At 35.7% G+C, this 113,832-nt stretch overlaps 13 protein-coding genes and 1 non-coding gene across 34 annotated transcripts in view; 7 read left to right on the top strand and 7 right to left on the bottom strand.

Moving 5' to 3' along the window:
• The window catches only part of LOC111487042 (protein ASPARTIC PROTEASE IN GUARD CELL 2-like), a 2,914-nt gene extending 2,373 nt beyond the window's left edge, over positions 1–541 (bottom strand). The window contains exon 1 of the mRNA XM_023134257.1: positions 15–541. Within this exon, the coding sequence (XP_022990025.1) occupies positions 15–374 (360 nt within the window). The 5' untranslated portion in view covers positions 375–541. The remainder of the gene's footprint in view (positions 1–14) is intronic.
• Positions 542–3,429: 2,888 nt separating this feature from the next.
• Positions 3,430–3,530, top strand: LOC111487871. The gene has a single exon (XR_002719128.1). It is a non-coding gene; the product is annotated as a U6 spliceosomal RNA (small nuclear RNA).
• A 746-nt stretch (positions 3,531–4,276) lies between these two features.
• Positions 4,277–19,913, bottom strand: LOC111487043 (probable protein arginine N-methyltransferase 6). The gene is made up of 13 exons (XM_023134258.1): positions 19,594–19,913; positions 18,061–18,126; positions 17,039–17,107; positions 14,380–14,415; positions 13,407–13,472; positions 12,884–12,952; positions 12,671–12,748; positions 11,944–12,022; positions 7,675–7,769; positions 6,236–6,320; positions 5,297–5,490; positions 4,847–4,965; positions 4,277–4,763 (listed from the first exon to the last, which is right to left on the bottom strand). The coding sequence occupies exons 1-13, from the start codon at positions 19,837–19,839 to the stop codon at positions 4,721–4,723; spliced, it is 1,245 nt and encodes a 414-aa protein (XP_022990026.1). The 5' UTR covers positions 19,840–19,913; the 3' UTR covers positions 4,277–4,720.
• Positions 19,914–21,085: 1,172 nt separating this feature from the next.
• On the top strand, positions 21,086–27,319 carry LOC111487642 (calumenin-like). The gene is made up of 6 exons (XM_023135120.1): positions 21,086–21,879; positions 22,186–22,288; positions 22,395–22,460; positions 25,789–25,959; positions 26,054–26,150; positions 26,766–27,319. The coding sequence occupies exons 1-6, from the start codon at positions 21,303–21,305 to the stop codon at positions 26,889–26,891; spliced, it is 1,140 nt and encodes a 379-aa protein (XP_022990888.1). The 5' UTR covers positions 21,086–21,302; the 3' UTR covers positions 26,892–27,319.
• Positions 27,320–35,713: 8,394 nt separating this feature from the next.
• LOC111487105 (transcription factor SRM1) lies at positions 35,714–39,670 on the top strand. Of its 4 annotated transcripts, none has more exons than XM_023134346.1 (4): positions 35,714–35,769; positions 36,954–37,028; positions 37,131–37,738; positions 38,812–39,670. In XM_023134346.1, exons 3-4 carry the CDS (start codon positions 37,353–37,355, stop codon positions 39,311–39,313), a joined length of 888 nt encoding a protein of 295 aa, XP_022990114.1. In that variant the 5' UTR covers positions 35,714–35,769; positions 36,954–37,028; positions 37,131–37,352; the 3' UTR covers positions 39,314–39,670. The 4 variants fall into 4 exon arrangements, with proteins under 4 accessions (XP_022990114.1, XP_022990113.1, XP_022990115.1 ...); XM_023134345.1 differs by lacking the exon at positions 35,714–35,769 and adding an exon at positions 35,800–36,037; XM_023134347.1 differs by lacking the exon at positions 35,714–35,769 and adding an exon at positions 36,059–36,154.
• Positions 39,671–41,721: 2,051 nt separating this feature from the next.
• On the top strand, positions 41,722–45,639 carry LOC111487106 (GEM-like protein 4). Of its 3 annotated transcripts, none has more exons than XM_023134350.1 (5): positions 41,722–42,228; positions 44,047–44,142; positions 44,230–44,310; positions 44,848–45,122; positions 45,231–45,639. In XM_023134350.1, exons 1-5 carry the CDS (start codon positions 42,207–42,209, stop codon positions 45,414–45,416), a joined length of 660 nt encoding a protein of 219 aa, XP_022990118.1. In that variant the 5' UTR covers positions 41,722–42,206; the 3' UTR covers positions 45,417–45,639. The 3 variants fall into 3 exon arrangements, with proteins under 3 accessions (XP_022990118.1, XP_022990117.1, XP_022990116.1); XM_023134349.1 differs by having other exon boundaries at positions 41,724–41,863; positions 43,842–44,142; XM_023134348.1 differs by lacking the exon at positions 41,722–42,228 and having other exon boundaries at positions 43,412–44,142.
• A 3,307-nt stretch (positions 45,640–48,946) lies between these two features.
• LOC111487046 (GEM-like protein 4) lies at positions 48,947–51,026 on the top strand. Its single transcript, XM_023134266.1, has 4 exons — positions 48,947–49,358; positions 49,447–49,515; positions 50,222–50,499; positions 50,654–51,026. The coding sequence occupies exons 1-4, from the start codon at positions 49,217–49,219 to the stop codon at positions 50,828–50,830; spliced, it is 666 nt and encodes a 221-aa protein (XP_022990034.1). The 5' UTR covers positions 48,947–49,216; the 3' UTR covers positions 50,831–51,026.
• A 133-nt stretch (positions 51,027–51,159) lies between these two features.
• Positions 51,160–55,312, bottom strand: LOC111487044 (transmembrane protein 53-like). Of its 4 annotated transcripts, none has more exons than XM_023134262.1 (6): positions 55,175–55,312; positions 53,929–54,097; positions 52,949–53,853; positions 52,731–52,836; positions 52,011–52,216; positions 51,160–51,574 (listed from the first exon to the last, which is right to left on the bottom strand). In XM_023134262.1, the coding sequence occupies exons 3-6, from the start codon at positions 53,695–53,697 to the stop codon at positions 51,304–51,306; spliced, it is 1,332 nt and encodes a 443-aa protein (XP_022990030.1). In that variant the 5' UTR covers positions 53,698–53,853; positions 53,929–54,097; positions 55,175–55,312; the 3' UTR covers positions 51,160–51,303. The 4 variants fall into 4 exon arrangements, with proteins under 4 accessions (XP_022990030.1, XP_022990028.1, XP_022990031.1 ...); XM_023134260.1 differs by having other exon boundaries at positions 52,949–53,833; XM_023134263.1 differs by having other exon boundaries at positions 52,949–53,830.
• Positions 55,313–58,912: 3,600 nt separating this feature from the next.
• Positions 58,913–66,158, bottom strand: LOC111487045 (superoxide dismutase [Fe] 3, chloroplastic). 2 transcript variants are annotated; one of them, XM_023134265.1, is made up of 9 exons: positions 65,924–66,158; positions 65,373–65,512; positions 64,469–64,564; positions 63,128–63,319; positions 61,731–61,902; positions 60,732–60,805; positions 60,630–60,656; positions 60,508–60,531; positions 58,913–59,335 (listed from the first exon to the last, which is right to left on the bottom strand). In XM_023134265.1, the coding sequence occupies exons 2-9, from the start codon at positions 65,463–65,465 to the stop codon at positions 59,210–59,212; spliced, it is 804 nt and encodes a 267-aa protein (XP_022990033.1). In that variant the 5' UTR covers positions 65,466–65,512; positions 65,924–66,158; the 3' UTR covers positions 58,913–59,209. The 2 variants fall into 2 exon arrangements, with proteins under 2 accessions (XP_022990033.1, XP_022990032.1); XM_023134264.1 differs by having other exon boundaries at positions 65,928–66,158.
• A 605-nt stretch (positions 66,159–66,763) lies between these two features.
• LOC111487047 (probable prefoldin subunit 5) lies at positions 66,764–71,529 on the bottom strand. Its single transcript, XM_023134267.1, has 4 exons — positions 71,267–71,529; positions 70,960–71,063; positions 70,371–70,448; positions 66,764–67,193 (listed from the first exon to the last, which is right to left on the bottom strand). The coding sequence occupies exons 1-4, from the start codon at positions 71,472–71,474 to the stop codon at positions 67,110–67,112; spliced, it is 474 nt and encodes a 157-aa protein (XP_022990035.1). The 5' UTR covers positions 71,475–71,529; the 3' UTR covers positions 66,764–67,109.
• A 5,080-nt stretch (positions 71,530–76,609) lies between these two features.
• Positions 76,610–83,236, top strand: LOC111487681. Its single transcript, XM_023135175.1, has 16 exons — positions 76,610–76,734; positions 76,808–76,902; positions 76,996–77,175; positions 77,313–77,379; positions 78,208–78,374; positions 78,477–78,543; positions 78,622–78,695; positions 78,781–78,844; positions 78,930–79,258; positions 79,365–79,728; positions 79,822–79,922; positions 80,049–80,089; positions 80,624–80,816; positions 82,344–82,488; positions 82,642–82,775; positions 83,035–83,236. The coding sequence occupies exons 1-16, from the start codon at positions 76,692–76,694 to the stop codon at positions 83,182–83,184; spliced, it is 2,214 nt and encodes a 737-aa protein (XP_022990943.1). The 5' UTR covers positions 76,610–76,691; the 3' UTR covers positions 83,185–83,236.
• A 3,731-nt stretch (positions 83,237–86,967) lies between these two features.
• On the bottom strand, positions 86,968–88,630 carry LOC111487646 (transcription factor TCP21-like). The gene has a single exon (XM_023135125.1). It carries the CDS (start codon positions 88,588–88,590, stop codon positions 87,679–87,681), a length of 912 nt encoding a protein of 303 aa, XP_022990893.1. The 5' UTR covers positions 88,591–88,630; the 3' UTR covers positions 86,968–87,678.
• Positions 88,631–93,350: 4,720 nt separating this feature from the next.
• Positions 93,351–99,098, bottom strand: LOC111487122 (E3 ubiquitin-protein ligase RING1-like). 10 transcript variants are annotated; one of them, XR_002718990.1, is made up of 4 exons: positions 97,848–99,098; positions 96,179–96,224; positions 94,016–94,531; positions 93,352–93,428 (listed from the first exon to the last, which is right to left on the bottom strand). XR_002718990.1 is itself a non-coding variant. In XM_023134371.1 (2 exons), exon 1 carries the CDS (start codon positions 98,821–98,823, stop codon positions 97,870–97,872), a length of 954 nt encoding a protein of 317 aa, XP_022990139.1. In that variant the 5' UTR covers positions 98,824–99,098; the 3' UTR covers positions 93,764–94,087; positions 97,848–97,869. The 10 variants fall into 10 exon arrangements, 2 of the variants coding, with proteins under 2 accessions (XP_022990139.1, XP_022990140.1); XR_002718994.1 differs by having other exon boundaries at positions 94,016–94,087; XR_002718988.1 differs by having other exon boundaries at positions 93,351–93,428; positions 94,016–96,267.
• A 4,301-nt stretch (positions 99,099–103,399) lies between these two features.
• Positions 103,400–106,532, top strand: LOC111487519 (putative pentatricopeptide repeat-containing protein At5g08310, mitochondrial). 3 transcript variants are annotated; one of them, XM_023134942.1, is made up of 2 exons: positions 103,400–104,876; positions 105,186–106,532. In XM_023134942.1, the coding sequence occupies exons 1-2, from the start codon at positions 103,682–103,684 to the stop codon at positions 106,223–106,225; spliced, it is 2,235 nt and encodes a 744-aa protein (XP_022990710.1). In that variant the 5' UTR covers positions 103,400–103,681; the 3' UTR covers positions 106,226–106,532. The 3 variants fall into 3 exon arrangements, with proteins under 3 accessions (XP_022990710.1, XP_022990709.1, XP_022990708.1); XM_023134941.1 differs by having other exon boundaries at positions 103,400–105,080; XM_023134940.1 differs by having other exon boundaries at positions 103,412–103,474; positions 103,564–106,532.
• Positions 106,533–113,832: the final 7,300 nt, after the last annotated feature.

Below are 113,832 nucleotides of genomic sequence, written 5' to 3'. Positions count from 1 at the left end.
CCCCCCCAAATCACCTGCTCGTCACTGCCATTGGAAAGCCGGCGGAGCAGAGAAGAGACTCTTTCGACGTCTCTTCCGATACGCTCCTTGAAACGGCGACAATGGTCAGGGTCGAAGTTGAGGGGCAGCTTATCTCTATGGAAGAGCTCAAGCTTCCATTGATTCTGAGTGCTGTTGTCAATTGGAGGGTAGTTTTCATAGAGTTCAAGGTCCTGTGGTAATCTAGATGGCTTGATTTCTGTTTCTTTGATTGTATCTTTGACATGTAGGAGTTGGGTGGCCGGGTAATTAGCCGCAAGGCCGGTGGCCACCGTGTCGATGGCGGCTCTGGTTAAAAGAGGAGGAAGAAGAAGAAGGAGGAGGAAGGGTAGCATGGTTTTTTAGTAGTTGAGAGCTTGAGAATGAGAAATGATGGCTTGAAAGTGTGGGAAATATGGAAGGGAAAAAGAGAGAGTTTGTGGGGTTTGGAGTATGATTAGAGTTCTAATGGTTTGTGAGTGTCTCTGTGCAGAGAAATGGAGAAGCTGAAGCTGAAGGTGGTGTGTGTGTGTGTGTGTATATATATAGAATGTATAGATATAAAAATGTGTTCCTTTTTGCTGGTTGTGGCTGATGAATGATGGGCTTTGTTTGTTTTTACGTAGACCTTTTGGGTGTGTGTTTGAAAGTTTTGTATAATGTCTAGGTTGACCATAAGGTGCATGCATGCTGGATTACACCCATTGCAATGGCCAGAAATACTAGGCCTACTAAAGCCATAAAGAAATCCGTGTAGAAAATTTGGATTGATATGTAGGTTGATATTTTTTTGCTTGAACACGTGACTAACTCGAAAGTAGTGTTACAATCGAACTCTATCTTACTTCTAAATGATTATGAAAATGAAAGATATTTGACTTTTGTAATTCTTATTAACATTAATGTAACATTTTCGGTAGATATTTAATTTCTTTTTAAATAATTAGTCTATTGTGTTGAGTAGGAAGTTTCTTGTGAAGATATACACAAAGGAGGCATGGGTGGATGAATGAATCTCATGCATTTTCCTTTATTGGCTTTAAATGATGAGACTCTAGTCTTGTGCACAATCATTAATACTCTTTCATCATTCTTATTTCTCTTGCTTCTAAATCAACAACTATTTAAATTTCATTTTTAATACTTTTTAATCACTATTTGGAGGTTTGAAAGTTCATATTTGCAAAGTTGAAGTGAAGCACGAAGTTATCATTGATAATTTTTTCACATCTCAGGGTCAGGTGTTGATGAGTAAATTGAACTATCTATGTGGCTAAGAGCCCTCACAACCTAGGCACAACGAAACGACGCAATTATCAGGGACGCGCTCTACTATTGAACTAATAACCCATCGTACGAGCCTCTCATTGGGGCTTACTTTGCCAAAAGTGAGAGGAACCCCATCCCTCTCTTTCCTTTTTTCGACCCCATGTCGCCACACAGGAGGGACATAGGGACGTAAAAAAGGGGATCTATCAACTTGTTCCGACCTGACAAAACTTTATTTATTATTTTAAGACTATAAATACCCACAAAATGATATATAAAATTAAGATGGCTAGTTTATAAATTAATGAAATTGAACTCAAGTTGAGATTTTTTCTCTTTGAAGTTTGAATATCATCTTTGCTATTTCAGATTCAAACAATTCTTGTGATACATTGCTTCCGAGCCATTCAATCAAAGTCTTAATCACCAAATCTGCTCCTAGATCTTTGATTTGTTAGGGGTAATCTAATTCTAACATTGATCCAAATATTGTATAAGGAGATATTAATTTCTTTAATTACAGAATTCTTCTTTCGATAAAATCTTAGATCGTTGGGCTGAAGATTAGAATTGTATTATCATATAGAGCCTATAAGAATTTCATCCCTTTGCCTACAGTTAAATACAAGATAAAACTATTTTAGAACGGATAACGTTTCCACCACCGATCCGAGAAAGTGAAGCCAAATCTTTGTTTGTCCATACACATAAATACACTTCAAGTGTAGGTTTGAAAGTAGAAAAAGAAAATGTGGTATACAAGCATGAATGCATTAAAAAATAGCATTAGGCTTTTTCAATAAAGACCCCATGAGAAAAGTTTGCCTCATAAACCTATTTAATTACAATCTAAAGTAGTAGTTACAGCAAATACCTTCAATCAAAGAAACACTTAACCAAAGCAAATGTAATCTTCTTTTCTTCGACCAATTATTTTAAACGCAACCCATAAGAAAAAGACATCTTCTAAAGCTATAAGGTCACGGTAGAGTGATTCAAAACTTCCGTGCTTATAGCAAAAAGATTGTGAAATCTCACATTGATTGAAGAGAAGAACAATGCATTCTTCTTTATGTAGAAATCTTCTCCTAACAGACGCGTTTTAAAACATTGAGAAGAATCCCAAAAGGGAAAGTCCAAAGACGACAATATTTGTTAGCGGTGAGTTTGAGTTATTACAAATAGTATCAGAGCCAAACATCATACAGTGTGCCAGTGAGAACATTGAGCTCTGAAACAGAATGGACACCAGACAGTGTGCCAACGAGAACGCCAAGCCCTGAAGAAGGGGGATGGTGGATTGTGAGATCCCCAATTGATTGAAGAGAGGAACGAGTGCCAACGAGAACGCTAGGCCTCGAAGGGAGGTGGATTGTGAGATCCCACATCGGTTAGAGAAAAAACGAAACATTTTTTTATAAGGGGGTGAAAACCCCTCTCTAGCAGACACGTTTTAAAGACTAAGCCTAAAAATGACAATATCAACTAGTTATAGGCTTGAACTGTTACAAAAATAGACCTACGTTAGCATGTTTTACGTTAATCACTCGGACAATATTTTGGCCTCTCATACTTCTCATACTTCATGCACAAATTTTCAATTCTAGAGATTTAGGAAGAACTGCAAGAACATTAAACATATAGGGATTAAATCTTTAACCAAAATGCAACAAAAGACAATTAAGTGTGTTCATCAGCAAATAGGATTCCTTTATCAGTGAACAAATGCATCAGTGATTAGCTAAATAATAATCAAAAGTGTTGGATGTTATCCACTTCCAAACGTAAAGGCATTGCACAGGCAAGCAGGCAGGCCCTCAACTGTCCCTGAAAAGAGAGAGTTCTGGAAAAAAGTTCTAAACTAGGGAGTTTAGTGGAAGAGCAAAGTTTTTGGTATGGCTACGTTCATCCCACCAATCCACTTGCTATTGTGTCCATTTGAGACAAAAAAATATGGCATAACCATAACAGATTATAAAATTAAGTATAGGAACCGAAGACATGCACGAGCGAGCTCAATAATTGAACCATTATAACCACATTTGACCTAATGCTAGCAGATATTGCTTTCTTTAGGCTTTCCTCAAAGGTTTTAAAACGTCCAATAGAGAAAAGTTTCCACACTATTATAAAGAATGCTTCGTTCCGCTCTCCAAGGACATCCGATTAAATTGAAACGATACAGAGAAGATTAGCATGGCCCCTATGCAAGGATGACATGCATAGAAATGGTCCAAATTTTTAAGTTCGTAACTGCCCAAGCCCCCACCGCTAGCAGATATTGTCCTCTTTGGACTTTCTCTTATGAGCTTCCCCTCAAGGTTTTAAAACACGTCCACTAGAGAAAGGTTTCCACACCCTTATAATGAATGTTTCGTTCCCCTCTCCAACTGATGTGGGATCTTGCAATCCACCCCCTTGGGGGCCAGCATCATTGCTGGCACACCACTCAGTGTCTGGCTCTGATACCATTTGTAATAGCTCAAGTCCACCGCTAGTAGATATTGTCCTCTTTAGGCTTCCCCTTAAGGTTTTAAAACGCATCAATTAGGGAAAGGTTTCCACACCCTTATAAAGAATGTTTCGTTCCCCTCTCCAACTGATGTGGAATCTCACAAGAATTCTAAAGCTCATTCACTACTTTGTTGATCGAGAGATATTTCGAACATAAACACGACAACTACATTGGCACAATCAGCAGGGGAACAAGCCAGAAGAGAAGAGAAGATAAAAATAGAGTCATACTTAGCTTTTCCTCTCTTCTCCAGCTGAAATAGAACACGTTGAACTCCTAGAACAAGAGGATGTGTATGCAATATTGGATATGGAAGATATCAAAAACAGAAAAAGGTTAACCAACTTAATATCTCATCAATTTTCAGCTATCACAGAACAGATCATTGAGATATAGTCAAAAGTGGAGAACTACAATATCAGGACACAAGAGGATGTATGTTTCAGAATCAATAAGAGATGTGAGAGAAAGATAGAGAGAGAGAATGATCATACTTCTAGATTGAACTTGGGCATTTAAAAAATAAATGATGGGAGTTCTATAATCTTACATGATGGAAAAATACTCGTCCTTGAGAATTTGAAGGGGATAAGTCCTACAATTGTAATATCAATGTAGTATTACATTTCAATAAAAGAATTCTTCATGGAGTCTTGTATCAATCTTAGCCTACATCTTTCCCGAAGAGAAGACAATGTGACGAAGAAATCGAATCAAGCAATCGCAAAGCAAAAACACGGTCAAGAGTCAACTGTCTCTTAGGTCAACCAAACCAGCAGCTTCCAGACACTTCAAATTCTAAAAATGTTAGTCTTGAGTAGTAATTCCTAGAGTTGATTGGAAAATTGTTTCAGGAAGGTTAAGCCTTAAGAAGGCTCACAGACACTACACATCAAGAAACAAAGCAAAGAATAGATATCACCTCATCACCGACTCTTTTACAAAGGAACGCCCACCTGAACTGCATGATCAAATATCAAAGCCAAAATGAGATGCGCATATCAAAGCAGTGGCTGGAGAAATCTTTGCTACAATAGAACTCACACGTATTCGAGGCGAATATTCATGAACCGACGGTTTTCTCTGCTTTGCGACAAAGTAACAGAGCCTTCGATTATTTGGTCTTGTTCGACCTCTAATGGGTCATAGAAATAGATTAATGTCTGCAAAAATAAACAAGATTAATTCTGACCAAAGCAACTTAACTAGAAGATTAAGGCTAAATAATAACAACAATCTACGTAAGTTTTGGACGAACAAATATCTCCATGACGTTACCACACATTTCACCCCATTCCCGAAACATGCAAACATGTGGCTAAAAGATTTTTCGATCATTTTTTTCTTGTAAATAGTCTTTAGTTTCATATATCTTCTTTTCCATCCAAAAAATAAATCATAAATGGAGAAACCAAAACCTTAAGTCATGCACCAATGTAGAAAAGGAATACAGAAACATTTAAAATATTGAGTTACAATAATACGATGACATACCTGCTGCCAATGGGTTGGAGGGTCCTCAGGTGCCGTGGACAGTACAAGTGCTTCATTTGGATTTGCACGTTTCTTCCTCTGGCTTCCATCATTCACTTGATTATCATCAGAATTTGAGGGCACTAGACCATGCATGGCGGTAGCAGGCCCACAAAACTCCACATCAAACCAGAATGCAAAACCATGCAACGGAGCTGGAAATTAAAGAGCTTTTAATCACACAAGTACAAATTTGAAAATCAAAGAACACTATAGCAACGGGAAAATTACGTATAAACAGCACGAGAATGGATCCGTGACATGGAAGAAAAAAAGTTTGCACTCTAAAAATACACAAACAATATATAATGAACCATGATTAGAATATATCCATATGGTCCTACTTAATGCGACACCCATGTAGTCCAAACTCCACATTGATATGTAAACAACACAGGTAAGGAAGATAAAAGCTAGAAGAATTCGCTACAGTGACTCCATATATAACAGCCCAACCCCACCACTAATAGATATTGTTCTTTTTGAGCTTTCCCTTTCGAGTTTCCCCTTAAGGATTTTAAAATGCGTCTACTAGGGAGAGGTTTCCACACCCTTATAAGGAATGATTCGTTCTTCTCTCCAACTAATGTGGGATCTCACAATCCACCCCTTTTGGGGGCCAGCATCCTCGCTAGCACACCATATGGTGCCTGGCTCTGATACCATTTGTAACAGCACAAGCCCAATGCTAGCAGATATTGTCCTCTATGGGCTTCCCCTCAAGGTTTTTAAAACGTGTCTGCTAAGGAGAGGTTTCCACACCTTTACAATGAATGATTTGTTCCTCTCTCCAACCGATGTGGGATCTCACACCATATCATATGACAACCCAATATTATATAAGTTCATGCATGAATGCCACCGCATGTCAAGAGGGAAGAATAGTGAGAGAGACATTACCTCGCATCATTGACTTGAACTTGTAACTTTTTGTGACAGACTCGAGCTCGCCAATTGAAACCGTGAGGCAGTCTACATGCTTTACCTGTAAAGGTGAACAGATTGACTTTAAACATTTGTAAATTACTCTATTTCTCCTTGCCTCCCTCCAAGTAAGGAATTAAATTTCTGTCCCACCAAAAATTAATCTATCGCTTTTCAACTAAAGTTGTCAAAGAAAGGTTCTAGTCAGGTTGTTCCATTCTCTCTTTCATCATTGGACTTTCGAAAATACTTCTAAAGAAATGACATCACATGCTCTTTGGGTGGCTAATCCATCACAAACTCCCTTGAAATTCTTGTCATTTTTTTTTCCAAATTCAATTATAGATCTGATCAACCAGCCATTTTTGTATATATAAAAAGAAAATTTAGAAACAGAGCATTATAATGATACATAGAAATTACCAAAAATAATGGAATACCAAAAAACGTGAAGCATAAGGAAGGAAACTACTGAAGCCCTGATCAAATTCAGCCACAATGTCCCTCTTGGTACCCGTCGAGGAACGATGAGTGCAAGCTGTGGTACTTTAGGGAAGGAAACTTGCCAGCCAAAGAAAAAAAAAAAAAAGACTAACAGCTTTAAAAGAATCCTGCCTGCCAACTTAGCATGGCAGATATTTTGCACGAAGCCAACACTTGTGAACTCACTACAACAAACGAAAAATTTATAATAAACAAATAGCATCCACATCCTCAGGTATTTCACAGCTTATGCATTAAGATCGCTTCATGAAAGACTGATAAGTTCTTGCCTTCCTTAAGCACAAAAAAGAATCCATTCCGACCAAAAATTGTGATGTCATTAATGCATCATTTATCTTCACCTAAAGCATCAAGAGGTTACAAGAAACAATCCCCAATCGAGGTTAATAAAAAGCACTACTTTTGAAAACTCACATTTATCCTCACCTTTTAAAAGCAACATCTTTCATGTGTCTTGAGAGATAGGAGGAAGAGATATGATCTTATGTCAGGTTTTACGCCTCACTATGCATGTCAGTTTCTAAGGAGTTTTTTAATCATCTTTTAGGTCTTTATTTTTTTCTGCTTGGAGCCCTTTTTGGATAGGTAGTTTAGTCTCTGGTTGACTCCCCTTTCTGGTCCACCTTTCTATAGGTCCTTTTATAGTCTTTCACATTTTTTGTCAACAAAACCCTGTTTATCAATTAAAAAGGAAAGGCACTATTATCTAAGAAATCACTACCTTTCCTAAGACCAATCATGAAGTATAAAAGGGTAAATGTTGCTGAAAACACTTCTTTTGGCACCAATATCCCTGCTTATATAATCAAACCTGAGTTGTTTTATGTACCTATTTGCCTTTTCAAGGTTGGAATTCTAGTTCACGATTTATATAATCAAACCAAAAAAGAAAGGGAACTTAGAATCCTCACCACTTCCGGCCATGTCAAAACATTCTCTCCTGATATTGTCTCAATCGATGGCTCTTCAAAAGCGCACTGTTTAGCTAATGGCAACATCGCTGACACTGCATACCCCCGCTCCCCCCAGCACCCGGGCAAGAAAAAGGAGAAAAAGAGTTAAATTTATATCAACAAGAACACAGCACAGGGAACAAATGAACAGAAAATGTATAATTTATTTTCTTAAAAAAAAGGTATAATTTATGAATGTACAAGTTACACACGGATTTTCATTTAAATACTAATAAATACACAGGTCTCCCACGCTCTTAGTAGGAAAACATGAACAAGATTTACTAAAGAACAAAACAAAAGATTCGGAAGTCATGCAAGAGAATATATAAAAATGTTATTTGTTTTTTAAATAAGTAATTTTATAGAGTATAAAATTACAAAAGAGAGAAAAAAAATTCCCAGTCAATGGAGTAACAAAAAACCTCTCCAATTGGTAACAAGAGAAACAATGGAATACGATTTAAAGAGGGTATCAATTACACCAAGATATAGCTAAAAAAGAGATACTCTCCCAAAGATCCTTGGCCTATCAATGATCCTTTTGCTGCTTATTGTTGGCATGACATCTTTAAACTCTTTAATCACCTGGTGCTTCCTAAAGCTCAGCAACTCTCTTTTGCTCATTTCAGGCACCTATTTTTCGCCCAGAGCAATGGTGGCTCTTCAGGAAGATTCTCACCGTGGATTTTTTTAGATTTGAATTGCTTTCCCCTATTTACTGCTCTCTTTCAAGAGATTCCTGTAATTATGTCTTGTATACACTTCTTTGTCATGGTGGTCTCTTTCAAAATTCTTTTTGTACTTATTTTCCCATCGAATTAACTTTATTAAGAAGGAAACAAAGATTTTCTTGATGAATGAAATGTACAAAATAAAGGAAAAATCTCAGCCACTAAAGGTGGTTGCAAAAATGACCTTCAATTAGCGACTACGGAAGAAAGATTATAACTCGTAAAGGGTGGTAAGCATTTACAACCAAGAAAGGGCAGTACAAAGAAAATTATCCATAAAAATATCGTACTAACTACAATGTTCTTTTCTAAATTACTAAAGAGGGTGGAACATGTTTTAATAAGTTCAGTGTGTGTCTTAACTATATCAATTCCTTCAACAAAAATAGTAGCACCAACCCTCAAACTTCCAAAGATTCTGGAACGTATTTAGGATGAATATCTGTTTTGGTTAGGTTAGGCGGTGTTGGTTATATAAGCTCTAAAAGAAGGAAAATTCTACAGTATATATATATTTACAAGAAAGAAAGAGAGAATTTTTTAAAACATGCCCCGGTGTGGTTGTGACCCTCACGTTACGACAAGCAAAGCGGCGTCCATCCGAGTGTCATGATGCGACCGAGGAGGTCGGTACATCATCTAACACACCACACAATGTGTGCATTGAAGAGTAGACGAGGCATAAGCAAGATAAGGGCCATGAGTAGACACAAATGTCAAAGATAGGCTTGTTGAAGGGCCAGGTAGGGCCTTGAGCCTTAACCTCGAAAATCGGGGTTCCGGAGGAAATTTGGACATGCGTTTTGGACTCAAGTCTATCCATATGAAATATGAATGCTTGCCAAATTTGGTGTCAATTGAACACCGGACGGACGCTCCACGACATCATATGACTGCTTGCCAAAATGACGTCTACCCGAGGAGGATTGGAAATGCCTAAATATGTACCTTCGAGGGAGACATGCACCACCCATGAGCCATGTGGCCTAAGTGAGCTACACTGGCACATGCGTGTGTCCCAGTGAGGGCGAGTGTTCTGAGAAGAGTGTCTCGGGTGACTTCCTTTGAAATAGGTCTTTCAAGGGCAGTACCGACAAGACATTTGTGTTGTCAAGCATCAGAAATAGAAACGAATCGAAGACAAGACTCCCCCAAGCTCAAGAATGTCGGTTGTGAGTAGTGTCAATGGTTGCAAGTAGAGAAACCGATGGTCAGACAAGACAAGCGTCGGCCAAGTGCCAAGTTGAGCACAACACAAGTTCTTATGAGGGGTAACCTTGCTGTAGAGAGGCAAGCCAAGTTTGAAGAGGACCTGAGTGAATGGGTTGTTCACGGCATGAATGTGCTCCAAAGTGCAAGCACATACGTATTCCTTGAGCCACTGCCTCGTGTCTAAGGTGGGTGGTTTCACAAGAGGATCAAGACTAGCATCAACTCGAGAAGTGAGCATCAACGGGACGTGGGAAAAGTAAAATGGCTATAGGAAGACTAGAGAAGTATCAAGGCAGCAATTTCCACAGGAAGGTGGCCAGTTGAAGACCTGGCTGAAGCGTAATGCCAACATGTGGTTGTGGTACAAGCTTTCAGACATTCACTACTGTAAAGGTTGGTGCCACAATGAGTAAATGTCGTGGTTGACTTGCGAGCCTTACCCCGAGGGGGGCACCGTTGTGTGCGCCTCAAAGAATATGATGAGTGAGGCCAAAGTGGTCAAGTTTGGGGCATGCTCCCCCTAGCCTAGGCGAGGATATGCAAAGCTAGTTAGTTTGCAGTGGATTGTCTGGTGAGTCTCAAGCCGAGTCTACGAGAAGGACGAGGGATGCCCTAGAGGGGATAGCCTACAACCATTGGGCAGTTGTTTTACCGTGCTTATGTTGTGAGTCTTGGAAATCGAGGGATGGTTCGTCAATGGGATAGCTCATAAGTAGTGTACAGTTTCTATATTCATTCTAAAGCACATATTTCCAGTGGGTCTGTCAGCAACCAGTTCGAAGTCAAATCGTCATCGAGGACAATGCTGAGATTAAGTGGGGGAGAGTGTCACAATCAGTGGAGTGGTTGTGCCCCCAAGTAAGTCATCGAGGACGATGACTAGTTTAAGTGGGGGAGAATGTCACAACCATACTATGAAGAGAGTAGGTTACGATCCTCACATTGCGACAAGCAAAGCGACGACCCTCAAGTGGCGCCCATCCAACCACACAAGGGCCTAAATGAGTGCCATGATGCGACCGAACAAAACGGTGCATCAACACACCACAGAGTGGGCATTGAAGAGTATACGAGGCATAAACAAGATAAGGGCCATGAGTAAACACAAGCGTCAAAGATAAATTTGTTGAAGAGTCTGGTAGAGTCTCGGGCCTTAATCTCAAATTCAAGTTCTAGAGGGAATTTGAGCAAGTGGTTCTAGAGTCAAGTTCATCCATATAAAATATGAATGTTCGCCAAATTTAGTGTCAATCGAACATCGGACGAGTGCTCCACGATACCAAATTGATGTCTACTCGAGGAGGATTGGAAATGCCTCAATATGTACCTTAAGGGGGAGGCATGGTGTCAGCTCTCCACCACCCCTGTGGCCTAAGAAAACTACCCTGTGGCACATGTGTGTCCCAGTGAGGGCGCGCGTTCCGAGACGAATGTCTTGGGCGACTTTTTTTGAAATGGGTCTTTCAATGACAGTACCAGGAAGCACGAGTGTGCAAGTATTGCGCCCTAGCCCAAGTGTTGAATGTTGGATAATGCACCCGTTATTCGGTATGGAGTCCGTAAATGACATGGCAAGGGCATGAGAGGGCCTATGCCTCGATAAAACCCGAATTGATGGATGTTTGGGATGTCCTGATGTTATGAACGATACGTGGGCCCGTTCTCAATAGCATGACCGAGTGAGCAACAATGGCCAACGACACCACATGACTAGGATGGCGTCAAGAAATATGAACCATGTTAATTGGGAACCAAGATGATGTTGGATGCAACGTTGCACAAAAGAGACCTTGACCTCGAGTAAAGGCAAGGTCAAGCCAAATGACTTGGTCTAGTGTAGAGGCAAGTCGGTTGTGTTGCAGATAATTGAACATGCACGTGCGGGCGGAGTGTGTGGCTGAACAAGCTTGGATTCTGCACAAGTGATGTTCTGTTGGCGAAGACAAACCTCACCTAAGGTCCGACGAACCCACAAGGTCCAGCGAAAAATGAATATGGGGTTTGGGTTCCCCTCAAGGCTAGTCATGAGCATGTCAACTCAAATTATTTAACCATAAACAAATCCAGTACCACCGTGACACATGACACATCTAATTATTTAAACAGTATCAAAAAGTTGTCGGTTTTAGAGAAAAAAATCTTCTCATTAATTTAATAGACCAAATTACTTATATATTCAACAAAGTACAAATAATTCTAGATAAACTGAGATATAAAAACAAAAGGCTAACTTATAAAAGCTGAAAAAATGGAACTCTGAAGCTTTGTAACATGGACTTACTATCAATTCCATATACACTGCGCCAGAAATCAATGCTCGCACTGTATCGGTCACTGTGAGTGACAGGTGCCATGTACAACTGTGAGTAAGATAGACAGAATCAGCACTGTATCTGTCAAGCTACTCAAGTTTATAAAACAAAGCATATGCGCACACACACACACACACACACAACATAAAACAAGCTCTGATCCCAAGTATCCAACTACCCAAGGTTTTAGCACTACTCCTTTTCTGTCTTATATATTGCTTAAGATTTTGAGGTATACATCGTACAGGTTTTCATTATGTACAGGGTATGTTGATCATTTAAAGCCTTCCAACTTTGATACCTCTTGCTGTTATTTCAACAGCTTTCATCTTTCTTGATGAAAGCTCCATTTCTCATTAAAAAAGAAGTACCAAACCAAACTAATCGGAGATAGAGGTTATGAATGCAAGGGGAATATTTTTGTATAGCTTTTCATTTTGCACAGATCATTTGAAGTTTTCCAACATCAATAGCTCTCGCTGATCTTTTCAATGCTTTTGCATCTTTCTTGATGAAAGTTCCATTTCTCATTAAAAATGACTCAAAGATCCTACAGAAAAATAGGTAACATGCATGCTAATGGTGTAGACACATCTCATAGTCCAAGTGAAAGTAATGAGAACAAAGGGGCAAAAAATTTCCACCAGTGTTACACAATAGATCAAAACTGAAGATAATATAAGAAAAGCACGATACTGTTGCATTTGATGGCAGTATAAGGCCTCCAGGTTTTAACCAACGATCTCTGGCATAAATTATACTTCCAAGCATGCTCTGCAATAATAATAACCCCACTATTCAATAGAGAGAATAAGTAAAATAGGATCTTTCATGAGAAACATTAAGGTAAACTTGCAGATAAGGTAATTATTTCAGGTTCAAGCTTTACAAGTTGATGAACATAATCACCTCGTATAAAAGCATATATCCCATCCACTCAGAAATAATAACATCCACATCCTCATCAATTTGAACATCCTGCAAGGTTTCAGGAGGAAAAGGTCAACAATGTAATTGTTATTAATAAATTAATCAAATTTACTAAATAATAAATGGTAAACAACTAAGTAACCTATTAATAAATTTTGTATGAACTAATATTGAACCCATCTCTTTATCATGTGCATCTCTGATTATAAATTTAGGGAATAGTTTCACCATTTAGTTGAAGATGGGCCACCTGAAATTTAAATGCGTTCCAAAAAAGATATAATAGAAACATTTCTTTAACCAATTTAAAGAATAAAAGCGCGAAGCAAGGAGTCAAACGTTACAAATGGGACTCCAATCATTAGCGGGTTTTCTTTTTCTTTTCTTTTTTTTTAATTTTATCAAATGATGGAAACATTTTAAACATATCAATTCTAGATTAATGAAGACTAGGAGCAACCAAATAGGAGTAAAGACAAATCTGCAACTTAAGAGAGCTCACCTCAACTCTACTATGCAATACAATAACAGTATCCGATAAATTATTGGCCTTAACAACCTCTGTGGCCTGCAAAGAAAAGCAAAATCAACTCAGACATAAAGTTCAAATTTTGCTTCTTCCATGATTCATAGATGTCTAACTAGGATCTTCAATAAAATTATATATTATAACAGTAATAATATGACAATTACATGTACTAAAATATGCATGGATACTAAGAGTGAAACTGAGTGCATCGATATGTAAGAATGTAACGTATTACAAATTTACAATTGATACTAGTCCATTAAAAGAAGAATTAGTAAGAACGAAAAGTAGATAGGCTACAAAATCTGAAACGTTGAGAGTTAAAAGTGATGCATGTAACCCCGATAGATTAAAAAAAAAAAAAAAAAAAAAAGCAGAAGCGATTGCATACGTTGGGTACTTACAGCTCAATAAGTTCAGTTTTTCCTGACATATCAAAATGACAAGACTCTGAAACACATGGTTAACTATGTTTCCACTACATTGATGTCAAAAGCCTCCAACCTTGGACAGTAAACATCAAAAAGCACCCACAGAAGGGATAAGGAAAAGTCGATGCAACTTAAAGTTTTGGAACATTGATCGAGTGGTAAAATTTATTCTTAGGCAACCAAAGGGGGAAACCATTACAGAATTAAAAATCTAACAGACAGATTTTCTTTACAATTGAATATTCTTTAGTTAAACAATTTAGCTAAATTGTTAATTTTAGTTAATCAATTAACTAAATAGCTAATAAATTCATATTGTCTTCTGACATCAGTTTCCAAAATTATACATGGGTGATTATGAATAAAATCATACAAAGGTGAGGGATATTACATAAAGATTTTTCAGGTAGCAATAATCAAGAAAGTGGTAGCTGGAAACACGTTAGTGTTTAAAGCCCAAAGCATACTATTTACAACCATAATAATAAGATTTCAATATCATACAAGAATAATACCTGCACTGCTATGTCACTTGCATCAACTGCATAAACCTGACAAAAGAGAGAAACAATGAGCATTCAAGAATGTTGTGGAACGATAAATATTTGTTACCCCAGATCTCAGATTAACAAATAAAATAAAATAAAAAGATTCATTGTACGAATAAAAATTACATCAAGCGAAATCCCTACAGAAGTCTCAATATCTCTCCCAAAGGAAATATTCATCAATTTCAAGTGTCATTACACAATTTGTATTAATTACACTTGAGGGATAAGTACGAAAGGAAGAAAATAACAAACTCTACAAAGAACAATTAAACTTAGCCAATCATACTGCCTCTTCCAATCTTAAACTTGGCCACCAATACCACCTCTTCCAATCTTTACTCTGACCGTGAAACACCCTTTCGTCTCTCTTTCCATAAACCCAAAGGTTGTTTTGACTGCATTCAACTATAAAGTCATAGTCTCTAAAAATGATCCATAGTATTGTGGCTCAATCAAGAAGAAAGAATGTCCTAACGTGGTCCATAATGTTCATTCTCCCATGTAAAACCTACAACGAAAAAAGCTTAATCTTCTTTAGAATTTTAAACTTCTACGACAAGGAACATAAAGGGGTTTTTGCAATATGATGATTAACGAAAATGAGAAGGAAAGGGTGGTAAGTGAATCCTAAGGGATTGGGGGACAAAACCAAAGGCTCTCCTTTGCTTTCCATTATGAAAGATAAGGAACTTATATCAACAACACGACCCTTCATCTCACATATCTATCTTTACCAACCAAACTCAAGTTCTTTTCATTACCATTTGTAGAAACTTCCCGTCAGCCATATCAAATGCTTTTTCAAATGCAGCCCTTCATCCACTAACCTGTCTTCTATCCCCCTTAACTCTATATTTTTTACCAAATTATTACCAATTAGAACCAAGCCCACTATTTGTCTTCCTTCAACGAAAGTATGGAGACATTTAGAAATTGAAGAAAAGAACACCATTTTTAGAAGTTTAGTGAAATGTTCCATGAAGTCTAGTTTCAACAAATCTTAATAGAAAAGTTCTCCCTTAGAAACACCTTTTAGAAGGAAGGAGATTTAAGATGCTGCAAAATCATTGAATGGATCAAAGATAGCTTACTCATATGCCAAAAGCTCTTTTGTTCTTAAATACAAAACACAAAAAGATCAGAATCTGTACCCGAGATTTTCATGTAAAGACTTTCCACCACAATATGTCGCTGATATACTATCATCCTTTCCTAGTTGTTCTTGAATACCAACAATGTGTAGGCAGTCATTTCTCCACTTCAATGACTCCATAAATTGACAAAATAATTTGAATTCATCGAACAATTGCCTTATCAACTGTTGCCCTCTATTGTCTCTCGGTATGGATCTGATGCTCATCTTGCACAATAGCCTTTTTCCATTTCTTTCCAAACACATCTAGTTGAATATAGGAGTACCTCTCAGCTCAATGATCCTTTACATGAGACTTGGAAGAAGCCTCATTTTCTTCTGGACCGCGAGTGTCGGACTTCCATAATGGATTATGTACTCAATGTCAATCACACCAACATTCTTCATTTGATCACTCTGTAAAGTGCGAACGATATCCCAATTGCATATCCAAGCCCCAAGCAAGGATCAAATCATTATAGACCACGAACCAAGCACAACCACACAGCTTGGGAAACATTGGGGTCATCAATGCTTTCCATTCAATGCATTGAGAAGCTGTGTTGTTGACATCACAAGCTTTCCCACAATTACTAGGTCTAAAAGTTCTTTCTTGTTTATAGCACCATTCTTGAAATTCCTTCTCAATTCTCCCCTTCTCCCGTTTCCCAACTAGTAAAGTCTTCGATCTGCTGGATCAATCAATTCTACTCCTTTTCTATAATGTCCTAATTTAAAGTGCATTCCTTCATTTTAATACTAAGTCTTTTATAAACACCTTTAAACCTTTTATTTTCTCCATCAGCCTATACCCTACCCAATGCATCAATTAACAGCCGCACTATAATCCTGCCCACAAACCTTAAACTAACTTCAAAGGCTGTGATTCTTGCATCAGTATTCACACACCTTAAAGGAGGAGGGCCCCAACAAAAAACTACTAGATTCTAACAAAAATGAAGTACGACTTAATATGCAACATGGTATTTGTTATAAGTGGAAAAGTAGCCTTGTTAACAAAATACACAAAGATCTAGGTCTTTCCGCTCCAATCCGTTCATTAAAAGAAACAAAAAAAAAAAAGTGAAGCATTATCTAACACCATCTCAATTTTTTTTTTTTTTTAAAAAAAAAACTTCTTTTCTGTTCGAAGTTTGGATAATAAAACATATCAAGCTTTGATAGAAATGGACACTCCCTTGTGTTTCACTTCAAAAATGTTTCAATTGTTAATGACTAGACAATCTTTAATAGAAAAGGTACGATGAAAATGGGCTGTTAGTGATTGAATTCCAAGGAACTGGAGTTAAAAGAGACGTCTAGGGATATCCTAGAGAGAGATGCCAGGCCAGCTCAACCAATAATTAAAAAGTGCAAATATCTCACCATTAGAAAAGCTAATAGTCCAAGTAAAATTTAAAAACAGATTCTCGCATTGTGCCAATAATGTTTTTAGGAAAAGAAAACACATTTAGACACAAGATAGCTCACCCGCCTAGCACCAGCCTGAGCACAAAATATGGAGAGGATACCAGTGCCACAGCCAACATCCATTACAACCTGTATTCAATTTAGTAAATAAACAGGAAAATGAGCACAGATCCAAATAGAATCCGGAAATGGATATATTATGCTATACACATGAAAGACTAAAGTTTTGACCCTGTTTTGATAGAGTGAAAGATAATGATAATGAATGTGAGAGTCAAAGACAGCAGATGCATGAAACTCTGTGTAGCAGAGAATAACCATGGATTAGATCAAAGAACTACGCAAAAAAACTGACTAGTAGCAGACCGTTTTTCTTTGTTGGGTGGCTTAAATATAAATGAAATTTCCTCATAGGATGTTAAATCCTTTAATCTGTCAACTCCATTTTAAAATAGAGGAGGGCCAAGTATCTACTTTTACTGCGTTCATACTAATTTTTTATTTAAAAACCAACTTTCATTGAAGAAAATGAAAGAAAAAAAGACATGAGGGCGGCTCAAAAAGGAAAGCAGAAAACAGAAGAAGCCAAAAAAAACAAAAACAAAAACCTTCATTGTTCGTATAGTGGCAAGTGTTGGAATAGACTTCCAGAAATTTTAGTGTTTCTTGAGTATTCGATCAAAGGACAAAGAATAATATTTTCCAGCCACCTTGTGAAATAAACTTTAGAAGTAAAGTGAAGCTTTTATTTATGGTGTTTTGTTTCAAGTTTGTCATTGTACTTCTTCTTATAACGTAATTTTTCCTAGTTAGAGGGCATTTTCATAACGTTTTGGTTCTCCAAAAAGTCGAGTTCTGGTTTTCATAATATGAAATTATAATTTCCCGTATTTAGGAGGAATATGTTTTCTCCTAAAGGAGAATGTCTTTTCATTATCCATCTGTAACTTTTAAGTCATTAATGAAAAATTATATTTCTTTTATTTAAAAAGAAAAATAAAAAGACAAAAGATGGATTGAAACTATTTCATTAAACACATGGCAAAGAAACAAATTTTATAAATTCAGCACAAACATATTACTTTGCCAGCAATATAACTCTGATGTTGCATAATTGCCGCCCTATAAGTTTCAGTCCGCACGCTATCCTGAAAATAGGGATTTCACGATATCTATCAATATAAAGAAAGAACAACACATGAATGGAGTAAAATTTCCGAATTTACACGCTTGCATGTTTTAGCTAATATAATCCATTCATTCTAAATAATTAATATACATTCATAAATAAGAAGAAAAAAAAAAACTTAAACATTTGGAAAGACTACTCTCAGATGCAGTCAAAAGAATAATGGAGATATGGCAATAATTTTTGTGCGCATTTCAGAGTGTTGTTCCATCTTCTACAATGAAGATCCCATGCCATAACGTCTCCAAGCTCTCAAATATTTCCGAAGTTTTTTTCTTTAAATTCGGCAATTGGGATTCAGTGGAATTTCAAGAATACGGCTGATATGGATGCCTCACTTTATGTGATGTCTTTAAACAATTTTGCATGATCTTTTAAAAGGGTTGCAACGGAAGTATATCTGAAACTGTAACTCAGGTTCTTGAGAACTTCTTTTTATAAAGGAGACAATTAAAGATAGATAAACAGTGTCTCTACCTTTTGACATATCTTGACAACGTTTTCTATCTCAAAACCAAAATACTAGACTTCAGAAGCTTGGTCAACCCAGTCCCATCACCATCAGCTCCTTATTTGGTGTTCTTATAGCCGAAGACTAAGGAGAATATCAATTCTCAAGATCTTAGTACACATACATCAAAGAGGTCTCCGCAAAGTGTAGGGTCTTTCATCAGCATGTCTTTCTTCAAGGTCTTAATGCCACTTATGGTAGTCTAGCAAAGTTATCCTACATGTTGTCCCGTGTCACAACCTAACTATGAAGAGAGTAGGTTGTGACTCTCACGTTACGACAAGAGAAGTGGAGCCCATCTGGCCACACGAGGGACTAGACGAGTGTCATGATGCAACCGAGGAGGACGGTGCATCATCGATGTTCAGTTGGCAAAGACAAACTTCACCTAAGATCCGACAAAGCCACAAAGCCGGACAAAAAATGTATATGGGGCTGGTCATGAGCGTGTCAAGATCACGACGCCGCACGTTTGAAAAAATAGGACGGTGACACTCCGCCCCCAATTGGTGTGTCCTTGACAAGACAGAAGGAAATGGTCTATCTATATAAGAGCCAAAACTCAAAATGGAACATTGGCCAAGTGGGCAAGGGAAAAAGTGAAGGGACTACATAAGCTAACCAAACTAGTGTATATAATAAACGGTCTAAAGTTTGCAATAGCGATTATAGACTAAAACTTCTTGGGAATCCAGCATATATAAAACCCATTTCCACTATAATCAAGAACATCATTCTGAAAATAAGCCTCAAAACACCCCCACAACATCCTCCCAACCGATGTCCTAACTTCCTTCCAAGTATCCCAAAGTTCCACCGCTCCAAATAAAGGACAAAATTAATATCTCAAATTGACATCGTCTAGTAAAACGCATCAGCAATTATCACAAATAGAGAACAACAACCGAAACTGACCTTGATCATTTCTTCATGAATACCAACGTGCGAGTACGATTGAAAGTAGGCCATGTCAAAATCGGTACAAGGAAGTCCCTCCACTTGCTTCATCTGCTCATCTTCAGAAACCCTCACTCCGCCGCCATTGGAGGACCTGCTAGCTCTTCCCCGGCGGGGGCGACCTTTCTGGACGGTTCCAGGCCGCTTTTCGGAGGAAGAGTCGCCGTGGTGGAAGCCGTTAGAGTGGCCGGAGTTGGAATACATTTTCCGAGGCTTCTTGGAGCTGTCTTTGTGTAGTCGGAGCTGGGAATACAGTAGTGTAATTAAGGTGTGACGTTCTTCTTGCAATATAAAAGCGAACGAGAAAGGGCGGGCGCAGATCAAAATGTTGTCTCCCAAACGACATGTCGAATTATTTTTTGTCTTTAAGGAATTTTAATTTTAAAAAACAAATTTATTTATTTATTTGAAGTTGTTATTGAAATTTAAATTTTTTTAAAATTAGATTGATTAAGGTTATAATTATTTCTTTCTTATAAAATTTTATTATTTTTACTACAATATTTTATACCATTTTATTCTATTTCTATAATTCTTTAAAAATAAAACATTAAAATTAAAAATAAATTGTTCATTTAAATATATTTCATTATTAAAGAGTTTTTTAATTTAATTATTTAGGATACGAGATAGAATTAAAATAGAATAAATCTTCCAATTTAAAATAAAAAAGGATTTTTTTTTTTTTTTTTTGTTGGAAGAAATAAAACTCGAACCATAGCATATGTTAGGTTTTTTTTTAATTATATTAAATTTTTATGAGATGCTCTATCGGGATTAGTTTAAAATGTCCAAAAAAATTTAAATCATTTTTAATATAATAATTTTTCACGGTTTTAAGTTATTTTTTGTAAGTCAAAATTTGTCACACTGAATGTAATAGAAACCCGAGAGACATGCATGTTTATCTAGACCAAATTTTGTAACCTTTAAATTTGAGTTTGAAATCTATTATACTCTTAAATTTCAAAACGAGCTTTATTTCTTGATGTTTGAGAAATAAATCGTCGTAAAATATAATTTTCCATTTATCGACTAAGAATCATAAAACGTGGAGATTATAATATTAAATTCAAGATTTCAGAGACCGAATAAACATTAAACTTAGACATAAGGAACCAAAAGTTTATTTTCCACAAACGCCCTTTTTGACGAATTAATTCAAACATTTAATTTAAATAATTATTTTAAAAAATTACCTTTCAAATTAATTAAAATTTATTTTAAAGAATTATTAGAATATATATAATAAAAAATAATTATAAAATTAAATAAATATATGTATATATAATCCTTGTATCTAATTTATAAAGATTTTTAATTATAACAAAACAAGTTTATAATTCAACCCAAATTTAATTTAATTTTAAATATTAGAATTAACTAATAAAAAAATTAATAGAATTAAAAAAAAGATGAAATAAAAAACAAGTGAATTCATGAGATCTACGAAAGTCATCAATGATCAACAAAAACAAACTCCGTTTAGTCCCAATTCTTCCACTCGTTTTCCTCACGATTCCCCATCGTTCTAAGTATCTCTCTGATCAATTTGTTCTCCAGAGATATCTCTCAAATTCTTAATCCCTCGGATTCCATCTTCTTCAACAATCGTCTCTTCAATCTCCGCATTCGCCATTGGCAGCCATTGTTGAACACTTCACAGAATGAACAGAGTTTCCATTATCATATACATTACAGTTGCCATTCTTCTTTTTCTTCTCATTTCCCACTCGCCCAAGAAAACCCCAGATCACCGCCATCGCCGCCTCCATCTTCGCTCCAACTTCACTTTTGACCCTTCGCACAATCGCAGACACAACCATCACGAGGCGGTGCCGTTCGACCCTCTCGTTGCCGACATTGAGCGCCGTCGTGAAGACCGGCAATGGGAGAAGCAATATGTGGAAGAACACCATCCAGAGATGGCTGCGCATTTGAGGGAATCGGCCCCCGGTGAAGAATCGCAGCCCGAGTGGGAGGATTTTGCGAATGCCGAGGATTATATCAATGATGATAATAGGTTCAATGTGACCGATCGGCTGACGTTGCTGTTTCCGAAGATTGATATTGATCCACATGATGATTTTGTCACTGTCGATGAGTTGACTGAGTGGAATTTGCAGCAGGCCGAGAGGGAAACTTTGCATAGGACTCGAAGGGAGTTGGAGACGCATGATAAGAATCATGATGGGCTTATTTCGTTTTCAGAGTACGAGCCCCCCAGTTGGATTCGCAATTCAGGTCTGTTTTTCTTGAAATGCTGTTGGATTTTAGTTTTATGTATGCTCGACAATGAATTGGCGACTCTTTCTTCTTGTATTGTTCAATTCTTCCTCATTGCGAATTGCTATGCTGTGTAGAAAGATATGTTTGTACTGTTCAATCTCTAGGACTAAGAGTTCGAAAAACCCTTTGATCGATTTCTTAAGCGATAAGTATTTTGACAAATACAAATGTAATTGCCCCACATATGATGCAGATTCATATGAGTTTTTCCATTTGTTTCATGTTCCTTTGTGTATTACTCATTATTAAACTGTTCATCAGATAACAATTCCTTTGGGTATGATATGGGTTGGTGGAAAATTGAACACTTTAATGCATCGGATGCGGATGGAGATGGTCTTTTGAATTTGGCCGAGTTCAACGAGTAAGTTTTTAGTATTTGTGGAGGCTATTTTTGAGGTGAACACGGAAAGCTTATTGGATGTTTTAATTGAGATACATATGATTTTTCTTCATCTCTGGATTTTTAGCTTTCTGCACCCAGCTGACAGCAAAAACCCAAAGCTACTTCATTGGCTGTGTGAGGAAGAAATAAGGTAATGAAATTTTATGAAGTCATGTTCTTAACAGTTATCACAAATTTTCTCAATGTTTTATTTCCGTTAGTTTCAAAGCCTTTTATCTACTGCCTTTGCATTAGCATGTTCAGTTTCTCTTCATGTCTGCTAAATCTACCATTAGCGTTAAAAATGACTTTAGTCTATGGAGGTTCTTACTGAGAGCATTGAAATAAAGACGTTTGATTTTCTATAATTTCATAATATATAGCTCATTTTGGTTATTCTTGAACCTTCCATCGAACTTTGGAATTAATTAGTTTCATGTCGAGAACCATTTAATGCTTGATTCAAGTGACTTGAACTATGATAGATATATGATGAGAGGTCCTTGCTTTTCTGTTTTGTGGAGTTTTGTTGGCTGAATTATTTTTTCCATATCTATATATTAAATACTTTTTTTAACAAGCTTGCACGTACTTTGACTAATCTTAATGGGACAACCACTTGACTCTGCTACATTTGGTTGCCAGACACATAAGATACTCATAAGGGGATAAAAGTGCGAAAGAGGGTGATAAGGAATCCATCCATCCATAAGTGGGATAAAAGCAGCAATATAGGCTTTTGTTCTTTAACCAAAGACAACAACGACTAAGAGATAAGGCCCAATAATGATTTTTAGTCTTTGAATAACCCAAGGTGGATTTATCCCTCCCCTTAGTGAAGATTGCAAGAAAAATGTTTACTCTTGGGAGTTTGAAGAGACTTTCTTCAAGTAAGGACTCTATATTCCTTAAACTCCTAGAATATGATGGCAGTATAATGCCTCCAGGTTTTAACTGCCATCAAATGCTCTCTAAAGTCCGCACCTGTTTTTCACGGTGATTGTTTGTGATGTGCATGCGGGAAATCAGCTCATTTATCTCCTTATTACAGAAACGCCTTCTGAAATCAGGATTCTAAGTATTAGAGACAATGCTCCGATGCTCTTTGGCTGCAGTAATTTACTTCAGCCGCATTATCTAATCTTGGAAGGAGAAGTTTCAAAGAAATCTTTGCTGCCAAGGCATGGTTCTCTAATTTGTAGTTGCCGGTGGTTTTTCGTTAAGTTGCATATTGCATTAAAGTTCCGTGTCTAGTGCACTTCTCTTCCTTTATGAACCAACTCAACTCATCGTTTGCTATTGGGCATCTTGTCTAATAGGCTTGAGGGTGATCTTTCCGTCAGACAAATTGTCTTACCCAAGTCTGAGAGGAAATCAGAATTTAAAAGTCAAAATCTATCTGGGAACTGAAAGGCTCTGTACTAACTCTGACACTGCAGCTTTTTTACTGGTTTTCTTCGTTCAGTACCTGGGTTACTGGGGGAAGATGAAGGCCATTGGGAATCAAGTACTTTTGTCTGCCAGACACAAGTCTTTTTGCCATTCTCATGAATTTAACTTCCACAAATTCCTGGCGATATATACATAGTATAATTCTTCTTAGTAGGTTTTTTTTTTTTGAACTGTGAGGAGTTTTCTATTGATCCTTCTCCATTCTGAGTTCAGCTGGTAAAGATCTAAAATATTCTTTTCTCTGACGTAAGCTTCTAGTTCACTTAGTGGAGTAACAAAACTGCAACATTTTGTTCCCATCTCTTCAAAGATTTGGAGAAAGATTTCTAATTTTTTCCCGTCCACCACATGAGGGAATATCTACCATCCTGTCTAGGATTGCATCTCTCCATTTGTTGAATTGGATGAAAACTATCGCTCTATTCCCTGTACAGACTCAGCATTCTAGCTTCATCAGCACTCTCACATCTAAGCAGTGTTTTGTTGGTTGGAAAGGATTTAACACACATCTTATAATGTATCTGTGGATCTCTTAAGACCCTTTAGCCGTTTTTCATTGACGCATCTACTCAAAACAACTGCCATTGTTTCCAAATCTATTTGCAGTATCTCCTTTAAATTGATCTTAGTCACACCTGTTTCTTGTGTAGCTTGTCTTCCTTTTGCTCCTTGTTTCTAATCAGTTCTTTCATTGCAAGGGATGTATTCTTCCCGCTTGATATTATCCTCTCTTATCATCTCTACATTGAAATCCTTCCAAAGGCTCAGGAATGACTATTTCGCTTATCATCTCTCCATTGAAATCCTTCCGAAGGCTTGGGAATGATTACCTATTTTATCATCTTTTGATGATTATTTCTGATTGGAAGGCTCTGTTCATGCAGTTTTTTTTTTTTTTTTTCCTTGTAATTACTTCCTTCTATGGCTTTTAGGCTGTCCCTGGCCGGTTGGTTGCCGTTTCTTCTATCCGCATGTACCTTTCTTCATTTCTTGTAAGAAGATTTGTTCTGTCAACTCCAGTTCAGAGGGGATAGGCAGGATATGATTCTTTTCATCGTTTTATAGTTACTGTTGGCAAGTCTCCTCAGCCTCTGCTGATTAAGGAGAAAATGGGCTTGGCTGGAAGAGGACGACAACTTGAGAGAAGGAGATGAAGAATCAAATTGTATCAATTGTTTTTTCAGTAGGCAGGTAGGTTATGCTTCCTTCCATTGTTTCATAGTGATGAACTGTTGGCACCAGCATCCCAGCATCCTCAGCCTTTGCTGATTAAGGGCCCAGCTAGAAGAGGATGGTAACATGAGAGAAAAGGAGATGAAAAAGCAGATTGTATCGATTATTTTCAGTTTCCCCCAAATTTATTAGAAAAAAATAAAGAAAAAGGAAAAAGTGGAATGTGAAGAAACAGGTGTTGTAGAATTCCATTATGGTTAAAGCTCAAAATCACAACAGTTGGGAGGCATAATCAAGGAGCTTAGCTTGCTCTATGTTAACGTCTACAAGAAAAATATTACTTTCTTAGAGTATCTTTTCTCTGAACCAACGTGGTAGCTCCTTCTCTAGCAGTTCTCTCAAAATCTAATTGTAGGTCTTGAACTCACAATGAAAGAACCATTTTTAGTCCAATATTTTTAGTACATATATGCATATGGTAATGTTACATTTCACTATGTAAGTTATCTATCTATCTATCTACATATATACAGTATGTTAATAAATGTTATTTTCTTAAGATGTGTTAGGCATTTTTGTTAGGATAGATAAATTCATTACCAATCTCAAATAAATTTTTGTTGTGGATAGTATCTGCATTGCTAAATCTATAAGCATTCTCTTTCTTGTACATTTTTTCGTGGCTTCAATGAAATGTAACTTATAAATAATCTATGAAGAAGAAACAATAGAGCTCACATACATGTTTTTTTTTTCAAGCTTAACTTATTTGGAAGGGTGTAATCTTTTCTATGGTTTGGGGTTTGGCATTTCAGCACCTTTGCTAACTAGCCAATTTGTGTGTGGCCTTGTAGGGAGAGAGATTCAGACAAGGATGGAAAGATTAACTTCAACGAGTTTTTCCATGGACTCTTTGACATGGTGAGAAATTTTGATGAGAATCACAATTCTTCACATCATTTAGAAGATTCCAGGGATGGCCCCGCCAGAAACTTGTTCAAGGTGCTAGACAAAGATAATGACGGGTAACTAAATTTATGATGTGAACAGCTTCATACATGGAAACTGCAGAGTTCCTTGGCAACTTTAATGATTTCTTTGTGTTATTTTTTCTCATAGATACCTATCTGATGAAGAGCTGCTACCCATAATTGGAAAAATCCACCCTACAGAGCATTACTATGCAAAACAACAAGCGGAATATATCTTACAGCAGGTACTCATGCATGACAAAATTTTGAAACCCAAATGAAATTTGAAGAATCTTTTGGCCTTGTTGTTATGATATTGCTTGGATACTGCACACATTAATGGAATAAACAATCATCTTGTACTAATACGCCCTTGTCATGAGACTCTCATGTCTGGCTGCATAAGTATTTTCTTTAATTTTGACCAGTCATCCACCCATGCATGATGCATTAAGATTTATGTAAAAATCATTTTTAGAACGATTAAAATCAGTCATTAAAACACAACCATTCACTAAAGATTTCCTGTTTGAACTTTGTGTAATAATGCTGCAGCAAGAGATTTCAGTTTCCCCTTGATTCATTTTATCTTTTAATGTATTGTATAGCATAATTGTTTATGTTATTTGTTCCTCATTGATTTTGATCTGATATACCAAGTTGTTCTCTCAGCTAAAGAACATTAATATATTGTATGACATGATTTTATCTTTGGCATTTGGTATAGAAAAACTTTCTTGCAAATGTTTGTTATCTCAATTAGAAAACATTACGCCTAGATCGAAATAAGCCTGGAAAACATGTTCTTCGTAGCGAGTATGTCTATTGATCAACAACTCCTTTGTATCTCTACTTTTCAGGCGGACGCAAATAAAGATGGACGTCTCACCTTGGCAGAAATGATTAATCATCCATACGTATTTTACAGCGCCATTTTCAACGAAGATGACGAGGATGACTATGATCTCCACGATGAGTTTCGTTAAGTTCTTTCCATTATGGTCGAACTTTTTCGGACAAGACCAGCCATGATGACCTCTTGATAGTTTGTTGCTGTAGCAGGAGTAGTTGATAGGCTAGTGGTATAAGAAAATGGAGTTTTTCGCTCCACGAAATCAGGACATAGAGTTTGAAGTCTTAGTCAACAACTTCGAGGCGAGCATTGGATTTGAAATGGTGGTCTCATTCATTACTGGTTTAACCTTCACCCATGTCTGCCCATTGGTATCCTCATTTTGTAGCATATGAAACTCTCATCTTGTCTGAAGATGATGATGATCCATACCTTAGATCATAGACATTTATTTAATTTGGTTGCTAATTTTTGTTTAGTTCGGTGTCGTCGGGGTATAGAATTATCATTTAATCGTTATTTGTTACTAATTTACTGTTCATGGATACGAATTTTCATTGATTCAAATTTTCTTCGGAGTTCTGAAGCTTATGGCTTTTGAAAAGTGGGCTACACAATTGTATGTACTTTTTGTTGCTTTGCAGCAATGAAGCTGTAGTTGATTTTTGGTTGGGGACTCTATAAAATGTCAAAATTTAAATAATTGCATTAAAGTAATTTCAGTAGATTATTTTAATGTCCTTATTTAGGAAGTGTTTTATGTTCCTAATAAGTTTTATACGCAAAACTATCGTATAGAGAACGCGAACATGCTCGACAACTCCCTCTTAAGTGATTTTACGGGGGTCTTCGACTATGCAATGATATTACTAAATGAGAGGAAAGTTAAGACTCGTATGTCAAGTTTTATCAATAGACATGTAACAATTAATCGTGCTACCTCAATGGAATAGTTGAGTTGAACGCCTAGTACGTGTGCTTGCACGGTGTTTAGTTACCTACAAACTCCGTGTTTTGATGTTATTTTGAAATCTCTATCACTTCAACCTATTTTTTGTCGGTCATATACAAGAGTGGAGAAGGTTGACAAATTTTCAAGATCTAAAGATATTTCCTAACCTACTCCCATTTAGGCCAAAAGTAGGATGACGTCAAGCCATTAGAATCCCATCAACGAGGGAGTAGCATTACATCCTTATCTCTAGGGGCAACATAGGTTGGTAGCAAAAATCGATGTTAAGTCATTAATAACAGTGAATCAAACGGTCTAACGCATATAAAGCAAACAAACATAACCAATGATGATACAATAATAAACATAACCGTCTAACACATATAAAGCAAGAATATTATTTCTTTTAGAATCGAAGCGACGATGTTAGAACGATAATCAGTGTCTTATCCACCAACTTATGTTTGACATCAAGCGAGGGAGAAAACCCTTTGTTATACTCCTCTCACTCATTTTATTGACCAAAATGTTATTTTCTTTCTCAAAAATTACCATGACTTAAATGAAAACAAATCCATTAGGTTAAGAATAATTCACTTTTCTTGCAAAATAAACGTTTTTTAAGATCACAATGACATACGAGAGACTTAATTATAAGATAGCTCGAAACAGAAATTCGAATCTCTAACTTCTTGATAGAGCAACTAAGCAATGCTTCGATTGATAGCTCAAATCTCTCGTGTTTTATATTGACGAGAGAACTTTTTATCAACCGCTAAAAGATTGAAATCGTTTGATTTCTTTCACAAACTTCCAAATGGGTATAACCAATTAGTCGAGCAAATTGCTTCATTTGACAATTTTGAGACAAATAAAGCAATCCATCTTATCCAATTACAATCTTAGACGATTCTCGATCATGATATTAATAATGCTCTCTTTAAAAGTCGTAGGTTAGACAAATTTAATATCCATAAAATAAAATAATCCTTAAAAAATTATAATTTTTAGGAGAATTTCTAAGTATCAAATATTTTTTAAACCCTAAAAAAAATCCAAAGGCACTTCATTTACAATATTCAACTTAAAGGAACTTTACCAAAAGTTCTTCAATCAATAAATGATGCTTATTTTGAAAAAAAAAAAAAGTTTTTAAAACCTAATTTATTTTACTTTTTTACGATATATATCGGTTATTAAATGGGTCCGAAAGAATTATTCAGTGGGACCCATGAAATTAGAAGTTTGTCTAAACTCTAAACTCGATTATATTTTAAAATTTTACACTGAATGTGAGATTTCACATCGATTAGAGAAGGGAACGAGTGTCAGCGAGAACGTTAGCCCTAAAGGGGAGGTAAATTATGAGATCCCACATCGATTAGAGATGAGAACAGAGCATTCTTTATGTATAAGAGAAGTGGAAATCTCTCATTAGCAGACGCGTTTTAAAACCTTAGAGAGGAAGCCCGAAAGAAAAAATCCAAAGATAACAATATCGAATAGCGATGGGATTGGGCCGTTACACTAAACTTAAATGGTTCCCTTAAACCCTCGACCCTAAACCCTAAACCCTACACCCTAGACTTTGTACTCGAACTCGACCGAAATCAAATTCAAACGAAAAGAAAGAAAGGGCGATAATGAGAAAGGCAAGGGAGGAGGTTGAGGACAAAGAAATTAGGGCAACCCATATGATCCCACACATAATTAAAGCCTGCCTTTGTGTACCACCGGTCACATACTTCCCATAATTGGTCCCCTCCAACTTTTATCTCTCTTTTCTAACAACTTGTACAATCCTTTTTTTTTTTTTTCAAAAAAAAAAAAACCCATTTACCTCATTTTCTTAAAAAAATTATTTCCCCGCCCTGAACGAGATCTGACGTAATCAAGGATTCAAATGACGGTATCCAAGAGGAACTATGCAACTACATTATTTTCCATCTTTATCGATCTGGGCATAGCTCGTTTTGTTAAAATGTTACGTATCTTGCTCGCTATCCAGTTGGACAGTAATGGGCGGAGAAGAGCGATCACTCATTTTTAAAACCAGCATTCTTAAGATCAAAGAGGTGGACAGAAAATAGGGGTAATCTCTCTGCTCTCCGCTCTCCGCTCTCCTATCAACCTCTCTTTTTAAAAAATTATTCTCGCACTGAGCGAGACTTAACTTAATCAAGGATTAAACTGACGGTGTCCATGAAGAACTATGCAACTACATTACTTCCCATCTTTATCGATCTGAGCATAGCTCCTTAGGTTAAAATACCTTATTCTCCTTAATTCATCGACATAGTTTATTCTCTCTTCTTATACTATATCGTGTTAGAGCATTACCTGATATTCTAGTTAATTTGTTATTTTATCAAATTATATTTAAATTGACATCAATTATTTTATTTAATTAATTTAGGCATATTTTTTTTTAAAATGAAATTAATTTCAATCCATGGTCATTGTTTAATTTTCAAAACCTCAATTTTATTACCTCCAAACAATTAATTTTCATAATAAAAATAATAACATAAATTTCAGTATTTATTATTATTATTATTATTATTATTATTATTATTATTTGAAATGATAGTCTCTTTAGGAATTGTACATTTTGTCCTAAAAAGTAAACTTTTGGGGGGAAAAGGACCTATAAGTAAATAACTCATGTGCAAATACTAAAAAGTTAGGGAAAGGGACAAAAAGGTGCATTTTAAAAAAAATATTATTATTCTTTTTTAAAATATAAGGGTAATATTTTCACCAAAGGTAAAAAAAAAAAATTACTCTCTATTTTTTAAAATTTACAATATTACCCTTAATATTTATCAACGTTTCAAAACTATTATTTAAATATGAATTCTTTAAATTTTAGACAAAAATTGACACCGGAAATGGTATGTTGGTATTTATGAATAGTCACATATTGTCAACCTAAGCTACATCGGTCGGCTTCCCGTTCTCCTCAAGCTATTTTTTTACGATATTCAAGAAGACGTGTATGCTTGTTCATCTTGACGTCCGTCAATCTAAGTTGATCTTAGTTCGTTTTTTCTTGCTTGCTCGAGTCGTAATATTTAAGTTCTTTGATTTAATTTCTCGATAGCTTTTTCTTAGGTTTGGTGGTTCTCCCTTTTTATAATGAATACTCCATCGAACGAAAATGAAAAATTTAATTTATTCGTATAGTTTAATTATTAATTTCTAATTTTCTATGGTCTTATTTTTCGTCAACCTATATCAACATCACATCAATTTTTTTAATAACTTTAATACATTAATATATGTAACCCATATCTTCCCTTTGGGTATGGGTTTAATATTAATGTTTCCCATGTGAGTGTCATGTTGGTCCATTTTAATATGTCAAAGTAAATAAATAAATTAGCTATTTAACGTGTATATTCTACACATCACTGTTAAATTTTTTAGAATAAGAAGAACAGAAGTTTTAAATTTTCTCTTAACTGTCAAAATTTTAATAACGGTGTGCAAAAGAAGATATCAGTATTAACATGTAATTTAAATTTTCACAAACGTTTCAAAATCAATTAAGATATTGAACGAAAAATTGACGTTACAGTGACTCAAAACAACATGATATTGACTAACATGTTCGTGTGGATTAAAGTTTAAGAATGACATTCAGATTGGTTGACCTTTCGTCCAAAATTCCAACGGATTTTCAAATTGTTAAGAGCAATATTACGAAAAATTAAAGTATTTTTAGAATAAATAACCGACTTCAAGGGCATTTTTGTAATTCAACATATTAAAAATATAAATGTCATTTTTTTTTATATCGACATTTAAAATTTTTGGTATGAACAAATTTGGCCGCTCGAAAATTATTTATTTATTATTTAATGAGTCATGAATACCCAAACCATACATTTGACTTTAGTACAACATTGAAAAAATAATTGCTACAACATTAGGGGCCAAATGAAACATAAATATCTTGGTCTAACCTAATAATATTTTCTAGCTTTATTTTTTTCAAAATAATAATAATAATAATAATTTTAATTATTGTTACTAATTTTTAATAAGCTATTAAATGAAGCTATCCCTTGGGTGGAATATTAAATAAAAAGTATATATATATATATATATTAAAAGAAAGTATTTGTTATAAGATTATTTTAAATAATAATGATAATAATAAATATAATGAAAGCAGATTTTAGAGGTTGGATTTAAAAAATTTTAAAAATTTAAAATTCATGCTATATTTTAAATTTTGATTAAATTATTTTTGTAATAATTTAAAATTTACTTAAAAATATATTATGCTATTTATTTAAATATCTCTAAAAATGTCAAATGAATTTGTAATTAGTTGTTATTTCCTTCTTTATTATTATTTATTGGCAATAGTTTACTAACATACCAAATTTAGATAAATATTACCACATTGTTTAATATTTCCAATTTAATCATTTTTTAAAATATTTTATTAAATTCTTTTTAAAATAATAATTAAATAATATTTTTTTTAAGCATTTTTTAAAATTTATTCTATACATTGCATATGTAATTCATTATTATTGTCTCAAAAAATAATTTTCAAATTCTATTAAAATATTGAAACTATAGGATTGAGTTCTGGACTAAGGTGACTCGAATAATCTGAACCAAATTCAAACCCTAATGGATTATTAATTATTTTAAAAAAATTACTTATTCGTTATATTTATTAATAAAATTTCATAAAATTCAAATATCGAACATTTACGAGTCACAATGCACACTAATCTCGATTACAAACGTTAAATATTCTCAATATTTTAAAAAAATAGGGTGGTATCGGGTTTGATTGTAACCCTATTTTTGGGTTGGTCGGGTTTATTCGACTAAAACTAAAAAAATCCCAAAAAATAAACAAAATATCTAACCCAATCCAACTTTTATGGTTTAGGTTGAATAGTTCGGATGGTCGAATTATCTGATCATATGGACACCCTTAGTTACAATTTTGATCAAATTGAGGTATGTCGAACATAACGACCGAAAATAAGCATAATATAAAGTTGATTCAAACTTTTTAAAGAATAGATTCTCATTTATAAATAAATAAATAAATAAATAAATATATATATATTAATATTTTTCATTCTTATCTCGTATTTTATGTTATAATAATGTCATCAACTTATATATCGTTTCAATTTTTCCCTAATATTTTAAAAAAAAAAAATCAGTCATATAAATTAAACGACGCTATAATGCTTCAGTCTCCCGCCTCGTCTCGAACTTTTATTAGGCTAAATTACAAGAAAATGCCACTAATTTCAAATTTTCGAGATTAAAAGAAGCTCAAATCCCTCCTTTTTAGTTCCTAAACTTTAATGATTGTACAATTTAATTCTAAACTTTAGTTCGTAACGCTTTTGCCTTTATGCATTTAGTTTTATAATGGTTTAGTCCTAATAATTTAGTCTCAGTCATTTAAAATTTGTACAAAAATAACCCCTACACAAAAAAAAAAATATTAAAAAATGTAGTGGAATTTTTCAGATACTGTGTGAGTTGAAGAGGATAACAAAACATCATTTACACAAGGGTGTGGAAACCTTCCCTATTTTAAAGCTTGAGGGGAAGTCCGAAAGAGAAAACCCAATGAGAACAATATCTGATGGCGGTGGATTTGGGTTGTTACAAATGGTATTATAGCTAGACACCGAACGATGTACCAGCTTTCTCGTTGTTACCCGAAGGGAGTAGACACGAGGTGGTGTGCTAGTAAGAACGCTGGCCCTGAAGGGAGTGGATTTGGTGACTGTTGGATTGTGATGTCTCACATTGGTTAGGGAGGAGAACAAAACATCATTTATAGCCTTGAGGGGAGGCTCGAAAGGGAAAGAAGTCTGAAAAGGAAAGCTCAAAAAAGACAATATCTGCTAGCTGTGGATCTGAGTCGTTACATATATGTAAATCGATAAACGAATTAAGAACGGCACAGGTATATACTAATAAAAACTAACACTAATCCATTGTTAATGATTAATTTAATTGATAGAATCCAATTCAATCCAAGAACAAAGATGAGACATTAAAAATAGTGCAGGCAGGCAGGCATGTGCTTTGTTAGTCCATGAAATTTGACCACTTGTTCATCAGCTCACCAATTATTGGTCTATTTCTTAGCTCTATGCAACTTGCCCAACTCCTCCAATGCCTTCTTCTTCACCTTTATCCCATATCATGGCGATGGTGGTGGATTGACCCACTTACAAAAATGTTAGCTTTTTGTGTTCGATTTGGGTGATGGGTTTCGCTTCCTTTTAGCTCGCTTCGATTCGAGGATAAAACATGTTTTTGATCTTTCGATTCTCGATTAAGATTCTGTCTGATGTTTAGTGTGTGAAGATTCCATTAAATCATTGATGAACGTCAATACAAATTTACCTTTTTTACTTTGAAAATTTACTGTATTAGGAAAGGTTTAAGAAAAAAAACGAATCTCACGAGATGTTTATGAGCTTCTTTTAGATCGTTCTTTAATAACTTGATTGCGAAATGCTTGACCAAAAAATTTGAAAAATATTGGTTGTGGATTATGAGGATATGACTAGAACACGATAGTGAGCGATTAGAGATAATCCACGTGTGTTTCCTTCGAATAATCTCATTATTTCTTAACGGTCGTACTTGTTTTGATTTTACGTCCCTTTCGTTTTTAAGTTGTTTGCTCTAGTTTGTTACTAATTTTATGGGATAGTGATTTACACCATTGAAGTTGCTCGTGTGTCATCGTAGGTCTTCACTGTAAGGATTGAATTATCACTTTATCACTAGAGAACGATCGAAGAAGATGAATGTGTGGATAATACAATTGGTAAGATATCAACCAGTTGGATTCGACCAGTTTGACTGGTTCACCTAATCGGACTGATCTAGTTCAACTCGTCTAATTTGGTTTCTTTTCTCCAATTTGTGAGTTGATCAAAACTTTTAAGAAAAAGAACACGTTGAACAACGATTGTGCAACACTTGAGAACCTAGCGAACAAGTCAACCGTGTGCAATCGAACTTTTCAAACCTATGATCAAGCCTCGAGTCACGTTTGACAAAAAATGTTTATGCATTGAAAACAATTTAAAAAAAATCAATATTATAGGCTAAAAGCGAATAACAACTTTGATAGCATATAACCTGGGTACCGAATAATTGACAACTAATCATATCCCCAAATGACACATTTTAACCCTAACGTGAATAGTAAAAACCTAACGACTTCATAAAAACAAGTAAAATGGGTATACAACCATGAAAAAGTATGATTGAGACATCAACACGCCTTAGACAAGTATAATTGTGACACCTAAAAACCCATCTAAACCCATATAAACCCTATGTTTATGATGATACTACGATGAGACTCTTACCAGCTACCTCTAGTAGCGATACGGTCCTTTATAGTTAGCTCACATATGTATTTAGTTAGTATGCATGAGGTTACTCTCCTCGTGTTTATGGTTATGTAAGTGTGTCGAGATTCTAAAGTTATTTATGTCTGACTCACATATGTATCTTAGTTAGCAAACACTATGACACAAGGTACATGAATAAACCGAAACTACACCTAAACGAGAGTGATCTTGAGAACAAGATGACTAAAAAAAACTTTAAAAAAATTGAAAGTCACTGTGAATGTGCACCTTCTTTTTTGATGATTATGGCTAGACGCGTTTTACTTGGAATAATTCTGCCATAAGCTAATCCGATCGCTTTCCCTAACAACATCCCCCACCCAAGTTTGGAAATTATTCAGGGTTGGTTGGTGGATTGGTTTATCAATTTCATTTCATTTATAGTTTTGTGTTTGGAAGAAAAGAAAAGAAAAGAAAAGAAAATTCAATTGTTCTACTTCTCTCTCTACTTTCTCTCTCGTGTTTTTTGATGTGTCAGATATTTAATGAGTATTCATTCAGATTCTGGTGTTTTGTCAACTTGAGGTGAGCCTTTTTCAATCCTCGCTGTATGGATTGTAGCAAAGTAGGTGATGAGAATGGGACCAAAAAGCCCCATTCTTCACTGTTCCTTCTCCTCTTCACTTGTGTGTAATTTCTCAACTTCACCCATCATTTTCTTTACTAATTTCGTTCTCTGCCCTTGTAATTTTCAACATTGTTTTAGGGTTTTTCTCCCCTTTCAACCCCCCAACCAATTGATTAACACCATGCTATTTTTCATCTTTCCTTTTCATTTCTTCCTTTTTTGGGTGTTTATCTGAATTTGGACTCTCCCACTTATTTCTCTTTGGATTCGAATTCTGCCATTCTTTTGTCTTTTCTTCAATTTATGCGTGAAACTTGCAGTGAAATGTAAGATAGTGGCCGTAATTAAGCTCTACGTTTCTTAGGTTTTTGTTGTTTTCCCGTTTTTTTACTGATTTTGGTGGAGTAATTTGGGCAATTGAGCTCGGATTCTTACTTTTCTAGGTAAACGAATACTGGATTTCATTGTTTTTTTTTCTGGATTTGTCGGTTAAACTGTCAAAATCTTCGTGGTGATTATGATCTCTGTTTATTTCTTTTGGTAATCCTTCGATTTCCCCTTTCGATCACTGTTTTCTGTGGCTTTTAGAGCAAGAAGAACAGGGTATCGAGGTGGGTTTTCCTCCTTCTTCCTTGTTCTGTTCTTCAAATCAATCGTTTCTCGAGCTATTTCGAGGAATAAGAAGTGGATTTTGTGGAGTTTAAGCCCCTTCTGATCGTAGTTCATCAAAATCGATATCAATTTCAAGCAAATTCTTACTCCTCTTTCATAGATTCAAGCTGGGTTCACTTTTGTTCTTCCCCCAAATGATTCCAACCCTTTCTGTTTAAGTAGAAGCTTTGATTTGCTGTAAAAATGGGCGTTGAATGGTTAGAATCTGATATGGAAAGGATAAACCATGGTGGGCCTCAACTGTTAAAAAGCTTTGTGAGCTGTTTGCCTTTGGTAATTGAGTTTTTTGTTTTGTTATCTATCAGAATACTCCTTTTTCTTATCTCTCATGGACTTTCTGGGTTGTTCCCTCTTTGTTTGTTACCTTCAAATGTCACTTTCAAATTTCGCAATTCAAAGCCTTAATTACCACTTTGTTTATATCATGAATGCATTAATTTCCATTGCCTCACGGAAAACTGACAATTTATTTTATTATTATTATTATTATATTTTATCTTTTGATATTATGACATTCAGATATTTCTCATGGTACAACTGAACTCTGTTGCCTTTTCGTTCTTCCAATAGGTCAGCTGGTTCACAAGAGTCGAGTTCTTATGCTGTGGAGCAAATCAACACTGAGAATCCTCTTCTACTTTACAGGTTTTTGTTGCTTTTTTTGTTCTCTTGGCTTCTCTCTTGTTTCAGCTTATTTCGTGCTTTCTCTTTGTGTTTTCGTCTCCCTGAATTTGACGAATTCTTCAGGATCTGAGCGTTAAAAGCTTCCCCGAACTGTGTATCTATTATCAGTTGCATCTGCGTGAGATTCAACGAAATCCCGAGTTCTGGAAGCTCAATCTTAGATTTAGAAGGAAAAAATATTGTGTAGATTAGAAATCTAGATTGTAGAACATAAGGGTAAAGTTGGTTCTTTTGTTCTTGTTCTTCTGGTGGCTGATTCTGCTTGGATTACTTAAACGAAGCCAGATGACTGTTGATGAAGCAGGAAGTAGCTCCTTGTGGAGTTTAGAACAGGATAAGGCATTTGAGAATGCACTTGCTAGTCATCCCGAGGATGATTCGGATCGTTGGGAGAAAATTGCAGCCGATGTACCGGGAAAAACTGTAGAAGAGATTAAACATCATTATGAGCTCTTAGTTGAGGATGTGAATCTAATTGAATCGGGGTGTGTGCCTCTCCCTTCTTATAGTTCTTCTTCAGATGGTTCGGCTAGCCATGCTGGTGATGAAGGAATGACTAAGAAAAATGGCCATTTCGGGCATTGTAATGGTGATTCAAATCATGGAAGTAAGAATTCGAGGTCGGATCAGGAACGCCGTAAAGGGATTGCTTGGACAGAGGATGAACACAGGTGAATCGATTGTTTTTTGTTTACTCTTCTCTCCCCGTCCTTCGTATATATAAGCTGTGATATTGTCTCTTAATAAAGTCAAAAGTACAGATACTGTTACATTAATCGAATCGTTTTTGTTTCTTTCTACTTGAGACATTAATATCTTCTTGTTTTCACGAAACTCCATGACTGAAAAATTCTATTACCATAGCCTAATCGAGTTAGACCGGTCCCATCCTAAGCTCCTATTTAGGGTACCTTGGTTGTTCTTCATTATCACTTTCCTTAAATGAGTCATATATATGGCAATGGATATGTCTATTTTTCAGTTTTCGATCTGCTGAGTTGTTAGAATAGAATTCATTTCTTCAGACCCTTCTGCAATCACATCACATATCTTGGTTGAAATCATTCTGCTTTTGTTGAAATTGTATGATAAGATTTTCGATCTTATTGTGATAAGTCTGCTTCTTAGTTCTTATGTAACCCAACCGCATCTAAATCCTAAGTGTTGTAAATTCTGATCTTTCTAGCTAAAGTTGATGTAATCAAACCCGAAATCAGCGAGTTAGACACCATCTAGTGCATACGAAAACTTGCACCAAGAGGGAGTTTTTGAGGTCGAGTAGGTATTCTATGAGATATGAACAGGAATGGAATTCTCGACCTTTTGGTCAGAGGTTCGAATTCCCGCACTTGCTAACCAAGAAAATCCTACTTTGTAAAGAGTTCCCATTACAAAATGTTTCCTTCATTATGTAGTTTCGGTTCAGGTTTGGTTCCGTATCTCTGATCTTTGAAATTCTGTTCTTTGGAGAGCTCTTCGAGGGAGATGCATGTTTTGTGATTCTTAATACCGAAAGAAATTCATTTGATATAGTTTCATTTGGTTGACTGATACATCGTGTTATTGGAAGCTCGTTGGAAAATGTCTTCTGTTGTCAAGTCATAGTGATTTGATACTAGTCGATGCGTTCAATGTTGTGTCGAACATCGTTGCCTGGCCGTGTGTTGGCTGTTCAAAATTGCATATGTTTATCTTTTGTTTTTCGTTACGTCGTTTTTAATCTCCTCCATGCTTGACAACACAGATTGTTTCTACTCGGTCTTGATAAATATGGGAAAGGAGACTGGCGAAGTATATCTCGAAACTTTGTAGTCACAAGAACACCGACGCAAGTGGCGAGTCATGCACAAAAATACTTCATCCGTTTGAACTCAATGAACAAAGAAAGGAGGCGATCCAGTATCCACGATATCACTAGTGTCACAAACGGAGATGTCTCGGCCGCCCAAGGACCGATCACCGGTCAAGCAAATGGCTCTGTAGCAGCTCCTTCAGGAAAACCAACAAAACAGCCTCCTCAACCTGCAGCTGGTCCTCCTGGTGTGGGAATGTATGGTGGTCCAACCATTGGACAGCCAGTGGGTGGACCGGTCGTCTCAGCTGTTGGCACCCCTGTCAATATCCCTGCTCCAGCTCACATGGCGTATGGGGTTCGAGCCCCAGTGGCCGGCGCGGTGGTTCCCGGTGCACCCGTAAACATGGGTCCGATGACATATCCGATGCCACACACATCTGCTCATAGGTAAAATAATATGGTTGCAGCTTCAAATACACAAATGATTAGATGCTGGAAATGCCATTTTTTTTGTTTAAAACCTTTCTTTGAATCATCTTCTCTCATTGGCAATGGAAAAATAAAAGCCACAGTGGAGGAAATTTATAAGTTTGTATAGGCATTAGGCAGCTTATGGAACAAAAAGTGGTTAGCAGTTATGAATGAATAGGACACCTTCTGTTAGAACAATCTCTCTGTCTCTGTGTTTTGTGGGTGAAAATTCTCATAGGTAGAACTATTTTTGTTGCTAAACTTTGAAGCCATGTTCATAAAGTTTAAGGTTTAATTATTTCATTACAAAGCAGAATCAATGTTTGGATCTTGTGTTCTTCTTGTCTTTTCCAGTGTTCATTGCTGTTTCCATACTGTTTCTGAGAAAATAAGGAAGAGCTGGGAGCTGAGACATCGTTTATACTTTGATTTGGTGTTGATGTTCTTTTGTCTGAATTATGATGAAATGGAAGTTCAGAATATGTTGCTGAACTGGTTAACTCCTAGTGTCGGTGACGACCTATTACAGGTTCGATTGAGTGGTCAATCTTACCCTAAATTAGTAGACAAGTCACTCGTTATTTGTGTTAAAAGTCGAAAGTTTGATCTTTTTCTCCCGACCTTCGTTGTGCTTAGAACAATAATTGACATTTTGTCATTTTTCCTTTTACTATGAATTGATCGGCATCGACTAAAAGTTGGTGAAAATTTGAAAACGGGCCTGAACGAATGCAAAAACTACCTTTTAATTTAGTAAAGAGTTCAAATGTGCGAGAACGAGAATGAGTGGAATTAATGTGTTCTAATTTTTTTTTGTTGATATCTTGAAGCATGTTCAATTACAAGAATCCAAGGACAAGCAGAATTATTGTGTTCTAATTTTTGGCTGATATCTCGAAGCATGTTTAGTTGCAAGCTTCGGAGGACAGGGAGTGAGTGGAATTAATATGTTCTAATTTTTCGCTGATATCTCGAAGCATGTTCAATTGCTAGAATTTGAGGATAGAAACAAGCGAAATTAATATGTTTTAATTTTTTGCTGATACCCCGAAACATATTCAGTTGCAAGAATCTGAGGACTGGAACGAGTGGAATTAACCTGTTCTAATTTTTGGCTAGTATCACAAAGACATGTTAAGTTGCTAGAATTTGAGAACAAGAACGAGCGGAATTAATATGTTCTTACTTTTGGTTGATATTCTGAGTCATGTTCAGTTGCAAGAATTTGAGGACGGGTTTCTTAAAAAAAATCATTTATGAATTAATCAAATCAATAAAAAAAAATTATATTAATAATATCTTTTCCACTTTAAACAATACATTATTATTAAATAACAAAGCAATAAATTAAATACTATTTAACTATAAATAATGGCTCCTCTAATTAATTATTATATTACATTTATTTTGGAATGATTGCTTTTATTATAAAATATACCCATTTTTACATGACTCATCGTTAATTTCATTTTAATTAATTAAAACGACAAGATTCATCCTTCTTTTTAAACATTAAATTTATATAATTATCCTTATAATCTTTTTTTTTTTTAAATTGTCTCGAACACTTCAAACTTGAACACAATTTTGACACCTGTTGTTTTCTTTATTATTATTAATATATATATGTATAATAAAATAAACTCGAACACATGCATAGCTTTAGGTAAGACATGTGTGAGATCTCATACTAGTTAGAGAGAGAAACAAAGCGTTTCTTATAAAAGTATGAAAGCCTCTTCTTAGTGAACGTGTTTTAAAATCGTAAAACTGAGACGAAACGGGTCGAAACTGACAATATCTACTGTTGTTGGATTTTGGGCGTTACAAATGGTATCATGACCAGTCACTGAGTGGTGTGTGACATTGGTTGAAGTAGGGTTACCCTCTCCATAGTAGACACGTTTCAAAACCGTGAGGCTGACAACAATGTGTAATGAGCTAAAGTGAACGATATCTGTTAGTGGTGGACTTGAGTTGTTATAAATGGTATTAGAACTAGATACGGGGTCGTGTGCCAATGAAGACGCTTGACTCTCTAGAGGTAGATTGTGAGATCTCATATTGATTGGAGAGGAATGATGCATTTCTTATAAGAATGAGGAAACCTCTCCTTAGTATACATATTTTAAAACTGTGAGGCTGATTATGATATGTAATTGGTCAAAACGAACAATATCTACTAAAAGTGGACTCGAGTCATTGCATCACAAACTCAACCAAAGAAAATTAGAAACACAGCGATACGTAATGAGCTAAAACGAACAATATCTACCAGTAATAGACCCAGGTCATTACAACGCCAAATAGAATGATTCTTTCCGATTTGTCAAGTAAATGGGCCTAAATCTGTCCTAATCCAAGACAGTATTTGGTTACATTCTTCTTGTTTTGTTCTTTCATTTTACAGCTCAAGATTGACAAATATACGCGCAAATGATTCACAGAAAAGGATGCTTACAACATGATCTACTTGAATCTTCTAGCTTTCCAAATCGACGAGGGGACCCTCCTGATCTTCTTTAATAAGGTCGTGAATTTGTCACTCCCTTCACCCTTTTTTTCTTCATCTTTTGACCTGCCGACTTGAAATCCTCCATGGATTTGTTTCTTTTACTTTTTCTAGCTGTTTCTAACGCTCAGGACCCATTAACTGTTTGATGAACTACGATTAAAGTGGGATTTCCTGAATGTCCACAATGGAACAGAAATTTATCTTTTGGGATCTTGCACACCATGTGTTTGATGAAAGTCCTGGTACTTTTTTTTTCACCTTCACTCATGCTTACGAGTTCTTTTGATGCTGCGTGAGTCAGAGGAGGAGAAAGCAGCAGTTATGTTAGGCAATTCAACTGAGATTTTGTACTGTAAACATGATATCAATCTTCGTTTCTGGTAAAATTATGCGTCCGTTATGCCTTTTAGCATGTGATAGGTGTTAGTTTTACCAGTTGGGTTTTACATGGACCTTCCTTACCTTTTCTTTATGCTGGTATGGAAAGTAAGCTGGCATCAGAAAGCCAATATGCCAGCTCAAAAAGTTGAAAATCATAGCCTCACACCATTTCAAATTGAGGGAAAGTAGGAATCTATAGTGCTATGATTCAAAAGTTGTCTTGGGATCTATTTTCAATAGCTAGCTTTTTCTATACTTTCTTCTTCTTATTTATTTTATCAACTTTTTTCGGGGGTGCGAGTGGGAGTTGTTGAAATATCATCACTAGCCCAATAGAGTCAAGCCCAATAATTGTACTAGCCCAATAGAGTCAAGCCTAATTGTACGAGCCCAGTATATTTATTTTAGTAGAGATTTTAGGAGAAAGAGATGTAGATATTTTAGGAGAAAGATTCAATTTGTTAGGTCTAGATTCAAATCGGTTAGGTCTAGATTTAGATTGGTTAAATATAGGTTGTTTACTCTTAGTATAAATACCCCCACCCTACCTAGGTTATTCATCCAAGAAATCTAAAAACAATAAAAAGCAGAAGTATTCTACAGAGTGTCTTGTATTCTCTTCTCGATTGGTCTTAATAAAGAGAGCGAGTGTTTCCCACAGTGAGTTGTGTTCAACAGGAGTTCGTTAAGAAACCTGAACAATTTTCGTGTCGCCATAATTCATGGTAATAGATGTTTTAAATAAGAGGTACGTGAGGATAACTTAACTTGTTAAGTCATAATTATCCAACTAAAAGGTTGAGGCTGAAATCCTCACGTGTTGTTGAACTATTACTCTCTTGTTTCCTTGAGCTTTAGTGGATCCGCTCGGTAAGGTCCTTTTTCGGTAGTGCAGAGAAACAAAAAACAAAGTCATGAGAGTTTAGGCTCAAAGTGGACAATATCATACCATTGTGGAGGTTCGTAGTTCCTAACAGGTATCAGAGTCATGCCTTTAACTTAACCATGTTAATAGAATCCTCAAATGTCGAACAAAAAAGTTATGAGCCTCGAAAATGTAGTCAAAAGTGACTCAAATGTCGAACAAATAGTGTACTTTGTTTGAGGCTCTAGAGAAGGAGTCAAGTCTCGATTAAGAGGAGACTGTTCGAGGGCTCCATATGCCTAAGGGGGGGCTCTATGGTGTACTTGGTTTAAAGGATTGTTGGGAGGGAGTCTCACATTGGCTAATTAAGGGGAAGATCATGGAAATGAGGCCTTATGAGAGCTATTGCTAAAAGTGGACAATATCATAACATTATGGAGAGTCGTGGTTTCTAACATCCTCGTTATACTTACTTACACTCAGCACTTCTGCAATATACCGAGACCATCGGCTTTCATATTCTTATAACTCCAAGAAACTAGCCTTTCTTCAGAAGCGTTCTAGGGAGATAGAAGATATTAAAAAATGCATTCAGTTTTTCTTTTTTTCTGAAGTTACTAAACCTAAGATCCCCTTTTCTTTTTCCCAATTTGCTTAACTTTATTTTTTTTCTGATGCACATTGGATGACTCGGACAATAGAAAAGTAGGATTCACCAACAATTTTCGACCCCTTTAAATGTATTAGGAGAATCAAAGAATGATACACTAGGCATCAAGCAAACATCTCTTCCCCTGCTTATTGCTATTGAATAACATCCTAGGTGAGTGGCTGCAGAGTTCAAGCCGCTCAAAGAAAGAGCATTCTGTATTGCGGAGTTTTCTTTATCAATATTCGAATATGGAAGCTTCACTGCAGAGACATGTTATTGGATTTCCACTTGGCTCAGCAGCATTGCAGGTCGAGCAATCGGTTAAAAGACTCTTACCTGATCTTGCTGGCCAGTACAACATTCCCCCCTCAGATGATAAATATCCATCAAAACAATGTAAGAAATCCCCCCTACTCTTGGTTTGACAAATGAATGATGAGCAAGAAATGGACTTTTGGATTGAGAATAATCTTCATTTTGCAGGTAGTAAAAATTCTGTGCTTAGCAGGGTGAATAAGCTTGGAAAAAGAGCAGACAAGTTTGCACATGGAGTCCGAGAACATGGTGAGTTCATTGTTCTACTTTATTAGTTTCTTATTAAGAGTGTCAAATGCTTTGATACGGTGCTAATGTGAGATCCCACATTGGTTGGAGAGGGGAACGAAACATTCTTTATAAGAGTGTGGAAACCTCTCCCCAGTAGACGTGTTTTAAAAACCTTGAGGTGAAACCTGAAAGGGAAAGCCCAAAGAGGACAATATCGGCTAGCAGTGGACTTGAGCTGTTACAAATGATATCAGAGCCAGACATCGAGCGGTGTGCTATCGAGGACGCTCGGCCCTCAATGGAGGTGGATTGTGAGATCCCACGTCGGTTGGACAGGAGAACGAAACATTCATTATAAAAATGTGGAAACCTCTCCCTAGCAGACTCGTTTTAAAAACCTTTAGGGAAAGTTCAAAGAGGACAATATCTGCTAGCGGTGGGTGGATGAGAATTGAGATGATAACTAAGTTTTTCTTTTGTTTATTTATTACAACATCCAAGTGAGCTATTTGGAATGGAAATTTGATAGAAACTTTCCTGTTTATTGAACTGCAGTGAGATTGGGATCCAACATCTCAGAAATTGTTAAGGGAAAGTTGAGCTTAGGAGCTAGAATTCTTCAAGTAGGTGGTTTGAGAAAAATATACAAGCAATTGTTTATTGATGGAGATAGCGAGAAATTGTTGAAGGCTGCCCAATGCTATCTGTCAACCACAGCTGGACCCATTGCAGGTCTGCTCTTCATATCCACAGATAGGATTTCCTTCTGCAGTGACAGATCCATCAAAGTTTCTTCCTCCTCAGGAGAGCTAATTCGATTCCATTACAAGGTATGGTTGCTTTCTTGTTCTTCGTCATCGTCGTCAGTGTTGTCTTCGTCTTCTTTCTTTCTCTCTTTCTCTGCGCTAAATCTCAAAAGAAATGTTTGTGTTCTGCAGGTAGTGATTCCAGTAGGAAAAATAGAGAGAATCAATGAGAGTGAGAATGTGAAGAAGCCTTCACAGAAGTACATAGAAATAGTTACAGTTGATAATTTTGACTTCTGGTTCATGGGGTTCTTAAATTATCACAAAACTCTTCAATATCTTCAAAATTTGATCCCTTTAGAATGCAAGAACTGCTAAATGCTTGGAAGAGATTGCAGCAGAAATGTTCTTCGTCTCCTCCACCGTTTGAACTGGGAGGAAAAGTTCACTATACAATTTACTCAATTGTACAAATTCTGTTTATGAATGATTGGTTTAGTTGTGAAATAAGATTAGAAAGAGGCTCAACTTGGTCTTAGTTTTAAACTTTGGATGTCTATTTGGGCATGGAAATGCAAATGATTGTTTTTGTCACTTGAAATTTCGACCAACAGCTAGTTCAAAGAGACCTAGCGTTCTCACTGGCACATTGTCTAATGATTGGTTCTGATATTATTTGTAACGGCCTAAATCCACCGCTAGCAGATACTATCAACTTTAACTTGTTACGTATCGCCGATGTGGAATCTCACATAAGTTCATATTTTAGGTTTGTATAAGATTGTTAATTCTCCTCCAACTTCCTAACACATTCCCTCTTATAGATTATCCTAACTTTAATATTTGGAGTCATTCCACAAACACCTCTAACTTGTCAAAATTAGATAGTTTATTCGAATGTTACGAACAAAACTTCAAATTTTATCGAAGTAAAAAAAAGACCCACCCGACATTACTACATTTCAACTAGCCGGCTTACTAGCCTCTCTCAATATTGAGGATGAGAACCCACGATTTGATCTACTAGCTTGAATGCTCGAATCATACTGATAAGAGGAAGTAAAGAAAAGACTGTAAGAGTCGAGAGGAGTATTTCAGAGTCCATTCTTCTTTTATTGAGTAGTGAGGTGGAAGAGATATAAAGGTGGGGCATCCATTGCAGTTGTTATGCGCAATTCCATGTCCACTTGATCTACAACCCGAGGCCACATCGATCAAATCTCACTTGCTTTTGAAGCTAGAATGCCTTCCAACTAAGTTCGCTCCCTCCTTAACACGTATGAGAAAAGATAATCTTTTCAAATATAACTGAAGTGATGTTGGATACTTCAAGAGTAAATTTAAAACTTTTGAGGGGAAATCCGATCTAACAACGTATCATTTGAGCATGCGAGAGATAATGGTGGAGTCAAAAAGTGGTCGGAAAATGAAAGATGAAAAGGGCGTAAAACATAACACACAAGGAAGTGATTAATTGGGTTGATCTAATGGGTTACAGCTGCAACTTATTAAATCTTTTCCCCTCCAACAGAGACAAAGGAACATGGTGGCATTGCAACAAAGCTAGCTGAGCTGCCCAACACAGCCTCCAAAGTGGGAAAAGATGAGCAATGTAATGTCATATGTTTCTCATAAACCCTCTCTCTTTATGTTTCAAGTGGTAGAGTTTACTTTAAGGAACAAACAACTTTTCTTTTTGAAGTTTTACCAAATTTGAGAAATCAAAGGAACAACCATTATGTGTGTTAGATTTGAGCATTATTTGAGCGTTGTTTTCTCAGATTTTGTAACATTCAAAGGGACAAGTCATCGATAGGGCTTCCGGTCAGACGAAACAGGGAAGGTCTTCGAATAATCGGGTATAGGACTTGTTCGAATTCTTTCGTGAATTTCATCTCTTGTTGGACGAGATTTTTGGAGTTGTTGAACTCTCTCTCATTGCAACTGAAGTCATGCGAAAAAAACCACAATCTTGTTGTCTACTTGTTATATCTTGCACGACTTTTCTCCTTTCAATTTCGCCATGCTTCTCCCTTCTCCCAAGTGAAGAATAGAGAGAGAAGAAATTACGAGCTGATTAGCTAGCTCAACCCATCTCGTTAATAATCTAAAACTAGTTAGGTTAAGTTATAAGTTTAATTTTTAAACTTTTAAGTTTGTGTTCAAAAACTTAAAAAAGTATATAATAAGTATTTGACCTTTCAATTTTGTGTCAATTTTGTGTCTAATAAATCTCTAAACTTTCAAAATATACAACAGATTCTCGATCTTTGGAATTTATGTTAAATAGACTGTAAATTTTAAAAATTGTCGAATACATTAATGTCCTATTAAATATGAATTAAAAAAATTAAGAAACTAAAGATTATATGAACTCTCTATTCCTCGTTTATTTAAAAAAATAAATTAATTTTTTAAAATAAAATCACATGTTTTGATCTAATATATATATTTTGGTTTACCATTTTTTTTCTTTTTTTTTTTTAATGGACTAAGAGGAGACTTTTTTTTCACAAGAGGCGAGCTACATACGTTCGCTGATCAAGATAATGCGACTTCTTTAAAACATTTGGTTTTCTTGAATCTATTAGATTCGTTTTCATTTTCGTGAAAGAGAAAATAAGATCTCTTGATTTAGCCAATGTCGAGACGTATGACAATACAAACTCAACTGATTCGATAGAGAATTCCACTTTAAACAATATTGCTACGAATTGATCTCATTTTTAGTTCCACAACACTATAGAGCAAAAAATCGAACCTCGAACATTTAGATTTAGAATACAATATCATGACTAGTTGAACTATGTTCTCGTAATACAATCATCGTTTTCTATTATCGGTAGAAAAAGGAGAAGAGTTAGCATTCTACCTTTCTTTAGTTTTTCCAATATTTTTTAAGAGATTTTGCATCTAAGAGTTTACTAAATCTAAAATATTTTATAATTTTGCCTTTATAACTTTAATACTTTTCAGGGTTTTTGTTATTAATTTTATTATTTTAAAATCATGCTAAATTCTAATTTTGTTAAATATAAATTATAATATAAATATTGAGAAAGTTGCCATTCAAAAATTTTTGTATAATGGAGAACGGTGTTAAGAATATTTAGTAATAAATTATTGTTTACCATATATATTATATTTGATATTTTATTATAAAGCAAATATTAGATATTTGCCTTATTATCGTATCTTTCTATTTATTGTTATTTCCATTTATTACTATTTCCATATCCTTATAATTCATTTGATTATAAATAAGATAACTTTCACACCACTTAGGTGTGGTGGATTAATCAAACATTCACAACCTGAAATATTATATTTGATCCTTTTTCATGATAGCTTTTGATGCATTGCTTTAGTGAGATATTTTGAAATAATTAAAAAACGCGAAACATATAAAACATCATCGAATCAGAAAAATCATCACCTGCATCAAAATGACTCAAGTTAGTAACTTTGAAAATAGAATGTACTAAACATTCTCAATCAATTTTACTTTGTAAAACCCTTATGAATAGAGTATGTATGGATGAAGACGAGCTGGATACAATGACTAGATTCATTGAACCAACAACTTGCTCATTAAATGAATAAGCGAGTACTTTGACATGCAAGCATTGTTACATCTCAAAATTGAAGGGCAATTAGCTTGGAAATAAAACTCTATATACGAAAAATTAAAAAATTTATCTCTAAAGTGCTCGATAAATTAAGCGAGTTGTTTGTACATTGGACCTAAAACATATAATAAATAATAAATAAATGAAGATCCCAAATTACACAAACATATAAATACAATCCCTTCAAAAAAGAAAAAAGAAAAAAAAAAAGATTGTAAATGCATACATGCTTGCACAACAAGAAACCCTCTTATTAAGAAAGCCTCCATTTTAAGGGTTTTGCTAAAGGCAACTCCACTATGCTTTCCTCAACATCATCTCCTCTCCTTTTATGATCCTTTTTCTTTAAAACTCCCTCTTTTACAGAGATCCGTTCTTTTAATAATCTTGGAGGACAGCCATGGATGACTCAGCTGTTAGCTTTTAAGTTTCAGATTCACCATTTTCAGTCCCTCTATATATCTGTGGAGAATTGGAGGAATGTTGATCATCCACACCAATCTTTCCTCTGTTTTTACCTCAGATACTAACAAGTAGAAGCAGAGGAAAATGGAAGCTTTGATGAAGCAAGACGTCGTTGGGATCCCGTTTGGTATGGCAGCTTTTCGGCCAGCTGAGAAGTCGTTGAAGAGATTGTTCCCTGCTCCGGTCGGTAACCAGTCCCCCGACGGTGAACCTCGGGCGAAACAATGTAAAACTTCTGGCTTTTTTCAAGGTGTTCATGTGTTTGTAGAGAGAAAATGGTGGCTGAATTTAGAGGATTTTGTGAATGTTTGCAGGTAGAGAGGATGCAGTTGTTAGCAGGGGGAAGAAGGTTGGGAGTTTTGTCGATGGAGTTAGACAACATGGTAAGCTTTTTGTTTGTTTGTTTTTGCTTCAATGAGTGAATAGAATCCATTTAGAAAATTCATACCTCTGTGATACGAAGATAGTCTCATATCGGTGATATCGAGTATATGACCGAGAATAACCTCTATATTAAAGTGATGCATTTTCGGGATTGCATTATCGTAACAGCCTAAGCCGACCGCTAGCAAATATTGTTAAAATGTGTCTTTGAGCTTTTCCTTTCGAGTTTCCCCTCGAGGTTTTTAAAACACCTCTGCTAGAGAGAGGTTTCCACACCCTTGTAAAAAACGTTTTCCTCCTCAACTGATGGAGGATTCCACAGTTATACAATAGGCTAAAGTCTAAAGTGGACGATCTGATAGCGTTATGGTTATAATGGAGAAGCTTGTTGTCATAACAGTAATCATTCATAGCAACAAATCTTCTTATACGAGCATAATTATGAAGTGATCCACGCATGTAAAAGAACACTGAATTTGAATGCATTTTTTGATCTTTCGTAGACGGGCAACTCTTATTATTCTTCATTTAACTAGATGTAGGATAAAGGGTTTGAATCTCAAACCTTTTGATTGAGAGCATAGGCAGACTACGAGCAATAAATCTATAAGGCCTATAACTAAGACATTTCGACGTCTCATTAAACAGTTCAAATATGATTGCTCGAGACCATGAACTTATGTCGGTATGGTTTGGTTTGTGCAGCTGCAGTGAGATTAGGACAAAAGATCAGAGAAACAGTGAAGGGAAAGTTGAGTTTGGGAGCAAAGATTCTTCAAGTTGGTGGATTGAGGAAAGGAAAGCAGCTATTTAGTTTAAAAGAAGGAGAGAAGCTATTGAAGGTTTGTCAATGCCATTTGTCAACCACAGCAGGACCTCTTTCAGGTCTTCTCTTCATATCAACGCACAAACTTGCCTTTTGCAGTAACAAATCCCTCAAACTCTCTTCCCCAACTGGAGAGCTCCTAAAATTTCATTACAAGGTCACCTCTCTCTCTTAAACACAACTAAGCTAAAGAATGTTATGATTCCAAAGATTTTTCTCTACTTTTGCCAAATTCGAATGTTTTTTGTCCCTTGTTAAGATTTCGCTCGACCTATATCGTGTTTTACTGAACTCTCTGTGATGCAATGCAGGTGATGATTCCAGTGGGGAGAATAGAGAGAGTGAATCAAAGTAAGAATGTGATGAAACCTTCACAGAAGTACTTAGAGATTGTAACAGTGGATAATTTTGATTTCTGGTTCATGGGATTTCAGAATTTCCAAAAAACATTCAGATTTCTTCAACAGGAGTGGAAGATTAACTGCTAGTTATAAGTTTGGGACTTGGGGGAAATGTGTTTAGTAGAAGTGTTTTCTTTTCTTTTCTTTTTCTTGTGCTTCATATTTAATTTAATTATTGGAGCTAAGGAAGACTAGATAGATAGATAAGATCCAATTTGTACAAATTCAACTAGTGTCAATATAAGTTGATATGTTATGTATAGGTTCGGTGTTTGCTTCCAAATTAACTCTACTCTACTACATTTCGTTGTTATGTAAAGTTTTATACTAACTTCGTCCTATCTTGTTCATCTTATACACACTCATGTTCTTGTTCTAGCACACCAGCATAAGTCAAGAATGATCAACACCACATAAATACAATTGAACAGTGATCTATATTGAAAACTAATGAATTGTTGGCTTTTTGCTTGCTCTCACATGTATACAAGAACGAACAATGTTGTATAAGAAGAAGAAAAGAATCGGGTAAAATGGTGAGCGACCAACTCAAATTTGAGCTAACGGGACTCTCTACAAGAAGTAAGCACACAGTCTGCTAGAAACTGACTAAGCTGAGAAGTATATAGTTTTGGGTCATTCCTAAAATGATCTACATGAGGGGTGGACACAAAATTGCAAGCTCTAACCTCTCGTCCTGCTTGCCGTTGCTCTTTGATAAATGATTCCACAGAATCGGCTGGGATAACTCGATCCGCTGAGCTGTAGATATACAGTTGAGGGCAGCTTGGTTGTGACGATGATAATGTGTCCAACACGTCAGATAGCCTCCTGGTAGAAAAACAGGACAACTTTTGTCTTTTAGATTTCGTGATCTGGTTGGTTAATGAAGTACAAAAAATCTAAACATAGTTGAGCAAAGGTATATTTGTAAAAGGAAATGAAACTATCATGCTTATTGTGACCGCCCAAGCCCACCGCTATTTGATATTGTTGTTTCTAGGCTTTCCCCTCAAGGTTTTAAAACGTGTCTAATAGGGAGAGGTTTCCACCCCTTATAAGAAATGTCATTCCCCTCGCCAACTGATATGAGATCTCAAAATCCACACTTCCTTTCGAGGCCCAACGTTCTCGCTGGCCCTCGTTCTTCTCTCCAATCAACGTGGGATCTCACACTTATGTACAGTCTACTGATTCATTTTCTTGCATTTGTTTAATATATTTAGTATATATTGGTTATAATGATCACTTTTAAAAGGGGAACTACCTGTTCACGGTCGGTAGTTTCAAAACAACATCAAAAATCTTCTCCAAAACTAATAGAAGTGCTGCTTCAGTAACTGCAGGTTTAGGTACGATATCTTCTTTACTGCTCATTGGTACTTCCATCCCTGTGCTGTCCAAGGTTGTCAATCCTTTTGTTGCTACACTGTTCTTTTTCAAAAAGGCTGCAGAGAAGCCTGATGCCCAGACCTACAAAAGCATTAACAAAATTTAACAAACACTTCCCTCTCATAATTTCTTCAACAGGAAACTCAAATAGAAACACAGAGACGACTTACAATTCTAAATAAAAGAGGCGGTAAAAATCTAAATGACCAACAAACAGGTATTCTTAACTTTAAATTCATAGAGAAAATAAGGAGTTGAACAAACAAAAATTTATCCTTATCTATAACTTGATATATAGAGGATATGCAAGGTAAAAATGGCTACTCTAGTTTTTTTGTATATAATTCTATGATAGGTTGATGGCGATGGTGACAAAGTTTGGGATAGGTTGATGGCGATGGTGACTAAGTTTGGGATAGGTCGATGGTCATCCCATGATCAAAGAAAGCTTCATATTTCAAGGTTACTTATTGTGGTGCGTGTAGCGGCAAGCTACAAATTTTTGAATGAAAAGAAAGGGAACTGGGGTCAAAATTATGCAATAGTAACAGCCCATTGACAAAGAACAATAGTGTCATATCAAGGCCGCCATTACCTGAGGGTCAGGAGCTGCAACAGGGGCAGAATCCACAATGCAGCCCTTAATCCTTCCCATTACAGAAGAATCATGCTTCTGAAACTTCTCCAGAATAGCTCCATAACTGCATCGAGATAAATCCAAAGGAACAATCACATAAAGAAATTTGTTCAAGAAAAGCCAAAGGTGCTATCATTCTGTGTGCACGTTAAATGAAGAGGGAAAAAATAACGTACGTTAACCATCCAGTATTGCTAAAAGTGTGAAACACCAGGTTCTTTCCGTGCTCCTCTTCCAACCAATCAGCAAGATGATTCACAAGCAAGCCAATGTGCTGTTCAACTTTCCCATCAAGCTGATACGTGAGTATCTCAGTCATTGGAAAAGTAAAGGTAATGGCATGAAAACCCCTTGAAGTATACCATTCGGCGTATCTCTTTAAATGTTTCTGCTTTGCTCCCAACCATCCTAATAAAACCACCACCGTCCTAGATTTTGCCACGGAACAAGCAGAACTACCCCTAATATCTAAAGAAGTTGGCTCTGGTAAATGCCATCTGTACATAACCTCAGAAGGTGGGGAAGAAAATTTAGGTGAAGGTGCAATCTGTTTTGATGCCTTGGTCAATGCAGCTGACTGATATAAATTAGAAAGAACGGTGGAAGACACCAAAGACGCGTGCAAGTTTCTAACATAGTCGCAACTGGTAGTTGGAATCGGAAAGCTAAACTTAAGGACAGGTGCATGAATTTTGGTGACAAATGATAAGTTTTCAAGCTTTGAAACAAAAGCAAATGATGTCCTTGATTCCTTCAAGAAATCTAAAGTTGAATTATGGGATAAATCTGAAAAAGAAGAAGAAGAAGTAGCCTCTGTTGGTCTCTGAGATGGTATCTTGTCTGAAAAGTCAGAGGAAATAGAAGCAACGGCGACAGCAGTTACAGCAATGAATGGTCGTTGAAGGATTCCGGACAAGGAACCCATATCTAAAACACAAATCAAAATATCTCATGCCAATCGAAGATAACTCTGAAAGAACATTAAGCAAAAACCAACGGTCGAGCAAGCAATCTAAGATGTAGACGACCCAGAAAGCGAGACCTTTCTATGAGATCACCTGCTGTACCAAGAAATAAAAAACTGAACGCGTTAATGAGTAAACAAGATGCACATATAAAAAGGAAGGTCCAAGTATCAAAGTTTGGTCATACGCACAAGAAAAAGGATCTTCGAATAGATCTTTGAAACTGTTCAAGAAAATCAGGCTGTCACCTACTTTGACAGCCGGATCTTATGTTTATCCTCAAACTAAACCGTCCAAGAAGTTTCCTTGAAAATGGTGGGTTTGGTCAAGCCCTCTTCCCGTTCCCACCCACGCACGTTCCTGAAACAGGAAAAAGAACGTCTCCAAGTGTTACGATTAAATTGCATTACATCTTTAAACTAGGAATTGGGAACATCCCCAAAAAGAGAAAAAGGAAAAAGAATTAGTTGACGCCACGTGTTGTGACTCCAGCCAAAGAACCAAGTGAGAAGAGACCATTGATAAGGATTTGTAACTTATGCGTTGCCGTCCATAACAAATGTTGGGAAGAATGAAAAAGTGGACCAGACAACAAACATACCCAATAATTTCCAATCTAAGTAAACAAATTGATTTGATAAACAGTGCAAGAACCATTCGGATCGACTACGCTAACCTCAAACTCAAAAAAGATGAATCTATTCAAGCCCTACAAGAATGGCAGATAAACGACGCACGTTTCGCACGACAAGTCATAATCCCACGCTGACTTGGTCAGGAGAAAAACATCCCCGTTGATTTTCAAACTCTGTATGAGAATTTCGAAACGGGTCTCAATAAATAAAGTAATTCAATAGAAAATCACCCCTCGTACTTCAAACAAATCAATTTAATGTTTTCACATTAGAAAATTTGATACTAATTCGTCAAATAATTCCGTAGAAAATCACAGGGTGCCTCTCTTTCTGTAGTACAGACGGTCAAATCGGAGAAAGAATATTAATTTTCCACAATGCGCTGGTCCTGGCCTACTAACAAATTTAAATTACCAAAATCAATCCTCTCTAAAAACTTATACCGAGTCGTAAAATCGGTAGTGGAGGCCACGTCTCTCCAAACTACCCTATAATTCAACCTCAAACAGATTTCAATCCATTGCAACAGAATCTGTAAAAATCAGATGAAATAACCGACATTGAACAAATCTTATCATCGGACTTCAATCCGCCCAAAAGGGAAACACCAGAATATCAATCGAGAAAGGGGAAAAACGAGAAAATCGCTCGTCATCGGATAAGCCAGGAATCAGAACAAAACAGACAAAATCACAAGAAAACAAACAGGAACAAGAACACAAAAACTCCAATCACAGAACATGAAATCGAATCGAAGAATGAAAAATGCAGGTCCATCGAGAGAAAGAAAAACAAAACATACCGTCGAAGGAGAGAAGGAAAGAGAGAGAAATCTCGAAAGCAAAAGACTGCTTTGTTCCTTGTTTTTTCTGAAATTTGAATGCGTTTAAGAACACGAATCGAACGAACAAACGAATGGCAGAGAAGAAAAGCGAGCACACTGAGGAACGAAAATTCCGCAATATTTATATTTATTTTCTTTTTTATTTTTTAAAAATCTATTTTATTTTTTCAAATCCCAATCCTATTCCAAGATTGGCTGAGGATTAAACTTCTAATTTAATTTGAAAAATATATTGTAATTTTAAAATTTATGCACAGGTTCGTAGAGTCGGGTTTCATGTTTGCCCACGATAGAGTAGCTGCCCCGCTTGCAAACATTTCCTTCATGTCCAAAAACTTCAAAGCTAAATGAAACATTCCTGAATTTCTTGACTCTGATTGATAGGTGTTGGATGATGAAAGTCCCACATCGGCTAATTTAGGGAATGATCATGGATTTATAAGTGAGGAATACTAACTTCATTGGTATGAGGCCTTTTGGGAAGCCCAAAGCAAAGCCATGAGAGCTTATGCTCAAAGTGGACAATATCATACCATTGTGGAGAGTCGTGTTCGTCTAACATGGTATCAGAGCAATGCCCTAAACTTAGCCGTGCCAATAGATTGGCAAATCCTTAAATGTCGAACAAAGGACTTCAAGAGGAGTCAAGTCTTCTCGAAGGTACGAAGGCAGTCAAAAATGACTAAGACTCCAAAGGAGTCGAGCCTCGATTAAGGGGAGGCGTGCTTTGTTCGAGGGGAGGTGTTGGATGATGAAAGTCCCACATCGGCTAATTTAGGGAATGATCATGGGTTTATAAGTGAGGAATACTAACTTCATTGGTATGAGGCCTTTTGGGAAGCCCAAAGCAAAGCCATGAGAGCTTATGCTCAAAGTGGACAATATCATACCATTGTGGAGAGTCGTGTTCGTCTAACATGGTATCAGAGCAATGCCCTAAACTTAGCCGTGCCAATAGATTGGCAAATCCTTAAATGTCGAACAAAGGACTTCAAGAGGAGTCAAGTCTTCTCGAAGGTACGAAGGCAGTCAAAAATGACTAAGACTCCAAAGGAGTCGAGCCTCGATTAAGGGGAGGCGTGCTTTGTTCGAGGGGAGGTGTTGGATGATGAAAGTCCCACATCGGCTAATTTAGGGAATGATCATGGATTTATAAGTGAGGAATACTAGAGCTTATGCTCAAAGTGGACAATATCATACCATTGTGGAGAGTCGTGTTCGTCTAACAATAGGGATAGGCTTCCCGAGCCATGTCCCGAGGATCTCATACAATAGATTCAATCCACTTTTAGGGTGTTTAGAGGGGTTTGTCTCTCACTCCTATTAGAAAATAAGCTAAACAAAAGACGTATAGGCTTCCCGAGCCATGTCCCGAGGATCTCATACAATAGATTCAATCCACTTTTAGGGTGTTTAGAGGGGTTTGTCTCTCACTCCTATTAGAAAATAAGCTAAACAAAAGACATACGACTTGAATCATCGAAGTGCATATAGAAATAAAACGAACCACAACAAGGACAATGGAAAACACGACAAACTTGCCAAACTGGACGAACCCCTTGTGGAGCGTTGAATAAAAGTAAACATTAGGATATTGTCTTATTTGTCACACATCTCCTTGTCTCAACTATAATGTTTTATTTTTCTCCGACTTCAAACTTTTGACTTTTGTTTTTGTCGAAATTATAATACTTTAAAAAAAAAAATTGATATGTTAACGAGTCATGTTATTAAGAAAGTTCTTTGAAAGGTATCAGCTGATGGTGTGGCATCGGAACCGACTGTATTTGGATTAACAAGTATATAACTATCGGGATGTCCTAAGACATTAGGAGTATAATGTATTTTGAGAGCGGGTTACTGGGAGGTTTCGGGAGGAACCAATCTTATCTAGGATCACAAATCTAACCCAGCAAAGAAAACGCTACCACCTCGACGAAAGGATTTAAGCATTGGTTTATATTAAAAGAAAATAAGGTTATGTTTAGTATTCAAATAACTTTTAATAAGGTAATCAATTTGTTTTTATTTAAATAATTATAATAAAATTACGAGGATAGGCATGCACCTCACCACTTTCTACAGCCATAAATGAGGGTAAATTTGGAAATTTTGCAAACTTATAAAATAATTAAATGTGTTTAGGCATATAATTTAAGCAAAATATACTTTCAATAAAAATAATTATTTTAATTTATTGATACTCCACTATATTTAAAATTGATTTTATTAATTATAAATATATCTCCTAATCTAACTACAAACCCGAGCAAATACAAGGAATTTAGAGACTTAAAAACAAAATAGATTGACTTATCCGGTTTGGGAGGCTAACTCGTCTTGTAATGATTACGAATAACCTGTTCTTTCATTTCTATGGTTCAATTGTTTTTTCTTCACTGTCGGTGTCAGCTAGCACTAATAGCACCTTGACAACATAATGACCTTGCACGAGATCACTTCAATGTTGAGTTCGGGGATGCGAACATATTGCACCCTAAAGGACTTTCTACGCTATCTTAAGAAAGGCAAAAAGAACTTTCGTTTTGAGACCGAGATGTATAATAAATTTTTATCTATTTTATAAATTAACTAAGCTTAAATTAAAGAGTAATAAAATTTGTTATTACTTTTTTTACTTTTATTTATATGTATTTTTAAAAATAATATATATAATACTTTTTTCTTTTAAAAAATTAATGTTTTTGGAATATATGAAAATATATTCTAATGGAATATTCCAATGCTTCAAGAGGATTGGGTGAAGGATATGCCCATAAAGAATCAAAATTTTGTCCCATATGATTGGGAAGTTTCAATCATTTTTGGCTTACAAAATAAATATATATATATATATATATAATCTATGAATTTTATAAACTATACTAGGCTCGTATCCGTCTCAAATATGCACTTGTCAACCAAAAAAAATAAAAAAATAGCAGGAATGAGTATAATAATACTCAGTAAATAGCTCACTTGTTGACTTATTAATATATTTTTGTCTCAATTTTTTTTAATCTCATTTTAATCGTTGGTGTCACACGACCTTATTGAATTATTAGGTTCCAACGTGTATGTTGGAGCCAATTCTAAACAATTATGGACCATTCATCATGACAAAAAACAATACACTGATTCATTTTCTAGAACCAGACAATAGGACAAAGGCTCACCCTCTAGGGTGACCTTGGTGGCAAATTACCTAGTCGCACAACTTATAGTTACTATAACGTCATTTACGATCACCCACTTCGTATGGCCTTGGTAACTAATTACCTGATCACATATTGTGTAATTACCATAAAGTCATTTATAATTATCCACTTTTAGTGACTTTGGTGGCTATTTACGTGATCACTTATACTTATGTCAAATTACCATAAAGGACGACTATGAAAGCTATATAAGTTTGAAATTATATTTGAGATATTATGATCGGTCAACCATAGTTGGAGGGATCACTAGAAATGGTCTTCGAAAATTGTTAGTCACTAGATATAGTCATCAACGACAATTGCTAGATGTGGTCGTTGGTGGAGGGTGCACAGTGGTTGTCGAGGTGGGAAATAGTGGTGTGAGGGTATTTTGGTCTTTTTTTATACATCACGAAACTCTATAAAAGTTGTTTTATTAAGAAAATAAGCACTTAGAAAGTTGATACATTAAAACAAAAACCTATGATAATGATGACGGTTGGATACGAAGATGCGAACTATTTATCCAACACATATAAGTTAGATCTTAAGACGTTATTTAATATATATGAAAAAAAACGCTTATATTACGAAAATGACATGTTCGAAGATTCCTATACATTTCTAAGGAAGCTATTCTTCATGTTACTACAAAATCATGACGGAAATCTTATGTAGAGAACAAAACTTGTCAAACCTACAACCCGATTTGATGAAAGAAAAACACAAGGCTTCGAGATTTCCCCGGTCGCTTCATTGGATCGTTTGCAAGTACCTCTAGTATCAATGAATGTCATTAAGCTACAGGGATCTTCGGTTCGCCTAAATTCACGAAGCACTCTGCCCGAGCCATACGCCCCATCGCTGCATTCCACGATACGAGATGGTCCACGAACACATTGACATACTCTTTTTTATCATTCTGTGTCAAGGTATGATACAAATACAAATCAATGATCAACTAGAGAAATTTTGGAAAGATAATCAATCACATTGTGCCTTTTCTTGAATGGAACTATTATTTTTCTTTTACTAAGTTCGATAAAAGTTAACTTCAAAAAGCACTATATAAACTAACTGTATCGATTGTATCGATTGGAGTGAGGAAAAACATTCTTTATAAGAGTGTGAAAACATTTTCCTAGAAGACATGTTTTAAAAACTTTGAGAGAAAGCCCGAAAGGGAAAGTCCAAAGAGGACAATATCTACTAGCAGTGGGCTTAGGCTGTTACAAATGACATTAGAGTCGGACACTGGGCAATGTGCCAGCAAAGACGCTAGGCCACGGAGAAGGGAACGAATGCTAACGAGGACGCTAGGCCCCAAATAGGGGTGGAATGTGAGATCCCACATCGGTTGGAGAAGGGAACAAAACATACTTTATGAGGGTGTGGAAACCTCTCCTTATCAGACACGTTTTAAAAATCTTGAGGGGAAGCTCGAAAGGGAAAGTCCAAAGAGGACAATATCTACTAGCAGTGTGGGCTTGGGCTATTACAAATGGTATCAAAGCCGGACACTAGGCAGTGTGCCAGCAAGGACGCTGAGCAAAGGAGAATGGAATGAATATTAACGAGGACGCTAGGCCCCAAATGGGGGTGGAACGTGAGATCCCACATCGGTTGGAGAGAGGAACGAAACATACTTTATAAGTGTGTGGAAACCTCTCCTTATCAGACACATTTTAAAAATCTTGAGGGGAAGCCCGAAAGGGAAAGTCCAAAGAGGACAATCTCTACTAGCAGTGGGCTTGAGCTATTACAAATGGTATCAGACCCGAACACTGGGCCATGAAGAAAGGAACGAATGCCAACGAGGACGCTAGGCCCTGAATAGGAGTGAAATGTGAGATCCCACATCGGTTGGAGAGGGGAACGAAACATACTTTATAAGGGTGTTGAAACCTTTCTTTATCAAACACGTTTTAAAAATCTTGAGAGGAAGCCCGAAAGGGAAAGTCCAAAAAAAGACAATATCGGTTAGCGGTGGGCTGGGTTGTTACACTAAATTTGGACATTTGAATGTACGGGGACCAAAATGATACTTTTAACCAATAAATTAAATACGACAGGCATTCCGGCAGAGGTTCATACCTTGTAATCCAGATAATAAGCATGCTGGGGAAGGAAAAAAATAACGACATGTTATCATCTATGATCAGCTCAACTGAAGAAACATATCCTATATTTGATCAAGAAAGAAAAGAATTTCATACCTCCCACATATCCAAGCAGATGATTGGCTGCACAACAAAGTATAGTAAATCAAATTTCTGGGAATAAAAGAACCTTGTACTCAAAATCGAACATTGACTTACAATGTCATCCCAGACAAGCGGGCTTGTCGCATTCGAAGTTGTGATCACAGCGAGTCGTTTTTCTTGTCTCTTCACTGATACAATGAATGACAGTTCAGGAGAATCAAAGTAGACTGTTAAATGATCAATCATGAAACAGAACTCTCAATCCGAATATAGAAAAATGATCGGCACGGTATTTTGTCGAGCTTTAGATCATAGAGTTGAAGGGGAAATCGAAGTAGATAAACGTTTGCATATCTAACATCAACCATAAATGGTTGCAGATTTCCCAAACTGGTCTATTACGTATTGCTGTCATGCTCACGGTTTTAAAACACGTCTACTAGGGAGAGGTTTCTACACCCTTACGAGGAATGTTTCGTTCCCTTCTCTAATCGACGTGGGATATCATAATCCACCCCCCTTAGGAGCCAACGTCCTCGCTGGCATACCACCCAGTGTCTGGCTCTGATACCATTTGTAACAACCCAAGCTCACTGCAAGCAAATATTGTCTGCTTTGACTCGTTACGTATCGCCGTTAGCCTCATGATTTTAAAACGCATCTACTAGGGAGAGGTTTCCACACCCTTATAAGGAATGCTTCGTTCCCCTCTCCAACCGTTGTGGGATCTCACAATCCACCCCCCTTGGGGGCCAGCGTCCTCACTGGCACACCGTCCGGTGTCTGGCTCTGATACCATTTATAACAACCCAAGCTCACCACAAGCAGATATTGTCCGCTTTGGCCCATTACGTATCGCCGTCAGCCTCACGATTTAAAAAGTGTCTACTAGGGAGAGGTTTTGACACCCTTATAAGAAATGCTTCATTCTCCTCTCCAACCGAGGTGGGATGAGGAGACAAACTATAAAATATGATAAGCGCACCAACAGCCACTAAGTTTAGTCAAAATAACACTCGGGAAAGAACTCAAAAACTTCCACCAAAAAGTACTTATTATAACGGTGTTAAAGAGCATTAATTAAAAAGGTTGAATCAATGTCTGAAAACTTACAAACAAGCCAAACCCAGCCAGAACCAAAGTGTGAAAGAGATGCTTGTATAAACTTGTCCTTAAAATTGGTAAAAGAACCAAAATCTTTTTCAATTTGTTGTAGAACACCAAGTATGGGCATGCTTCCTCCTCCAGGTTGCATGGATTCCCAAAAGAAGTCATGATTCCAGACCTGAACATACATAAAGGAAATGGTATCGTGCACTTCCCGAACTTAATCATACACGTTACTACAACATCTACAAATGTGACATGTATTTTCAAGATCCCTTCTAAAAAAAGACAATTCTATATCTCATACAATGATGTAGAACGCACAAGCCATTTGCGCACAAGACCTCGTCTTTTATGGGTTAATGAGATCAAAGATCTTTTACTAAGAAATTTGGATCGAGACGAAATAAGGAATTTTTAAGACAAGTTTCTTCTTTGGTCGGATTGTTTTTGATTCTGTAGTTTAAAGGATTTTTCTTAGCAAGATCTTTGTTTCATTTGGCATGCTTTTATAGTTCCCTTTTAATCGTTTATTGAGTTCATTATGTCTGTTTTTTAGTTTTGTTCTTATATCACTCCTTTCATGGAGTGTGAAAGTTTTTGTTTAGGGTTTACAAGAATTGTCTTATTGAGAGTAATAGGTATCAGAAGTATGCTGCTAAACATTCAATTTCTTTGTCATATCCACACCAGCCACCATATGTAGCAACTAATAGGATAGCGATGCTATACTACACTCCTGTTTCCCCCCTTTTTCCCTTTTAGAGTATTGAACACCAAGTCTGGTAATCATGCTTCTTTGAAATCCTTCTGTCCCAATATTTTTTTTTGAAAAAAAAAAAAGAGGGATAGTGTAAGAGTCCAAGCCCACCGCTAGCAAATATTGTCTGCTTTGGCCCGTTATGTATCATCGCCAGCCTCGCGGTTTTAAAACGCATCTCCTAGGGAGAGGTTTTCACACCCTTATAAAGAATGTTTCATTCTTCTCTCCAACCAATTTGGAATCTCACAATCCACCCCCCTAAGGGGCCCAGCATCCTCGCTAGCACACCGTCCGGTGGCTGGCTCTAGTACCATTTGTAACAGTCCAAGCCCACCGTTAGCAGATATTGTCTGCTTTGGCCCCTTACGTATCGTCGTCAGCCTTATGGTTTTAAAATGCATCTGCTAGGAAGAGATTTCCACACTCTTATAAGAAATGTTTCGTTATCCTTCCAACCAATGTGAGGTCTCAGATAATCTCACGTATGTTTTATTAATGATAAAGGGAACAATCAGGTAAGGTCAAGTAGCTTTTGAAAAAGTAACTAAAAGACTTGCAATGAATGAGTCAACAAGAGTATCAGGAAGGTTTAACTTTAGCCAAATAATTTGAAGTAGAACATGGATCAACATTGAAGTACCTGGGCAGCATTGTTAAACTCCGGTAAAGGATTTCCATTGTTATACGTTACTTTGAGAAGTTCATCTAAAGTGTGGCCATATAAAATATCATTTTGGCTCAGTTGTTTGTTTAGACCTTCAACGTAATTACGGTGATGTTTACCCCAGTGAACCTCCAACGTCTTCCGGCTCATATATGGCTCTAAAGCATCCTGAAAGTAGAGAGCAAAATGAAACATAGCAGTGTTATATGTTGTTAGATATATATCCACTTCTTACCAGTAATGCTGCCACAAATATGACAAATTTATAATCAGTTTGGTCGAAATTTGTAGGCTTAATATTGTAACAGCCCAAGCCCACCGCTAGCAGATATTCTTAATATATTGTCATATTGTAACAGCCCAAGCACAAATATGGTCTATGATCCAAAGAGGACAATACGCAAAGAAAAGATGGCTACAAATAACTGGGAATAAGAAATCCACCCCAAAAATGAAGGATTTGGACCCCATTACATATTAACAAGAAATTGGTGTTTGTTAAAGCATGAGGCACATGATTGAAAGATAAGGTGTAGAATATGTCAAAAAAGTAACAAAAAAATCATATGAGAGGAGAGAAAAGAAGAAGAAGAAGAGGAGGATAGGTGCCTTATTGAGGTCACCATACCTTAAATGACCTCTCTCAGGTCTTGTTGCACATTTTAAACCAGGACAAGAATACTAAGGCTACTACATTCACATTTAACGCCAGTATATTAAACCTGCTTTCTGTGGATCCTAATTGTACTACTATCTATTTAACCTGCTTTCTGTGAGTCCTAATAATGTTTTACGGAAAAAAATTCAAGGACTAAAAGTATACAGGAGTGCTGTAATGGAACGGCACAATTTCAATATCATGCAAGGTGTGCAAGAATATAACGACCTAAGTCCACCGCTAGCAGATTTGTCCTTTTTGAGATTTTCCTTTTGAGCTTCCCCTCAAAGTTTTTAAAACGCATCTGCTAGGGAGAGGTTTCCACATCCTTATAAAGAATGTTTTGTTCTCCTCCCCAACCGATGGGGGATCTCACAGACACAAGACTGTTAAAAGTAAATGGAAAAACATAAAGCTTGATTTTGCAAGTCTGCCTTTGACGATCAACAAACATATTGAAGAGTTAGTGCCGGGCTAGCCGAAAATCAAAGTTTAGCGGATATGTTTCCTTCTAAAAATGACGTCTAAATATCTCGGACCATCAAGTGACTAGCATTGGAATTCTATGAGAAAGAAGCAAATATCTGCAAGAAACAGTCCATAAAACATGGGACTTTGGTTGCAAAATAAGTATGCACATCATTAGGTTGGTCACTTACAAGTTCATAGGGAGGCGTCTTCAAGCCATAATAAGCAGTGACTTTCATTCCTCTTGTGGTTACATCAGAACTTTCCTTATGCAACTTACTACGATGCTGCAAAGAACAAACATTTGTGATGATCAAATAAAATTCTCTCGAAAGCCTTCGGCATGAATAAAGATATTGACAATTTTCCGAGATGTGAAAACGGTTACGAGATAGGAACTAAGACTCGCAGTAACTCTTTGGGAGAGTTCCATTGAAAAAGAAGAAAAACAGATACATCAAATACGTTCGATTTATAATATAAATTGAATCTGTTAATAGAAGATTGAGAGGAAGAGAGATGAGCTACCATGAAAACATTAAAGTTCCTCTGAAAATTATTTTGCTTACTTAATGTTAGCAGCCAAAACATATAACATTAAAGGACTCATACCAATAGAGATGTGTTCCTTATTTATAAACTCTCGTGGTTTTACTTATGGATTTCCCAAAAGGCCTCATACCAATAGAGATAATATTCCTTACTTATAAACTTATGATCAACCCCTTAATTAGCCAATGTGGGACTCCTATCCCAACAATCCTCAACAGTTAAAAGACAAAGTTGTTAGGAATCACGACTCTCCACATTGATACGATATTTGTCCATTTTGAGCATACACTCTCATGACTTTACTTTTAGTTTCCCCAAAAGGCCTCATACCAATGGAGATGTGTTCCTTACTTATAAACCCATGATCATTCCCTAAATCAGCCAATGTGGACTCCCTCCCAACAATCCTCACCATAAGTAACTTTCATACGAGGAACTATTGTGTTCTATAATCGTTCAATGATAGAATTCACATGAATAAAGTAATCTATATGAAGGTCAAAGCAAGCATTAATCAGAGAATATCAAGGAAAGGCACTGTACCAGACAAGGATGCTTGGTGCTCTTTAACTGCTGGGAAGAATTGGACAGCAGAAGCTGAGAGTTAACGTTCAGAGGATTGTAGCAAGAAATCATTGTTCTGTATCTCTAGCAACTAAATATTCACTAGCTGCTGCTGCCGCCTGAAAAACATAACACACTGAATTCAGACCACAAAGAATTAATGACAAACAAAAAATTTCAACCCAAACTAATTTCACGGTCTCTAGTTTCATTGAGGCATTAACTCAAACAACTTATGTGCATTTCATGCTTAATAAAAACCAAACACTGTTTTCTTGCTACCAAAAGAATTTCCCAATTTCAAAATCGAACACTTCCATTACAGGACGAAGAGAATTAAAACGTTGTTCTTAACATTTCATCACCAGTCAAACAGATATGGAGAGTCATCTTCTCAATACAGTGACACTCTCTTATCCAGCCAAAAAACAGAAAAAGCGATTTTCTACAAGCCCAATAGCCAAGTTCTTCAAATAAACATAACCCATTGCCTTGAACCAAAAAAATATCAAAAGGTTAGTCGATTGCACCTACTGGAAAATGGGTTGGTGCTATTCCTTCGCGTTTTCTCGGAAACCGAACAGATTGAAGTAGAGGGAGGAAAAATGGGTGGGACTGAGAAGAGTTTTTCGTCACGTTTTTGGGAAATTACAGAGCTGTAGTTCAAGTTTACTGGTGAGCGAAATGTTGCCGCCGTTGTTCAGCCTAGTCTCAGTGTAAGAAGAAAGAAAGTTCTGTTTTCCCGCTATATGCACCCGGCCAAGGATAAGAATTCTGTTCTTAAATAGATACGGTAATAAATAATATATTAAATTAATAAAAAAATTTCTACTTTATCTTAAAAAAAATAACTAAATATATATATATTTTTTTAAAATACAGTTGGTTTTGGATAAATCTATTATATATTAATTTAAATAATTCAAATGAAATATAATTTTATTTTAATATATTAATATATTAAATATTAATTTGAGTCAAATTTGTTTTAATTTACTCAACTTCTCTACTACGGTGTTGAACATTCTTATACCGACGTAGAACATTCTTATACCATGTGCTCTTAGAAATACATGTAATGAGTTAATGATATCTTTGAAGAAGGTGATTTTCGAGTCTAACATGTTTCGTACTACCATTGCTTTTAAATAACAAAACAAGGTATCAGACGACATCTAGTCCTTCATTCGACGAGCTTGCGAATACAAGATCATACTTGCGACGCAATTTTCTGCTTGATGAAACTGCAGCTATTAAGCCTGGGATGCTGGTGCCTTAGACTAAGTTTGCTATTGATGCTAAGTTTGATTCGAGCAATCTTTGACTGTATTGGGTTCGCTCGACGATTGCTCGAAGACATGGATTAAAGATAGAGCAAATGCAAGTTCCTCCAATCAAAATCTCAGAAAGAGAATAAATCTTTACACACACTGGAAAAACTACTTCTCTACCTGTGAAATTCATGGGGCAAAATTCTTCCAAAACAAATTCATGAGATAACACTTAAAACATGGGTTGAAAAACAGAGTTGCTAAATCTTTCCTTCTACGGGTTCTAGAGGCCTTACTAAATCTTCGTCCCCGCGCTCACGACAAATTGGATTTCTAATCATCCAGTGAGTGCTAGAAGAAGTTTACAGCTACCAACACCTCAAATATGACATGAACCTTCCCCCTAAGGTTTACCTTCAAACATATTACATGGTCACACATTTCCCTATGTTGTAGCAGCCATCTGCTTCAGTTTTGCTTGTAAGATCACCCCAGCTTCATCTGCTAGATTCTTCTTTTTAGCAGCAACCTGCATGAATTTAGCAAAGGAATATACATTTACTTCTTGTTATAACCGAGAGCAGCCCAATATGCTTAAAAAAGCTCAAATATATGCATAAATTATAAGCAATGAACCCAATATGGTTCAAAACAACCCAAATGTAAGCATTAATCATAAATATTGCACCAAATATGGTTCAAAACAACCCAAAATATATCCATAAAGTTATAAATCCTAAACAACGAACACAATATGCTTTAAAATGTCCAAGTATACGTATAAACCATAAAGTATAAATACTGAATAGTTAACCCAATATGATAAACTTGACTCACAAATAAAATTTAAAAGGAAAGGTTTAAACTATTTACTTTGATTGAATTGTTTTCAAAAGCTTAGTTTTCCTTTCTACTTAAACTAGTTACTCTAACTGGTCGGCAAGGAGAACTGCATTATACGTTGACGACTCTAGCAGAAGCAGCTCAAGTACTTCTCTAATAGAAAAGGGGAACGGGTCAGGCGTGCGACTGCAAGTGGATTCATAGAACCTAATAGTCAATCTTTGTCTTTTATAGAACAGGGCATGGCCCATTCCCATGCGCAACTCACAAGAAGGCTACCCAACTGGGCACCATACATCATCTCCCTCTTTCATACCACAGAGCCTTCGACTTTAGCCAACTGGGCATCATACATCATCTCCCTCTTTCATACCACAGAGCCTTCCACTTTAGCCATCTCTCACACATCTCCCAAAATTTCTCCCCCAGCCACAAATACCCGTTGAACCGTTTTTTAATACTGACACCATTCCTTCCATTACTGACACATCATACCTCCCCCAACCTTTATTGAACACCGAAATCACTTCCACCTTTTCAATTACACCAAAATCATCTCTTCGACTAAAATATCCAGTACCATTAACAACAAACAAACCATACTTCTCACTAGAACCAAATTTTCCACAAACTGTGAACCCATATTTATCAGATTCAAATGGTTATCTTTCCTCACCATGCTCTCAATCGACTGAAGGCTCCCCCTCATAGAACCAATCCTTATATAAATCTCCCATAAAATACTCCCTATTATTTCTAGTCTTTTTGCTTTTACCCCTTGAACAACAAACTCCCATCCTCAACCCTTTACCTTGTCTTGTTGATGATCCTGCTCTAGTCCCCAGGGAACCTATAGAAATGAACCAAACGCTTTGCATTGTTGAATGCTCTCAGGAAAATTCTATTCCAAAAGGTGCCAATGAATTGGGTAAAGGAGATGGCTCACAGATTGGTGACCAAACTATGTATCTGCCTATCTTTTTCCCTTGGTTAGTTGAAAATGGGATGTGTATCATGCCTTCTCCCACGAATGGTGTAATCCTCGCACTATTAAATTTTGGGCTCTTGTCATTGAGAAAGTTGAGAATCATTTGCATAACCCAACAGACACATCGCACTTCCACTTATCCCTCTCATAAAAGGAGGTAGACACACTCCAATCCAAGTTATGCTTTCAAACTTGCCTATATATTATTCCCGCATTTTTCTTGCTCCATCAAAGGTCACAAAATATATTAAGAAGTTGTACATGACCTTCTGTGGAGGGGAGACATTGACAAAAGAAGGTAGCCATCTCCTAAAGTGGCCACTTATACAATCCCCTATTGAAGAAGGTGGATAGGGAATTTTTGACATACAAAAATGAAATATCTCCCTCTTGGCCAAATGGAATTAGAGGTTTTATTAGGATAAAAATGATCATTGGCAAAAAAAAATTATTGCTGCAAAACATGGTACTAGCCATTACAACTTAGAATCAAGCAGTATTTCTTGAAAACAACCAAGATGCCATGAAAATCTATCCATAATTTGCAGAGATAGTACACAATCACATAGAAGTCAGAATTGGGAGGGAAGGTAATGCATTGTTTTGGAAGATGTTTGGCTGGGAGCACAAAATTTACAGTGAAAGTATACCTCTCTTTATCATTTATCTCTTAGAGAAGAGGTAACTATTGTTGATCTATGGAATCAAAGGGTTGGTTCTTGGAACCTAATCTTGAGAAGAAATCTTGATAAAGTTTAAACTGAAGAATGGGCTTCCCTATCTCAGCCTTCATTGACCTCCATACTCAAAGATCAAGATGATAGATGGGCTTTAGGTTTCAAAAAGGATGGGCTCTTTTCTAACAGTTCACCAACCCAAAAGCTCACATCCCTGGTAATTTGACAAATTTGGCTTTTCATCAACAGTTATGGAAAGGACATTCTCCCAAAAAAGTCAAGTTTTTATTTTAGAGCTTGGCCATGCTTGTATCAACACCTTTGACAATTTACAGTGAAAATCTCCTTGGCAGGCTATCACTCCAAGTTGCTGCCTCATAAACTACCATGGATAATGAGTCCCTGATTCACTTGTTCAGCAACCGTGCTTCTGCCTCAACTTTTTGGTCATTCTTATAACAAGCATTTGGTTGTTACATCACTTGACCTGGTGATATCTTTTCCTTGCTCAACTTGTCTCTCAAGGGACACCCATTTACGAAGGAAAATAAAATGTTTTTTCTCCATTTTATCTATGCCTTTCTTGGAATTTATGACTTAACAGAAGTGCTTGGGTCTTTAAAAATAAGCATTAGAATATACACTCATCGAATCTACTTCATATCTTGGAAGTATTTTACCTCCTACTTTTTGTAATTATCTCTTAGCAACACTCTTATCTCATTGAAGATCTTTCTTGTAACCATCATAGATAGGTCTTACTTTTGTATTCTTTCATAAATCAATGAAATGGTTCTATGCTTCCAATCAAAAAATAAAAAAATTAAAAAAAGTTCTGTTTTTGAATAAAGATTATATGCCCATTACAAACAGCTTGATAGCAATTCAGCATTGACCAGAACAATATGTTATAAGCTCTTTAATTAGACCCAAGCACAAGAAGAAAGGATGTACAGAGAGATATTTATGTTAAAGATGAGTAGATGCCGTCCAACTCATTTCAATTTCAGTTAGCGGTGCTTCCTTTCTTGAACTTGCCCTAATTCTTTACCAAGTATAATATTTCATTCACAAACAAAGATGCAGAAGTAACAATTAAGGAATTATAATATATTGTTCAGAAATCAACATTTCTTTCACTGGCATTCTAACTTGTAAAAATTGTTAAAAAAAATCAACTTGAAAGTAGTCACAATACCTCAATTAGTTGGTCAAAATTCGACTTTAGCAATTTGATTTTTCGATCGCAGTAATCTTTTCCTTCAGCCATTGTTTTCTGATTCGACCATCAAATCAACTCAAAACAGTCATGAAAACACATTTCCAACATTAATATTTAATACATGACAAACTTATATTATTGTTGACAAAGCCGGATCATCATTCTTACACAGTGAATCATAAGATCCTAACTGATGATAACAATAAAAAACAATTAGTGATAATAAAGCAGAACAATTTCAGATAGGTGGGAACAATTGATCTTAAGTACCCTACATAGAAGGTAAATCTGCAAGTAAAGTCGCCAAAGAAAATCAGCATGTACCACTCAACAAAAGGCACAACTCAAAACATATTGTAGTACAATTACATTAACCATCTGTTGGAAAAAGAAGTTAAATTTTCAGCGACACCGATCTCGTTTGCCGAATGAAATCTAAGTAAAAACCAAATAGATTTCAACTTCGTTTTTGTGAAAAGAACTAACGTTGGATGCAAGAAAAAAATGAATCAAGAACTGAAGAAAGGCAACCAAGCAATCAGATCCCAAAGTCCACCTAACTGACCTCAATGAAGTATCCAGTTCCGACATCCACCAAGACCTTATCGGCGTCATCCAGCGTCCCAGGAACGTAAAGCGACGCAGTAAGAGGCACCAGCATCTTCTTGCCTAAGAAGAGATATTTGTGAAAAAAAAACCCTACTCACTAACCAATACACGATCAGGCAAACACAGAAGGCACTATCTGAACGAATAAGCACAACAGACAATCAACGAAGAAGCAAAAACTCATAACAACAAACGAGGAGCCACCGATTAGAATCCAAACACAAAAACTTACACTAATTTTCCAGAAATGGAGAGAAGCTAACCTTGAGGACGGAGCGAGAGATCGTGAAGGGCAGCGGAGGCATTGTCGAGGCGAGAAGTGGCAGTGCGAATGTTGTTGAGGCTATCGTGAAGGAGATTGACTTCCATGTCAGTCTGTTCTTTGATGGCTTTGAGTTGCTCGACACTCATCTTCTCCAACTCCAACGATCGCACCCCTTCGCCGGCGCTGCCGCCCTTTCTCGAAGCCATTGATTCACCTTGGCGTTTGGATTCAATTTTACAATCTGCGAATCAGATAGACACTCTTAGTAATGTGTTTTAGAAATAATTATAATAATAATAATAATTATTATTATTATTATTGATATTTAGTAATAGTATTTTTTTAATTTGTTAAAAAAAAAATAAAAAAGATATTAATAAAATTTTATAAAGTTTAAAGTATATTCGAAAGGTTATTATAAGTTTTAGATTATTTTTTAAATAAAATAAAAATGATTTTCTTCCAAAATTGATTTGAAGAATTATATCTTTAAATTTTTTAAAAATGCCTAAATATATTCATAAATCTTATAAATTTTAAACCAGTTAAAAAATATATTTGTAATTAGTTTGAGATATAAATAGTTAATAATTTGTTAAAAAAATATCCTTAAGAATCTTTTAAAATTTCTGGAATATTTTTTATACACGATATATATATATTTAAATTGGACTACTCACAAGAATTTTTAAAGTTCAACTGTATTTTTAAATATTATCAATATTTTTTAAATAAAATAATAACTAGATAATATTTTGAAATAAAATAATAACTCTATCTATCTAAATTTAGGGAAAATAATATTTTAAAAGTTTTTTTTAATTTAAGTATATTATTTAAACTATTATCAAATCTTTTTGAAAATTGGATATTTTTAAACTAGAGCTAAAGTTTTGAAATATTTTTATTAGTTTATCCTTGAAGTAAAAAAAAAAATAAATAAATAAATAAATATATATATATATATATTATTGGAAAAAAAATTAGAAAAAGAAAATCAAATTAGTCCACGTCCCCGTTAAATCGGCCCACTTTTTTGCTTTAAAAAAACAAGACTAAGCCCACTTCGTAAAATAAAATAAACTGTTCCACGCCACTTCTTCGCGCCCTCTCCTCCTCCGTTGCAGCAGCTCGGTGTCGCCGCCGCTTCTCTACCGTTCACTTCTATCAGCGCCATCGTGTTTATTCCGTTCGTGGCGCCGTAGCCTCCTTCCTCCTAGGGTTTGGCACTGGTTTTCTACTCCCTTGTTTTACAGGTACTCCCTCAGTTTCCATCTGCGTTTTTTTTCTCACTTGAAAAACACAAATTAGCACTTGTCTAATGAAAGAACGAATGTTTCTTTTTTTATTTTTTGTTTTTATTTCTTCTTTGGCATAACAATGGCTGAATAGCAGCGTAAATAAAAACAGTCGTGTGGCAAATTGGGACGTGGTTTTGCGTGTTGGTTGTTCTGATTCGGACATGAATCAGCCATACAATTCGAAAAAAAGAAATAGTATATTTATCAAAAGAGGAAGAACATAGCCTTAATGCATCAGGGACGAGGAATCCCTAAGCCCAAAACGGAGGATCACAACATAAAAGTCCTCCAAGCCAGATTGATGAACAATCATTGTGTATTACAAAAAAAAAAAAAAAAAAAAAAAAAAAAAAAAAAAAAAAAAAAAAAAAAAAAAAAAAAAAAAGGAAGAAAAAAATGTGTAAAGCACTCTCAGTAGAGGCATTAAAGTGTACTCTTTCACAAAAGAAACTGCTTGAGGAAGAGTTTTCTGAAAATCATCTGCTGTTCCCTCCTTTACATAAAGCTCAAAGAAGAGCTCTGTAAGAATTCGACCATAAAATTATAGTTTTCTCTTTAACTAACAGCCTGAGAGAAATTCAGAAAGACCATCAACTAAAGTTTAGGAGCACCAAGCCAAATTGAAAGTATTCAGGACGAAACACCAACCCTTACAAGCAAAAGGACAATGAAGGAAGAGGTTGCTGCTGGATTGAGAACTTTGTCTGCAAAGGAGGCACATATTTGGGAAAGGTCCGTATGAGGATGTCTTCGTTGCAATCTTTCTAAGGTATTTAAGCAGTTATGGACTACTGGCAAGATGTAAAAATTAGCCTTAGACTACTTGGCTTAGTGTTCTTAGCAAACTCTGAAAAGACGTTCTTTTCTTGCAATTGAATTAAAAGGAACTATTCTCAGATTTTGCATATTTTTTTCCAGGGGCTGTATTTAAGCTTCTTGCTGTTATTAAGAAACCCTCTACCCTTTAGTTTTACCAAACTTTGCTTTCAATAACCTTTCTCCAAAGGGCACCTTTAACCATTCAGACAAAGGGCTGAATTCTTCCTTCTCAGATCACCTATCCCTAGACCACCACACAACAAAGGATTCGTAACCTTTCTCCAGCCAACCAAGTGGTTTCCTCCTTCCTCATTGATCCCTTCCCGAAGGAAATTCCCAATAATCTTTTCAATGGTAGGGCTGACTTTCTAGGAAATTTCCTAAATGGAAAGGAAATATAGGGGGATGCCTGTGAGAACAACATTTGCTAACGTTAATCTGCTTCCTTCAGAAACAGGAAATCCCCTCCACTAGGCAAGCTGTTCCTGATTTTGTCCATCACTGGGTCCTGAAAGGAAATATTATTGGGATTATCTCCAATAGGCATTCCAAGGTAAGAGATGAGCAAAAGTCCTTCCCAGCTTCCTAGGAGTAAAGTTTCTTTACTAGTTTCGTCTATTGACATTCAGCCCAATCAAGGTTGTTTCTCCATATTGATAGTGAGACCAGATGCCTTTGCAAAAATATTTAAAAATAGCTGCAAGCTTTTGGATTGTACTTACTTAAAAGAAGTGTGTCATCAACATATTGAATATGGGTAATGATGCCTCTTCTTCCCTCCCTTTAAATCCTTCAATTATGTCCTTTCTTTGCAAATCTCCACAAATTGACTAGAATCAAGATTAAATATGAAGAATATATTGCTAGATAGAGGAAGATGAATTATCTAGATGAGGAAAATGAGAATGTGGATTCTTGACATCAACAGAAATCGAATGGTAAAGCATTGAAACATGGAATGGGCTGTTCCTTAAGATTTATAAATTTGTTGATTCCATTCGTCTCCCTTTTTTTTAGAAACAATATCTAGAACCATAATTAATGTTCAAATACAATTCAATGAGACTCTACATTTGTGGTCTGATGTCATGTGCAATGGCCAGAGGGTTACTAAACTGCAGCTTCTCAAAGTTGGACTCATTCTCTTCGTGTTCTCTATCCAGTCCTTTTAAGTTCTTAATCTTTGAGAATTGCAACAACTTCTACCTAGAAACTTGCTTCTGATCTATCATTTTTAACTAACGCCCTTAATAATCTTCAACAAAAAAAAAAAAAAAAAAAAAGAGCAGAATAGATTTATTATTAAAAGGTAGAAGGCACAGTGGTGAGATCAAGTTTCTCCTCTATAGTGCCTTTTACATATATAGTATATATCCTGAGGAACAGAATGTGAGTTGTTTGCAGATTTTTTTTTGGAGATATTTGACTATGAACGATTGGTTGTTAGCTTTTTCTTTCTGTGCTCATTCTCACATTGGATTGAATGTGTGAGAAAAAACAGAATGCAAAAGTGTCTTGTCAATTTTTGATCTATTGTACTTCTATTATTGTTAATTTGTAATGTTTTAACTATAAATTTTTATTGGTAGCTTGATTGTGACGTTTTTTTTTTTTTGCAATTGAGATTGCTCAAAATCTGTATGATAAATTTTGTTCTTCCTTAGATTTGTTTTTGGTTGTTAGGCTTTTTTGTGTGCTCATTCTCACATTGGATTGCATGTGCGAGAAAGAAACAGAATGCAAAGTTCCAATTTTTTTTTTATTTTTTGTACTTTTATTATTGATATTCTCGATTGTTTAACTATTTATTGTTTATTGGGACTTGATTGTGACACTTTTTTTGCAACTGAGAACGCTCAAAATCTCTATGCTAAATTTTGTTCTTCCTTAAATTTGTTTTGCCTTTCTTTTTTGTTGGATGTTTATCTTTGATTTGTTTGTAGGCTGCTTGATTATGCCCTTTCTCATGATTTCTCACATTGTTTTGCAAGTGTAAGACATTGCGAGAAAGAATGCCAATTTTTAGAAGTATATATTTTTTAATCTCATCAGCTGAATTAACATAAATCGTGATTTTAAGTAGTCTTTTCAGAGTACATTATCCTTTCATTTTCTTCCTTGTAATTTCTGTAGTTGAAATGTTATGTCTGATCAAGTTGTTACACGAGTTTGATTAGATCTTATGATGGGCTTTTTGGTTCATTAGCCTTACACAAAATTTGTTGCGAGCACATGATGATAAATGGCTTTAATTAAAAAAATGGTGCGGTTGGAAATGGCCCAATGACAAGAATTATAGAAAAAGCAGTACTCTCAGAAGTGAACTGCCTAAATACTTAAGTCAGTTATACGAATCAGTAATTCGTGTAACTTGAAGAAGTCAGAATTTTATATTGTTTGCTTCATGCCTTACTCACGCTGCCAATTGCGTTTCCTTTGTTGGTAAGGAGCTCTAGAGATAAGAGAGACTAATATAATGGTTGAATGACTAAGCTGTTAATATTACTAATTGCACGAACAGGGTTACATATTTATAAAGAACAACCTGCCTCTGTAACAAACTGCTGCTAATACAATTATACAACTAAAAGAACCTAATAATATCAGTAGCTTATTCAACCATGAATCAACTCATTTACTACACTTAAAATTTCGTAGTTGAACATTTAAAGAATGTATGATCACAACTGATTCATTGTTAAGGCTCACCTCATTGAGTCTCCGATTGGTTGTTAGATTATGAATTCTTGTATTAGATTGTGCAGTTAGTCCTTATTTATGTACCATTTATATAATTAGCAGCGAGAAAAATTCCAACAACATACAATTAAGGCATTGTAGTTTTTCTTGCAACTTTCTCACAGCGAGGATGGTGCAAGAAAAATTCCAGCATGTTATAGTTTAGGTGTTGTTATGTTTTCACAACTTTCTTGTAGTGAGAAAGTTGTGAGAATCGAATTCACTATGTTAGACATTCGGAAAACGTTGTAAGAAAAAGAATGTCCAATAAATTAACCATCCTAAATGTATTTAGCCCCCATATAATTGTCCCATATTTAGCAATTACTCTTGTTTGTCCCTAACGACCAAGTAATTTTACTTTAGAGTTCTTCTTGTGCTTGGTAACCACTTCCACAAATCCCAGCTTGAAATTATCCTTTTGCACTTTTTATGTGCTCTATTTGTCCCTAAACATATCTGTGCATTTTTACTTGGGATTTCTTACATACTAAAAAGGAACCAGAAGCTTCTGTATCATCCGAAGGCTTCTTGTTGGTGTTGGATAAACTCAAGGCTTCATTTATGGACCCTTTTGATGACATTCTTTCTGATCCTAGCATCTCGTGTAAGTTTTGCATACATCAACTTGTGCATTTCTATTTTCTTGATAGTGAGTTATTGATATTGGTTTTTTGCAGCCCGAACTGGGAGTAGATTTCAACCAAAGATCAAACCACGTCCTAAAAAGCCAACTTTGGCACCACAATCGTGTACTCATTCTCAGGATAAGAAGGTAAGACCTGTGTGGTATCTTCCTGAGTGATGGACGATTAATTTTGTGGGATATTTCTGAGAAAATGTTTTTATGAATCTACTTTGTTTGCAGGAAACAGTCTCAGATGCTAAATCTTGTCACGATGGTAGAGGAAATACAAAATCAATCCAATCGTCATCCCAACTTCCTGTGATAGAGGAGAACAAGGAATCTGAAGATGATATGCTCTTGGCTACCGCAAGATCTGATTTCATCAGTTCACATCCTCCCTCTGTGGAAAGTGCTAAAATGGTAATTTGCTTATTATTGTCGACCTTGTTTAGTGCCAAAACACCAGAAAGTTGGCCACATGGATCTTTCTATTCTAATACAACTATATATTATTTCATTTGTAAGTTTGATTTGGTAGGGACATTTGTTGTTTCCAGGTAGACTCTATGCAGCTTGATTTTGATTCTTGTGGCAGGATTCTTCCTTCGGGCTCTACTACCGATGGTAAGTACTAGTTTAAACCATTAGTTGGAATTTGCATGATACATTTGAAAGATGAAATGAAAATAAGATGATGTGATACCTTCGACAATTCAATACTTAGATGAAATAATAAAATTGGTCTCTATAGTTTGGGCAAAGTCTTAGTTCGATCTCAATGGTTTGGATGTAATTTCAATTTAGTTTCTATGATTAAATTTCATTTAGGTCCCCATGATTTCTATCTTCACAAATCGTCCCTAAAATTAGCCACAATCATTGAGACCAAATGAAAGTTAATCCTCAGGATTAAATTGAAACTTCTAAAACCGTAGGGATCTAGTTGAATATTTTTCTGGGAACAGGAACCAATTTTGTAATTTATCCAAATATATTATTTTACATTATGTAACGTTCTTTCCAATCATCTAAGTACTTGCAAATTGCAATATTACTCTACTGCGAATTGAATGGTATGGGTTTCAACTTGACATGTACGATGACCCAAAAAAGACAGTTAGCAAAGGATAAGAACTAGCAAGGTATTTGTTGGGATCTATTGGTAATATTTGTTATAAATAAGAGGGTTGGTCTTGCGGGGAAGTAATATCGTAGTGGTTTAGTCTTGAGCTGGAGGGTGCTAGTATTCTGAATTAGACTTACTGTGTTTTCTTTCGAACTCAAGGACACAGTTGTACAACCTATAGAACAAGTCCTGTTCAAGTATGGTTGTTCTTAATATTTATATTTCAATATCCGAGTCTTGTTATTCATTGTGACGGACACATGTATTCCATTAATGTTCAAGATGATAAAGTGACTGATCCAATCAATCTCATACTTTCTCCTTAGATCCAGCTGGAGTGAAAAAATTGACTGATACCAGAAATTCGGGAATATTGAATTATTCCACTCCAAGTTCCTCTACAGCTCATGAGGCTACGGTTTTGGATCAAAGTGGACTAGGATCAATTCAAACTGAGGACAGACATTTCAGTGATGGCAAAATTCCGGAAGAGGTATGTGCTAAATATTTGAGTATTAAATCTAGGTTGAGAAATTAAGGTTTTAAGTACATCTTCTTTTGCTCAATTCTGTACTAATAGTAATTTTATTTTCAGAATATTGATATATTTTACGAATTGGAATACCTAGATGATTTTCATAACCAACCAAAGAATGAAGCAGGTGAGTTATTGACATTTCTTATCTCACGTTTCCTCCTCGATTGTGCTTGTTCTAATGTTTGTTCTCATACATTTAAAGATCCTGCAAGCCTTAAGCAAGCAACCATCTCCAGTGATGATGGAGATCTGGATAAACAAAGGTTGGAAATCGAGGTGAAATTCTGGTTTTGTCAACAAGTGAAGTTGTTTATTCTGAAAGCATCTTTCTTCACTCGTTGACGTATGGTTAAGGTTTCAGGAACGTGGGGCAGGGGCTGATATCACCATGGATACAATAAGTTCTGGTGACACTAGTCCATCTGGTAAGGCAAATTCAACCAATTTTCTGTGTTATAGTTGTATCATTTTGGAAATATTATGCTTTAATTAAATTCTTATTATTTTCAGAACAACCTGATTGCAAGTATACAACAAAGCCCAAAATAAGAACTGCAGAAGAAGACGCTTGCATGGAAATATCTCAGCCTGAAATCTCTAACATGCTTCCACCATCTCCACAAGTTATTTCTCATGATACTAGGTGCATGCATGACACCTCAATTGGTTCTGATTTTGATGGCATTCTGAATGATTCATCGATCAACTTTGATGGTTACACTCCTGTCAACCAGCATACTGAAGCACCAGTTAATGTAGAGCCATTAGCATTTGACTCTTATGATGACATACTGGTGGATGATTTTAATTCAGATGATCAAGATCCGTCAAGAGAAGTGGTAATGTAAATGACTTGAAATGTGTAACTGAATATGCAATAGCTTTTAGTTTTTGCAATTCTGTTTGTTTATTTTAACACGTTATTTTTGTAATTGAGGTTTTTAGAGTGGTAAGACTGGCGAAGGAAAACCTTCAATGGAATCAAATATTTCTCAGCCGCAAGAGATGTTCTCCCAAGTTGGTGAAGAAATCGAGCAGAGCAAAACTTCGAGGAAGTCAAGAAAGAAGGTTTCTCATCAACCTGATGAGCCAGAAGATGGTGTTGACGAGAATAGGAATTTCCCCAATGAAACCTCAAAAGCTGGCACATCTCGAGGAAAAAAAGCTTCAAAAAAGTCTTCAAAACCATCTAGTGATAGTGAAAAACCAGCTCGGAAGCGCAAGCAGTCTAATAAATCAGTTCCCGATACTCAAGCCGAAAAGCGTCCTAAGAAGTTCTCCCATTCAACTCGTCGGAATAGAAGGCAAGGTAACTATTTCTTTAAATCTCTTACAATCACTATGTATAGTTAATGAAGGAATATGCTTTTGTCAGATCGTTAATTATCTTCTGCCTTCACAGTAAACAAGGTTTTGCTGGAAACTCCGGAGGATGAAATTGACTTTCAAAAGATAAGTTTTAGGGATCTCATTATTTATCACGAGTACAAGGAGAAGTTAGAGGTACATATTATTTTTCGTACCTCAGAAGTTCACAGAACTGATGATTTTATTTCTCTGGTTGGTGGGTTTTAGCTATTTTCTGTCTCATGTTTACTAACGAGATGAGATCTACTATTTTTAATGTAGAAGAAAGAGGCAAGCATGAGAAAATCAGCAACCAATCAGAGGTCCAAAACTTTCATGTCATCTTTGTTTTAATTCTATAAATTGTTTATAATGAATTTATTGTCATTATTTTTTATAAATGAATTAAATGTGTAGTGATAGATGCAATTGTTATGTAATGAATCATAAAGCACTATTTTGTGAATGAGATGAAATATATAAATATAAAAGGGGGAGGGTAAGCCTAAATTTAAGATAAATTACAAAGAAGGCTTCATGTTAGCACAAATGGATCTTGGAGAATACTGTAAGAAAAAAATCCTCCTTTGAATGAGAAGGTGAGAAAATTTGATGAAATTCTGGATTTGTTCGAGGGGAGTGCCAATCTCTAGAGGGTAGATAGGAGATGCTGGAAATTGGGTAATTTGGAAAATTCCAGTGAATGCATTTTTAAAAAGCTGGCCAAAGCTTCTCTGCTTGAACATTTTGTATTAGTGTTGTGGAAATCAAGGAACTTACTTTTCATGGTATTTTAGTTTTGTCTGAGATGTGAGAAAAGATTTCTTTTTTACTCCTTTTTGTTTCTTTATGCCCAGAACTGACACTGCCGGTGTGGAAAGTTTCAATGATGGAGAGGAAAGCCTTGCTTCTGAACAAGGTAGAGGTACCGATGATGAGGAAACCCCTGATGTAGTTGACATGACTTCTGCTTACTTTAATTACCATTCTTTCATGGACAAAACACCACGTATAAAGTGGTCAAAGCACGATACAGAGCGTTTTTATGAGGTAATTAAACCTCCTATTTTCCCCAAGAATTTTCGTATTCCTACTTGATGTTTATTTATTCTGCTTGTCCTGAAGGGCCAAAACTTTCAGCTTGTTTCTTGGACTTGGTTGAAACTTGAGTTAACTTGGTTTTGAATTTTTTTTCCCTATAAGAGTGCAGAAGCATTAAAAAAGTTAGATTGTCTTGAGATGGATGTTTTTCTTATATGATTATATTTAATGAATTTGGCTATCGTTTTGTGTGAGGTTTTAGTTACATAATTGAGGGGACCCTTCTCCATCCATCTTCTAGATGCGGAGGAGATTTTGTGGCAAGCGGGAGTTTTGTGGGTTGTGTGACTTTTATGTGGAGAGAAGAGTAATAGGACCTTTTTTGGGATTGAAAGGGACCCTAGTGATATCTGGTTCCGCATTAGGTGCTATGTTTCTCTTTGGATTCCGACGACAATAATTATATTTTTGGTCTCATTTTATTTGATTGGAGCCCCATTCTTTAGTTGAGTTTCTTTCTGTGAGTTTAGTTTTTTTTATGCCCTTGTTTTTTTTTTTTTTTTTTTTTCCCTATCAATGCAAGACCGGTTTTGTATAAAAGAAAATAATTTGGCATCATATAGGCGGGCATGAAGAGTATGGTTTAGAGGGTGATATTATTTGGTTGGATTGGCTTGGAGCAATTTTTATATTACCTGTCTTTTTTGGAGAAAGGTTCTAGCTTCTAGTCGGGAGATGGTAGGAAAGCTCAAACAGTTCCCACGTTAGAGGTTGCCTGTTTAATGGGTGTTGGACTGAAACGGAACAAACTTGGAACCTTTGTCTAAGAACATATCCTTTTGATAGAGCGTTGCATAAATGGTCTCTCTCCTGTGCTACAAAGCGGAAAGCATTGCTATAAATTTGAATGGAGACATAATAGGGTGGACGTTCAAGATAGCTTCTAACTAAATAACCGGGAAATAGGTGGGGGGAAGGCAAATCTAAACCCTATTTCCCGGTTATTTATCTAGAAGCTTTCTTGAACGTCTACTCCAAAAACTCAAGCCTTTGGCCTTAGAGACAATTAGTAAAACTTTTGGTATCCTTTTGGCCTTTAGGGTTATTGCCTTGTTCTTTTGTATTTGGGTGAAATACTACTTTCGATCCTGAGAGTTTTATCCAAGTAATGAATTTTAGTAGGCAACTATTTGGTTTCTATACTTTTAAATTTGTACGGACCTTGTACTTTTAAGTTTGTAATGATTTAGTCACTTATCTATATTAGGTAAAAATTTAGTTCATGTAGTTTTTAAATTTTGTTATGATTTAGTCCTTGAAAAATCTTGTGAAGTGAAGTATTCAAAAAAAAATTATGTAGCAATTTACGCGTTGTAGTTTGGTTCTTGCATTGTTTGCCTATTAACGAAATTGCTTTTGTGTCTATGGTTAAACATGTTGGTATTTGGAATGTCATCATCTTGAACCAATTGGATGGTTTTATGGTCTGCTCTTTTTCTAGCATCGAACTAAACTCTTTATTCGCATACCTTTTAGGCTGTTCGACAATTCGGAACGGATTTTTGTATGATACAACAGTTGTTTCCAGGCAAAACACGCCATCAAATTAAACTAAAATTCAAAAATGAAGAACGCCATCATCCATTTCGCTTATCTGATGCTGTAACTAATCGTGCCACAGGTAATGCTTATTTCATTTGCCCTTTCTCCTGATCTTTTCATGCAATATGGCTAATGATGTCTTTTTCTTGTAATTCTGTCCATTTGTATTGTTAAATTTTTTTATGATCTGTTGGTTTGGGTATTATGGCCTTACAGTCGAAACTTTTTGCAGACCACTCCCAATTTTTATCGTTGATTGGGCAGCTGAAAGAAGCTGCTAATAAGGCAAAACAAGAGTCCAATCAAGATGAATTGACTGAAAATACTGGGGACGAGGAACTCCCAGAGTTGTCTCCTGAAACTAATGTACGTTTTCTTTCTCTTGATCACTTGATCACTTGTGACCAACTAAATTTACTGTGACCCATCAACTTAAGCTTTTGGGTTCAGCGGTGATTTAACTACTTGTTAAAATTGAATCCATAAAAAAAAAGTCATTTAAAAGAAACCAATTCCACTTGGTTTAGTCAATTTCATCATGTTGTCACTCGATTTTTTTCATTCTCCCTGACCCCACCCTGAATTTAAAAAGTAATTTTGAAAAGAAAATGGTTTGTATGAACAGGAGGAAGTGGCAAAACCTGAAGGAGAAGAAGTGCAGGAGACAGGAAAGGAAGAATGTGTTGGTGAACTTCACAGTCCATTAAAGGCCGATGAAAATGAAAGCGATGAGGATGACCCTCATAGGTGGGATGAATATAAATTTGATTTTTAATTTTCCACTTTTTCCTCTCAGTCTTTTTACTTGTAGTTCAATTCTTGGTGGGTCACCCTTTCAAAAAATAAGATTTATAATAAAAAAAACATGTTTTAATATTTGTTCCAAAATTCTTTTAAATATATTTGGAAGTGATTTTAATATTACCTTCACATAAAAGGTTAATTTTTAAAGTGTTAAAACATAATTTACTGAATTTTGATTTTAATGGACGAATGACTCTTTAACTAACTAAGTCAAGAATATTGTCTGGAACCAACCCACTGCTATGGCTGACAAACACAAGTCAACGAACCAAAAGCCCAGTATAGGGTTGGCCCACTTTCACACATGGGCCCATTAAGAAGGGCCCATCAAGTGAGGGTTACCTGCTTTCATGGGCCCATTAGTGCCCCATATCCACAAATTTGGGATACGAGATTCAAGAGAATGATTTTGGGCCCACTTTGTTAACTGTGGGCCTATGGGCCCATGAAAGATGATTCAGAGCCATGAAGAACTAAGATTTTTGACCCAAGATGGTCCCCACTTATTAAAACTTTCCCCCACTTTCTCAATACGCCAATTAATTTGGTGGGCCATTGTAGCAAAAATAATAAATAATAATAATAATAATAATAATAATAATAATAATGTTTTTTTTTTTTTAAATAAATAGAAAAAAAGAAATAGAAAAAATAAAGGAGTTATGTTTGTGGGCCTCCCCAATTATTGGGGTCCTGCTGTCCCTTATCTATCTGATTCCTCGTTATAAATTTGCATGGGAAGTACCTAGAAAAGTTTTAAAAGTTATTTTATTTTACTTTACTTTAAACAAAATTAAAATATCCATTTTATTCTTATATTTTACAATTAATTGATAGCGTTCTTTCGAGAATATTAGAGCGGAAGGTTGGAACTCATTAACTAAACGACTAGGACCGAATCGAAGATTTTAAAATTTTAAAGGATCAAATAAAAACCGACCCAAAACAGAAACTTTTAAAACCACAAACATCCAAACGAAAAAAAAAAAAAAAAAAAACATAAAGAATCAAATTTGAAGGGAAGGTCAAAAATTGAAATAATGAAGTTTTGGGGACCATTAAATAAAATAAATAAATTAAGAAAAGACCCTTTTTTTGGTAGTCTTTTTTTTCACAAATATTTGGCTTTTCTCATTTATCCTTTTTGAAAATTGAGATTGTTATAATATCTATTTCTAGTTTTGTTTTTTTAATAATTTATTGAACAGTATGATGACTAGTTTAAGTGAAAGAGAATGTCACAATCATACTATGAAGAGATTAGGTTATGACCCTCACGTAACGGAAAGCATAGCTACGATACTTAAGTGAGATCATCTGGCCATGTGAGGGCCAAGAAAGATGAGTGTTATGATGCGATCAAGGTGGCAATGCACATCTAACACATCAATGAGATGTGCACTAAAGCCAAGTTGAGGCGTAAGTGAGATGAGACAATGATGTCAATATGAGAGACAAAGATAAGCTTGATAAAGGGTTGGGTAGAGCCTTGGGTCTTAACCTCGAAAGTTGGGGTTTCGGAAGGAGTTTGGAAATGCAGCTCTAGAAGTAAATTCATTCATATGAAAGATTAAAAATTGCTAAATTTGGTACCAATCGAACACTGGAACGACGCTCTACACCGTATGACCGCTTGCTAAAATCATGTCTACATTTGCCAAATTGGAAATGCTTCAAAATGTACCTTAGAGGAAGGCATGGTGTCGGCTCTCCCCCACCCTTCAGCCCTATGGCCTAAGCAAGCTACTTGCATGTGCCACAGTGAGGGTCAGCATTACAAGACGAGTGTCTTAGGTTTTCAAATGTTTAAAATGGGTCTTTCAAGAATAGTGTTTGAAGACATGAGTGTGCCCATATTGCACCTCCACCCATGGATTGGAGGTTGGATCACAGAATTTCAATAGATGATGTTCAGGATATCCCAATGTTATGAACGACACATGGGCCTGTTCTTGTTGAGTATGACCGAGCAAGCTAAAGCTAACCAATGACATCCCAGAACTTGAGATGACATCAAGACATAATAACCATGTCAATTTGGAACTAAGATGATAGGATGAGATGTGACGTGACCCATAAAAAATTTTTGGCCCCGAGTAAAGGCAAGGTTGAGTCAAATAACTTGACCTAATATAGAGACAATCGGTTGGGTCACAGAAAATTGAACCTGCACGAGCAGGCAGCGTGTGTAGCCAAGCAAACATGGATTCTCCACAAGTTGTGTTTGACTTGCAAAGACAAACCTCGCCCAAAGTTCGACGAAGCCACAAAGATGAGGGAAAAATGAATAAGCGCTTGTTGTCCCCTCAAACCTTATCGTGAGCATGTCAATATCACGACACTACACAATTGAAAAATGTACGACCGTGACATTTGCTAGGCTATTAAATTATTAAATTACCAAATAAAAAAAAAATTATGAAAAATTTATTCCTATTTTCCTTTAATAAGAATGGTCCATTTTTTTTTATCACTAAAACCCTCCATTATTACAAAGCCATTAATTTATAAATAATAATTTTAAATGAATGAACAACCTTCCAACATGCCTTTTTAGCAATATATTTGAAAATTAAAAATATATACATACATATATATATATATATATATATATATATATATATTTTATTATTTATTTTTTTTTTTAAGCAATATTTTCTAATTTATAATAAGAAAAAAAATATAAACAAAATTAGAAAATACCAAATCTAGCCCTTATCATCTTTAAGGATTTGTCCAAAGATCTTAACAAGTCAAATGGTCATCTTAAATCCACGAAAAAGACAAAAATATGGTTTTGAAAATGATAATATTTTTATTTAATTAATTATGACTTTTTTTTCTATAAAAAAAAAAAAAAACATTTTGATAATGACCTAACAAGTGGGGTGGATAATTCGGAAAGGGTAAGACCAAATAATCTCGACGATTAATTATCCACTCTAAGTAAAGATGTCTATTTAATCTTACGAGGTTGAGACCTACCTCATTGGAAGAGTGGGAAGAGTTTTTTTAGCCATTAGGTAAACGGGAACAAGGGCTGGGAGTACATTTCCCGTCCTCGCCCTCGATACCGTCCGTATCTCTGATTTGCCTCATTTTGTTATATATTTCAAACGTGGAAGATTAGGTCATAATATTGAAATTTGAGTTTTTAGAAATTATGTGGAAGATTATTGTGAGATCACTGGTTGGTTGGAGAGAGAAACGAAACATTTATTGTAAGAGTGTGGAAACCTCTCACTAGTAGATGCGTTTTTATGTAATGAGCCAAAACATACAATATTTGCTAGTGGTACGCTTGAATTGTTACAAATGATTTTAGAGTTAGACATCGGGCAGTGTACTAGCTAGGATACGGGACCTCAAGGAGTGGATTGTGAGATCTCATTTGGTTCAATTTGACTTATTAAAAAATATTAATCAACTCAATTCATTTAATATACGATCAAAACATACCAACAACAACATTTAAGTTAGCCCGAGCTTCTGAAAATTTTACAACACTCTCGGAGTACATCTCATGATTCAAACTTCTAAACTCTAAATTCATGATACACGTTTTAACTATTTGAATTATACTCGAGTTGATAGTTTTAACATATATACTACGACAGTGTACGAAACTTTCGTGAACGCCCCGATTAACGGGTTTTCGACAAATAGCGTTCTTCGTCCAAGCCACGAATAATTTGAGAAGAGAAAGGGGAGAAGGGAAGCATACAGTAAAGGGCATTGAAAGCAGCTCAGAGTGTACGAGCATACAAATGAATGGCATTGAATAAGAATAAAAGAAAACAGAGCACAAACTTGAGTGTAAAAAAGAATACAACTCATTGGCTGTTTCAGAATCCAATGAATCCATGAGATTCAAAGCTGAAATTATCCCCAAAAATTTTCCCACCCAGAAAATTCCCTTTTCTTTTCCGAGAAAATGGCGTGGAATCTTCCAAGAACTAAGAAAATTACAGAGTGCAGAAAAACAGAGGAGTTGCAGAGAGGAAGAAAAGCTTGAACAAACCCATCAATGGCGGATCATACACAAACCATGGATTTCCATTGAAATGGAGAAAAAGCTTTACTGGGTTTGAATCAATAAACACCCAAATTAACACAGTTCTTGCTAATTATGGGTAATATAGCAAAATCTGTGAAAAACAAACACACTTTTTTTGTGTTTTTTTGTTTTTTTGTTCCTCTGGCAATGAAAAACCTCAAGATTCTAAGCTGAAAAACCCTAATCAATCTTAAGAAAGAAGAAAACCCTAGAGATTAACTCATTTTAAGCTAAGAATTCAATACCCTAAAACCCTAAGATTCTAAGCTCCACACCAGAAGGGGAAATGAAAACGATAGAGAAATTCAAGAAGAGGGTAAGGGTAGTTTATATAATTCTATGAACACGAACACCCACGAGAGAGAGAATTGTTACAGTGCCGCCGTGAACGACGGCGGGATTATTAAATCAACGGTGGTCGTTGTCTCTCCGCCCGGAACTTCCCTGTCCACCTGATAAAGAAGCAAGCAAATTCAGATGACCTGGAAGGTAATTTCCCACTTTCGCCGCCGAGGCTTCTCCAATTGATTGCTGCTGAGCGAATAACGACGCCTGATGAGAAATCGCCGTCGGTTGAATCACCATCTCCGGAGCTGCAGCAGCGGCGAAACTCCATACCTGTCCGAAATCCGACCTAGCTGGAAACGCCCAGTATCCACCCGCGGCAGCTGAACCCATAATGGAACCAACAGAAGGGCCGACAGAAATGGCCCCACCACCACCGTTACCGCCGCCGCCGCCTCCGCCGTCGTTGTCTTTATGACCTGCATCGTCGTCAGGTCTAACGCGCTTACCGAGAATGAAAGGGGCAGGAGGCAAAAGGGGTTTATGGTCGAGAGAAGCAGGAGAAGAAGAGGAAAGAGTGGCAGGAGTGCCACGGAGGGAGGCGCAGATGGTGGAGAAGCTAGCCGGAGTAGTGCCGGTGCCAGTGGCGGCAATAATGGAGGGCTCTGCTTGACGGAGGAGCCACTCAATGGTCTGACCGTCGGATTTGTGGCCCAACTCGCGGGTGAGTTGAAAGACACGAGCAGCACAAATGATGGGCATACGAATACGACGGCCACGGCCATCAACCTTGCTGTGGCGGTCCTTAGCAGGGGGTTTTTTGAGAGGCAGAGCGCCATTGTTGGTGGTCTGGTTGCTCTGTTGGGAGTGGGGAATTATGGCGCCATTGTTGTGAGCGACGCCATCAGAACCAGACATGGCTTTAAGAAATTGAAGGTCTGGTAATGGCGGATTTGAAGGATTTGAAGATAGTTTTTGCTGAATTTGGGGGTTTGAAGAAGAAGAGAGTGTTTGGGAACAGNGGGCTCTAATCATTGAGAAGCAGCAGCTGGTGGAGACAGGAGGAGGCACATGGGTGCTGCCTCCACTTTTCTTTATTATTTTATTATTTTTTTCTCTCTCATTGGGTGGGCCCCACATCTCTCACTTTCATATCTCTCATTTTCTGCTTCTCTGGCTTGCTTGGTTTGATGGTGGGCGTTTGAGTTTCACGCGCTTCTTTTATTTACTTTTCATCGCTATTATATATTACAATTAATTTTGTTCAAAAATTTAATAATAATAATGTCATTGTTTTCTATTATTTTTTATATTTGCAATCAAATTATTTAAATGCTTTCTCCCATTTTTTTAAATATATAAAAATTATAGAAAAATACAACTCCGGTAATTATGACATACATTTGTTTTGATTAATAATTATAATTTTTAATTTTAAAGTAAAAATATATATATATATTTTTTTAATGGTGTAAAAACAGATTTGCGAACACGAGAACCGAACCTACAATTGAATGTTCGGTTCCACACTTCTATTTGGAGAAATATCAATACACGACCGAGAGGAAAAAATTCATAAAAAAATATTAATTTATTGGAGACTTATAATTATATAATTTTTATTCAATCAATCATGTAAAATTATCCATATATTTAAAATAAATAATTTAAATTAATTATACAATTCACACGTGTAAATAAAAAATATACAAAAAAAGAAAAAAAAAGTGTAATAGAAGGGTAAAATTGGAATAAAAAATTAGCACGATAAAACAAATTTTTAATTAAAAAATAGACTATTTGGCACCATTTTTTTTAAATAATAAGACCGTACTCAATCTTATCATAATAATAATTTTAAAAAATGTATAGAAAAATCAAGAGAAAATATTGTTTAAAAGCTTTTGGTCTTAATAAAATAAAAAGAGTAACCCTAAAATAATAAAATAAATCTAAAAAGTAACAACTCAAACTTACTGCTAGCAGATATTATTCGTTTTGACCTGTTATGTATCGCTAACCTCATGGTCTTAAAACGCGTTTTCTAGGAAAAAGTTTCAACACCTTTATGAAATGCTTCATTTCCCTCTCCAACCGATGTAGGATCTCACAATCTACCTCCATTGAGGGCTCGGCGTCCCCGTTGGCACACCGCCCCATGTCTAACTTTGATATCATTTGTAAGAGCCCCCAAACTCACACTAACAGATATTGTCCGCTTTGGATCTCGTATTGTCGTCAGCCTCACAGTTTTTAAACGTGTCTACTAAGAAATGTTTTATTCTCCTCTCTAGCCGATGTGAAATCTCACAAAAATCTTGAAAATAAATAAGTTTGATTCAGGTCAAAACCCTAATGGGAGGGTTACACATTGGAAGTCCATGGAAGAGTAAATGAGAGCCCAAATTATTAGGCCACGTGCCCTTATACCAAATAATTTAATTTCATTTTTTAAAAGAAATTCAAATAATTGTAGATTTAAAAATAATAATACTAAAAGTTTTAAATTTCATTATTGCAAGTGTGTAGCTATTTAATTATAAATAATAAATTGGTTTAAAAATTTTGAGAAGCGATCAAATAGGATCATTTTCTGCTCGAGACCTTTTACTATTTTTTATCATGTGGGAGTTAGAATTAATTCCCGTTTATCTACTTCTATCGATGTGGGAGTTTTTAAAAAATATAATATTATGTCTTGTGAATTTGAACGATATACTAATATTCATCATCCAACACCTCTCCTTGAACAAAGTACGTCTCCCCTTAATCGAGTCTTAGTCATTTTTTACTATGTCTTCGAGGAGGCTCGACTCATCATCCAACACCTCCCCTTAATCGAGTCTCGACTCTTTTGAAGTCTTAGTCATTTTTTACTATGTCTTCGAGGGGTTCGACTCATTTTCTTTTGGAGTCATTTGTTTGACATTTGAGAATTTACCAATCTATTGGCACAACTAAGTTTAGGGTATGACTCTAATGTCATGTTAGATGAACACGACTCTCCACAATGGTATGATATTGTCCACTTTGAGTATAAACTCGCATGACTTTGTTTTGGGCTTCTCCAAAAGACCTCAAACGGAGATAGTATTCATTAATTATAAACCCATGATCATTCACTAAATTAGTTTCGTTAACTTAATTTACTCAACCACTTTTCACAATCACTTTTTTTTTTTTTTTTTTTTTTTTACAACNTAATTTACTCAACCACTTTTCACAATCATTTTTTTTTTTTTTTTTTTTTTTTTTGCAACAGACGGTATGATTATGAGGTACTCACTCCTAACATTAAGTGAGTCAAGCCAATTTTGATTCCTACAGCTCGACAAAGTATGCTCAAGCTTCTGACCCCATTTTGAATCGATGGTTATAGAAAATGGGGACATAGCGATTTTCGAAAGTGAATTATTATGAAAACTAATAATGGAACAGAATCCAAGAAAGTGGGAGCAGTGATGAAGCATTTAGGAATCAGCTAAAAGTAGTTTTGGAAATTGATTATCAAATGATTAACAATCATTACAATGGTTCCCTTTTTAATGAAATAATTTAATAAAGTTTGTAATACAATATTATTTCATGTCGAATCATTACCAATTATATTTTATTATTCCCTTTAATATCTTCAATTTCCTTTAATCATTTGTACTATTTTTAATAATGGAATTATTGAATATTAAAATTATACATTAGTGGGAAATTAAATTAAATTATATTATATGATTAAACCTATTTATTTTTGGGATTAAAATATGAAAGACATGATTGGTCCATATGATAACTATAACAATAAAGATTTGATTTAATCATAGCCATTGATTACTTATATGGTGGGAATTAATCATTGTCTCATACAATTATCATTTTTCATTTACTTAATTAATCATACTTAAAAATAATTATGTTTAGGAATTAAAAAATCGGGATTCAAAATTTAAATTTGGTATCTAATGGCCTCAGCATTCTCCGATATGGTCACATTATTTACTCATCGATTCTAAAAGTGAAGAATATCCTCACAAACCAACATGAGTCATTCCAGCATATTTTGTCCAATGATTTTTTTTCCTTTATATATATATAGATATATAAATCAAATTAATTAGAATAAATAAAATATAATTGTATAAAAATATTTTTGGATTCCCTTTAAAGTTTTTAAAACGGGTTTAGTAAGTGATTTTCACATCTTTATAAGAAATAAGCAGATAATGAAAGGGATGGTTGTTTCAGACATAAAGCTCGGGTTTTGACTAATAATAATAATGACAAAAATGTCATATTTTAGCCCAAAAAGTAGAAAATACAAAAGGACAATTATTTTGGATGAGGGGTAATTCAGTCCAATTATTTTCAGATTAGGTTGAAAATTAAAATTGGACCATTATTGCAAAAAAGAGTAATAAATTTGGCATTTTTATTTTTTTTAATTTGTTGAGAGAGAAAAAGAGCTGTAAATGCAAATGGGCCCAAGCGGCCCACTTGGCTTATCTTCTTCCATTTGCAAAGGGTTCCAATGACTGAAATGCCCTTTTCCATATAATTTTCATTTATGAAAAACTTAAAATTGTGGGCCAAAAGGAAAAACATTACTTTTTTTTTTAATATAAATCTTTAAAATATCTAAATTTGTAAGCATTACACGCCACTACTTGGATCGTTATGTTAACTATTAACAAATCATGAGGTTTATCTCTTCTCGATCAGGTCTAGTTTAGGAACCCCTCGATGTCGTATAACGTGGAGTGCATCTTATCTTCTCGTTCATTGCTAAACTAAGCTTATCATATTGGATCTCACCTATCACTACACGATATCCTTTACTTCCACAATCTCACCTATCACTACACGGTTTCCTCAACTTCCATGTTCTCACCTATCACTACACGGTATCCTTAACTTCCACGTTCACGATATCCTTAACTTACACGATCTAAATAATTTTTAGCCAGTCTACTTCTAGTCTCCAACCAAAACCTAGTCTCATTTCCTTTAATTTTGTAATAGATGTCATCCTACAATATTGTCACTTCATATATTAAAAACTTTATTAAATTCTTGACTCGACAAGCTTATCACAACGTTTGAATCCGTAATCAAACTTGTTTGACTAAATACCGCATCTATGTAAATAATATTCTTTATTTATTGCCTTTTAACATTCTACCATAAAAATATTAAAAAAAAAAAAAGTTTAATTAGTTTGACTTTCATGCTAAAAATACTTTTTCTAACTTAAAAAAAGTTATACCAATAGGTATAAGATATGGCTTCATTTTCTTTTTATAAATAAAATAAATAGAAAAATTTATATTTTTTAAAAATATATATTATAGGATAAAATATCTAAAGATATAATTATCGAGGATATCTTATCTTATCTCATAAAATTAAAAAAAAAAAAAAAAGAAAAAAAGAATTTCAATAAAATAAATAAATAAAAAGTGAAAAATATAATTTAAAATAATATATTCTTACCAACTGCTTTAAGAAAAAGAAAGCATTTTGAATTTTCGTAGAATTAATGAAAAAAGATTGAGATAATATGAAGGTCACAATCTAACTTTTTATTTTTTTATTTTTTATTTTTTATTTTTGAACTTTAATGAACATAATTATTTACTAGATAATATGATAATAATTATATACCTCTACTTTCATTTATATATCATAAAAAAAATAATTATAATTGATCCATTATTTTTGAATTTAGATTATAGTATATTATCTTTTTACTCAAGTGGCTTACCTTCTAAATATATTATAAAATACAAATTTAAGTTATGCAATAAGATCTTGAGATCATGCAATGAAGGCAGAGACGTCCCATGCAGAAGAAATAATGACAAACGAGAAGAGATAAACACCTGAAAGAAAGAAACTTTTATTATGAAAGTACAAAGACGTATACTTTTAAGAAAAAAAAAAAAAAACTCTTAAACAAACATAATCTTCGAGCCTTTCGAGATATTATATTGTCACAACATGCTTAGGTCACAAACCAACGTCAAAGAATTTTAAGATTATACTAAACTTGAGGCACCTTAGCAAGGTTTTTTTTTTTTTTTTTTGCAGTGATGAACTATCACATATTTTTACCAAAAATTAAGTGAGATCAAACTATCGACCTTTAGAATGATAATTGAACAATTCTCGAAGTTTAACATACGTAAAAAGAAGGTAACTCAAGAAAAGAACTCTGTAAGTGAAAGTAGTAACTAAAAGCCACGATTATTAAACGGAGCCTTATAGTTCAATACTCAAAATACAAGGTCGAAAACGCTATATGAACCAGATAGTTATCCACATTCACTCTCCATCTTCAACAGAGATTTGAGAAACATATTTGTAATTTGTATAGAAACTAAACACATCTATACATAATGCTGTCGGCAGTATGACACAATTTAAAAAAAAAAAAGGAAAAAGAAAGAGACAACTAAAAGCCACTGACTTGTTTTTGTGTTTGTTGGAGCTCAAATTCCTTCTAAATGTGTAAGACAACCTCAAAATAAAGCCTCTGCGCCTGAAAACAAAAGGTTAAACACAATGGTCAGGAATTGCCAGAATCATGGATGTTCATATCATTAATGTCATAATCTCCACATAATCAACTCTTAACGCAAAACTATAGATTATGTTGATAATCACCATATGGGACGCTTGTGTTACGATTGATGTCGAATTTGAACATTATGTTTGATTTTATACAGTGGACAAAGAATTTGGAATTCAAAACATCATGATATAACATTATAAAAGATACATCATGAGCTCATATTTATGTAACTTAATATATACCTTACGGATAACTTGAACATAACTCATCGAGTTAAAACATGCTCGACCAAAAGCTTAATGGTTCAAATCTCTACCTTCACATGTTGAACGAAAGAACGAAAGAACAAGTATGTTATTTAGGATAAAAAGCCTATCTACCAAAAATAGACAGCAATTCACTAATCTCAACCTGCATAAACCTAACCCATCAGTCAAAAACCTTATAATATACAACCCATGTCCAAATACCCTGTTCTACCATACTCCCCATTAGACTAGTGATGGAGAAACAAGAGAAAATTCATATCATATCGTACGTGTTTCGTATGCAAGATCGACATATAAGAAAAGGAAATGACTGAGCATTTCAAACGAAAACACGCACGCCTACATACACAAATTAATCCCATCACCAGATATCACCAGCTCCACAACTCCCAATTTTTCATGTAAACACGACTCTAATTATATCGTCTCGGCATGAATTATTTTGAACTTACTTCAAACTACGAAGAAAATTATTCAATTTTGGATTGTCTTCAAATTCTGAGTCACAGAACAAGCATTGGAATTTAGAAAGATATTAACAAATACCAATCTCTTTTTTATCATGTATACTAAATGTCCACATCATAGTTAATAACAAATATTATCTAAATTTTTAGGAAATAAAATGTCACCCTGTCTGTGTCTTATCATCTATATCTTCTCGTCTATGCTTCTCAGATCTTGGTCAATTTAGTAGTTTTACTATGTAATCCAAAATGCTTGGGTGCAACTCAAAATTTAAAATTAAGATAAATAGAGACCCAAAACCCCAAAAAGCCGACCGCACCAATTCAGTTCAGTAAGTTTAAAGTCGTTGGTTCGGTTCGGTTTGGTTTGGTTGGTGCTAAGCCAATGTCTAAAAATCTAATAAAAAGCAGTTCTTATAGATAGCAGAGAGATGCAAGTCCAAGGGAGAATTTGAGAGCACCCATCTCTGCTAAAAGGCCAAGCCTTTCTAACCAGGAAGATACCACACTATATGCTAGAGCTATGTCCATATATGACTCCTCATGTATTCACTAAAGCCCACGTCCTAATAACATAGGCCCCACTCACAACATTCCACAATTACATTCACAATTCATTCCTCTCCCTGCACATCCTCTTTCTGTTACACGTAATTCACTCGGGCTCCACCCAAATTTAACCGAACCAACCTAATTATACCCCCCTATAAAATGTTGCCAAGACTGTTGTCAGGAACACAAGACATTGACTGTGCGAGGGCTCCTTTTTATCTTTGCAAAGCCACATACATACCAGAAACTTCGAAAGAAAAACTTACAGGTACGTTACAAACTCGAACAATTTAGCATTAGTAAAGGCACAAGCTTTCTCAAAAGGAGAGCGAAAAAATTAATATTTCATTTCGACTTTTGAAGCGTAAGCCACTTGCACAAATGCTTTTGAATCAACTCAACAAGGGAACTATGATGTCATTCAAGTTCAATCAAATTAATAGCTCATTCATCATCATCAGAATAAGAAGACTAACTAGGCAAAATAAGGATCAAAATCGATCTAAAGCTTGGGCTTACTACGACTCAGTCAGAGGCAACTTTCTAATATCTCGAGCCTTTTTTCCTTTCAGCCAACGAGAAGAAGGACCAAACTATATCTATTGCTATACACTCTTCTTCTTGGGTCAAAGCAAAAGTACGATGTTTTAAAAGAGCTTGAGTTGGACACAAGAGGAATCTATGAAAATAAACTTGTATTTTAATGCAACGTGCTGTTTCTAAAGATGTAGAGGAGATGTTTTCTTCATATTAAAGCAGAAAAGCCATACCTCATGAATGAGATGTCTTATTTGCAGAGGTGAGACGAGCCTGGCACTATAGAAGAGATAAATGAAGCATTTGAACAAAATAACTTTTTTTGACAAAAAAAAGTCAAAGCTTCCATTGAGGAAAGATCAAAGAAAACAAAAGATCCTGAGAATAGCAACAGCACAGAAAAGAAGCCATACAAAACACCTAACAAAACAGAAAAGGGCCCCAGTCCAAACGATTGAACAGGTGAATCAATCCAAAAATGATATCAACAAACACACACAGAAGATGGAGAACTTCATCCAATATTCATTGATGACTTTTAAGTCAAAGGTAGATAATAAAAGATTCATTGCAATTCAATGCCAAAAGTCAATATTTTCTTTTGTTGCAAATGTAATAGTCTAAGCAGAGGACTCAAAACTCTTGATGCAATCCAAAGGGTGGCCTCAAAAGATTTGTCATTGCCATTCCTTTAAGTGGTTACAGAGATGGGTAAGCATGATCAGGAAGGGCCCACAAATTTCTTTGGGCAAGTCAAGACTTCCAAGTGAAGTTCGGGATATTAGCAGTTATCTTACTTATCTCTGTCTTTGTAATCACAATACTTGAATTCTTTTTTGTGGACTTGTTCAAATTCCGATGGGTTGATGTCTTATTTCCCCTACTCTATTTTGTAATCTTTGTTTTGTCATAAGGAACTATCTCAGATGGAGGAAGGTAACAACCTAGAGGCTGAATGTAGAGAAACCCCTCGCCCAAAGCAGCTATAACAGAATGGCATTATAATTTGCTATAATCATCAAAAGATTATAATTACAAAAGAATTTTTTGTGGATAAAATACCACCAAGAAACTATGCATTGCACAGAAGATCGTTAATGCTTCGGAGTTTTATGAATAAAATTTCATGTTGGCTATCCAGTATTCCAAGCATTTATTCCTTTCATACGTCATAGAAATATCACCTATTAATCACAAGGTACTAGTAACAGCTTGTAGCATCATCCTAAGCATACTACTTGGTTTACATTTTTACAAATTGATAAGTCGAACACCATAGACTATTTATTTCATCATCTACGTCTCGAATTGAAGCTCTCTCCACAGTACAAATAAGCAAAAGCATTAGATATACCTTTAACAGTGCAGCTCAAGAGCAAAACAACCTCAAGATTTCTTCGAGTGCACAATATCAAATTTATTTAATATGCATTTTTTAACTGTTTTCGCTCGAGTCTATATCAAATATATTATTGTACAAAGAGTGTTCCGTATGAACAATTACTTCAAAACAGAACAAGAAAAAAATACTATGAACTTTTTTCTTTCTCCTTTTTTCGGGGCTTGACAGTTAACATACAAGTTTTCTGTAACGAAACCGCGTGTTCTATTAATCAACTGTCGGATAGGCCCTTTGTTCTCTTTCACTCAAGAACCACCTATGGGGGAGGCTAACGTGAAATAATGAATACCCAACTCTAGAACTGAAGGACACATTATCCCACTTAAGAACAGCATCTAAGAGCCACTAAATTTGGACAAAGATTCAATATTTGAAAGCTCTTCAACGGAGAGTTAGAGAAAGATTAATCAAGCAGCAAAAAGTATTCTAAGACTTGTGAAAGAAACAGCAAAGCAATTAGCCTGCAAAAGCCAAAACTAAAAGCAAAGAGAGAAAGTTACCGGAACATTTTCAGTATTTATCCTACGGGCTACCCTCTCCTTCGCTGTCATTCCCACCACCAGAGCTGCTCCCATCGTTCCGGCCCCCAAATGGCCACCATAGCGGTACTCTAAAGCTCCTCTCAACGCGCTCGCTACTACTTCCACTGTTTCCTGACCCTGGTTCTTCTCCGTTAGATTCATTAGCCTGCACCCGGCGACCACGAGTTCGATTCTCGTAATCAGAATCATCCGTTGCCAACTCAAATCGGCAGACAGGGCATGAATTGTGCAATTCAAGCCAAGGCAAAAGACAATAATCGTGAAATATATGCTTGCAGGGCATCTGCTTAACCTCAATACCTTTTTCAAACCCATCTAAGCAAACAGCACATTGGTTCATTTCCGAATTCAAAAGATCCTCTGTAACAGTCACGTTCTGAAGCTTCTCAATTGCCGATTTCGAGGCCGGTGGAGTTCCGTGTCGGTTCGGATCATTCTCGGCCAGCAATTGAATGAGCTGCTCGAGGCCAGGTCCAATGAAGTAATCGCCAACATTTTGAGGCATTGAAACGCCAGAGAGGGAAGGATGACCCTGAATTTCAAACACAACATCCGCACCACTGTCGAAAATTCCCCGTAAATGATTCTGAAGAAAAACAAAGGGATCGAAGGGCTCCGGCTGACCTGACGAATCGGATTGATTCCTATTCCAAAGCTGTGAAGCCGGACTCAAAGTTCTTGAGAATAAACCAGGGTTTTGAAGATCAACGACCGTCGAAGAAGAGAAAGCAAGGGGATTAAAATCACGAAAAGGATCGAGAAGGAAAAATGACCTAGAATCAAGATTGGCATTCGAGCTGAAAGTATCATACTCTTCAAGAAATCCCTCATTGCAAAATGGGCACAAAGGCTCTAAGGAATTGGATACAGCAACAGTAACGTCGCGATCACACTGGTGGCAGAAGAAGGACTTATCGACGGCGGCGGAGGACATTGAGGTAAACCGAAGGAGATTGGCAGAGAAAAAGAGAAGAAAGGATGATTTATGTTAGAGAATGCGAAGAGACGAAAAGAAGATTGCTGTAACAATGGGCAAAGAACGGCGGATTTGTTGTCGTCGTTGTCGTTGTCGTCGTCGGCGTCGTCGACGACTCCATTGGCTGAGGAAGAATCCGTTCTACAGGTAAATCGCTGTTAGATTGAGATTTGTGTACGGATGGCCTAATTCCTTGGACTCACTGTCTTTCTAACCCGCTCTTCGAATTAACGGTATGTAACCTTTTGCCTCCTTAAAATAAAATGTCTGAATTGCCCCCCTTTACAAAATAACCAAAACTCCATTCATTTTTCTTCCGGTTTAGTTAACATGAAGAAATCTCTTCCTCATTTTTTTATTTTAAATGAGACTCTCGACCTTGTTCCGCGTTGTTTTCGTAGGTTAAATGTAAATTTCTACTTCCATTTTGGTTGGGTGGGAGCGTGTGTATGGACGTCTTCTTGGGCGTGTGGGAGCATGTGCAAGCCCTATTTCAACCCGTTCAACTATTTTTCATAACGATTACAATACTAAGCCCTATTTCAACCCGTTCAACTATTTTTCCTAACGATTACAATACTAACCTTAATTTTTCTTGAATTAGGACTTGTCATAGAAATTTAAGAAATTTTGGAGCTCCAAACACACCAAAAAGCTAGCTCGAGAAGGCACACTTCATCAAAGTAAGTAACCACACGAACTTTAGGCAAGTAATACTTATCGGGATCGCTAGAAACGTGGAGCATTTTTACCTTATGTAGTTAGAAAATGCATGTTTAGAACTTCAAGAGGGCATTTTTGGATGAGTATGTGCTGTATGTAATATTATGAAAAAATTACTGTCATGCCCCTAAGTTGAGATTTCTGAGAATGTCTTATGCAAAGCTAGAATACGAGTTGGATAATATTGATGAGTATGTTATGCATGATGTAACAAATTACCAATGTGCCCCTAGAGTGAAATTTGTGATTAATGTTGTATATGTTTTTTTGCTCTTTAGAAAGAAGGATGGACTATTGTGATCTATAATCTGGGTGATTGATAGATGTAATCTCCCTGTTGAGCTTAGTTGCTTGTATGTTTTAGTTCAAGGTGTTTGACTATGTGATCTCTTTGTAAAGCGTATTTATCTACATAGAGCAAGGGCATTAGAGTTAGGTTGGCTAGACGATGACCTAAAAGTTAGAACGCATCTAGTCGCCTAAGCACCTTAGGATCGTGAGCGGCGATTAGAGGGTTTAGGCCTTAGTGCTCCCAGACTAAGAAAGATTTCAGGAGTTGGAACAGAGCAGCCTGGAGCCAGAAGTTTGCATTAAGCTAACTAGTCGTCCTGGGAATCTAATAGATCTCCTCAGCTCCTAGATACGACTAAGGTGAAGTTTAAATTATGGATTATGTGCTTAGGTGACCGATAGGACTATCTCCCTAGCAAAACATGCATGAGAGTGTTCCGTTAAGATTATGGTGCTACTAGTAGTGCGATTTACATCTTGACCCAGGTCAATATGTTTCTCATAGACCTTACTGTTGGGCTTTATGTCCTAAAACTCATAGTTTATAAATAAAACCATATTCTATTTTCAATAAAGTTATTATTGATTTTTATTCAGTATAGATTGCTATTGAAAAAGTGAATTTTATGATCGTTAATCTAAATCCAATAAACTAAGAATATTTTGGCTATAGTATCATTACTTGAATTATATGTAGAGACATAAGAGTGGATTAAGTTCAATTATATAGTCAAAATGATTTATAGTACAAGGATAAAGCTAAGTACCTTATCCTGAGGACACTATGGATGTGGTCCACTTTTGTATATGACATAAACAATGTGATCACTAAATTGTACATGCGGAGACATGTGAGTGGGGGCTATGCAATGAGTATTGCATAAGATCGGACCATGAAGAAAATCACTCTCACTTTATAATGTCGTTTACTGCTGAAACTGATTTTCTTTTCATTTGATGATCTAGGTAACTCGATCTTAATCTTGAGCTAACCATGAACTCCTGTTTATTCGGAATTATCCTTAGATTTGCATGGGTGAGAGTGGCTCGAGTTCGTCGACTCAATAGGCCTCCCATTTCAGGGGTAAGACTGGGTGAATGGCTGGAACGTGGGGTGCAAGATGGAACTCGCTCCTACCCACTTTTAGGGATAGAAGAGAGGTAGTTCCCTTAATACTGACTCCAGGTCTTGAATAAGGGGTTTCACTCTCTCATTGGCCTGAGAGAGATTCGGTTTACTGGTTGGACCACAAACTAATTGTTCATTAGAGGGTCAGTGGGACATAAGGAACAAGAAGTAACTTCAGGGGTAAAACGGTTAATTGACCCAACTCTAGTTACGAACAACCTGTGAAGGATCGACTTACTAATCATGGTTATATCAAATGGACAAAAATATATTTATAGTGAGGGGAGTGCAACTACTAGGCTATAGTGGAATGTCCTAATAGTTAACGAGTGTTGGTTAACAAGGTTAATGAGTTTAACCGGTTAATCTTGGATCGTTGGAGCCCATGATCTATAGGTCCATTAGATCCCTCTACTAGCTCATATCGAACTAAACCATAGAACAGTGTGACAAGTGAGTTCGAAGTGTTCAAATTCAAATTAGGGAATATGTGCTACATATATACGATATATTTAACTGCATTTTTGTTTTATTTATAAATTAAATAAAAAGAGAGAATTTGAGATATTTTAATAAAATTTAAATATTTTATTCAAATGTGTCTGGAATTAATTGTGATTGACATTTGAATTAATATTAAATATTAATTAAATAATTTAATTAATCATTTAATATTACTTTAATTTAAAATTAATTATTTAAATTAATTGTTGAATTAAAATGAACTTGACTTCACTTCATGGAAAAATCTATGGCACCAAATTTGCATGAACATGCAAACATAACTCTGTAAATAGAGTGATCAAGGTACATTGAACTTCTCCCTTGTAAAAATCTTGAGAAAAACTCTCACAAACTCTCTCTTCATATATACTAAATCCCTCCCAAGTTTAGTCACTCACCGGATTCCACAATCCCGTTCTAAGACCGAAGAATAGTGGAGAAGACACTAGTGGTGGTTCAAAATCGGTTCGTGAGGAAAAAGAAATTTTAACTATAAAAGATTAGTACTCAAACACCCTGAGTTTTAATGCTTATGAACATGCTAGTTATTTACTATAATTGATGTTCTAAGAGTGCCTAAGATCCAAATTGCTTCCGCATGTGTTATATTAACACCATCACTTACACCCTAGGATCGTGAGCAATTAGAGGTTTCGACCTGTGTGCACCCAGAGATTGGTCTAGCCTAAGGAGCTAACCTTGAATGTTCTAGAAACGAGAAATGAGATTTAAACCACTTAGATGTCCCTAAGAACCTAGTAAACCTCTACTACATCTAAATACGATTATGCAAGCTTAACATAATTTTGAAACCACTTGAGTTACTATTGAGTGTTGAAATGAGTCAAGGCTGACACCTTCGTAAACCAGTATGAGAGAGAGACAAGAGACAACGCAAGTAGTAATCAAGATGTCCACTCTGTGTAGAAACTAGCCAAGGCCGGTAAGCCCAGCTTAAGAGGGGACGAGAGACTATATGAGTGGGTTACATGATGAACTGCTATTGTATGTAGAAATGAATCAAAGTCCATAAACCCACCTTGGAATGGCCCGGGGACTACATGAGTAGAGGACACAAGGAACTACTACTGTATATAAATATAAATACGCATTGAGAGGGATCAAGGGACTACATAAGTAGAAAACAAGAAGAACCACTAGTATATATAGAATAAACCCGCTTTGAGAGGGGATGAGGGACTACATAAGTAGATGATATTAGGAAATGGGTCATCATCATCTTATGTGGTTATAGTTACGAGAATCCTGAACTAGGCCCAAACTTCTTGGGGACCTAATAAAAGCTCATGGTAACTTATTAGGTTAAGGATGGGGAAGAAATCCTATAATTAGGTTGCTTACTAGGTATATCTATATTGTAACGACTCAGGCCCACCGCTAGCAAATATTGTCTTTCTTGTGCTTTCCCTTTCGGGCTTCCCCTCAAGGCTTTAAAACGCGTCTGCTAGGGGATGGTAAACCATCCCTATAAATGGTGGTTTGTTCTCCTCCCAACCAATGTGGGACATCACAATTCACCCCCTCAGGGCCCAACGTACTCGTTGACACTCTTTCCTCCCTCTAATCGATGTGGGACTGCCCCCAATTTCCACACCCTTATAAATGGGGGTTTGTTCTCCTCCCCAACTAATGTGGGACATCACATATATACTCACCCCTTACCCCTTCCGGTTGAGGCAGAGAGTGTTCGAGAGCTGTGCAGTCATAGAGGGGTCATCCGCGCATGTATAAGTATCTAAGAAAAATAAAACTAAAATTGAAAATAAATGAGGCAAAAATTAAATAAAAGTAGAGTATTTTTTTATAATTTAACATTTTTAATTTTCTAAATTTTAATTTTTGGACCTATAATATAATCCCATCGATAATCTGGACGCCCATCGCGCCCAAAAACCTCCGAGAGGAAGAAGAATAAGAATATCGCAGGAGTGTGAATTCCAGGTCGTTACAACAATCTGTGCGTCGCTAGAAGATCGTTTCAGTTCATAACCTGCATCATCATCTGAGTTACTTCATCGCAAATTTCGCAGATTTTACTGCGAATCCGTCTCAGAATGAAAGAGCACACATGGAACAACGCAAAACATTTCTGGAATCCAGGCTTCAGCTTCGTGTAAACGGAAATTTGAATATCTAATTTCCGTTCCTATGGCGCTTTCCAGAATCACGTTTGCCAATCAAAGCCTCTGGAAATCGGTCAATTTCACTAATTCTGTTGCTTTTATTTCGGTTTTCAGTGAAAGTCTCTCTCCTGTTGTTGTTTCTCAATCTTACAGACCAATTTGTTCAGACGCGATCAATGTTATTCCTTCTCATGACGAATCTCATATCAGTAATAACTTCATTTCCCTCTTTAGCCAACGAAAAATTTCCCCTGATGATCCCGAGCTGAAAATCTTAGCTCCAAGGCTCAACACCCAGATTGTTGAAAATGTATTGAATGGCCTGAGGAATTGGAAGGTTGCTCATATGTTCTTCATTTGGGCTTCGAAACAACATGGCTACAGGCATAATTGCTATACTTTCAATGTCATTGCATCAATCCTATCACATGCTCGACAAAATGCCCCACTGAGAGCCATTGCTATGGATGTTATTAACTCACGTTGTTCGATGACCCCTGGAGCTTTGGGAATCTTTTTAAGATGTTTGGGAAGCGTGGGGTTGGTTGAGGAAGCTAACTTTTTGTTTGATCAGGTCAGAGTTATGGGTCTCTGTGTTCCAAATAGTTATACTTATAACTGTTTGTTAGAGATTTTGTCTAAAGCAAATGCTATTGATTCCATTGAGAACAGGCTAAGGGAGATGAAATATTATGGGTGCGAAGTGGATAAGTACACATTGACACCAGTTTTGAAGGCTTACTGCAATACTGGTAAGTTTGACAAAGCTTTAAATGTGTATAATGATATTCATGAGAGAGGGTGGATTGATGGGTATGTCTTTTCTATCTTAGTATTAGCTTTTAGCAAGTGGGGTGAGGTAGATAGAGCAATGGAATTAATAGAAAGGACAGGAGATCAAAATCCTTGGTTGACTGAAAAGACATTCTATGCATTAATTCATGGTTTTGTGAAGGAATCCAGAGAAGATATGGCTATTAAGTTGCTTGAGAAAATGAAGAAACTGGGTTTTCCTCCTGATATTTCAATCTATGATGTGCTAATTGGAGGACTTTGTAAGAAGGGATCATTTGAGAAAGCAATGACTTTGTTTTGGAAGATGAAGTTGCTAGGAATTACGCCTGACATTGAGATACTTGCAAAGCTGATTGCATCTTCTTCTGAAGAAAGAGCTATGATCATGTTACTTGAGGAAAGACCAAAAGATGTGAATGATGAAGGTATGATCTTGCTTTACAATTCTGTGTTGACTTGTTTTGTTAATGCTGGCTCATTAGATAAAGCTTGTTATTTGCTTGGGGTTACGGTGGAAAGCGAGTCTCATTCTGATGATATTCACATTTGTGAGCTCCACCAAACTTTTAAGAATGTAGTTCCTAATACTGCTTCGTTCGGTATCGTAATCGATGGCTTGCTAAAGATGGGTAAGTTGGATGTAGCGTTAAGCATGTTTGAAGATATGATTCAACTTGGTTGTAAACGAAACCAATTACTTTGTAACAATTTGATTGATGCACTGTGCAAATCAGACAAATTAGAGGAAAGCTATAAGATTCTAAGAGACATGAAGCAATCAGGACTTCAACCTACACATTTTACTCATAATTCAATATTTGGGTGCCTGTGTAGAAGAGAGGATATTGTGGGAGCTACTGAATTACTGAGGGAGATGCGTGGTCACGGACACGAGCCATGGATAAAACATTCTACCCTTCTTGTGAAACAACTGTGCAAAAATGGGCGAGTTAATGAAGCTTGTAATTTTCTTGGAAATATGGTTCGTGAAGGCTTCCTACCTGATATAGTTGCCTACTCTGCTGCCATGGATGGGCTAGTCAAGATTCATGAAGTGGATCGCGCTTTCGAGATGTTCCAAGACATTTGTACTCATGGTTATCAACCCGACGTGGTTGCTTATAACGTATTGATAAACGGGCTCTGTAAATCCGGGAGAGTTAATGAAGCTGAGGATTTTCTGAACAAAATGATAGTGGCAGGGCTTGTTCCTACCGTTGTCACCTATAATCTTCTCATTGATGGATGGTGCAAAAGTGGAGATATTGATCAGGCCATCCGTTGTCTTTCCAGAATGAATGGAGAGAACAGGGAACCAACCATCATCACTTACACAACTTTGATTGATGGATGCTGCAATTCTGGAAGGCCCGATGATGCCGAAATACTTTGGAATGAAATGCAACAAAAAGGGTGCTTCCCAAACAGGATAGCTTACATGGCTATTGTGCATGGTCTTTGTAAGTGCGGAAGGCCCGATGAAGCTCTAGTTTATTACCACAGGATGGAAGAAAAGGAAATGAAACCAGACAGTTATGTCTCTGTTGCAGTGATCGATGCTCTCGTGTCGAAACAAAACTTTCCTATGGCTCTTAACATACTAGAGAAGATGGTTGAGACAGGCAAAGTTCCCGATCCAGCTGATAAGAACTATGTAACTATAAGAGATGCAATATTTAAATTGTCTGAAGACGAACGAACTGGCCCGGGAGTTAGATCTCTTATCGAAAAGGGCAGCATTCCAACTATTAGTATTTCAGATCTCAAGAGATGAAGTTGAAGCCTTTTTTGTTACCTCATCAAAGGGAGTTAGATAGATCCTTTGGTAGCAAAACAAAGGGAAATGTTGATACGCTTGCAAACCGAGCAGCTGGTTTGAGAGTTCTATCTTGACTCCGAGTATCGATTTTCCGAACTCCAGGTACCTTCATTTGATAGTAGACATCACATGTTCTGTCATCCTTAATATAGTTGGATTCATTTAGAACTAAGGTTATTTTCTCTATTTTTGATAACAAAGTTGTGTGCTTTCTTTCTAAATAATATAGTGATTTAGGCTGAAGAGCTGCAAGTTTTCACAATCCTTTATAACTCATAAAATTTGTAGAATCAGAAGATGCAATATGAACATAAGGGTACAAGGGTGTAAGGGTGTGAAGAGGAAAACGAAACATTTTTTTATAAGGGTGTGGAAACCTCTCTCTAACAGGTGTGTTTTAAAATATTGAGGGGAAGTACGAAAAGGAAAGTCCAAAGAGGACAATGGGACGCTGGGCCCTGAAGGGGAAGCACTAGGCAGGGGTCATCGTATCACATAGCTAAGTTAAGGACATGACTTTGATATCATGTTAAACACGAATCTCCACAATGATATGATATTGTCCACTATAAGCATAAGTTCTCATGATTTTGCTTTTAATTTCCCTAAAAGACTTCATACTAATGGATATGTATTCCTTACTTATAAATTCATGATCATCCCCTTAATTAGCTATAGTGGTGGGACTCCCTTCCAACAATCCTCAACATTGACATGTTGGGTTTGATTATCATTTTCCCATATATACACACATTTTTTTCCCATATATACACACATTTTTTTCCCATATATACACACATTTTTTTCCCATATATACTCATATTTTTATTGCGTAGCCTAACGGATAGAGAGGCAATGCAAGTGGACAATGTTCAGGGAAAATTGCTGTGTATAATGCACTAGTTTATTTTGTTTTGTTTGTTATTTTATTTGAAATTGAACGCTGTTTTATAACGCTATACTTTTATTTTGGCTTCAAATCCCAAGTTCTCCTTATCAGATCTAGCAAAGGAATTGAATGGTTCTTTTTTTTGTCTCTCATTCACTATGAAATGATATATGTTTTTTTTTTTTTTTTTTTTTTTTTTTTTTTTTTTTTTTTTTTTTTTTGTTAACATCATGTAACAATCCAAGCTCACCGCTAGCAATTGTTGTCTCATTTGAGCTTTTCTTTCTGGGTTTACCTTAAAAGTTGTAAATCGCATATGCTAGGGAAAAGTTTCCACACTTTTATAAAGAATGTTTTGTTCTCCCCAATCAATGTGGGATCTCACAATCCACTCCTTATATGCCTAGTGACCCTTACACATGTCATATGTTGATATGATTTTTATGTTTGATGTTATGATATGTTATGTTAATATGATATGATTCGTTATATAATATGTCCAAATGTGCTCAATAATATAGAATGTAAATATATGTCATATTATAACTGATGAATTATATATTGTTATGAGGTGTCAAGTTAACTCCTAAGTGATGTCATGAATGATATGGTTTATGAAAGTTTAGGTGTGCATGTTACCTAGTGTAATATGAGAGTTATGAGTGAGATTGTATTCTATGATTTATTTAAAATGGAAAGTACGAGGACCTCATGCATAATTGTATGTTCACATGCATCGGGATACTTCCCTTTTATGATGAGTACGGACGCGTAAACTATGAAATGAGATAGAGTTGACCATCATGCTTGGCATGGTACGCGACGATCACTATACCCTCCAGTGTCTAGCTACATCCTAGAGGAGCTAGCCTGACAAGCGGCCCAGGGGGTATGCGAGCCCACCTGGGGGACTCACGCTCGCACGTGTGTGTCGTGTGTAGAGAAGTATTACACATCCAATTTGTTCGGATTAGAGGCCACCTAAGAGAATGTGGCATGTTACATGTGTTTGGATTCCCTGACTCTGATAGTGTGGTTATCTACGAAATATTTCTTAAAATCCTAGCCATGGGCTACTCTTATAATTCAGGTAAAGGCAAGACACACATAAACGATTGACGGCACCATCGCATCAAAGTTCATGGAACCTACATAGAGTAGTTACATTTATTATTGGAGCATTGTTCTTCTTAATATTTTCCTTAAATGAATATTTGTGCCTAACGAAGTTATATCATACATATGGTAGCGATTCTATTTCAATAAAATTAGGGTCGTTATATTGACATTATTAAAAGAATTTGTCACAAGAAAGAAGGCCTCAATAATTGATGGCTATACTATATATAGTTGAAAGCCAAAGCTTGTTTCAAAGCTCACGAAGGCCTTTGGATACTCACCACAAACACCACAAACAGGAAACAGAAGCATCCCAAAGCGTCCAATCAGGATATTATTACCTTTTCTCTTTACATCAGTTTGCAAATATATCACACAAAAAGTGATAAAAGGAATGAAAATGTAAACTGAAAGAGAGAAGAAAAAAAAATCTTTGTGATAAAAAGGAGGTGGGGAAGAGGGAGATTCAGTCATCATTTATTTTGGCTTTGTGGAGGGCATCTCTCTTCAAAAGCTGACATTTGAGAAAGCAATGCCCATGCTTTCCCTTCATGTTCCGATTCTCCGTTCCCGAGCCGAATTTCTGAATAATTCAACTAGCAATTAGATTCGAGACAGGTCACCAAGTAAAGCACATTTAACTACGAAATTTTCATGATTGAGTCACCAAAAAGGAAGGGACATCTTATTAGTATATGTAGTGACTTTCAATTCTTTTTACTTATCCTATCCTTAGGATCTCTCTATTCATGTACCCCTCTTTACTCGAGTGTCACATGTCCACCAACTTCTATCTTCGTTCATACCCCAACCACATTTTATTGGGAGATGTACCAATCTAATACTGTTTGTAATGATCCATGTCCAAGATTCGAATTAGGATTCGAAATCCAAATTCATCATCTAATGGGCCCTGACATCCCCTACGACATGGTCATTATTACTCACTTCTCACTTATAAGAGTGAAGACTATCCCTACAGACCAACACGTGTCATTTTAGCATGTTTTGTTCTCACTCGTATGTATCTTAGGAAAATTCTGAGAAGATCACCCAACAAATAATTATTTCAAGTAAAGCACTTATCTATAAAGTTCATATGGTTGAACCCTCGGAAAAAAAAAGGTGCACTTTATTGGTATAGATAATGACTTTAAATTCTTTTACGTGTTTCTTAGTTATCCTATCCTCGGAATCTCTCTCATTCGGATGTTGTCTCGATTGATTCATGTACTCCTTTACTTGGGTATCACCTTTTAAAAATTTTATAAGCAATTTAACAAAATTTAGCCGAATTTTATATAAAGTATGGTTTTAAAATATTTTAAAAAAATTTCATGTATCAAAATAAATTAGAAAATAAAGAAAATGTAGTAAAATAAACTTTTTTGAAACAAAAAAAAGTTAAAGAGAAAGCCATTTAATTGTTTATTTTATTGTGTTAAAAGTTATATGTTGTTCAAAAAAGAGAGAAGAAAGTTCAATGAAACATGTCTTAAAATGTCAATGGTTGGTCATATGGTTTATTCAAGATTTTATTTTATTGTGTCGTTTTCCTAAGGCCTCATTCAAATAAAAATAATCACTACCACGTTCGAAATTAAGTGTGTTTTGCTCGGAATAATTCGATATTGGGCAACTTCCTAAAACCCTAAACCCTAAGAAACATGTGAGTGATAACAAAACATAATAAATAAAACTCGTGTTGGTACGTGGAGATAATCTTTACTCTTAGAAGCAAGGAGTAAGTAACGTGACCATATCATAGATGAATACCAAGATCATCAGGTGCCAAATCTAAATTCTAAATCCTGATGAGCGACATGACCACATCGCAAGAAAATGTCAGGGTTATCATGTACCGAATCCGAATTCTAAAATCTAATAAGCAAGAAGTAAATAACGTAATCATGTCATACGAGAACATCAAAACAATTAGGTGTCGAATCCAAAATATTTCAAAGTATTTATTCCCGACCTCGATATAAAAAAAGTTGTTACATTCCTTCAACCATAAGGAATCCAAGCAAAAAGAAAGATCCCATAACTTTATATTATATTAGATTTCTATAATTGAAATAGAATCTTTATTTGATTAAATTTAATGGTAATGATTATGTAAGCAATTATTTAATGTGGGACAAGGCAAAAAGAACACTATGGGGTATAGAGAATGAAGCATAAAAATAGTGGTGGGGCATTTTCCCACATTAATGTTCCCACCCTCATTATCAACTATGCTTTTGTTTCTAATTTGGACTTTGATTAGATAGTGATCCAAACAAAATTTTTTTTTTTTTTTTTTTTTTTTTAATTTAACGGATTTGAACCTTGGTCGAGGATGCATGTTAATTACTATTGAGTTATATATTTTGTTTTGTGTGTATTCGATGTGCGAGTCTTCACCACGAGCGAGGAATTGGTTGCCCTTTGTCTGCTGTGGTACATCAGCCTCACGATTTTAAAATGCGTCTATTAGGGAAAAGTTTACGTACCCTTATAAGGAATGTTTCGTTCCTCTCTCTAACCAATGTGGAATCTCATCAACGTGTGAGTCTTCACCATGAATGTGGAATTGGTTGTCCTTTGTCTGCTTTGGCCCGTCAGCCTCACGATTTTAAAATGTGTCTACTAGGGAAAAGTTTACGTACCCTTATAAGAAATGTTTCGTTTTCCTCTGACCAATGTAAGATCTCATCAACGTCTGAGTTTTCACCATGAGTGTGGAATTGGTTGCCCTTTGTCTGCTTTGGCCCATCAACCTCACGATTTAAAAAAATGCATCTATTGGAGAAAAGTTTACGTATCCTTATAAGGAATGTTTCATTCCCCTCTCTAACCAATGCGGGATCTCATCAATGTGTGAGTACGTACCCTTATAAGGAATGTTTCGTTCCCCTCTCTAACAATGTGGGATCTCATCAACATGTGAGTCTTCATATGAGTGTGGAATTGGTTGCCCTTTATCTGCTGTGGCCCGTCAGCCTCACGATTTTAAAATGCATCTATTAGGGAAAAGTTTACGTACCCTTATAAGGAATGTTTCGTTACTTTCCCCTCTCTAACAATGTGGGATCTCATCAACGTGTGAGTCTTCATATGAGTGTGGAATTGGTTGCCCTTTGTCTGCTGTGGCCCGTCAGCCTCACGATTTTAAAATGCGTCTATTAGGGAAAAGTTTACGTACCCTTATAAGGAATGTTTCGTTTCGTTCCCCTCTCTAACAATGTGGGATCTCATCAACGTGTGAGTCTTCATATGAGTGTGGAATTGGTTGCCCTTTATCTGTTGTGGCCTGTCAGCCTCACGATTTTTAAATGCGTCTGTTAGGGAAAAGTTTATGTATCCTTATAAGGAATGTTTCGTTCCCCTCTCTAACCATTGTGAGATCTCATCAACGTGTGAGTCTTCACCATGAGTGTGGAATTGGTTGCCCTTTGTCTGCTTTGGCCCGTCGGCCTCACGATTTTAAAAAATGCGTCTACTGGAGAAAAGTTTACGTACCTTTGGAAGGAATGTTTCATTCCCCTCTCTAACCAATGTGAGATCTCATCAACGTGTGAGTCTTCACCATGAGTGTGGAATTGGTTGCCCTTTGTCTGCTTTGGCCCGTCAGCCTCACAATTTTAAAAAATGCGTCTACTGGAGAAAAGTTTACGTACCTTTGGAAGGAATGTTTTGTTCCTCTCTCTGACCAATGTGAGATCTCATCAACGTGTGAATCTTCACCATGAGTGTGGAATTGATTGTCCATTGTCTGCTTTGGCCCGTCAACCTCACGATTTTATAAAATGCATCTACTAGGAAAAAGTTTACATACCGTTATAAGAATGTCTCATTCCCCTCCCTAACTAATGTGGGATCTCACAATTCACTCCCTTAAGGGGTTTGACATCCTTGCTACCACACTGCCTAGTGTCTGGCTATGATACCATTTGTAACAACTCAGCCCACCACTAATAGATATGACCCATTTTGGCTTGTTACGTGGAATCTCTTAGCTACCGTATGCGAGAGAGAGTTATATTAAATATATATATTTTTAAATTATGAAAAGAAAAGAGAAAATGATTGGGATGATGAAATGTTTGAAATATTGTAATTGGGCAGCTATTCACTCATAATCCTAATTATGAGACAATGAATAACCATCCAAATTTTTTATATCACAAATTACAATAATAATAAATGAAAAATCCAAAATTGGCGCGTGGTCATCACGCCCCGATCAATCAAGTTAGACCTTCTACAACAATTGATTCTTTTGTTCTCGTGTAAAATCAATTTCAATTTCTTAAATCTTAGTTAACTTTCTTTCGAAATCTCTCTTTTTCAAAACTTTCTTCTTGAACCGGGACTAGAGGCTCGAACATACGTCGCTTGGCCGTAAGCGACACAAGAACGAATAGACTTAACTCATTTGTTGTGAGGAGTGAGTGTCGCACAATCGCAAATACGCTGGCATCAAAGTGCGATTGTAACAATTTCAAAAATATCTTTGAACTTTAAAAAATTCCGTTGATGTCATTCAAAGTTTTAAAAAGTTAAAAAATATCCTTACATTTAGTTCTATGTTTAAAAAATATCTAAGGAAATTTTAAAAGTAATATTTAAATCATTTACTTTTATAAAAAAAAAAAATTCTTACCGTCAATATATAGACGAATACCGTTTATCGACACCTCATATAGTATCTCCAAACTTGTTAATATTAATTTTCAAAATTTATGAGTATTTTTGAAACGTGATACTAACGGTACAGGTATTCTTAAACTTTTAAATAATGTTTAAGGTTGTTTTTGAAGTTTTTAAAAAAATTCAAAAGTATTTTTATTAATTTAGCCTAGCTTTAATTATAGTTCGACCAGTGATTTTACTATTAGTTGCTAGATTTTTCAATCCTGTTCTTCTCATTCTCAATATTGGTTCCAGTGTCGTGAATATCATATATCTAAACAAACCAGTCTTACGACGTCGCTGTTCGTCCATCATTCTCTCGAATTATATCTAACTAGGTTCACCAATACATAGTAACATATATCTTAAAATTTAACTAAAGTTCGTAAGTTCTTACAAGACGTAATGTATTTAGGCTAATAATCTCACGAGATTTATGAAAATAAGATACTGAGTTAATCTACGAAGTCTAAAGTTGATATATCTACGGGATTAACAAGTCTGTGTTTGAAATGCTGAGTTCTATTTAGTGTCGTCTAAAATTCAAAATTGAAATGCTTATGTTTATTAAATTTGCTTAGGTTTGGTTAATGTTTTAAGTTAAAATACCATTAAATATTTTTTAATATTTGTCTCAAACATATTTTTCTTTTAAAAATTTCAAGGGTAATTTTTAAATATTATTAAATATTTAAAAGTATTTTTGAAATAAAATATATATATTTGTTAATTTAGATATGAATTTTATAACTAAAAATTATATATATTTTGATAATTATAAAAGAGATAAATATCACTATAAAATAAAGTAGAAATTTTGGTTTTCCGAGAAATTGAAAATTAAAGAAAATATCATGAAATAAGTTTTGCTTATTTA

This window comes from Cucurbita maxima, unplaced genomic scaffold (assembly GCF_002738345.1).
Source record: "Cucurbita maxima cultivar Rimu unplaced genomic scaffold, Cmax_1.0 Cma_Scf00012, whole genome shotgun sequence".
Lineage (NCBI taxonomy): Eukaryota > Viridiplantae > Streptophyta > Magnoliopsida > Cucurbitales > Cucurbitaceae > Cucurbita > Cucurbita maxima.
The sequence above is the reverse complement of the archived record's forward strand: the minus strand, read 5'-3'. Positions and strand labels throughout refer to the sequence as shown.

Coding starts and splice junctions, on each gene's coding strand:
- LOC111487044 (XM_023134262.1), bottom strand. CDS start 53,697: ATGGGTTCCTTGTCCGGAATCCTTCAACGACCATTCATTGCTGTAACT. Junction 52,837..52,948: donor AGCAATACTGGATGGTTAAC/GTACGTTATTTT, acceptor ATCTCGATGCAG/TTATGGAGCTATTCTGGAGA. Junction 51,575..52,010: donor AAACTACCGACCGTGAACAG/GTAGTTCCCCTT, acceptor TTTTTCTACCAG/GAGGCTATCTGACGTGTTGG.
- LOC111487045 (XM_023134265.1), bottom strand. CDS start 65,465: ATGATTTCTTGCTACAATCCTCTGAACGTTAACTCTCAGCTTCTGCTG. Junction 60,532..60,629: donor TCTGCTTGGATATGTGGGAG/GTATGAAATTCT, acceptor TTCCTTCCCCAG/CATGCTTATTATCTGGATTA. Junction 59,336..60,507: donor CTTATTATCTGGATTACAAG/GTATGAACCTCT, acceptor ACCTTGACACAG/AATGATAAAAAAGAGTATGT.
- LOC111487122 (XM_023134371.1), bottom strand. CDS start 98,823: ATGTCCTCCGCCGCCGTCGATAAGTCCTTCTTCTGCCACCAGTGTGAT.
- LOC111487519 (XM_023134940.1), top strand. CDS start 103,682: ATGGCGCTTTCCAGAATCACGTTTGCCAATCAAAGCCTCTGGAAATCG.
- LOC111487046 (XM_023134266.1), top strand. CDS start 49,217: ATGGAAGCTTTGATGAAGCAAGACGTCGTTGGGATCCCGTTTGGTATG. Junction 49,359..49,446: donor TGAACCTCGGGCGAAACAAT/GTAAAACTTCTG, acceptor GAATGTTTGCAG/GTAGAGAGGATGCAGTTGTT. Junction 50,500..50,653: donor TCCTAAAATTTCATTACAAG/GTCACCTCTCTC, acceptor GATGCAATGCAG/GTGATGATTCCAGTGGGGAG.
- LOC111487047 (XM_023134267.1), bottom strand. CDS start 71,474: ATGGCTTCGAGAAAGGGCGGCAGCGCCGGCGAAGGGGTGCGATCGTTG. Junction 71,064..71,266: donor TCTCTCGCTCCGTCCTCAAG/GTTAGCTTCTCT, acceptor ATCTCTTCTTAG/GCAAGAAGATGCTGGTGCCT. Junction 67,194..70,370: donor ATTTTGACCAACTAATTGAG/GTATTGTGACTA, acceptor AAATTCATGCAG/GTTGCTGCTAAAAAGAAGAA.
- LOC111487642 (XM_023135120.1), top strand. CDS start 21,303: ATGAACAGAGTTTCCATTATCATATACATTACAGTTGCCATTCTTCTT. Junction 25,960..26,053: donor CTAGACAAAGATAATGACGG/GTAACTAAATTT, acceptor TTTTTCTCATAG/ATACCTATCTGATGAAGAGC. Junction 26,151..26,765: donor CGGAATATATCTTACAGCAG/GTACTCATGCAT, acceptor TCTACTTTTCAG/GCGGACGCAAATAAAGATGG.
- LOC111487043 (XM_023134258.1), bottom strand. CDS start 19,839: ATGTATTCCAACTCCGGCCACTCTAACGGCTTCCACCACGGCGACTCT. Junction 7,770..11,943: donor CAGTGTATATGGAATTGATA/GTAAGTCCATGT, acceptor GGGGGTATGCAG/TGTCAGCGATGTTGCCATTA. Junction 6,321..7,674: donor TTTTGACATGGCCGGAAGTG/GTGAGGATTCTA, acceptor TCACCTTTACAG/GTAAAGCATGTAGACTGCCT.
- LOC111487105 (XM_023134346.1), top strand. CDS start 37,353: ATGACTGTTGATGAAGCAGGAAGTAGCTCCTTGTGGAGTTTAGAACAG. Junction 37,739..38,811: donor TGGACAGAGGATGAACACAG/GTGAATCGATTG, acceptor TTGACAACACAG/ATTGTTTCTACTCGGTCTTG.
- LOC111487106 (XM_023134349.1), top strand. CDS start 43,995: ATGGAAGCTTCACTGCAGAGACATGTTATTGGATTTCCACTTGGCTCA. Junction 44,143..44,229: donor TAAATATCCATCAAAACAAT/GTAAGAAATCCC, acceptor TTCATTTTGCAG/GTAGTAAAAATTCTGTGCTT. Junction 44,311..44,847: donor ACATGGAGTCCGAGAACATG/GTGAGTTCATTG, acceptor ATTGAACTGCAG/TGAGATTGGGATCCAACATC.
- LOC111487681 (XM_023135175.1), top strand. CDS start 76,692: ATGGACCCTTTTGATGACATTCTTTCTGATCCTAGCATCTCGT. Junction 77,380..78,207: donor TTCGGGCTCTACTACCGATG/GTAAGTACTAGT, acceptor CTTTCTCCTTAG/ATCCAGCTGGAGTGAAAAAA. Junction 79,259..79,364: donor AAGATCCGTCAAGAGAAGTG/GTAATGTAAATG, acceptor TGAGGTTTTTAG/AGTGGTAAGACTGGCGAAGG.